This window comes from Semicossyphus pulcher, unplaced genomic scaffold (genome assembly GCF_022749685.1).
Source record: "Semicossyphus pulcher isolate SPU_LCO1_2020_fin unplaced genomic scaffold, fSemPul1.0.p SCAF_1, whole genome shotgun sequence".
NCBI lineage: Eukaryota > Metazoa > Chordata > Actinopteri > Labriformes > Labridae > Semicossyphus > Semicossyphus pulcher.
Window position 1 is genome coordinate 25560992 of NW_027211603.1, and position 117434 is coordinate 25678425.

General features: G+C 41.9%; 1 protein-coding gene across 1 annotated transcript; it reads left to right on the forward strand.

The window, feature by feature from the left end:
• Positions 1 to 5813: 5813 nt before the first annotated feature.
• spon1a (spondin 1a) lies at positions 5814 to 97782 on the forward strand. The gene is made up of 16 exons (XM_069657984.1): positions 5814 to 6045; positions 7043 to 7149; positions 12834 to 12967; positions 24446 to 24519; positions 24993 to 25115; positions 31464 to 31612; positions 69298 to 69362; positions 83225 to 83426; positions 86780 to 86920; positions 88006 to 88081; positions 88199 to 88381; positions 94329 to 94499; positions 94618 to 94785; positions 95110 to 95274; positions 97203 to 97469; positions 97555 to 97782. The coding sequence occupies exons 1-16, from the start codon at positions 5814 to 5816 to the stop codon at positions 97716 to 97718; spliced, it is 2421 nt and encodes an 806-aa protein (XP_069514085.1). The 3' UTR covers positions 97719 to 97782.
• The last annotated feature ends 19652 nt before the right edge of the window (positions 97783 to 117434 follow it).

Below are 117434 nucleotides of genomic sequence, written 5' to 3' on the forward strand. Positions count from 1 at the left end.
GCCACATAATAAATCTCCAAAGGGGCTGCACGGTGGTTAGCCTCGCAGCTAGAAGGTTCCTGGTTCGAGTTTGCATGTTCTCCTTGTGCATCTGTGGGTACTCTGGCTTCCTCCCACAGTCCAAAGACATGCTTGTTAGGTTCATTGGTAAAATTGCCCGTAGGTGTGAAAATAAGGGTGGAAGGTTGTCTGTATCCCCCTGCAACCCTGAACAGGAAAAGCAGTATAGATAATGGATGGGTCTCCAAATGGACTTGTTGTTCTATGTCTTGAGCCTCTTTTACACTGCCACTTAAAGGCGGGATTATTACGCCTCTGTAGAACGCACCGAGGCGTAATGGTGGGACTAAGTCGTTCCACCTCTGAGCCAGCATCGGCGGTAGTAACAGAGGTGAAAAGGCGCGTTTTACTCCCGCAACGCCGCAACACAATATAAAAACACACTGGGACGGCTTTAAACAGGCATTGCTTGGTCCAATGTAAAATGGCAATGGCTGCATGACGGTGGAGCTTCATTACAGCTTTGGATTCAAATTTAACTTGGATGATTTCTGTCTGTCTGTTGTGAAAATGACAATTTGGAGCTTGAAACATGCTTATTTGCTTTAACAGTGAACTAGGTCAGAAGATTGACACCACCATGATTGTTGTGTAAAAGCATATAATTTAGAATGAAGTCAGTGACTTCCTGAACTTTCTGCTAGTTGCTTTCATCCACCTGGAGCCAAGGAATAGTCCAGAACTTAACTCTTACAAAGTGGAGTGTTAAACTGTAATTTACAGGGATTAAACAGATAACATATAATAGGCTACTAGTAGGCTGATTTCACTGTCTCTGACGCCGTTGTTTGCATTTGCTTCCGTTTTTTGTGCTAAGTTAACCGCCTGTTAGCTGTAGTCTTATATTTAATGGACAGACATCAGAGTGGTTAGCAAGAAAACTCTGAGCAAGAAAGCTTCCCAAAAAGTTCAACTTTAGCTTGAAGCACAGCATGTGTTTCATATTGTGTCCTGTCATAAAAAGCAGAAAAGATAAGTCAAAAAGTATGTAAACTGACAACCAGAAGAAAGCACAGCATTTCTTTAAGGTAGCTGTGGGTGCGGGTTAAAATCTGTCTCTGTGTCTGATTTTGCAGGAACTCCTGTTTGGAACTGCTCCTGTGATTTGATCCGTTAGATGTGGCAGTAGACGAGACCACTTCAGAGGCAGCAAGCAGACGGTGGCACCGCTACAGAGGAAAACGCACAGTGGGTGTCTGGACCAACAGTAACAACCTCATGTGCTGATACCAGCGCAATCAGGGACCACATGTGTTCGGTCAAAATGATGTTAGCTGCGAAAAAGACACAAGACACTTTTTCTCTTATGAGGAAGGAAATGGAATGCTTCGTGCGTAAAGTCTAGTAAGTGAGGTCACAGCTAGTGCCATTTTTATTAATTTGTGTCAACCAGCCTCGAGCTTTTCACGCTCTGTAGTTACCTTTGTGTCACCCCGTGGAATTAAATCAGTTTTAATATAACCATTTTTATGTAACTCTTGTTTGTCGTGAAAAGGTCACCTAAAAGTGAAGGCTATTTTAAGCATGTCTGCTTTTCACATCCCTGGTTCCTCTCACACGTACCTGTTAGTGACGCAGAGCATTCACAGTCTCCTACTGCTGCCTCGCTGTAGCTCCCCTGGAGCTGCTGAGGGGGGTGGGGGCTAAGTGCCCCGCTCAAGGGCAACTCTGAATAGTTGTTGAGGGAATGACAGCTCATAACTCATTCAACTTCACCATCACTTGGGTTTTATTGACTGGTTTGGGCATTCAAAGCAGTTTCCCTTTGTCACGAGCCATTTCTCTTACATTATGGAGCAATAAAACATGGAGACATCATCTTCTCTGCAAGAGGTAGGGACAAAGCTGGGCTGTTAAACAAAAAGAAGAGTGTAGACATCCATATTCAGCAGCTTAAACTTCCGTTTGTCGACTCATAATGCGTCTATTTTCATTCAGAATTTGTCAGCATGACACCCCAAAGGTACAGTAGTTCCTGAATGTATGTTTATTGTGCCTATTGTAGAGATTTCATGCTGCACATTTGAGTACTTATCATTTTAAGCTGTGCTTTGGTGAAAGCAATGCAGAGCTTTAAATCTTGAGCCTTTAATGTTTTATAGAAAGTGTAGATTGGCCAGTCCTCTTATCACACTTAAGGAGCTATTTTTTTCTTCCATTTGTAACAGCGAGTCTAAGAAGCTTGCAGGGATTGGTCTGATGCACAGTATATTTTGTAAAAAGGCAGGTAGCAACCTGAGGACTGACAGCGGCGAAGAGCTTCAGCTCAGCAGGACTGTGAGACAAAATGCTTTCATGACACCTGCTGGTGTAGCGTTCTGCTTTCCAGACTCCGTTCCTTTCCTCCCCCATCATCCATCCATCAACTCAGCGGTGGATGCACAGAGCATAGCCACTCTCCATTTGTCAGCGCCCATCAGAAGTTGTTACATTCTCATTACATGCCTGCTGACCCTTTTTGAAGACTGAAATAAACTCTGAGGGTGTCGCAAGAAAATGTCACAAAGGATAAAACGCGGCCCACCTGAGCAAGATCAGAAGCCAGAAAAACCCCAGACAGCTACATCAACACTTTTAGTTAAACGCTTCACACCCAGTGTTGTGTTGTTGTCCTACATGTCATGTTTGTATTCCAGTGACTGGAGAACTCGGGGTGAACCGACAGCTGTCACAACCAATAAGCTTTAGAAAAAAGAGAGCGAGTGGGAACAAAATGGGGAGGTAAGCGACCGGGAGAGTGTTTTTAATTCCTTATCCTGTTAATGAGACACTGAGGGTCAAAACAAAGCAAACCACAGGATAGATTAAAAAGTGATTAGTCTCCTGTAAGGTTGTTTTCCTACCACAGTTTGGTCCAAACAGCCATTATATAGCCCTAACTCTAATCATTAAATGTTCAGAAAGAAGTAGAGGTTAGGTAAAGTTCACATTTTTAACCACCATTAAAAACATGCTTCTGTTACTGTGATAGAAACAATCAATAGATCAATACTCAATACACAAAGTGTGCATGAATGTCACTCCAAACACTCAAGTGTCCTTCATTTATAATTCATCATACTTAGACACAAAGGACACTTCCCCTCATGGAGAGCACTTACTCATGATAATAAGTAGTAGCCATGCTCTGTTGACATTCTGATTAGTGATTCTGCTTTTTAGAAAGTCCAAAGGTGAGTGGGCAAGCATGTGCGTACATACTGTAGGGTAATAAAGAGACGAAGCCGGTTGGGAGGAACAGGAAAGCAGAGAATAACGACAAATGAGGACTAATGCTTACATTTTATCCATAAAGAGTGAAGCCTAAAAGCTTTGCTGACTCCCTGAAGTCGTTTGATGCATCTGAAAAGAGGGGTTTGGTTAAAGGCTGATGGATTCATAATGTTCCTCCATCGTAAAAGTAAGGTATATTAGTAAGACATCGTTCAGCTGATGATTTGAAATCTGTATGATTCACATAGAGTTTTTCATACGGTGGTTTTTGTTTTTACTTGCATCTCAAGGCTGCAACAATAAAGCAAATTAAAACACTTCCTACTATCTAACGTTGATTCTCAGCCTCAAGTGCCATTAGCTTCTGCTCCTTAGTAGCCTTACTCTATTTAATTTATCACAAGTGACAGAGAGCGAAGAGTTTGTGGAATGTTGAGAAGCAGAGTTAATGGAGTAATATAAGGTCACAAATAGACCTTAGAATATATAGCTATATGTAATCACTAAGTGCGTTATCTGATTGGTTTAAAAATAAAAAACGGCCACTAAGTTTCTATAATGTGTCTATTAAAAGACAGTTGATGCTGAGTTCTATACATATGGTGTTGTTCTGCCTTTCTAATATGACTGAAAATTTTGAGTTAATATTAAGATGCATTTTTCTGTGGTTCTGTGTAATAGTGTTGGGAATTACGGCTCTTTGCAGGGAGCCAGATCTTATGGCTCTGTTCCTTTCCACTCCTCATCTTTCTTTTTTTTTTCAGGAGGAGGAGGTTACTAGGTCTATCTGCGAAATAATCACTTGGATAATTATAGGGTAAGATTTGGCAGAGGGTTTTAATGCTGCTCACCATCGGCACTATGTTGTGGTGACATTATTCCGCTGCACGTGACCTCGTATAGCAAAGTTGCAGTTGAAAAAAGCTGCCTGTGGTAATTTGGTATAAAGGGGAGAGGACCTAGGGCGGGCAGTGAAATTTGGGAACAACTATAAAAAGAACGGCTCTCACCTACACCTTGGTTCCCGTCGTTCACACCAAAGAGCCGTTCAAAAGAATCGTTTGCGAACGTCACAGCACTACAAGACTAAAAGTCGGTGACAGTGGCGCTTTGCTAATAACAAGCAGGCTAGCAGGCTGATACTTAGCAGGTATAATGTTTACCATGTTCACCATTAAGTTTGGCATGTTAGCATGCTAACATTTTCAATCAGCAAAAAAACAACAACACTCAAATCAGTGCTGCCGAAACTGTGCGAAAAAGTGTTAAAGGTTAACCAGGTATTTGATCACAAAACACAATACTGCACAACATTTTGACCTGATGTTGCCATACGAGAAAGGAGGAGTCCATCTATCCAGCCATGATCTATGCCGCTTATCCTGTTGAGGGTCACTGGGGGCTGGAGCCCATTCTAGCTGTCGAAATGAGGGAGTCACCAAAGTGATCATCCGGAAGGGGAACATGAACACATTTCATAACCATCCATCCAATAGTTATTGGAACATTTCACCAGACGAACACAGATGTGGACATCATGGCGTGGAAATATCACAATACTCATATTAGAATACATTGTTTGGACACCATGGATATCTGTACCAATACATCCTTTTATCACATCCGATAGTTAGTCGATCGATAGTCGAGATTTTTCACTTTACTTTCAGACTGTAGAGACTGTTTTCTGATGTGACTTGACGCCTTTCCTTTTAAAGGTCCTTAATTTTTTTGGGAAGAATACATGAAATCTCATCCATTGTGCTGATAATGACACCACAGCGATTCCTTTAAGTCCCAGACATTTGAAGTACCACACTGCTTGTAAATTGATGATAATTCTGATGTGTTAAATTAGGTGGAAACTCACAAACTGATGATGTCATTCCTTGAGTTAACTTTTGTGCACCAACAGAATAGAGTGCAGAGCAGTAACCAGCCAGACAATGAATTTAACACTTATTGTTTAATTAGTCGCCTAGACAACCGTTTAGCATGCTTATTAATTCCTTTGTGTCTGTGTGTGTTCCTGTCTTCCTTCGGCTCGTGAGTGATCACACACACACGCACACCGCACACACAGAGTTCAGTCCAAGTATGTCAAACGCTGCCTCCTCGCAGCTCTCATTGGTTGGACTGCGTGTCTTTGTTCTCAGTCTGTTGGTTCAGAGTTTTCTCCACCTCGTCTGTTTGTAAATAGCTGCGCTCCTGCTGCCCTGGAGACAGACACACAACGCTCCCTCCTCGCTTGGACATTTCCTCGCTCGGACCCCTGCTCCCCTGCTCAGTGTAAGCAGCTGCGCGCGGGGTGCAGATCTCACAGAGCGAGTGAGCACAGCAGATCCCCGTCAGTCCTCCTCCTCTCTCTCTGTCAGTCACACCAGGATGGATCTAACCCCCTAGCAGAACACAAGTCTACTTCAGCAGTTTATAAGTTGGGCTCTCATTTAGGAGCGAAAGAGGAGCTGGACGTTTCTTCTCCTGCCTGACAAGACTCCCTTTATCTCCGCGCATCAACTTGGCTGTCGGAAACCTACACGATGACAGCAGCCGGGCTACATGCACGCGTTCTGCTCCTGCTCGGCTTCGTCTCCTCCGCAGCGTGCAATACGTTTGCATTCACCGAGGAGCCCTCCGAGAGAGCCGGGAAGGCAGACGGGTATTGTAGTCGGATATTACGGGCTCAGAGCAATCGGAGGGAGGTCAACAACGAGTTTCGCCTCCGCGTAGAGGGAGACCCGGAGAGCTATCAGCCTGGGAGCACATACAGAGGTTTGTGTTTATGCGCGAGATTTACGCACACTGCGTTTGTTGGCACTGTGAGCGCATTGTCACCTAAACACTAATCAGTAGGCTAAGTGAAGTTAAAACAAGTTTATGCAGAGTCGACAATGGATGCACCGTTAGTGTATATACCCTTTAAGTGGTTTGTAGAAGGATAATCCATCATTCCAATGGGGGAATACGCATTTGAAATATTAAAAGCCAAAGTTTGGAACAGTCCCCCGTCAACCTAATGTGGAATAAATAAGTAAAAAGTAAATGCCATAGGTTTATGCTATATAAATATAAGTCCCACTTCAAACTCATTTGTTCCGTTATTATCTTTCAATGGTTAAACTGATTTTTAAAGAGGCATCAGTCACTGACTTCATCCCTGTCGTCTGAAATGAAAGTTAATGGATGCTGTTAATGGACATGTGTGCCATCTGTTCTGTGAATCTCAAAGGTTCATGCTGTTCTTGTCTCGACAATATGTTCCGCCGCGGTTTGTTCCAATAACTGCATTATCTAAACAGGGAGTTGGATATAACATTTTTTTTTTGCAATTAAAAACTTATCACCAATTCTAGAAGTGAGTCATTTTGAGGTCTGGACGTCGTTTTCCAAACAAGCTGATAAAGTTGTCAATTAAAGGCGAAATTTAATTTTAAAAATAATTGAATGTCTTTGTATTCTGCTGGAGGCAAAAGCACTATCTGAAACATCTCATGGAAATACTGCCAGGCTGAGACGGAGTATTTTAATTACTGTTATCTGAGCTCAAGAACGAGTGAAAAGTTTGATGTGTGCATAAAAAATAATCACACTTATGTCACAATATTTTGCCCTTCATCCACTCCCACATTTTTCTATTATTTCTAGATGTGCCACCACACAGACAGGTTATTAATCAATCCCACGTCTGTCTGTGTGTAAGAGTGAGGATTGTAGTTCTATTTTCTCTGTCAGTTGATGCTTGTCCTCACTCTTGTTTGCTTCCATCCAGTGACTCTGTTTGCATCCAGCCCCTCCTACTTCAGGGGGTTCACCCTTATTGCCATGAAGGAGGGTGCAGAGGGAGACAAGGACGAGGACTACACTGGAAATTTCCAGGTGAGGTAGCAGCCAAAATATAAAACCTTGTACAATCAGAAAAGATCAGTTCTTAGGTTTCTTTTAAACTCATCTTAGTCTGCCCATACCTGAAGTTAAACCTTGGTTTATTGCCTATCCTTTATATCAGTGATACATTTTTAATTAAGGACTTAGCCAGCATACAAGACCAGCTACCCACACCTGGCTTAACTGTAATATCCCCACATCTCTCCTCTGGACTCCAGCTCTGGCTCTGTGCGCGACGTGTGTGAAGAGTGAAAAAATAATCAGATCTTACAGTAGATAGGGGGGAAGGGGGTCTTCACACATTTTCTTATGCACAGCCTTCCTGTCTTCACATGTCAAAGTGTGATTATTCTCACCTCACCTCCTCTAATAGGCTCGATATATAGCATACCAAAAGAGAATACTCTCGACACAGCTCCGTGTAGCTGTGCTTTGCAAGGCGTGTGAAAGAATGCAAGTTGTGTGTGTGTGAGAGCTCATGTATGTAGGGTTTAGTTGTGATGCAACTGAGCATTTTGTACAGGCAGGTCCAGCTGGTGTGCTGTAGAAAGCAGGCAGAGAACAGAGTGGGGCCAAGAGTGCAAAAGAGAGCGAGAGAGAAGACAAGGAAACTGGTAGTGTACGTGATAATGGGCAAATATGTGAGGCCTTTGTCATTGTGATGCAGTGTGAGGAGTCAAGTGTTAGAGAGTGGAAGGATCGTTGACAGGGTTTGAATATGTGCAAGAGTTCAAATAGAGAGAAGACTCATCTGATGCAATGAGATTCTTTCTATTTCTAGAATGTTCCAAAGTATTTTGCATATGCTGCTTTACATATTGCGTAATATAATGTTTGTAGATGCTGTTTATTACATTCACACTGCGGCCATTTTCCTGTGACATCACGGTCAGACTGGGAAGTCCATATGCTGTTATTATGTTGCACTGTTGTCTTCCAACTTTGCAAGTCATTTCAAAGTTGTGAATGTGACAAATCATTATCACTGCTTCACAATTAATCAATTACTAAAAAGACATTGGGTAGGAAAAATCTGGAGGGACATAGGGCCTTATGTAGGTTAAAGGGACATTTTCATTTACATCAGCTACATAGACTGTGTAAAAAGATGGACGACATGACAGCTCCCTTAAAGTGAAGCCAAATCATCTCTATCGCCCCCTGCTGGCTGGCTGCAGTGTAGGTCATAAAGCCCGCCTCCTCCATGTTAACAGATGGGACATGAGTCAAACTATAAAATCAAAATACATGCCAAATAAATGTTTCTCAAACATGGTTTCTGTCATTGTAGTTAGTTCTTATCATGCTGATTTACGACCAAGTGTTCATTTTTCTGACAAGTTTATTTTCAATTAGTTATTTGATGCTGTAAAATGGATGATTGACAGCTCTGTTGACAAATTCGGCTCCTGCAGCCGATCTGTTCCTGATTAGCAGAGTAGAGGAGGAACGACGACAGGAGACGTAACTAAAACAATCACTACAGTCATTGAAGTTTCCATATCTGTGACATCTGCTTCAGACCAACACAAGAAGCTGTTTTGCTGTTAAACACACCGACCTGCGGGAACTTTGCTGTTTTTTTCTGTAATTTATAAAGTGTGTGTTTTGGTTAGCATAAGTGGCTATCACCCGCTGATCTCTACTGCACAGCTCTGGCTCCAAATGACATCCCCATCGCAAGATGGCAGCGCCCTTCACAGGGGCTATTTTGGCAATGAGAGCAGATGGAGATGCGTCATCCATCTTTACATACAGTCATTGGTTAGCTACTGTAAGACCATAGCAAATGTTAGCAAACAGCCACTTCCTAGCTTGCCTTACTTTTGACAGTGTTACTTGATACAATAGGAAAGACGTTAATTCCTAGCCAATGGTAGCCTACTGTTAGCTAGCTAATTGTAATTTTAGTATTTAGCATTTTTTTGTATGCTAACGTTAGCTTTTGCAGCTTAGCTGAAATATGGCCTTCTGTTTTCACAAACCATTTTCTTTTCTGTTACTATAGCTATTCAATTACAAAGCAGTGAAATGCTATCTATTTAACAGAAGTATTTGTAAACCTGTAACACAGGGACATGAAATTAACAGCAGTTGATCCTCCTGCCCTGAGCACGATGTCAGAGGTAAATGGCAGCCTGGGGAGTATTTACATTGCAGAACTACATTGTAAGCTGAAAATACTATGAAACCTGAAAGTAATATTACATTCATAACCTTTAAATTCATTCCTCTTCACTGCTTCCTGCTCTGCTCTCATGCCTTTTAGCTCACTGTGTCCTGCTAATGTTTTTTTCATCCAAGTCAAGGCTGCAGTTTCAAGAAATTCATAGAGCTTACAGCGCACAAGATGACATCGTATTTTCAGAGGATTTTGAAAAGGACTGAGCAACTGAAGGTCTTAGCTACTGTATAACAAGAACCCATATGTAAGAAAAGTACTGGAGTGTGTCGCATGGACAGTAAAGGCAGCATACCATGATGCAATGTATTCCTATTAAGAGAATACAAGGCATACATATAGACACCCAACTTTAAAACCAAAGCCTTATTCCTTCTCCTTCTCAGCACTTGAAATTGTAGGTTTTCTTAGAGCAGATCTTGTAAAGAAGCAGTTGTTAAATGGTTTTAACAGCATGTGTGGAGTTCTCTCTTTCGGACGTTTGTGAACCTGTCAGTTTCAGTCGCTTCCTTTAAAAAACCCTATTATTTTATTGAACCTGAAGTACAATACATGCTGAGGTTTGCACACCGGCCCTCAGGCGCTTCTTATCACAGTTGTTCGCCATGCTGTGGCACTCTCAGTGAACCTGAGCCTTGAATATTGGCCGACATAAAAAACAGGGACATTTTTTTTGTCCTGCGTGCACCTCACATCTCATTGCCCAGCGTAAACACAGAGAAGGTTTTTCTTAGTTTGTCCTTGCAATTGATTTCACGCCTTTGTTATGTAGTGCCAGCCTTGAGCGTGCTCCCTCGCTATGTGGCGATGTTTGGCGTGGTGTGACAGGGCGCTAAACATCAGGAGCAAAGAACACTACATCATTTAGTCGTGTTCAGTCACTTTTCTCCTCGCGTGGATAAGACCAGAGTGTGGAGCGCACAGAGAATTAAACATGTGATTGATCGATGTGTGACCGCAGCCCTTAGATGTCGGCATCAAAAGTAAAAAAGAATGAGTGTGTCATTACTGAGACCTGCCTTTGATTTGACTACAGCCATCTGAAAGTCTCTTCCACAGCTGCCGATGATCACCTGTCTTGTTGAAAGCACCATGTGACGGTGCAGTAAAAATAAACCGCTGTCCAAAGAGATATCCCTCCACCATCACCTGCGCAGTTAGTCTTTCATGTTTTATATCTTTTATGTGAAAAAAGCACGCCAACACATACACACACACACACACACAGACACACACAAACACACCATTCCTCCGTTTCTGAAAGAGCTCTGGGTGGGCCGGCCTCCAGGCATTGAGAGGGAAGAAAGAGAAAATAAGCTGCAACAGAAGACGTCAGGCTTTATTTAACATACAGCTCATTTGAAATCTGCTGGCGTGCCCCATCCCAGCCGTCTCAGGACAGCTCCGCTCTTGATGAAAAGCACTTTTATTGAGCTTTCTTGGGAGGTCAGCTGCCACTGTGTGCATATATATATGTGTGTGTATGTGTGTGTTTGTTGGCAAGAGCGTAAAAACCAGCGGGCAGCGCTGGCGATGTCTGATGAGACATTGCTTCTCAGCAGGGAGAGGTGATAGAACAAGAAAGGGAAATTGTGTCGTGGCTGTGTGAGGGGTGAAATCGGTGTCACTCAGAGTGCAACATATGACATAACAGGCAGGTGTACTGTCTTCATATCACAAATTCACAAGGAAGATCAGATATTAGGGCAACAAAGGTGTTCGACAAGTAACCTGTGTGCAGATTCAGCTCCCTGTGTTCCTTTAGACTGATGTCAAAGTATCTCACTCACAGCTACTTTCTCTGATGCTCAAGTTCTTGCAACTCAGTGTCTCCAATTAAGTGTCACACTTTTCTCCTTCCTTCACACTCTCTGTCTGCTTTTGCAAAATGAATTGAAAACTTAAAATTAGACGCGCACAAGAAGAACAGTCTGAGGTCACTTTGCAGCAAATCGGTTGCTTCTCTTTGCAGATGGCGTTTAACGCATTCCCACGAGACTTCCCTTCCCTGGTTTTTAACATGTGTTGCAGTCCAGTCAGGCCGGCCCAGGATGCCTGTTAGAAACCATGGGAACATGAGGGGAGGGGGGGGTTGTAATCCGTCCGTCCAAGATCTGCTGCACACACAACACACACACAGCTCCCAGGCTCCCCTTCTCACTCCATCTCTCCTTCTCTCACTGACTCCTAACACACACACACACACACATAGCCATGCGCATGCACACACAATCCACTTTGAGAGGGAGCTCATTCATAACATGGCATGACAAAGGAAATTCTCTGCTGACAGCTTTATGGAGTGAGAAAGTTCCCCGACTTTACTGCCCTGATGTCACTTCCTATCAAACAGATCCTTGGTCTCTGGGCAGTGAATATTAGCTTGCCGGCTGCGCTCCCTCATGCATTGCGCTCCACTCATTTCCTGCCCAGCTGAAATCAATGAGATGCTTAGTGTCTCAGGTGTGCACCTGAGTGTAAAGGCCAGCGTGCATTTGACTCGTCAGTTTGACCTAAAGAATCTGGGGACTTACTTTCTATGAATGCTGCATACAGAGTAGCTTCATGATCGTACATCTGCATATTAAGTTTGTGATTGGCCTGATTATTCAATTCATTTGACTTTATTTCACTGCAATAATCCGCTAAGCGTCGATACTGTCGAGCTGTCTCACCTTTTTTGATGCCAACTTGAGACCATCAGACTGACATGTAATATAGAGAGTGGAGGAACGGTGCGATGTGTCACCCATTCACTAGTCTGGATCTATTGCTTTGCTGTTTGGTGTCAAATACCTCAACCAGCTTCTTTTGTACTGCAACACACGGACAATATTAACAGTTTTCTCACCAAGACTGGACTGATGGAAAACTCAATATCTAAAAACATCCATCAGTCATCAGCTGTCCTACCTCTCTCACTCTGATTCGGTAGTGCCAAACCTTTTCAGCTCGGCGTTATGACAGTGCTGTGAAACAAGTGTTTGGAAGGCATATTCGGTGCACTTGGGAGTGGGGGGAAAGGGGCAACAGCCCTTTGAAAAGTAGCACTTTGTATTCCCTCCTTAAAGGTTACATAAAGTAAATCTATAAGTCGTGAGCAGTCGCACCAAAGAGGGATTATCTGTCTGAACTTTTTAGACAGTTTCATTTGAAGTAGATGAGAAAAGTGCCAGAAAAACACTTTTTTGAAGCAGTTCGTGTGAGTGAATTCTGTCCAGTTCAACATAATAGCTGCTAAAGTCAGATGTGGCCAGGTGGTCGAAGGCTAACTCTAACATGGTAATTAGTTATAATGTCCCAAGTCTCAGGTTGTGTGTTTTCTTCTTTATTTTGTGTTAAATCCCTTGATGTGTCCCGAAAATATGCAATTAATGTCAGTTTTAGCTGCTAATTATGTTTACAGGTGCTTGTGCTCACTGTGGGAGAGGAGAGTCTTCCCGTCTGAGGACATTTCATCTTTAATCTGCGTGTGTTTGTGTTTGCTTTCCAGATAATTGACGAGGAGGAAACACAGTATATGACCAACTGCCCCCCTGCAGTAACAGAGAGCACTCCTCGCAGACGCACCAGCATCCAGGTGTTTTGGACTGCGCCCCCTAGTGGCTCCGGCTGTGTCCTCCTGAAGTAAGTAACGGCAACTGATGCGCACATCACATGACATAGTATGCTTTACTGGTGGATGAATAATTCATAAAATATATATATTATTTTTGAAAAACGGGTCCTTGAACCTGGTGAACTGTAATTTATTATTATTAGAGGCCTGGCAGTGTGGATAGATGAGCTTTTACAAAGACTGAACATTATAGCCTGCAGCCTACCGTGAAGACAGAATACATTGCAGGGCCGTTTTATTAGCCTGTGCTAGTATCAACAGCCTAATGAACTGAGGGGGGATTCACAAAGAATGGATTGAAGCTGCTGGCCTCTGCGCCGTCTCAAGGTCTGATCCACACTGCGTTGACGATATTCCAGCACAAACACGTCCATAAAGTTTTGCGGCTCAGTGCAATTTGCTCTTGTCATGCATGTCATGCTGTTTGCGAATAAGAGCTTTCAGCACCTCCACTCTGTCTCATGCTGACTGATTTCAATTCTGTCCACATATAGACGATGAGCTGAGAGGTTGTGAAGCCCAGACTTGACAGATGTGATACCTGTTTCACCGTCTATAAGGTGGCTTCCAGCTCGTTGGGAGAAAATAATCTCTTCCCTGTCCTTCGTAAAGAGTTTAAACCTTCTCAACACAGCTGTAAAAAGTGTTCCAGGTTTTAGCCTCAGACTGATTTAACCCTTAAATATAAATATAATAGTAGGCCGAATGAATGCTGAATTCTAAGTTTGACACCCCTTGTAAATACTGCACTTGAGTTACCGTCAACTCTGTGAAGACCCTGATAACGTCTCTCTAACGGCATGTGTCTGTTACAGCTTGTGTGTGTGTGAATTGAAATTTCCTTGCAATGAAGCTCATTTGCAAAGAAGGGGATCAATTTTCACAAGAATGTATGCATAATGGCTGATTCAAATATGTGAAAACAGCACAGGAGAGCTGCTGTGCAGCTTAGTAAGGGGTGAAACTCACCCTTTGCATGTGCTTTGAGTATTAGACGGCTTCTTTCTGTCTCATTTATGCAGGGTGCAGAGAACGTGCAATCCTTTTGTGAATCTGCCCCTCAGTGTGTGTCGATAGCAGACACAGTTTGAAGAGAGATGTTGAGGAAATGGCTAGCTTGGTTTGAGTTATCTGTGTTCTATTTAATTACCATAAAATCCAAAATATAAGTTGCACCGGAATATAAGTCGTAGTCTGATTTGGGGGTATCCCAGAGGCAAAAAGGTTTTCTATAGCTGTTTATTAATAAAAACATGTATACATTTTAACACTGTTTCAATTTATTTTAATTTAAAACACATTCAAAACACACAAATTACAGCCTACTATCGGTTTTCACCATGTCATGTTTGCAATCCTGCTAGCTAGCGGTGTTAGCTAGCGGTAACTGGCAGCCTACGTCAACGTTGATTGTTGTGAGGGTGGCAGCTGCAATGGCGATCATGACGGTGCATGTCCGTGACGAAGCGTTAGCAACAATCAAGTTAGTTTTCCTCGTTTAAAACTTGGAGGAAAACAGCACTGCAGCATATTGGAAATAGGAGATGTTGTAGCGGCTTGGACCCAGAAACAGTTGTGACGTCACCACTTAACAACCGGATAGTGCCATCGTCTGGGTAAAATAACCGTAACACAATAACATACCTCTCTCTGCATTTTATACTGGTATATTGGTTGCACCAGTATATAGGACGCAGCCCACTTTTTAGATGAAAAAAAAATCTATTAAAAGTGTGTCTTAGACACAGAATTTTACGGTACATACAGAGCTAAATGAAAGTTTTAGTGTACAATACTGAAGCTCTCTTGGATTATGAGTTGTGCTTGCACAATATGTCAAAATCATATACAGTTGCTGTTTCAAATCATCCCTCCCCCCGAGATAAGCAGCGTTCAATGCAGGATGTCAAATTTTGATGCTAATGAACTATTTATGTACCTTTGTTAGTTATGCAGGTGATTGACACCAATCAATTCTGCCGCTTTGTTTCCTCTGGGCTTGTTGCATTCAGATAGTCGTGTTCAGCTGACAGATCATGGCAGGAATCCGTTTATTAATCCAGTACTGTGGGGAAATAAGGCAGAAAGATACAGATGGACTGTGACTAACAAGGCCTTCTGATAAATGCATTATTTAACTGTTTTTGTGCCCTTTCGGTTTCTCTGCTGCCCTGTCTACATCTCTGTTCTTCCTGTGCACAAAGGGACGGTACAAAAGGTCACGTTTTTTTAGTACAGTAATGCTTGTTATTATGTGGCTGCCGCCCTGCCAGTGTGACAAGTTCCCCTTTTCTCCGTCTCAGAGCTTTCCAATTCCCCTGTGTTTATCCTCCTGGAGTATCTTCACGACCCGCCTGAGCTCTCCTTTGCTCTCTCGCACTGACGTGACATCCTGCTCCCTCGCTCTCTCTCTCCTCTTCTCGTTTTTATCCATCTCCTCTTTGTTTTCATCCTCAGTGTGGTGTTTTCACAGCGTTCTCACATCAGGTCATGTTGTACGGCATTTCTGCTCTCCTCATTGAGACCAGGGGGATGAAGGCAGGATTGTCAGTGAAGCACATGGGTAGGAGAAAAAGTTTGACAGAGCGTACAGAAAGTGATGCTTGAAAGTGCGGAGATGTGGATGTAATGCCAGGGCGCTCATAACGGGGGAGGGAGAGAAGCAGACAGTTGTAAAGAGAGGCCTCTGAAAATCCTGATTACAGGCTGGGAGTGGGTACTTGTCAATGTTTTTCCTTCCTATCTGGCATTCACAAAAATCTTGACAAGCTTTCACAAGGACGACAGTCTTAATGAAGTTATTGAAAAGGTACACTGGCAGTTTTAGGGCTTTTAATTTGAAAGCTGTTCGAACAGGTAGACCTACTCCTTGTACACTTCGCCTGGTACAGCCCTTACCAATCGGAGAAACATGGCTACACAAACACACAGACACTGCCCAGTCGACAAATATACCCAGAAACAACCAACACAATAATGTGAAATAATATTATAGATGATCTTAGCTTAGAGGGGGGGATTTCATTACCACCACAGGCAGGGTTAATGTTTGCTTTTAATTTAATTTCAAATCCCAAAAGAGCTGCCCGCTGGTCTGCCTGCCTGTAAAAAAATGATGGTTATTTAAAAAACGACATCTGGCCATGAAATTAGAAGTGTGTGTGTGGCATATACGTGTGTGTTTCTGTCCCAGGGTTCTTGCTCCTCCCGAGTGGTTTGCTGCAGTGTAATTGACAGGCAGTCTCTGTCTTTAGGATGGAAAGACTGAGCTCGGTGGTTTGGTGCATGATGATAGGGTCAGGCAGGGATGCTCATTCTAACTCCTGAACTCTGAGCACCCACTTTGAAAGTTTTACCATCCGATCCAGTTATTTTCAGCTTCTTACATTATCTGCCAGAATCAAATCATGCCAAGGTTTCCTTCACTGTGACTCTTTAGCTGCTATCTCACTCTTGTTCTGTGGAAATGATTCCTGCACAATGAGGCAATCACAGAGGTAGCTCCTCTAGAGAGGAGGCACTCCTTTTAGGATCCTGTTTAACTACAAAACCTACAGCTGACTGGTGGATGTACTGGGGTGTTTACAGAATGATGTGTCTTTTTCCCTTACAAAGGATCTTTGGCCCTTTCAGGCACTGGCTTGCAGGGTACATTTACATTTCTGCAAGTGACGTAAACAGCAACCAGCAGACAGCAAAAGGGACATCAGCACCGACAAAACCCCCTCCAGTGAAAATCAAGTGTTTAACCTTGTAAACATCTCCATGTGGTGTTTTTTTTTTTTTTGTGCTACAAGACATATCAGGGACAACATCAGCAGTCATCTCCATGGCTGGGCCTGTCTGCTTTTAAACCGCAGTGTACCAAGGACAGGCTGAACAACATGTTTTCAGATTGGCAGGTTTGAGACGTCACAAACCTAAGGAGCCAATCCCGTTAATGGACGGGGTGACGGTATGTATATCATTATGTGTAACCTATGGCAACCACTTCCGCGATGCGCGAGCCAGCTGTAACTGTCATCGCAAACTCACTACTGACAACTAATGTAAACGTTACAACTACTGATTACTACATTTCAAGCTAGCTAATTTTCAACAAGTTGCCACTAAATGGCAGAGACGTGTTTTGTTTTCACGATGGAGGGGGTAGTTGGAAATATAGTGGGCGGGGCCCAATGCAGATTTTTAGGAATTTTTAATGAGGGAGAAGGAGGAGATGCCTTGGGAGGATTTTTACAAGGTACTTAAATACAACAATACAACGTAATTTGCAGAAAAAGTGGAAAAGGAACTAGCTATAAGAACCCAATCTCCTTTAGAGGCACAACAGAGGGACTACTTTTTGTTGTCCTGTGTGTGTTCCTGATTATTGATGTTTGTAAAACAGCTTTTTCTACTACCTTTTGATTTAAAAAGGTTGACTGACGCTACATGCTTTTAAAACATAAAACCATCCTTTGTACATTTCCTCTTCTGGTTAATTCAATTGATCTTCAAAGAATGTAAGATCTAACGTAATCATCACACTTCACTCACAGCAAGTTACAGAAGTGGAAGGGGGAGGGAGGGAGGGGTGTGATTATGTCCGTCTATTCATCCACCTTTGTTCGAAATCAGATGTTAAGCTTTCTGTCTAATTGGATAGAAAATAATTGGCCTCCACTCTGCTCATTAGGGGGGGAACCTAATGATAAAATCAAACATGACCTGCTATGTCTGATGACAAAAAGTCACCCTCTTGTCAGGAGGAGCTCTTGTCGCAGCTGAACCTCTGCGGTGGGCGACATGCTGCCTGTTCCGCAGACCAGAGTAACTCTTATCAAAATACAATCCATAAATTGCAGTCGCCATTGAAGTTTATCTTTTATCTTTCCATTTGTAGGTAGGAAGCAATTTATTTGTCATCTCCCTCTGGCGCGCGATACGGAGGATAGTGTGATGTGTTCTGATGGGCTGTCTGTGAGAGCCAGTGTGTGTGTGATGAGATGAATGTCAGAACCACGTGCAGCTGTCAGAGAGTGTTTATCTCCGTCCGCACAATGACGGGACAGATCAAGGAAGACTTTGACAGGACCCAGAAGAGCCATAGAAATTAAATGTAAATCCAGCTGCCTCTGTGCGGTAGTTTTGTTTCCTTTTATAAGTAGCAGCCGCCGATAGGACAAAATGAAGTTGTTTAATCTCTGTGCTGTTCATAGCGGCAGCAGATAGGACAAAATGAAGTAATCTGTGGTTGTAGCAGGAGCAGATGTAAGAAAATGAGAATTTACGTTCAGATTGTACTCGCACACATAATGGAAACGCAGCTATAGAAAGAAAAAAATCTATCGTCCTCCTTTTCCCCTGCTTTTCTTTAGCTCACTCTCCTTTCTTCCTGTCTTTTTGTTAACCTGTCACTCATGCATACATACTCTCCTCACGCACACGCCCACACACGCTCTAATGAGTGCACTTTTGGGGTGATTGGGATCGGCTGTGGTGTCGATCCGGCAAAGTGAGATAGAATTTCAATTGGGTGTTAAATAAGCATTACTCTGCTCGATTGTCTGGCCAGCCCAGGAAAGCGGGCAAGCAGTGAAGCAGAGTGTGCTCCTCTCTCTCAGGGCGATATGTGAAATTGGGGTGAGATTGAATTAAAGCGTGAACAATTAGAAATATGCTGGTGGTGTCACTTTCTTTGAATTATTTTATTTACGTTATGAGAGGCCGTTTTGGCCTTACATCCTACTTGCCCTCTCACACACCTTCATAATCTAACATTCAAACCAATATACCTTCTTTATTGTGCATGTGAGACACCGTAGTTTTGTGTATGACAAGAATTATGTTTTATGAGCAGGATTTTTCATATTCACACAGCAGCCATTTTTCTGTGATGTCACGCTCAAGCCGGAAAGCTCAAATGTTAAAGTTCTGTACTGCTGTGTTACAGGTTTGCAAATCATGTACATTTAGGGAATCTGAAGAATCATAATACTTTAAACAGCTTCTTCTTTGACCAACTGACAAAACAATAAATAGTAAAAATAAGGAGGTGCATATCAGTCCTTTGTCAAGGTAAAACTATATATTTCATAACACATTTGGGATACGACAGCTAAGTCACAACAGCTTATGATAGCAATTACCAAAATCCTAGCTTACATTACTATTAGCTAGCTAACATTATAATTTGCTTGCTAACAGTAGCATCAGTTTGGAATCATGGTCTTTTTTTATTCTGAAACACCATCAAATGATATTGCTAGCTAAGAAGTTGTCAAATGCTAACGTTAGCGGCTGTAAAACGGTAGCTAACGGTCGGGCTGTGATGGTAACCGCATGACCGCAATGCGACGCCAACTGCAGGGTGGACTCAGTGACTTTCATCAGCGCTTTTTAAAAATAAATATCATAAACCCAGTGTTGTTGCTAGTTACGCGTCCTGCATCTCTGTCGCAAACTTCCTATCCATGCATCCCAGGGAAGCATCTCATCTGTCCTATACGGAACGATACATTGTGAACAACAACATTTAAAAAAATCACAGTAATCAGTAAAAGAAACCTTGCTGTCAGAGCACCGCTGTTTCAACCCTCTGTGCATATAATCGGCACAGGCTTCGCGACATGCCAGTTTAGCTGCTACAACAACGACTAGCCGTCACCACAGATTTCATCTCAACAAAGAAGGATACGAACTTAGTAGTGGTTAATAAACACGCATTTCCACCGCTCATGCTGTGTTCACTCATGATCATGATGTTTTACCGTCTAGGGCAGTGGTTCTCAACCTTGCGGGGGGGTCCCGAGATAATTTCGGGTGGTCGCCAGATGGTTGTGGAGAAAAAATAAAATTACATATTTTATATAATATAAAAACAATTACAAAGGCGGCCGCCATGCATTTTCTTCCCAGCGTGCCGAGACGGCAGTTAATTGCTGAACCGCCAGGGGGCGTTAGTATTTCACCGCGGTTAGAAAAATTCTGTACCCTCACAGCCTTAGCTAATAGGTTATCAACTCTGTTGCTTCAACTTACAGTATGACAGATAAGAGGGGGCGCAACATTATATTAGCATTTCAGCTTAACCCTGAACTGGAAGGAGGAAAATGGCCGCCGTGTGGATGTGATGAATTAAGGTGTGTTTGAGTGAGACTGAAAATGCAGTGTAGCCTATCAGAGAGAAATGACAGTGTGCTTAATAGTAGCTGTGTGTGAATTAGTGTGTAAGACAGAATGAGTGTACCGACATTGTTCTGTAGACTATGTAAGAGTGTAATTATGTGTGTGTAAGAGTGTGATAAGCTGAAAGAAAGGGTGATTTTCTGAGAATGAATGATACTGAATGTGTTTGAGAAGAGAGCGTTTAACCAAAAAGGTATTTGACTGAAAACGAAGGCTGTTGTGGCTTGCAGCCTCTTGAAATCAAAGGCTTTTTATTTTTACCATCAAACTCTCTCCCACAAACTATTCTGCACACGCTCACACACGCCTTTCTCTCATATGTATACTACTGTTCTGTTTCATAAACACTACTATTTTCGTGGGGAGTATAATGTGTGGCAAATAAGTATAGCTGCAAGTAACAGTGTATATGGTAATGAGTATAAAAGAGTGTTATCAGAATGAGAACTTGATACTGTGATTGATTTGTGGCTTAAACAGCCTCTCATACACCCAGGCAGACCGGCCTTTTACAGTCCATCATGTTCCCCCACACAGTAGGCAGGAAAGGACCTGCTTTGACCACCTCTGTTTGAAATAGACTTTCGGTAATGATCCTTCTTCTATTTTGTAGAAGACTGATCTTTTGCTCTCTGATCTATTGTCCTTTTTTCAGTCCATTTCTCTCTTCCACACAGCTTAAATGAAAGTGGTAAATGAAGCTTAGAACCAATAAGAGAACAGACAATCTTATGTTAGAAGGTGTATGTCGCTGTCATCCATTGTTACTGTGGAGATGCTGACGGTACAAGTTGCTATCCTCAAGCCAATCGATCAACATTCATAATGGGCCTCATGCAAGAACCCCTTGAACGAGCACATTTGTTGTTAAGTGGCGTACTAGAGTGATTTAAGAGGATTTATGGCAGGCACCACTTTACTCTTTGTTGGCATTTTTCACAGGTACCAAATAATTTATGAGTGGTTCAGATCTGCTGTGTACATGAACAGATAGTTTGTGATTTCTTCACAAGGGGGAAAATAACTTGTAACACAAATAAATGGGATTCTTTATTATGAACGGATCTGGTATTTGTGGTTTAAATACACGGAGTTTAACTAAAGTCATTATCAAAAAGTTATTTAGCCCACCCCTTACTCTGACAGCAGCCTCAGGGTTATTATGCTGTCCAGGATCAGCGGCTGCTTACATAACTGCAACATGTGGGTGCATCATGTACAGTCTGGTCTAATAGACTGACCATCCTGTCCCCTTACTGGGTTCCTTTCTCGGTCAAGGACTGCTTTGATTTAGGAAGATGTTTTTTGTTTAGCTTCCAACTTTCAAATCACTCTCCCTTTCTACATGTCACAGTAACACTAATAAACTGCTAAAGATGTTTTCTTTGGCTGATGTTGGACAACAGGACTTTGTCCAAGTTTTTGGTTATTTTTTCCTTTTTGCTGTTTGGTCACTTTTTTGTGAATAAAACTTCCCTTTTTTTTTAGGGCCTGGGTTATGTTGACATTTAAATCTGAAAATGCACACCACATTTAAAGTTATAATCTGGAAGATTTTCATTTAAATAAATGTCTGTTAAGTCACTCTCTATCGCCGAATGAGGTAACACAATGGTGATTGAGCCTATGGCCCACTGATGAAAGCCTTTGCATTTACAGTATATAGTATTATTACAGACTGGGGGTCTGTGGCGACATTTGTGGAAAAAAATCTCAAGCGCACCCAGTTAGTGACGCACCGTTTTCCATCACCCAGCAGTGGTTGGTCTGCCAGAGAGGGTAGGCGGAGCTAAGTGGCTGTTTTTCTGGTCTCTGCAAGCGTTGTGAGTAAACAGTAATCTACTATGGCTGAACAAACAAAGAAAAGATCGATGACTACAGATACAACTTCAAAAATAAGTGAAAATCCAAAGAACAAAAACAAAAACAAATTCGACCCTCAGATGAGGGCAAACAGTCTAAATAGGAAAGCGATCATCAGCCAGGAAAATCAAGAGTTACAACCGGAGCCAACCGTGGACATCGCACATGCTACACTGTCTGGATATCTGGGAAGTGTGCTCCCGCAATTACCGTTAATCGCCATAGCTGCCGCCAAAGAGAACAAAACTGAACTCTTTGAAATTACAACTTTAAACAGGTGGCCTCCATCAGGCAGAGACAAGTGATGCATAAAACGTTCTTGCTGAATTTGGTGAACCTCACTTTTAACTAAAAAGTCCAAAATCTAGAAGCCCATACGACAATGTGCAACCTTTGAAGCAGAATGAAACATGTTAACAGTCTGAATCAAAAAAAGGGTCTTTCTCAACATGACAACTGTTGGGGGGTGGGGGTTTATATAACTCACCCTTTTAAATATAGCAAGGCCTAAAGTTATGCATAATTAGGGTGTGGTCAGTTTGAGTGACAGGTAGGAGCTGCTAGCTGTCCTGCTAGACATCACATCAGCTAGTTCCAGTAAGTGAACTTGACTTCTTGCCTGTGTTCTATGTTGTCTTTGCCTTCTGGTACATTTTCATGCTAATTCTATTTGATACATGGCTTCCTGTGTGGTTAATTATCCGAACAGACTGTTCAAGAAATCTGTGTTACAACTTTTATGCTGAGTAACTTCTAGCATTAATATGTTAGCACTATTAAACAACTAGCCGTGTCCGTGCTCATCATACCTTCCCTGCTAGCTTTTTGCTGCGGTGTATTAGAATCGGGGTTGTTGTTGGCTTTACCCCATTTTGAAGATGGTGAGAAAAACTGTTGTTTTAAGTAACTAAGGTCTGTTTGTTACACAGAAGATGTGCATGAAGAAGCGGCAAGCTTGCTACATTCCACAAGCTTTCCTTACTTTTTTCTTTAGTCTAATGAAAAAGCAACTCCTGTCAGCTTACCATAAATAGAATCTCTGTCTGTAGAAAGCACAGTACCTAACTAGCTTAATAGCCAGCTAATGAATTAGCCTTTAGCATAGAGTGAATAAATGCTTCCTGCGTGAGGCTTGTTACTTCAAAAATTTTTATATTACTCTCATTCTTTCTTACTGTAAAGATGTGGTCGTTCCAAATGCCCATTACTTAACTAATGATACAAAATATACAGTGTCTTTTAAAAGCAAGCATCAAACGATGCATGGGAACACTTAACAAAGCTGCATCTGAGGAATAATATTTCATCTATAAAATTTGGAATTAAGCGAGTGGCATGTATCAGTTTAAAACAACCATCATTATCTTATTTCTTCCATTTTCTCCCTTCATGCACGTTTCCTGTCCCCATGTCGCTGTTTGTGTTTCCTTGCTGTGAGAGCCCGGGTCTGGGATCAGCTCAGCCTAACAGAGCAGAACACTGCTCAGCTTAGTTTGATACTCCAGAATGAATGGCATCCAGGCGGTCCAGCTGGACATGGCCCACCTGGATCAGATCTTACCCCAGCACGTCCATCCAGCAACTCATTGTTAGGATTTATCCCCATGGAAACCTTCCCGCTGCCGTGGCTGGTGTAAAAGCCTGGTGTTTGTGAGGAAGTTAGGTGCCTGGAGGCTTGTTTTCTGTTGTTGTTTTCTCAAGTCTGCTGGCCTCTGAAAAGGTTCGTCTCTGGCTGATTTACATGTCAAGGCCCCTCTCAGACCTATGTTCCCTACCACCCAGTGGAACAAGCCTCTTAGACAGCTCAATCTAGCAAAACTCCCCTCAGCCAGGACCCCATTTTGGGGAGCATTGCTGCTGGCCTGTCAATCACGTCTTATCGACACAGTGCTTAGTCTGCTATGTAGTGTGTCTGTGCATTTCTGCACATTTTCCTTACAGAGATGAGACTTCTTCAGTGCAAAAAATATTTTTTTGGTTGCTGTCTTTCTCTCTTCCAGCTTTTCTAAAGATTTTCAACTTCTCATTTCTAGGTACGGGTATATCTTAATGCTGATGCATGCTTTTTGGGCTCTTTGTAAGAGACATTCAATGCCTCCATCTGAGACACAGCAATTTCCCTGTGGGCTCTGATACCTGCTTTTAGGAGTATTCAGAAAAACAGGGTGATGATCATGAATACCTGCACCTGTTCCATTTGCCACAATCCACTGTTCAGACTCCATCAGATCTTAAAAGGCCAGGCTTTTCCACATTTCCTGCTGTCTCCTGTCTGCTCTTTCTATTTAAAACTTCACAGCTTCTCCGAATGTTTCTCATCTTCTCCAGCCTTTTCCTGTTGTGACATCAACGCTTAGTTTTGCCCCCTACGCATATACATTTGCACTTGGTGCTGCCCCCCACAAACTTTGCCCCTCACTGCCCCCATCTCTTCCTCTCTTCTCTCTGTGTAGGGCAAGCATTGTGCAGAAGAGGATAATCTATTTCCAGGATGAAGGCTCACTCACGAAGCGGCTGTGTGAGAAAGGTAGGCTTCTTTTATTGACATGGAATAAATAATATACAATGAATTTCTTGTTCCTTCAGTCTCCCTGCTGCTACTCCATTTCGCTCCCTACTGTCTCTTCTTTGTCCGTCTTTCTTTTCCTCTGTTTCCTTTCATTTCTGGATTTTGATGCAGGGACATTCCTCTCTGCTCTCATACTTTGGCATGTGAGTGATTGTAAATGAGCGTGACCCCTGGCTGTGCATGACATTGGAGCCCTGCTGAGCAACAGATCAAAAGAAGCGTGCTGCACATCCTTCCAGTTGCTCATGCACCCCCTCCTGTTCCTCCATTGGGCTCCCCACTTTCTTAAACCACCCATCTCCTGTATGATGGGCACCTCTCTCATCTGAGTCTGATATATTAATGAGAATGATCTTTATGCTATCTCATGCTTTTTTTTATCTCTGTATTTTTCTTTTCCTCTCCTCTCCCCTCTCCTCATTTCTGTGCAGAATCGCTGTATGGGGACACAACGGATAAACCTCCGCTGGACTGCTGTGCCTGTGGAACAGCCAAGTACAGAGTCACCTTCTTTGGGAACTGGTCAGAGAAGATTCATCCCAAAGACTATCCACGTAAGCACAAACTCTCTGCTCGCTGACACCTCAGATCCATATCACATTTAAAGAACGAACACGATGATATTCTGTTGTTTTACAGTCAGAAGAGCCAACACACCAAAAACTGTGTTCACCATTCCCCAGATGTTCGTTCATTCAGTGTTTCTGATACAATGATCAAAGTTTGTTGGCTGTTAGGGAATCAGGCTTTTTGTCGCCTTGTCCCCGCAGAGGATATGTCAGGTTGTAGTGACGAGAAGACCATTTTGGCTATATAAGTTAACCTTTTCGTGACCTTCACCCTCGGCTTGCTGTCCCTGAGGCAGGGGTCTACTACCCTGTTCTGGAGAGCTATACCTTCCTGCCTGTTTTAGGTTTCTCCGTAACACACCTGATTTGAATGATCTGCTCATTGTCAACCAACTGAAGCGTCTCAGGGGATTGATAACGAGCGAAACATTTGCCCTAACTAGATGTGGGCAATGAGTGGCTAGTTCACTTTGTTCCAATAGCTCTGTTAGCTTTAGTCCAATAAATGAACAACTATCAAACTAGCAAATTATTCAGCTAATTAATTAGTCCTGGGCATAGCTATGATGACCAGCATTTGCCAACACTTCGCTAATCTCCAGCTCCATCCTGTCTGAATCACTTCTAAATTTCAAAAACCAAAATGGTGACGGCAGGATGCCAAACTGTAGGCTGCAGGAAGGACGTTCACAAACCAGTGGATGGCGTCACATTGGCTATGTCCATTTTGCAATGGAAAAGACTGCAGGGAATTGATCCTGTTATAGTGCCTTACATATAGACTACCGTGCCTTGGGCCTATATTGATTGACATGTTCCTTCAGTACACCTCGCAAATGCCACCTAGCTTTATTTTTTTCTGGCCTTTTATGTGTTTATTGAGTGAGAGGGGACAGTGGATAGTCGGAAACAGGGTAAGCGGGAGTGGGGATAGCACGCGGCAGGGGCCGAGGATGCGAGTCGAACCTGGGGTTGCCGCATCGTGGACTGTAGCCTCTGTATCCCCTACCTGCTGTAGGTAATAGTCAGTAGCTCTCCACATAGTATATGGCCAAAACTAGTCCCCAACAAATGCATAATCCACTCCTATTTGAGTTTCCAATTAAACCTACAGTGCCCAGCTGTTTTAGGATATGATTGAGCCTAAAGTGTACACTCATGTCTTGAATATAAACGATTGGGTTAGAGGGCCGAGAGCAGCAGACAGGGTTGTGAAGTTGGAACATAGTGAGAAATGGTCTAAGACAATCTTGATTTTGATCTTTTAATAGGATTTGTTGCCAATAGCAAAAATATATATCATCAGCAGCCTCATCCTTTAATCTTGATTGCAGCACTGTAACCCCAAAAATGTATATGTTCCCAACGTGTGGGTGTTTTAGCCCCGGAACGAGGCTCTAAATAGTGATGTGGGTGTTGAGCTACACCATGGTGCTATTGTCGGGCGTGATGTGTGTATAACCTTGAGCCACACTATCAGGATGCGAATGGACTTAAGGATTACACTGGGCTGTCTTGTCTAAATCAGGCTCTCACTGGTCAGATCAATACACTGATTGGAGTGGAATAAGATAAACCCTGAAATCGAAAGGAACCCTAATTTACTGTCTTATGGAGGGAGTAGGTTGGTTTGTGACTCACTCTTACACACAGATACACAAACACACACCTCGCAGATAGATCAACTGAAAAGAGGAGAGGGCAAGCTGTGTGGTTTCTCTTTCAATCTGCCTCTCGGGAAGCTACATTTGGATGTGTCCTTGCACAAAGTCATATCCTAGGTAACCAGTTATGAGAAAACCCCACATATTCCACTTAACAATATTATTCACTGACCACAATACAATAAGCACACAATGATCTGGCCTTATTTAAGTTTTACAAGGTTACAATTTCATTTAGCAGATGCTTTTGTCCAAAATGACGTACATCTGAGAGTTGGTATAATGCAAGCAAGGATCAAGTCAAGGTTCGATGAACATTTCTGATTAAAGTCTCCACCTGTCATCTGACTTCTCCCTTGTGCAAACAGATCCCATGTTTTGCTCTCTGAGGTGTACCTATATGTAACATGTCATGCAAATCGCTATAAAAGGAGGCTACAGGATTCTTTTCATTCATGGACGAAATGACATCCTCTGTTTTCTTTCTATCTTTTGCCCCTTTCTTAAGTTTTGCAGCATGCCTGGCTATTTAACCCATGTGACTGCAGCTTCTTCTGCTGTAGAGTAAATCGAGACAGAGGATGACCTCTGTCAACTAAGATTATTTATGGCCATAGCTGAAGAGAGAAAAGAGAAAGCGGGAAAAGAGTTATTTACCTTTATGGACTAAATGAAGAATAACCACGTCGTTGCCTCTTATACAAGGAAAGCAATAGAGTGATACACAAGTACACAGAAAAAACAACATCCAACATACTTAACCTAGCTAACGTCCATTCCCCTTCTAAATGATTACATATGTGGCACATGATTCCTTCACAGACACAGAGAGTTGTAATTGTTTTCCAGCAGACGAAATATCACCGTTTGCAAAGCCACATTCTCTCCTTTGAGCATCCGCGTCGTTGTTTAACTGTCAAATTAAATCTACTTTGTGTGCACTGTCGCCTATAAATAACAACAAAATAATACATAAAACAGTTACATGTCCAGCACTACCACATTACACCTCGGCATCATTGTGTCATCACCGTATATTTACAGACTTCGGGCAACACAGCAACAAAGTTAGTTTGTTTGGTGTGAGAGTCCTACAATCTCCCAGAGCGGGCGAAAGGGGCGTCCTCGTGAGGATTTATATTTTTGTCTTGTGGCAGGTCATTAAAAGACACTTAACAGATACCAACACTGCGGCATACCATGTCACTGCTGTATTCCCTCCTTTAAAAAAGCTTTCTACAAGTCATGGAAACCAGCCCTAACACCAACCACAAAACAATAACCTATGCCAAAACTGCATTAGTAAGGAGCAGACAGACTCCAGGTTATACCCAGCTTGGAAGTAAATCCAATACTGCCTCAACCTTAGGCCCAAGAAGCCGATGATGGATATAAATCAGCTTACAGGAGCCATAATGCTTAAGTTATTTAGCGCTTGGCAATGACTCCTGCCTGCAAAGGGTGAGGCATTTATGAACGCTTGGGGGAACGAATGACTTTGTAATTTCATGAAGGGCCTATACAAAAATATTAAACCATATGTTTGAAATAAGGTTGACAGTCAAGACAAAGACTGATTGATGGGCAGGGTAATTGGGGAAAAGGAATCATCTGCTTTGGTAATCTTTACTTTTCCCTACAGATGCTATCAAACTTTCTCATACACAAAGATTGGATTGCATTTTAAGATCAAACAAAGGATTAAAAGATTTATTTTTTTAATTCTGGTTTTTCGCTAGATTAAAGGCACCAACCATACCCTCTTTTCTAGACTACAAACATCCAAAACTCCCAAACATTTCAAACACAATTAAACTTGTGAGGCCCTGTCTCCTTTAGACAGTCAAATACATAAATCCATCCTGGATTTGTAGACTTTCCCCCAAATTGATTTACTAGACCAGAGGTTTTGGTTGGATGGTTGGGTGCATGGTTGGATGGAAACATGGAAGCATGGGTGGCTGGATAAGTGGTTGGTCATAGCTTATAGTTTGCTGTTACTATAATCAAGGCCAAAAAAACAGAGCAGACACCTTCTATCAATCGCTCAGCTCATGTTCTGATACTAATTAAGTACCAAACGATCATTTAAACCACATAATGTGATACTGTGATATTCTCTGGTAGCCCGAGTAGACAAAAACACCTCTAAACAACCTTTACTCCACTTTATTGTCAAACTACTTCCCCATAAACTGCAAGGCAGATAAATGTGATGCACCTGGAGCACAAAAAGCATTTAACAAACCCATTGCCAGCCAAAGGAGAAGGGCACCTTTTACTGCTAAAAACACATCCAGATCAGGCCCTAAGAGATGATATCGACTTTGCTAGTCCACTTTCCTCGGGGAGGTCGTTCCAAATCCTGGTCATCGTTAGTCTTTAACCGGGACTCCGGGAGAGTTAGGAGGCTGTGTGCAGAGTAAAAAGTGTCTAGAAAGATTATTGGAGGCCAGGTCGTAAATGGGCAACCAGTGAAATGAAGCTATAAAAAGAAAATATCTCCCCATTTCCATTTTCCTGAAAGTTAAACCTTGCAGCAGCATATAACAGGAAACCAGACATTAAAGACGACATATTGTCGTGTCAAGTTGCAACCAAAGCATTTGTAACTTTCTCTGTGCCATGGAAGTACAGTGTTAATCTAAGTGATGTTGCATTAAACGTTGTGTATTAAGGCTCCTAAATGATGCTGAATAAGCCAGACATGGACAGTTTAAATATAACTTAAAGCATGCTGAAACATCAAACTTCGCTCCCCTTCCCTTTCCCCATTCTTTCAGAATATGACAATTTCTACACATTTTATACTCATTGTAATTAATATAGGTGACAGCTGTCTATATTGCAGCTTAATGTGTCAACTTTGCTGAGTGGAAGTATTAATAATTTAAAAAAAGATGATGTAGTTTGTTATGGCATCAAAGCAGTATCTACAATGGAATAGGGCTAAGCATTGAACCTTGAGGTACTCCATTCGAACATGGGCTGTGAGAAGTCAGACTGTAGAAATCACAGCCTAAATGTTTTATCAAAATTGGAATTGAAGAAATGTAGTGTTGCTTTTTGAGACGTCAAAAACTCTAACAAAGCTAGAACCATCCTCATGATTTACATTTAGTGGTTGAGAAAAGAGACAGTTTACTGAAATAAAGAGATGTTTTGGTTTCATTTTCTTGCTGTTGTCAGCAAATGTTCATTTGGGCGTTTTGGCCATTTAAGATGCCAAACTAAAGAGTGCATTAAAATGTTTGAGAATGTAGGTTGAAATAATATATTCAAATGTATATATATATAAATATATATATATATATATAAGAGTCTGTACAACAAGCCTGCACAGCCTATAGTACCTGAAATCTACAAAATGTGTTCTCTGACCTACTTAACAGCAGCCAGTGCACCAGCATGGTCACCAGTCCTTTGATGGCTGATACCGTCATCATTCTGGGGATACAATCATCCTTCTAGCCATGCTTCAAAGCATTTGTCCAGAACTCAATAATGTATTTTGGAAGTATAAAAGGTCCTACATTAACCAGTGCTGCAATGCCCCTTTGAGAACATGTTGAAGTTTCCACAATATACGACAACAGGAATACTGCAAACAAGGAGATGGGTACCATAGTAATTAATCAGTAGTCAGACTCACACTAGGAAACCAGCAAAAGGCAGAAAGGGTGACTTACAGAACTGCAGAATCAGGGCTCTATTTTGGGCATCAAGATATGAAGAACACCTATAACCCATTTGGGTGAACCTCACCTTGATTAAATAGGTGGTATAAAATTGTTCCGACACAGTGAAGCTGTTCATGTAAAGGATTCTCTTAGGCGGCACAACAATAATCATCCAGCTTCATAAGAAGGCTTCCAAAGCAGCTGAATTTTATGTCTTGAAATGGCTCTACGGACTCGGTTGGGGCTGTGAAATCATCATTGTGCACTCAGGGTGATGTAGCTGGATGTCATTCCAGTCAGGGTGCATAATGACATGCCATGCAGGGGAATAATATGACAGTAGGGGGGATAATGAAGGAATATGAGACAACGTGTTTCTGTGCTGGTGATTTAGATATGTCAGACCCAAAGTGAGATAGTTAGGATAGCCCGGAATGGCTTGTAAACATCAACAGTGAGCCCATCAGTACAAGATGAACAGCTGTACTCAGTGCCTTATTATGCCTTACACAACGCCGGGGGATACAGCTGAGCTTCGATTGTCTCTGAGTTGATTGTGTTAGGCTCAAGTGTGCTTTAGCTTGTGCTATCACCTCTGACGGATCGCCAGGTAATAATATTGCTGCATTATTATGCTTACAGGTATAGACAGGTTTTCCATATGACAGCTGGACATACAAACCTTTGTCCCAAGTGGGGGAGGTAGAAAGAAAGAGGGAGAAAATATGGGGCTTATAAGGAAGCATTCAAATTAAGGCTACACACATGAGGTGGTTTGCATCAATAAAGAATAGAATGAACAAGTCAGTGTTTGTCGTTGCACCAGAAGAGGTGTTTGGTCTGTCAACCAACACACTGATGAACCAATCAACTGATCATTATTGGCATGTCCACAGCTGTGCCTCCCTGCTAAATGAATGATGCAAAGAAAATTAGAAAGAGGTTTGGACGTCTAACCAATGAGGTGTTTTATTGTCTTTCTTCACCAGGTCGTGCCAATCACTGGTCAGCAATCATTGGTTCCTCCCATTCTAAGAACTATGTGCTGTGGGAGTATGGTGGCCTTTCCAGCGAAGGAGTTAAACAGGTTGCTGAGCTGGGCTCCCCGGTCAAAATGGAGGAGGAGATAAGGCAGAAGGTAAGATTCTTCACCACAAGGAGAAGACTGACAGGTTGTATGTGTTGTACCTAAAGTAAAATAGAAAAGGATCAAAAGGTCCCCAAACTGATAGGAGAGGAGTTGCATAACACAGCTGGGCCCTCAGAGGAGGTTTCTGGGTACAGGCACTCTTGAGTTCAGTGATGTTTTGACATTGTTGTCAGGATTGATTAGTGCTTTGAAGCAGCTACGCTATTCTTAGCCTGTCTCTACATCTTCTGTGTAGACTTTACCAATACACAGGAGCTCAGTGTACCTCTGTGGGAGCTGGTTTGGGTGTGAAAAGAAAGGCATATAAGGAAATTTCACTTTCTGATGTGTCATGAAATTAGGGCAATTATATCGCAGGAACTGTACGTCCAAAATGCTCAGCATTAAATTCATGCAAATCAGTTAATCATTGATCAGGCTTTGAAACTACCTTCCCTACCCTAATGCTCTGGAGCTGCTTTGGAGGCAGCATCAACACCAGGTCCCCCCACCCCACTCCCCTCCAACATACTGTTCCTTAGCCAGACAAAGTTGACCTAAAGTTACATGTCGATACTTCCGTATGCCTAGTTGAATAAAGCTTAAATAAGCTGACAGCAAGTTCTACAGAGCAGGGGGGGGGGGATATGAGAGTATCCTTTCATTCCAGCTAAGTTTAGTAAAGCTTCCTCCACTGACTAAATAAAAAGTGGACATAGACTCTTGGTTTTAAAAGTAAAGCCAATGCAGCCGTCCCTTTAATCTGCATTCTTTCTAAAGGCCAGCAGGGGGCAAGTCCACTGATTGCAAAAAGACATGCGATTGTATGAAACCAGATGACAACTATGACTCACAATTTCCCTAAAGAGTTTATGTTGTCAATCACTGTCAACCAGGATGGAGACGTAATCATGCAGATCCACCATGTCATCCATATATGGTCACTTCTGGTTCCAAAAATCAAAAATGTGGACGTCAAAAAAGCAATTTGGAGGCTTTACAACGAGAGTTTACAAAATCAGCGTATGACGTCACTGTGCCTACATCCACTTCTTTACACTGTGTATGATCTCCCCTTCTGTGCCTTAGGAAAATGTTTCACTTAAAACTCTGTTTATCATCCTCACCTCACTTTGACATTTACTTGTAAGTTACATATATTTCCTGTGGTCGACTTCTTTCTCCCTCCTTGGCCTATCTTCTCTCTATTATTTCCACAAATAGCATGGTACATCTTCCCTTTTTCCTTCCTCTCCATAGCTCTCTCTCTCACCCGTGCTGGCAGAGCAGATGGTCCTGCCGAGTGCTTATTGTTGGCTAATATTGAAGACCTGGAGTCACAGCAGATAATGAGAGCATAGTGTGAGCAATGGGGTCTCTGTGTCATTGCCGCCTTCCCACTGCTATTAGAGCTCACGTCTTTTTGTGTATTATTCTCATGTCTCTGCCTGGATCATTAGAGGAGTTTTTTATCTTAGACGTGAGAGGGAAACAACAGTATATTTAACTGACCAGTGAAAAACATCCATTTTATAAGTTGTTTCTAATTAAATGTTGTGTTTGCATTTCACTTTAGATTACTTCTGGAGCACACGATATGATGATTCATTTCCTCACATAATCGATCACGTCTGTCCTCCTAGAGCTCATTTCCTCAATTACTAACAGATTTTTAAAGGTGGTGAAGAATTACCGTAAAACCCAGAATATAAATCACACCGGAATATAAGACGCAGTCTGTCTTTGGGGCTATCTCAGAGGGAAAAGGTTTTCTATAGCTATTTGATAATAAAAACATGTATACAAGTTATTTCTACACTATTACAATTTATTTTAATTTAAAACGCACACAAATTACAGCCTACCTTCTTTTTTCACCATGTTGAGTTTGCAATCCTGCTAACTAGCGGTGCGGTAGTTGAACTCAGCCTACGCTGATGTTCATTGGCTGAATCCCAATCTCGACACTTATAGACTCACGGACTCCGAGGCGTGTTCACAACAGTGCAGACACACTGAACACGAACTCTTCCAGCCAAAAATTTGCCCCCATCCATTGTGTATCAAAAGCGTCCGATTCGGCAAACGGCACCACATTTTAACAGCTTTTTTCCCTTATTATGTCATAATCATGCATTTAAAGAAAACCTTACCGTTGGTTTGACTGAAAAGACCCAGAGTTCATAGAGAACTTGGCAACGTATACAAAGCGATTGTCCAGCCCCACACTAAATGAAAACAAATGTTCGTACATGAAGTAGAATTCAATAAAGTTTCTACAAAAAATAGATAAATGTGAACAAAGCGAGCATGGACGGTGACGGGAACCACAAATACGTTTATCTGTAAATGACAGCATGTAGTTCATCACTTCTGTGGTTATTTACTAACGTTTTAAAGGATTAACATTATGGCTTTCTGACTTTTGATAGTTTGATATTGTTGTGAGGGTGGCGGCTGCACTGGCGATCGTGATGGCGCATGACGAAGCTTTAGCTAGAATATAGCTACATCGTAACACAATAAAATACCTCCCTCTGCATTTCATAAAGGTATATTGGTCGCACCGGTATATAAGACACAGAACTTTTTAGATGAAATGAGTATCAAAAGTGTGTCTTGTATACTGAATTTTACGCCACGTACAAGGGAAGTATATTTCTCTTTTCTTATCAGCAGATACAATGAAATGAATGAACACCAAGAAACGAGGCATATTCCTTGACAACAGAGATCATGTTATGACCAGGTGTGGCATTGCTCCAGCTGCGGTTGTCGAGAATAATTGCTCAATGGTGAATCGGGATTGGCTGACATGAATACAGGGCGATGATTACACAGGCGATCAATATAAGCCCTGATTTGTCTGATACTAGAAAGCTGCATGCGATCATTCACTGCCTGAAAAACGCCACTGGATAATCAGCGTATGTCAATACTGCACAAGGCTTAAGTAGCGCCGTTTGTGTAGCATCACATAAGAGTGTGATTGCGCTGAGCCTCATATGGCATGTGGTTTCATTGTGGTTTACTCTCACAGCCGATGTAATACCTAGAACAGATCTGTTGTTGCCTCAGACAGCTACCACACACATTATTGTATCCACTTTCATACATCTCAGACAACTCATAGAGCCTGTCGATGCCCTTGAGGTAAGGAGGGCTGGGTGAAGGAGGCTCCCTCTTTCGAGCCGTGCAGCGCTTCTCTGGTAAACGCTGACACAAACAGAAAGCTGATTCTCTTTTGTGTCAGGTGGGCCGTCAGGGGGAGCAACCAGCGATAAATGCTAAATTGATATTCATAGCCAGGCTCCACTCCAGCCGAGGGGTGCACTGATCAGAGTGTTCATACAAAGTTTCATTTGCAGAGCCAAGCAGCCATGCGGACCGTGCAAACATCTGCATACACACACACACACACACCACACATGCACACACAGCCCTTCATTCTGCTCATGTCAACTCAGAGTGTGATGGCTTTATTTCATTTCTAGTTCGTCACTCTGCAGAGCTCGGACAACAGTTTGCTTCACCATCTGTCTTGCTGTTACTGCTCATCAGGTTGAGATTCCATATATGCATGTCCACAGGGAACAAACGCATTGAATCAGATCTTTATTAAACTGCAAACGTAGAGACGACAGTGGTACTATTTTGTATCTTCTTTCCCTCTTAATGTAATTCCTCTTTTAAAAGACATTTGTCATAGAAGGAGTGAAAACGCGACATGCATAATTTGCTCAATTTAATTTGTCCATTCGATACAAGCCGGCTGCCCAGCCCACTATTTTTAGTATTTACCATGTGACCAGCTAGTAATAAAAATATGATTGCATGTCAGAGCCTCTTCAAATACAGCCTTCTCCCACACAGTCTCAGCACCTCTGCACCGCGCAGAAGTAATCACGACACAATGCCACTCATCATATCGGTACAGTGCGAGCATCATTGTCCTTTTTTAAGAACTCGTGTAACGAAATGAAAGACATACATTGCAGGAGAAGGTGGACGAGAAGACGTTTGATTTGATTTTGACGCCAAAGATGCAGATCAAATGTTTACTCGACCGGTGTAATCTCCTGTTAGCGAGTCTGTTATGTAAAATAGGAGCTATGTCTTGAGGTTTAGTGTGTACAATAGTTTGAATAGGTGAGTTAAAGAATGTAATCAGGGACCCATTTTTTGTTGTTTTCCCAGACTGTCAGCAGATGTGCATTACTGTTTCATTTGCCAAGTACAAACGCTCTTATCAGAGGGCTTGGCAGCCTCGGGATGCAGCCTGGGCCCGTTGTTGTTGTCCCTCCTCTCATGTCGGAGGTGATTTGTATATGCATTCAGTCATTACAGAAGCTCAGTGTGTCACTAATGAGAAGTTTAATGAGACTCTCTCCATGGACCAGCGACCAGGGCCAAGGCCTCAGACGGATTATGAAATCTCCCATTTCCTCCCGCAGCATGGGGTGTTTTTCATTATTGCACAGTACGGATACTTACGAAATCCTCTATTATCCCGAGCTCCACGGCCGGGCGACGGAGCCGAGAAAACACAGCTCCGGATGAAGGTGAAAAGAGACAGGTAAATGACAGGGAATACAGATCAATTATACAGAATCAAGCTGTGGTTGTTATTATGTTGTGCGGAATCTATTCATTGTAAGAAGGAAACGTGTGCAGATCATTCTTTCATGGGTCGTCTAAAGGACTCCTGGAGTACCTCTAGATAATTTGTACGACATCAATGCAGGATATTTCTCTGCAGGTTTCACATATTTCTGCAGCTGTTATTACAATTACGTCGCTTTGCTTGTATTTAATCACAGTCACACTGCCAGGTTCATTAAAGTTCTTTCATACTCTGCAAAGAGCATTAAAGCGTATTCACACGTTTATTCTGCTCGATGAGCATCAGAACAACAGGTATTATGGAATCAAAAAGCGTATTGTTAATCCGTCTCCCTCTGCTCCTCTTTCTGTGCACCTTGCAAGGATTCATATGATAATTTTGCAGTTCAGTTGTCGTGAGAACAGTGAGGTCTGCCATCTGTAAGTGGGAGGTCTGCAGTCAGAAGCGTGGGTAGAGAATAATAGATATGCAGCTTCCTCTGGGTCTTTGAATCTCACTGAATGAGCAGGTGTGTGCGTGTGTGTGTTTTTCTCTTTGTGTACAGAAAATTACTTCTCAGCCACTTTTCACTGCACTGAAATCTTTGTCCCAATTGTGTCTTATGGTACTTTTGAAATACCTGTTGTGGTAGCGTTGTCAAAGCATCAGTGTTATTAGTTTGTTATGTCTGGGGAAAATTGTGTTGATTATTCAGTAGATGCACAAGGAGAAGGGCTACAGTCTATCGTATTGATTTGTGTTCTTCTGACATTGACTGAGTTTGAAGAAAGGACCGAGTGAAGTTATTTTATTTTAACTGTCAAACTGTTTGCTGATTCATTTCTCAGTCTGAATTCATGCTTACAGAGCAAATACCTTATCAGAAGTGGATGTAGCCTCTGGTCTCAAGAGGGATGCTAATGCAGTAGTGCCTTGAACCTGAATTATTTCTAATGGCCAGCAGGGGGCGACTCCGCTGGCTGCGAAAAGAAGTCTGATTAATGAAACCAGATCATGTGACCCTATCTCTCAGTTGATTTATTACCTCAGTAAAATATTTCCGGCTTCTCTTCTCTACATTTTCGGCATGAAAGTCAGGCGAGATATGTGCGTGTCACGCCAGCATTGTGAAGACTCTCATCTGTTTTTATGCATTTCAACTGAAAATGAACACGTCCCGCAGAAGTCACACACACGCCACGCTTCCAGTGTTGCCCACAAAAGCGCACATTGACCTGATGCGGTCAGCCACATATTAGGTTTTGACGTAGTCTTGTTCTAATGAGTTTATGACCTCAATACGTTTCAAGTATTCTTGCATGCAGCAGGATATTGCTTTTTTTAATTATGGCCCCATTTAGAGTAAAATTGAAGATAAGCACGGTATGCTTTAGGGCGTGGCTTCAATATGATTCAACAAATATGTTTGTATCTGCTGCCAAAAAATGATGGCGACTGCCGAAGTACCAAACTCTAATCTTTAAAGCAGTTTATCATGAAAACAGTGGATGACGCCACGTTGTCTTTTAAACATTGGTGTTTTAAACGTTGGCTATAGCCCCTCCCACACATGCACATCTGACATTTTCCCCAAAAAATTTCAGGACAGTCTGCCCCTGAAATTTTCTAGCATTGCCCTTTCACACATGTCCCTCACAGCAGGAGATTTTCCCTCTTGCGAGTTGTGTTTTTGGCCGACTTTGTCACACAGCTCACGATGAATGTCATCAGATCAGACACATGTAGGGCGAGACAAACAGAAAGAGCCGCTGTGTGCAGTTACAGAAGACAGATGTAGGTGTGTGGGGGAGAAATAACTCAAGAGAAGCAGGAAGTAGATCTGTGAACAAACAGTAACATATGGGCGGAAATGAATGAAGCAGAGTTGTAATGGTATTACAACATACAGTAACTTTCTTTAAATAGGATGCTGTATTGTTTGCTTTAATACCGCCCCCTCTCTACCCCCGTCACTCACTGGCTGTAAGTGTTCCTGAGTATTTCCTGCTGTGTTCACACATCAGCTGCCCCCGACTTGTTGCTGACATTTTTCTAGGAGGCTGGCAGGAAAAGGTCACACATACATGCAGCCCACCAGTGCATCTTTAGCGCAGCGCATGTGTGAAAGGTGCTTAACCAACACTTAAACGGTAAATGGACTGCAATCATGTAGCGCATTTGTAGATGTCAGACCACTCAAGATGTTTTGCCGTACATGTCAGCTTTCACGCACACATTTATACACTAATTTGGTGCCATACAAGGCAACCAATCATTTACACACTGAGCAACTTGGGGTTCAGTATCTTGCCCAAGGTTGCTAAAGCATGTAGACTGGAGGAGCTGGGGATCTGACCGCCGACCTTCCGATTGGAGGGAGACCCACTCTACCTCTGAGCCACAGCCGCACTGAACAAAATGTCTTGAAAATTGGGAGCACGTTCCAATGTGTACACAATTCAAACACACTACACCACTCCCCCCGCTTAACGCCTAGCTGTTGACATTTTGATAATGAGTGATTGTGAGTTTTCTTTCTCCCTGGAAAAGAGATTAGACTGGATGACTTGTGCCCGGTTATTTTCTTGCATCATTAAGTTTGGTAATGTCTTCTCGAGATCCAGTCTCATCAAACAAAGAGAGATGAAACCCGTCTTTCATCCCGCACATTTGATTAAAACCATGGCCAGCTAATTACCTCGTGCATGGGCCAAGAATCGAGTACCTTGTGGTCCGCGCAGCATGCAAACATGTATGATACATCAATGAACTCCGCTCCCTTTTATCCTCCATGAAAGGATGTGCGTCCTGACTCTGAAAATATCCCTATAATAACTCCATGTTCTAATGACGCTGTGATTATAAGGATCTGTTTATGAGACAATATCCTCATACTGTAGTCATTGTATTCTCTATGGCATGAAGTCATTGACTCAGAGAGACAAGTGGCTTGCTGAGAGGGGTCAAGCTGTGAAGGGGCTGTGAGTTTAACTGCTGTTCAGATTCACAGTGGTTCCGATTTTTTCCTCTCCAGTGCCTCTGAGCTAAATCTCTCCTCCGCCATGTTACTGTATAATGAAGTTCAGGGAGGGGAAAGCAACCCATTAGACCCTTTTAAAGGAGGCCATGCACTGAATCTTTGCCAGAGGAGTAATGATCTTTTAATTAAATGTGGATTAAGTGGGTTAAGACACAACAAAGTAGTGAAATGTATGATCTTTAGGATTTTCACTAACAGAAAACACAAAAGACTGCATGTATATTTTTGAAGGGAAATCATTTTGATAAGCTTATTGTACCAAAATTTAACATTCATGCTCATGTATGTCTATAAAAAATAGCATTCACTGTGTAAAACAGATGAAAGAATACACACATGCATGCACAGTATCTTATAAAGCAGTGTCAGTCAGTGAATCTCTTTAGGTGTAAAGAGTACTGAAATATTATACTCGAGTAGAAGTAAAAGTACTTGTGTAAAAATGACTCAAGCAGAAGTAAAAAGTAGCTCACTTAAAAAGTACTTGGAGTAAAAGTTTTAAGTAAAGTGCCCAACTGTCAATCAGTTATCACATTCATACCCGTTAGCTATGCCACCGGGAGCAATTTGGGGTTCAGTGTCTTGCCCAAGGACACTTTGACATGTAGCCTGAGGGAGCTGAAGATCGAACCTCAGACCTTCCGATTGAAAGACGACCACTGAGCCACAGCCGCCCATGAACTGAAAAGGAAGAGAGTGTAAAGGTTTATGTAGTTAAAGTTATAGGTGTTCCAACTAATAACCAACTAATTCATAAAGCAGGTTATGAAAGCTTATTGTGTAATCTGTAGCCCTCAGCTCCCAGATATTATTTATATGAAACTTTATTTTCAAACCTGGGCCCTATGTTTACATGTTTTGGTGTCAAAATGAAAACAGATGGACCTTTTGTTAAAGAGTAAGATCCTTTGTTTAACCAGAAACAGCAGTTATATACCTCTCTTCATAGCCACCAGACTCCACTAACAAAAACAGTATTTTTACCTCACAGAACACGGGAGTTGCTGACGTTCTCCCGCTGCCTCCATCGGTTAGTTTGTTTGTGTTGTTGTGCGGTGTTTTAAAGTTAGTTTGGTTCCAAACTAACGTGTGTTACGTCGTGTAACAAGGCAGCGGTAGACCATCAGCAAGTCCCGTGTTCTGACAGATACAATTATTGTTTTTGTTTATGGAGTCTGGTGGCTTTGAAGAGAGCGGTCTAGCGCCTTTATGTCTGAAAGATGTGGCCAGGGAGGATCTCCATCCTCAGTGTCAGTCTGTATCAAAGGTGGTGTTTCCTCCAAAGTCCTGCAATGTCGCAATGCATGACACATCTGATTGGCCTGTTTTTGATGCAATGCATTTGATTGATGTCTGGTCCAAGTCAGTTTTTCTTTCTAGCTCCCAATATCCGCAGATAAATATTTGACTCAGTAACAGATGGATGTACAAATGTAGCAAATTACTTTGTTTGTTTAGATTAAGTTTAACTGAACTTAAAGTGGCATGTATACTATATCTCTTCTCGCTCTCTACAGCGGTGACAATTCCACAAGGTAGCTCCCATAAAAATGCAGCTTCAGGCCACTGGAAACAAAAGAGTTGGATTCAGAAGCCTTGATTCACTCATAAGCAACAGGATCTTTTTCTGTCTTTCTCTGTTTCTGTTACTGTCTCTACTCTTCTCTCTTAGTCACCATTTGTCATGTCCTTGTGTTCTTCATGTATCTTTCTGTGCGAGTGCTCCTGCATGAGGTCAGGTTTGCCACAGTGGGATAGCAATTAGCTATAAAGGGGCCTCCCAGAGGGTGAAGTCTTGACCCCACCTTTGTATCTGGCCTTGCCAAGCCACAGTGCACCATGCCAAACCCCGGTGGCTGTAAGAGCGTGCAGAAATTCCCTACTCCTCACCGCCAACCCCCCATGGCCACTTCTTCTGTTTTGTTTTCTGGATATCGTCTTGGCTCGGTCTGTTTTTCCCAAAAAACACAGAAGTTAAGAAGGGAATAATTTTTTAATTTGGTTAATTTCACAGGCCTTGTCAAGTGAGCTTTATGAGCCCTGCAGAGATATTCATGTTTGGAAAAACAAAGCTCTCAGAAAGCCTTAATGCCTGCCTTGGTTCCCAGGACTGTTATTATGATTGCCCAAATCAAGAAATACAGCCAGAGGCGGGCACATTTTGAAATGCACTGTGGTCGAGTTAGCCAATATGACTTTTGTTTATGTGCATGTGTGTGTGAGTGTGCACATGCACAAAGTTTGGGCATATGAGTGGGTTGTTTATTCTCCTCCTAATGGAAAAGCCACAGAAATGGGTTATTTTATCATTAAGAGGAACAAAGGTCATAATAGCCTCCCAAGCAGGTTTCAAAATTGCAAATGGATAATGTTTGTGGTTAATACATATGATTTGTTGGTGCATTCATGCAGGTCTGATTGCAAACTCCATCGCTGTGTGTGTGTTGAGTTCGTGTGTGTGCGGCCCTTATTGTTGACTTAACCGCTCCTTATTGCAGCTAGCTCAGGGCTCAGGGTTACATACACAGTCATAGGGATACAAACCGGATTATTCTGGAATCTCAGATATCTCGGCTGGAGGCAGCTTTATTACAGCCGTCTCAGTGTCCGGAGAAATGGACAGAAAATGAGAGCAGTAGCAAAGCTAAGGAGAGAAGACTGGACTCTGCTCCTGGCCTTCCTGTGTGCGTCATAGCATTTAATAATTGGCCGTGTGCCTTGTTTGTCTTATTGTGCAGAACTTTTCTCTGAATATTTGTCAGTAAGTTCCTGCGAGTGTGAGATGACACGGTTTATGTAAATAAAATTATAATTTATGCTAAACAGTGGAATGTTTTGAGTTAGTGTTGCATCTGTAATCTCCCAGGGAAATCTTTCCCCCTCTTATCTGTGATTAATCAAGGCTATTTATACATCTCTTGTGGATTGTTTACTAAGAGTGAATGTTTTTGAGGTTTGAGAATGTATCTGGAGATGACATACTTAATGTGGGACTATTTGTTTGTGTGTATGTGTTGGGCCAAAAGGGCTGTGGACGAGGAACGGAAAAACATAGAAAGCATTGTAGTTGATGGATGCAATAATGAATGCTGCAAGGCACAGTGGGTAGCGATGTTGCCTCACAGCTAGAAGGTTCCTGGTTCGAATCCCAGAAGTGGGTTTCTGTGTGGAGTTTGCATGTTCTCCCCGTGCATGCGTGGGTTCCCCCCGGGTACTCCGGCTTCCTCCCACAGTCCAAAGACATGCTCGTTAGGGTCAGTGGTGACTATAAATTCTCCATAGACGTGAATGTGAGTGTGAAAGGTTGTCTGTCTCTGTGTGAGCCCTGTGATTGACTGGTGACCAGTCCAGGGTGTACCCCGTCTCTCACCCAATGACAGCTGGGATAGGCTCCTATGGAGTCAAATAATGGTCAAAAAGATTTTGAGCTTGTAAAATAATGAAAAATTCAGGTTTGCGACTGTGTAAATGCGTAAGTTTTGCAGGAGTAGAAATATTTTGTGCTCACAGATAAGATTTGGAAATGTGTAAAACTTTTTTGTAGCTGTACAAACTATTTGTGTTTGTGTACTTAGAATTTGTGCCACAAGATTTTACAAAGTCACAGTAACGGACACACAAATTTCCTATCTGCATGTGTGAACCTGAAGCTACGAGTTGTGAGTTACAAGAATGAATTTTGACTGTTTCTTGACACCTCGGCTAACCAGTCAATCAGCCCGCCTCCACGTTGTCCACTGACAATCCAATCAGAGGATGCTAAACTCAGTGTAACAGCTAAGAGCAAGAGCTAAGTTAGCCTTGCAGCTAGCAGTGTTACTTGCAGACTCTGCCCAGTGTCGAGGCTCTGAGCACAGGGTCTATTAATGGTCACTTTTCAGACTAGCACAGGAGCTAAGACCACCGGGAATTCAGAGCTGTCAGGCCCGGGGCGGGGGGGACTCAATGGGGAATGATGGTGGAGTGGCGCAACTGATTCTAGTGTCCGCGTTCATTGTGGCTGACAGCAGGTTTATTATGAACGGAAGAAAGTGTAGGGAGATGAGACAGTGAAATTATTAATTATCAGGCTTTGAAACAACACTTTTTTTTTTACATGCACACAAAACATGAAATACAACTGCGGAGTGTGAACATTATTTTACATGCTCTTTTTGACCGTTATTTGACTCCATAGGCTCCAGCCTCCCTGCAACCCTGAACAGGATAAGCACTATAGATAATAGATGGATGGATGGATATAAAAATGCAAGGTGTACACATGTACACATGAGACTGTATGCCTCTAATATGCTTACTCAACTCTAAATAGACTTGTGAGATGAAAGTGAATTTCATTTCCCATCTGGAACTACAGCCACTGTGATTTACTCTGCATTAGCTTTGGTTGACATTTGTCCATTGCACATCGCAGCACAAATACTCTCCTTAAAACTTTCTGCAGGGGCGAAACAAGGTGACATATTCAGAGGTCACAGCAGAACCTCTAAAGAGCTAAAGAGCTGATTCTCCTGAATGAGATTTCAGGATTTGGATTAGAGACTCATTTAAAAAAAAATATCTTCATAAGATCAAGGCCACGATAAACCTCATTATAAATCTGTGTGATCTTTTATTCATGAGGTGGCCTCGACAAATTCTGTTTTCAGCAGTGGCTCCCTACCTGTTCTGTTGTCCCTATGTAAATGAGACCATGCCTCTGAAGCCCCCTCATTCAATGCAATCTCCATATCATTTGGTAGGTTGGGGACCTGCAGTCTGTCTTCGCAGGCATGGGTCAAACAGATAAAGGAGGCCGATGTGATTGACAGCTAAGGACAGGGTAGAACGTTCAATCACGACCACACGCATATCAAACACAAGAGTAGTACTCATCTGTCACAAGTCGCCCCATTATCTTGATATTGTGGTGTGATATATGGTGGAGTATGTAATCAACAAACATTCTGACTGTCTTATGTAAACACTATTATTATTATCCGTCAGCACCTTTATTATTAGTCTACAATAGCTTTCCATAAGCATCAGGAAGACAGCAGAGATTCATTATCAGGAAACTCATTTTCTCCTGCGACAGCTCTTGCTAATTCCAGGTTATGGTTTATTCCATTACTTTAAGTGCAGCATCTTTCATTTTCACTGTTGCATTATTTTGCCTCAAATGCATTAAAAAGCTCATTACTCCGTTTGTGTTCGTGCGTGTGTGTGCGTGCATGTGTGTGTGTGAGCACCCTGCAAACAAACATCAATAATAGTAACTCTGTTTGTATGAATTTGCTGTGCTTGTAGAGAGAACTAACAAAACAAGAACTTTATGTTCTCATCTTTGGCTGGACTCCTATCAGATGATGGGTTTTGAGAGTGGTGAAACGTCCCTGTTCTTCTAACAAAATGTTCTTAAGCTGACTTGTCAGTTGAAAATACCGTGTTGTGTTTGACAACAGCTTCCAAACCTCTATGGACCCCCAAACATTCAATCCCAAAATCTACCTGGGAGCTGCACCTGTCTGCTGTTTGTGTGTCTGTTAGGCCGGAGATATACTTGCTTCTAACTACATTTTCACATGCGCATGATGGCACAGAAGTATCAAGAATTACCGTGATCTCAGAACGAACATAATAGTAACCTCCTCGAGCGTCACCATGCCTGTTTACATCCCGCATATACGGTAGTTGCATACGGCCAGAGCTCTCTGGTGCGCCCTCTAGAGGTATCTTTCAGTAACACACGTAGTGCATAGACAAGTATGTGAACAGTTACGTTCATGACGCAGCCGGTTGTGTATGCGAACACAAGGTCAAAAAGCAAATACATCTCCGGTCTTAGACCTATCGGTAGTGATGACGGCGAAGCCTTTCCCATTAAGAAAGGTGGCCTTGTGGGTAATGTATGCATGTGAGGTAGTCTGGCAGGTTTATTATGGAAAGTTAATCTCAAAATTTGTCTGAAGAGTGGGAGGATTTACCGCAGACATAGTGAAGCACATGCTTTCCATGAGTTGGTAAGTTATAGTAGTCAGCAGAAAATGTCCACATAAGCTCAGGTTTAAGTTTAGTGGTTGTCAAAGGACCCATGTGTCAGAGATGTGGACTTGAGACTTGGTGACTTGGACTCGAGTCGACTCGAGGCACTGTTGTGATGACTTGCGACTTGACAAAAAATAAATGACTTGAAACTTGAGGCACGATGACTCGGATGACTTGCTTGTGTTCATTGGTTTGAATGTTAGCTGTTAAATATAAAATGATAAAATTCAATGTTGTCAAGTTTCTGTCTAACTATCAAGTATGTATGCAGCGCAAACTGGGAATCATGATTGGACGACTCAAAAAGCTCCCCGGACTGTAATTGCCATCTTTGGATGACCAGCTGTCAGTCAAACTCCTCGCTATGGCAACACGCAACATCAAAGCCCCCGGGTACCTGATGTTTTTCCCCAAAGAGAAGCCTCATCAGTCGTTCTCGTTACTACTCATTACGGTCTCAGACCAGGCCATCATCATGGCTGCGTCTGTGCCAGGATCATACAGATACAATTCACTGTCATACTTTTTGAACAGGTTATATAAATTGGCCAATAATATCATTATTAGACGGGCTACTAACACCTTGTCTTTTCTCTTTATAAAGACCAGATACTACAGGTAAGAGTGCTGTATGTTGGGTGGAAAAAAGTGACTTGACTTGGGACTTGACTTGCCTTAACTAAGGACTCGACTTGACTTGACTGGACATAACCTGTGACGTGACTTGACTTGACTTGCCCAAGAAAAAATGACTCGAGACTTGCTTGAGACTTGGACCAAATGACTTGAGACTTACTTTGGACTTGAGCAAAGATGACTTGGTCTCAACACTGCCATGTGCTCACTGCACTGATTACACATTTTGTTACCTCAGGCTAATATCACAAACATGCAACTACTAATCACCTATTGGCTGAAATGATGGGCGGGCAGCCCAAGTTTTAAGTGTGCTTACCACTTTATGCATTACCTTTCCTGTATGTTAAGGTTAATGGGAACAATGCTGTGCACACTATCCACTATATTTATTTTAGTATATTCTTGATGATGTTCTTGATGTAAATTTGCTTCAAACATCCAAACACTGCAGTATGTAAGTGGCTGTTGTCCGTAAATTGATAGACACATTATATATTCTGAAAGGAGATGTAGCTCTGACAGTCTCTTGCCTACTATGCAAAGTATCTATGCAAAGTAATGTTTTGCCTTTAGCATGTTTTTGTTTTTTGTTTTCCTTCTCCCCCCGGAGGTAATGCAGAGTTAATGTCTCTGGTGAGTTTTGGACTGAATTAATGCGTTCTGGTGCAAAGCTGTGTGTGTGATAAACTGCTTTAATATAGTTGATAAAAACGTCTCTGATGCAGGGTGTATGTATGATAAACATGGAGGGGTTATATATGGCTTTAATTTGAAAGTTTAGGGCTCAGTTGGCAGGTTTTCCTAGCAGTGGGCAGTTTACAGATGCTCACACACTCTGCAGTGCAGTACATCTAACCTTAATGGCCACTGACCTCCTTACAGAGAAAGGATCCTGGAAGCAAGAATGAAAGTTAGTAAAAAGGAAGAAAAGCTTAGAGAGCGACGGACAGCCTGAACTGGGTCATCAAAGGCAGTTACCTCAATTCATCTCTAATAATATCCCCTCGCCCTGGGCCCAGGTCTGCTGCAGTTGCCTGTATGATGGCTCGGGCTGCTTGATGAATGAATGTGCCAGGCAGCACTATAGGCTTCCAGACTGCGCTGTGAGGCTCACAGATTGCCACCGAGGACAACCACAGTCAGCAAATCAATTCACAGCTCTCCAGAGGAGCAGTCAGCGCTCACAAACTCATCCGCCTTAAGCGTGGACGACTCTCCTGTCACCGCGTTCCCTCCCTCGCCTGCAGGATGTCCCCCCCCGTCCTGTTCTGAGCATGATTGGTGTGACTGAAGCGGCTTCACCTATACAGTATCTGAGCTGCCGCTGATTCTGCAGGGCAGGATATGGGAATGTCAGTGGAGATTTAATTAACACCTGAAGGCTGTGTAAGCCTTAACGCCGTGCGCCGATAACAGCCAGCTTGCATCCCATTGGAATTTCGAAGCACTTTTTTTTTAATGTCTATTAATAGTTTGGAGTACGTGCTGGGAGAGACAGATCAGAGATTCCTGAGCAGAACTTTGATTACAACATCAGAGGAGCTGCTATCTCACCCGGGGAAAAGGCTCCTTTAGACCGAGTGGAGCTTTGGCTCACAGCTCGTAATTTCACATAATTGTGGCGTCCTAGGGAATGGTTTGACCAGTTTAAATACAGCATGGAGAATTCGTCCGTCTTCAGGCTAAACAGAATTCTTACAAAATCTAGAAAGTTGTGCAAAAATATATGAGAAACACACAAGTATTCTGTATTTTTGTGAACAAAAACACGCCTTACGTTGCACTTTCACATTAAATAGCCAAGACATAAAGCAGTTGTCATTTCCATGCAACAATCTCATATAAATTAAACTGATCTCAAAGCATACAAATGACTGATCAGCATAGGTGTTAGCTCAGAGGGAGTAAGCGTTCCCTGATAATATTAATGAGATGAAAAAATAACAGAGGTATTTGCATGGTGATTAGCACTAATGATCTTTTTAGCATGATGATTATACAGCTGATATTCCAAAGGGGTCCGCACAGGCAGAAGCTCCAGCTGTTAGAGCTTCGCGTGGATCTTTTCCTTCTATTGCATGGAGTGAAGCGATGTTACCCCCCGCACGGCGTTAGCATAGCCACCTGGAGCTAAGAATAGCCATTAGTACCATATTCCTCCTGCAACTGTGCGAGTGATTTCTACAGCAGTCTCCTCTCTGCTTCTGCTTCTGCATCATTAACGGACTTTGTTGGCATAAAGGATGCTAATGTGGTTTAATTTGCATAGGAAACCTGGTCATGTGCGCTAGCTCATCTGTTTTGCAGAGCGAGACTCGAGGAAACATGATCATCATCATCACTGTTTAATGAAAACTAGTCCCGAAACTGTCTCTGTTATTTCATAGATAGCAGATGCCTTCCAGTGTACGTGTTAATGTGGATTTATTCAAAATTGTAATGCTCAATTTTGAGCATGTAACACCCAGTTATGCAAACACACACACACCCGCAGAGTCCCTGAAAGTATCCAAAATTAATGAAGATTGAGCTCTGCACAGCCAGGGGAAAACGAACAACATGCACTGTGTGTTCATTTGTGTATGATATTACACAATTATTAAAAAATTAGAATTAGTCTGTCTCTGGTTGAGAAAGTGAACATGAATAAACAGTGTAAGGCAATCAAACAATGAAAATATGATCACACAAAACACAGAAGTCAGAACAATCCCTCTCATTTGTTCTGCAGCCCGTTGATTATTCACTGTGTAGCAGGTGGATACTGGTAGGAATAAATGATTTGACAGCTCTTATTGTCTTCAGCAGTGGAAGCTGGTAGTGGCAGCCTGAGGGCAGGATGGTGTATTCACTGTGGAGGGGTTGAGATGGATCAGCAATCATTTGTTTCACCAGAGATGCGATGCAGCGTTGTGTTCTGAAAGCTGTGTGATATTGGGAACAAATGTTTGAGCTTTCGCCGGCGATAGCTGCTGCTTTGCTTGATGGTGTTTCTGGCCGCACCAGCTTGGTGTGTTGTTTGTTTGAAAGTCTCATGAGCTTTGTTGTGGTTTTGTATCTGCATCAAAGTTTGCAAGAATCCTCATGAAAAAGTTGGTTTTTAGTTGGCTTTATTGTTTAAAAGCAGGGAATGACTCTTTCACCCGAGGAGGAGGAAGTGGATTGCAGATCTGCAACTGTTTTATATAGTAACATCCGGTGAAGTGTCATCTGCATACCTGATAATGGGTTATCATCGGGAATTATATTTCCATACACTGCTATTATGTTAACATAGGGAGTTGGTCCATCAAGATACACTTATTATCGCAATATTATTTGTAATCCATCCATCCATCCATTTTCTTCTGCCAATCTTGGGTCGGTCGCGTTGGCATCAGCCTAAGCAAGTTAGCCCGGACATTCCCTCTCCCTAGCAACATTTTCCAGCTCCTCCTGGGGGATCCCGAGGCGTTCCCAGGCCAGGTGGGATATATAATCCCTCTAGCGAGCTCAGGGTCTACCCAAGGGTCTCCTCCCAATTGGGCGTGCCCGGAAAATCTCTAAAGAGAGGCGCCCAGGAGGCATCCTAATCAGCCGCCCAAACTATCTCAACTGGCTCCTTCTGATGTGAAGGAATAGCGGCTCTACTCCGAGCTCCCTCCTTATGTCCGAGTTCCTTACCCTATCTCTAAGGCTAAGCCCAGACACCCTTAGGAGGAAACTCATTTTGGGTGCTTGTATCCGAGATCTCAATCTTGCGGTCACTAGCCAAAGCTCATGACCATGTTGAGGGTTGGAACGTAGATCGACTGGTAAATTGAGCTGTCCTTCTTCACCAAGACGGCCCTGTACAATGCCTGCAATACTGCTGACGCTGCACCAACCCTTCTGTCAGTCTCACGATCCATTTTACCCTCACTCGTGAACAAGACCCCGAGATATTTGAACTCCTCATGAGTTAGCTGGTATAAATTGACTACATAATAGAGCGTTCTTTATTGGTCTGCTATTATCTTTAGTGTTTTGAAGAGAGAGCCATGCTTGGAGGCGTCGACAGCTTTAGGACAACATTTCTTCATCTCCACCCTGAACAAACAACTAGATAAAGTACCCTTATTGTGTTGAAACTATACAGATTGGGGTTTGGTGAATTGATGATGCCAATCGTTCTTCGTCGACAGCTGATAGTATTCGACCATGGGGCCTTCTGCCATCGCAACATTGTGATTTAAAAGCCCCGTGTGTCCAACCTTATTGTTCTGATGTAGTTCAGTGACATACTAAACTCCTGCATCAGCCTGAGTTTTATGTTTGACTTGTGGCTTCTTCGTCTTTGCTGTGAATACGACAGATTTCCACACTCAGAGAAAGTGAAAGTGTGCATCCTGCTTTTTCTAAACCCAATTTTACAATTGGGTTTAAAAGTGGTTTGGCCAACTCCACCGTGAATCATCAACAGAGCAGAGAGCGTCACAGCAGCCGACAAGATGGAGTCAAGCTGCCCTGGCTTATTGTGGTTAATTTTAGACTCGGTTTATGACGTCTGCTGCATTTCTCTGTGAACAATGACCAAGCTTGAATAAGCAAAGTGAAATCAGAAAATGGCAATTTGATGGACATCACCCAACCCTTATATAAGCTCATATAGGGGATATATAGATGGGTATAGACTGGTTTGGCCAGACTCAGTTGTTTCTGATAAACTTTGGGCAATCTCCAAAGTTTGTTCTGCTGAACTCTTTCAATGTCACCCCCCTTCATCCAAATCTGCCCTCATGACTTCAGTCCCAGTCTTAATCCTTGAGATATTCCTCAGCACCATGTGCACAGTGTTTATGGAAACAAACGATTATCAGTATCAGAGCAGAAAGGCTTTATTTAACTCTGGCAGGAGTCTGATTTGTTCCTTCTGCAGGGCGAAAGCACAGAGTCTACTGTGTGGCTGCCTCCCCACCCATATTCATATTAAACCATTAGAAATGTCAGTGGAGCAAGCAGGCGATATTACACCGTATTAACACTGCGACTCTGTTCCTAAGCAGTTCTTATTTGCAATGATGCCAGTTTAAATGCCGTTTCTTGCCTAACAGCGAATTACAAATGCTAAATCAAGCATCGCAAATGAAGGTTCACTGCGCTTGTCAGGTTTAGATGGAATTTATTCACGCAATATGAATCTTTTCCCTTGAAGATGAGAGAGTATGTCATCTGCACTGCATGATGTGTCTTCTCTAATGGTTACAAGCAGCTCTCTGTTCTGGAAATGACTCCGCTGAGCTTTTTACAATATCTTTCGTTTCACAACGTAAGCCGGTCTGTTTGAATGAGCAGGCATAAAAAATAGAAACATGTTAGACTACACGGGAGCTACTGACAAATGAAGTCTTTACATTTACAGTACACTGAACTCACTGGCTTCATGACTCACAAAGACCTTGTCCATTCTCTGTATCCACCCTATGGGGAGGTTTGCACTCCCTTATTTTGACCCTCAAGGTCCAGCATATTCTTCTTCTTCTTTTTATATGCATATTTACACTATGTATTGATGGGTTGCCATGGTGGTGTGTTGTGGCCTCACAGCAACAAGGTTCCTGGTTTGAACCTGGGTGTTGCTTGCAGGGGCCTTGCTGTGTGGAGTTTGCATGCTCTCCTCGTGCATGAGTACGTACTGTCGGGTACTCCAGCTTCCTCCCAGTCTGACATGCTCGTCTGGTGACTTAAAAAATTGGCCATAGGTGTGGATGAGGTGTGAGTGAAATGTTGTCTGTCTCTATGTGTCAGCCCTTTGGTAGACTGGCGATCAGTCCAGGGTGTACCCCGCCTCTCGCCCAATGACAACTGGGATAGGCTACCCCCAACAGGATAAGCGTCACTAGTCATAACGTTATGGCTGATGGGTGTATATTTATGCTGTTTGTGGAATAAAAGTAAGAGGTGAACTGCTTTTGTAACCTTTATTTTTGCTTTTTTTTAATTTACATATAATCTAATCTAACACTGAAAGCACAAAAGCACTACACAACATAGCAGAGCAATAAATCATAGCGCTCCTCAAGCGGACACCATCTATGTGCTGTCACAGCTTGACCTCCCTCCTTCATTTGATTGATTTGACAGCTCACATCACTTGTTGAACGTCAACACATAATATCCGGTTCTCCTTCATGGCAGAAACTCGTCTCTACTGAAGACAATGTGTTTTCATTTTTCCACGATGTACCGTGTTTAGTGATTGTGTTAAGAGCTTACTGTAGATCATAACTAATGCGCAGCAGTGCAGGCACCATCTGTGTAAACATCTAGAAGGCTTCAGATATCCTCAATGAAGAAAATGGGCCATAAAGAAAAACTGCACTTTAAACTATAAGACATTATATGTATATTTAGCAGGCAATCTAGATTGAAGAGTAGTACATAACAATAATATTTGACTTGGCCTTGAAAACATTTGCATTATACAGATGGCAGCTGTAATGTGTAGTTGCAGACAGGAGTGACACAAGCATCAATTACTCACTCCATGAGGGTTAATGAAGTGCTTTATAAGGAGACATTTATTCAGTCCATAGAGTCATTCGCACTCTCACTTCACGCTGATGTTAGTCAGGCATGATATTTCTCTTTTCAAGCTAATCATCATTGTTGCAGTCAGACTTGTGCTTTGTGAAGTCTTTAACTTTGACTGATGATGTTACCAAGTTCATTTTTCAACGCTCGGTACTCGACTCTACTTTTTTCACATTTTAAAAAAATATGTTAATTATTGTAAAATGGGAAATGTTTTACGAGCTCGTTCTCCTCATGGGGACCTAATTTTAGCATTTTTTTCATATTTAACTGCCAACATGTAAAGTCACATAAAAGGCTGTTAAGTGACCAGTGTCTGATGACTGCTGGAGAGGAGTCTGTCCAATGAGCTTTTAAAGACAGTGTCATGAGCTGCTCCTGACAGTTTAAGCAGCATATATATCTAAGTATACACAGCAAGACTGTTGTGAAACACTGGTTGGATTTTTCCTTGTTGGATTGATTACCAACTGATAAGACAAGAGGTTACAGTGAATGTGAGGGCATCATCTTCCAAACTCTCTGCTGGAGTATCTTCAATATGTATGTAGGTGATTGTGTTATTGAATCATTACTCAATATGTAATCTTTATGCCCGCCTTATTCTTCTCCTGTCTGATTACTGCCGGCAGGTTTTAAGCCGGTCTTTCTGCAGGCACATAAAAAAAACAAAACTTAAATTTTACCTCAGTAAATTTTTGCACTGACTGAATTACAGTAGAAAGAGAAAAATGTAATTCCGAAGGATTCCCCAGCTGTTTTCTTTCCAAAAGGGGAAAATTGTTTTCAGTAATGAAGGCGGCTGTGGCTCAGTTGTAGAGTCAGTCGCCTCTCAATAAGACGGTCGGCGGTTTGATCCCTGACGGCTACAATCCACATTGCGAAGCATCCTTGGGCAAGTTGCTCCCGAAGGCACAGCCAACCAGACCTCTGAAGGTGTGCTGAGGTATCAGGATGTTAGGCGGGGCCTCCAAGGATCAGACTTGTTTGTCTAGCACATCTCACAGATGCTTGATTGGACTGAGATCTGGGGAATTTGGAGGCCTTGGCCTTGGCGTCCCATGGCTATGTCTGCAGGTTCACTGGTTTTCCTTCCTTGGACCACCTTTGGAAGGCAGTGATCACTGCAGATCGGGAACGCCCCACAACAGCTGCAGTTTTGGAGATGCTCTGACCCCCAATTGTCCAGCCATCACAAGTCGCTCCCATCCTCACGCTTGCCTATTTTTCCTGCTTCCAACACTCAAGTTTGAGGACAAAATGTTCACTTGCTGCCTAGCATATCCCACCCACTGACAGGGGTCATTATTATGAGATAATTAATGTTAAGCACTTCACCTGTCAGTGGTCATAACCTTATGGTTGATTGGTGCAAGTACAGTCCATTTAATTCCAATAAGCATGATAGACTTTTATACTAATGCCTCTCTGAGAAGACAAACACATGACAGAAAACTGTCTTATTTTGATATCAGAGGCAGTCATCTGTTTAATAGTCCAATCTTGTCCTGTCTCTGTCTACACCGCCGATGTCACTAATTTGTGTGGCAGTCTTCACATTGAGAAACACTGGAAGAATACATCTCCAATGAATATGACAGACTGTCTCTACAATTGTTGATTGTAGGATGAGAGGTTTGAAGAGAGGGTGTGAGAGTTAGAAACAACCCTTTTACATTAATGAGATCCATCTTCTGTACTCTCTCTATGGAGACGTGCTGTCCACAAGTGTCTGTAGTTGCCTATTGTGCCAGTGTTGAATTTGAATAAGGTTGAGATGGTTTGTATCGTGGTAGCATCTGTAAACTTATTCTGATGGAAGTTTGTGTTTTTTGTCAACAATTGAGACAACCCAGTTAATTACATTAGTTTAAGTATTTGTGTTGAACCTCAAACCCCTCTTCTTTTGGCCTTTTTGGATGCTGTCACCACCAGAGAGAGAACAAATCAGATTCTTCCGAGTTGGCTGAGAGTAATAAGTTATTTCCTATCTGTCTGTCTGCCACTCAATCAAACATTGTTTATTTTTCACTCTTGTATTTTGAAGCAGTGGATGAAGGCAAAAACTAAGTTTTAAGATGTGCAGTCATCCTTTAAATTCAGGCAAAATACATTTTTAAGCCTGCCTCCAAACTTTGGATGAATATCAAACTGGAGACACATCAGAATATGCAAGTATATTGGAAAAGACCCTGTGTATTCCTGAATTCATAGCAAGCACGCCAAAATGTAACGAAAGACAACACTGCGACATGCATCACCCCACAGAGAGGCATCTCCACAGAGAGAAAATGATGCTTCTTAAACACTAGCTGTGGTAAGAGGCCAGCGTGTACTCCTTTTTAAGCATCCTTTCGTCCCAGTACATTAAAGCCCATTTCTGCTACAGTCGGTACAAATTTCCACTCATAGATCTGCTCAAGCAAAATCTGTAAAAGAGATTTCTTGGAAAGAAGAAAAACATAAAGGTTATAATTATGGTTTTAATAGTGGATACTGAGAAATGGAACCATATTATCCTTTTTATTTTTAAATTCAGCCTTTCACTGTAAACACTGCTTCAATAATGTGACTTGTTGTAGTCGTCAGGCCTTAAATATGTAGAGATGATCAAACATTTCTTCTGTCTGGTGTGTAAATGGGATGAACAAGTTCAGTTCAATCAACACCTTGATCCATCCATCCATCCATCCATCCATCCATTAATCATCTATATCGCTTATCCTGTTCAGGGGGAGCTGGAGCCTATCCCAGCTGTCGTTGGGCGAGAGGCGGGGTACACTCTGGACTGGTCACCTGTCAATCACAGGGCTGACACATACAGACAGACGACCTTTCATGCGACTTTGGACTGTGGAAGGAATGCACGCATGCATGGGGAGAACATGCAAAGTCCACCTGGAAAGGCCCCCTTTGTCCGAATCAGGGCTCAAACTAGGAACCTCCTTGCTATGAAGTAACAGCGCTAACTACTGCACCACTCTTCAGCCCACCGTGCTACAGTGTCAACCAAACCTGACCATAATGAACTTCCAAATATAAGATCTATTGCAGGTTGTCTTGTATCACATTAGATAATGTTAAATGGATTCAGCAGATAAACTACTTCACATAACATTAATAAACATAAAGACGCTGGTTTGGTGTTGGATCATCCAGGGACTGCTGCAAGTATCCTTACTTAACGTGATGCTGTGCTTACATTTACGGGAAATAAAAATAGAAGCCTGTACTTTAAGCGCTAAAATAATTATAAACCGATACAGAATGAAAAGGTCCCACAGAGCGGATTAGTAAGGTAGATACTGCAGAGGTTAATGTAAACTGTGCTCATTGCCTCACCATGAAAACATGGTTGAGATGAGCCTGTTTGTCTGACAGCCGCCATCAGCCTCCTGTGATCCATTGGAATAATTGATGCTTCACACAGAGTGCTTTGTGCGAGTGTCAGTACCGGTCAAACACACACACGCACATGTTCAAACACTGACGTGCACAGATGTTTAGATTCACTTACAGTGTATGACCAGGTTGGCATTTGAAAGGTAATTAATGCATGAGCAGGCTTGTAATCACGCAGCCTGTCAATAAAAGGCTCAGGTGCAGCACAGATCACACACCAATCACACATATGGAGATACACACACACACACACCCACACCAACAAGAATTTATCCCCCAGCTACACAGCCTTTTCTTTTTTTTTCAGACTGCACCTGCGCCACAGACAACACAACACGTGTGTCAGTGTTTTCTAACAAGTTCAGTTTATTTTTGGTGGTCTTGGCTCTGAAATGTGCCACCTGAGGGGAAAGTGCCAAACAGCATCACATTCACAAGCAATCACAGCCGTGTGTGCTATTTTATGGTACCATCTGGGAAGATATTTCAAGCAACGCTACTTTGAACTTAAATTTCATGCAGAATTTTTTCTAAATGACATCAAAGTACAAATGTTTTTGGCTTGGACACCTACGTAGATTTCACATACGGGAAAACGGCTAATAAAGATTTGGCAAGCTCTCTGTCATGTAGAAACTCCTTTTCCTTTTTCAAACCAACCGGTTCGAAAGTAAATTAAGAAGCAGAACATTTTGCCACAGCTAGACTTGAGCTTCATAGATAAAACATGCACAAAAAGTAAAAGTTATTGCGCTGAAAACCTGTCCTGTAACAAATCCCACATCCGTCTTATCTCATGAATGTGAAGCAACGTGTGGCCTTGGAAGCAGAAGCTTCCTGTGGGCATGAAGAACAGGCCCTCTGCACATTTGTTCTGCTAATGGAAGAAAAGGGAAAGACGTGACAGTTGCAAAGGTTTTCGGTACCAATGGGAGAACCACGTACAACTTGGGTATTACCTCGCTGTGGCAGTTTTTAAAGACTACGCCCTCGGCCCGCCTTCAACCAATTTCATGGCTGATATCCTCAGTGTGAGGGGCTGCGACAGGGCAATTCCCCCCAGCAGGAGGGAGTTGGCCTCTGGGGTTCAGAGGCAGCGGACAGTGGGCTCCATTCATGCACACACTTTTGCTAGCTTGCAGGTCAAGTACAAAATTAAGTTTATATTATCATAATCACACATTAAAAATGATAGGTATGTAGGTAGAGTATAGCTTATGTTATGAGTATAACTTCTGTTCCCTGAAGGAGAGGAATGAGGTCCAACACATATCTTGTGCCGTAGTCAGATTATCTGTGGTGAGAATTATATCATCATAACGACACATTATAAAATTACAGTAGTCATAGGTAGATTATAACTTAGAAACCTAACCTACCTTTATTATTGTAACTACATTTTTACAGATTTAAGGGGCATAGAGCGTTTGAAGACACTGGAAGAATCACATCACATTAAGTAAAAATACCAATGACCAGACTACATTCCCACATATAAATCCAGTAAGATTAAGTTGATTGTTCACAGTAGATTTTAGTTTTATTGCATAATAAATAAATAAAAACTATGTGCATTAGCTGTTATGTTGCAGATGGCAATCATCCACATTCATCCTCTAAGCCTGTGGTCAATGATGGCATCTGCTGTGACACGTCTTTGCTCATTATGCACCATGCCATGGTTTATAGATTAGCGCCTGTGGAGGGCGTATATAGATTTGCAGACACACAAAATGCAGAAATATCAACAAACTATGTAAATTAAAATAAACACAGCTTACGGGTTGCACGGTTGCACGGTGGTGCAGTGGTTAGCGCTGTTGCCTCACAGCTAGAAGCTTCCTGGTTCGAGTCCCGGTTTTAATTGAATAGGGGGTCTGTGTGGACTTTGCGTGTTCTCCCTGTGCATGTTCGCTCTGGGTTCTCCGGCTTCCGTCTGTCTCTATACATTACACATTTGGAGATACTCAAAGAAATGACCTCACAACAAGCAAAATACCGACGTAGGCACTGGTGGACTCATTATTGCAGATTTAAAGAATTAAAAAGCTCATACTCTTAATATTTTATAAACATCTCATCTCAAATGAGCATTTCTACTCCACACAGGTTTTGAGCTTCTCATCTGACTGAATAGAGATGAGCATAGCAATTAAAATGTGTTTACTGCTGAAAGACAGCAGACTCACAGCCTCTCCCAGCTCTTATATTACCCATGATACGATTAAAGGAAGACACGATAGATCATAAACAGGATTATCTTCCTAATGAATGAAGAACATTGTTTACTGAAGTGTTCTTTTGTTAATCAGATCAACAGTTAACAGATTCATTTTTTCAGATAATTTGTCAAAGTGTGAGTCTGCAGAACTTTCACCACTTTTATGAAACACTGTTGTATCATAAATGTGTGCTCAAACTGTATTTACAGCACCACTAAACAGCACGTTGCAACATTTAGGAAGTAAAATTAATGTTTTTTAGCACTTGTATAATAACATAAACCTCAATTATTAAATTAAATGGTGGCCACACAGCACGCAGGACACGAGAGGGCCTCTTCTGAGTAAGAAAAAGTAATGAAATAAGTTGATCACCAGCCTGACGTTGATAAATGTGTCTATCGTTCACTTGACTATTGAAAGATAATTGACTTGGAGCAGATGTTGTGTTATTGTTCAGAATATTTTAATATGTCATACTTTGTGCTGGGATTGTAGCCACAGTTCGTCCAGTGGGGCAGATGTGTCTGGCTGCTGTGCTCCGACAGTGATTAATGACACAGGGACTGGGATGCACAAAATGATGCGTACATACAAAATGATTGATTACCAAACAGATTAGCTTTTGAATATTTTCAGCGAATAAAAAAATGCTGATTGTAGACACCAACTCAAAATATAAATGTGGAATTGTGTTGATCTTTTGTTTGGAAGAACCATGCATCTCTTCGTGACTCAGTGTTTTTATATACAATTCTTGAGCCCAAGTAGTTCCTGAAAGGTTGTCCTGTAGCTGCCGTCCTACAGGATATAAGTGAATTATAGATTTGCTTTTGCTCAGTATTAAATTAGAAGAATTTAATGACAGGCTCTCTTAAAATGTAACTACCGTCATGGGCCGGAGAAGCAAGGGACGAGTTACATCGCTAATAGGATTCAGCTTTAGACATCCCTGTCATTAGTGGAAAAGCACTCAATTTAACAAGCAGATGGTCAACTTGGACGTAATCTTTGAAATTCTATCTCTCTCTCTGCCTGCCTTCTGGTTCTGCAAATAATTCTGTCAGTGAGAAGACTTTAATTAGTGGTGTAAGTTGTCCAGTTTGCAGCTAACCAGAAGATTTTTCAGTTACTGGCAAGTATAGAGAGGGACAAGATATAGTTTTAGATAATTGTTTTAGAAGATTAGAAGAAAAAAACACAATTCAATGTTCCCAAATAAATTACAGGCAGCAATGTCCCATGTGTAGGCAGAAACATTGTTATAGGAATGCTGATTTAACTTAGCCAACTACAAGCATAGGGCTGCACGGCGGTGCTGTTGCCTCACAGCTGGAAGCTTCCTGATGAACCCCGGTTCTGACGACTGGGGTCTTGGAGTTTGCATGTTTTCCCATGCGTTGGTTCCCTCCGCGTACTTTGACTTCTTCCTTCAGTCCAAAGACATGATCGTCAGGAAATTTGGTGACTCTAAATTGCCACCAGGTGTGAATGTGAGCGTGAAAGGTTGTCTGTGTCTGTGCGTCAGCCTCGTGATTGACTGGCCAGTGTGTAGCTTGCCTCTCGCCCAATGAGACCCAACGGGATAGGCTCCAGCTCCCCCCCGCCACCCTGAACAGGATAAGCAGTATAGATAATGGATTGATGGAAGTACCAGCATAACACTGACACAGGGTCAATCAAACTTTATCCAGCATTGAGTTTTATATTGATATTATATATTATATTGACCCACATTATTGTAATCTGTAACCCAGTGACATTTAAGGAATAATCTACCACACATCAAATTTGTGGTTGTGAAATCAAGAGAAAATAAAACACATTGAATTTTGCAAACCCGACAATTTTCTCTAACGTGTCTGTTGTGCATGTAAGGGCTAATACCAGACGATGTGTCCAGTAACAGGTTCTTAGGGTCTCTGATATGATCCCGCTTATACCATCGTCACCTGCCAAAGAAAAAAACATAAAACCATTAAGTTTTTTATGCATTTCACAATCAGAATGTAAAGTTCTTAACAAGCTTGAGGATCTGACTAATACCTAAAAAAATGATGCCCATCGCATAAAGTTCTAATGTAATGGAACCAATGTTTGCTACCCCAGTTAACAGATCAGATCTTAGCTACGACTTAGCAACAGGAGGTATTTCTAGTCCACAGTGCAGCTCAAGTGCTTCGGCTTAGCTATTAGCCAAATTAGCCAATCAGAATTGAGAATTCACCCAGACCATAGCATAAGTAAATCTAAAAGTCATTTTTTGTCACTTGCAGACCTGAAGTTTCTTCTCCTTTTGCTTCTGCTGTTGGTGAAGTGAGTCGACCTAAGCTGACATGTCAGTCTGGCATACTGATGATTGAACTGAATGAACCGGTGCAGACGTAGTTCTACTTGTTAATTGAGAAATACATTCAGAGTCTTGGGATTCTGAGCTAAGGTAATGATCTGTAGCATGTTTTGTCATTAAGCCAATAAATCTCTGAGCTACCAGTCATTAAACCTCACAGCAACGTTGTATGAAGTGGGAAAAGTGAGTTAATGGCAGCAATCTTTAATATTTATCTCTAATGTGGACACGGCAAAGTTTGCTGCTGTCACTCTCAAAAGACAAAACCTTTGCAAATGCATACATTGGAGATACACATTAAATATCTCAAACAGATACAAACATAGGCAAAAGTTTGTGCAGAAATGACGGTACAGGACAAGTGCTTCATCCCAGCTCTCTCCAGCCGCCCTGCCCTGCCTGGCTAATGTTAGCTAATGCTTGTAGTGATTCGCTGGTTTGCCGGCGTAATTTGCCGTTTGGTTACGAGGCACAACGCTCGAGTCATGCAGTGTATTTTATTAGAGCTAGTTGGCTAACCTTAGCATGCTCGCTAACGTTATGACAACCAAAATACTGTCTGAGAGTGTATTTCTGGCTTGACAAATAACTACGCCAGCTAACATGACAAACGGTGTTGATTTTGGCCAACAGTTAATTATGTAGCAGAACAAAGCAAATGTGTACCAATTGTTTTCTATTAGCCAATTATCGCTGCCTAGGCTAAGGTTAGCCAGCTAGCTGTAGGCTGGCAACAAGCTACAGTTAGCAAATAAGGAAACACTTGTCTGCTATCACGGACGATTTGCCAGTTAGGCAGCATAGCAAAACACCATCGAGTAGATAACATCAGCCAACTCACGCAGACGCCTGGGGCTGATCTGGCTGGTAATTGAGTCATTTGCCGTTTGGTTATGAAGCACAATGCCAGATCCATGCAGTGTAGTTATGTTATGACTACCAAAATACTATCCGAGTGTGTCAGTTGTCTAGCTTGACAAATAACTTTGCCAGCTAACATGATATTAACTGAGGTATTATGACAAACAGTGTTGATTTTGGACAACATGATGCCGGTTAACATGATACCGGTCAATGAACACGACTCGTCAGTGAAAAGTAAACAGAGTCGGTGAGTTCCGAGACTGAGCGTGCTCAGTTTTGTGTCTTTGGCATAAACCCTGGACGCTCGTTCATGCGTGTAAGTGTCTGCGCAAGTGTGTACAAGCAGGTTGACTGCAGTTCCCTCAACAGCCGACCGTGTCGCTAGGAAGAGGATTTTTTGAAAGTTACATATAGCACCTTTAATGAGTGGAAATCAGTTCTTGGACAAAAGAGGATCACGTGTTGGATCATGTGCGTGAGTGTGTGAATGTGTGCATGTTTGTGTGTTTGTATCTGTTTACTGGGCTGTTTGTGCACATCATGGTTGCTGTGATTCACACATCAGATACCTGTTTTATTGACTTCTCTGCTTTATGCTGTCATTGACAGCTAATCAACACAGCCAGATACATCCTATCCAATCTGTACCGGGCATGTCTAACTCGCGACAGAGATGGGGAGGAAGCCAGATGGCTCACTTGTTCGCTTCTTCAATCATCAGCTCTGGAACAAAACTGTGTTTAATTATTACCCCTCCAAGTCTTGTACTGGCATACAGGCATGCATATGTATGTCCACTGCAAATCTCCTGTAATTACTAGACCCTATAGCGTAATGTTTTTTACACATTTTACACATTTAGTGAAGTGTGATCAAAGACTTCTCACGGTGGTGGTGATTCACAATAGCAGAGATTTTCTATATACAGTCTATGCTTACATTCCATTAAAGCCAGGCACGATACATGATGAATAAATTCTTCTTTTTGTTGTCTTCACTGTCATCCTGAAAGGATCTGTGAAAATCAGCTCCCTTTATTACAGAGAGAAGAGAGAGGCAGGGAGGGTGCTGCTTCACACCCACTTGGCCCAAGACACGCCTGAGTGCTATTACTTAATGCTCTTTTGTAGTTGTGCCTGTGTACAACAACCTGTGACCTTGCATGTGTTTACTCTTGTGTTCACATTATTATTATTGTACACACAAAATGTACTGTTGTGGGTAATTTGTAAACCTTTTATTTGAGGATTTTTATGGTTCCTGCAGATGTTTATAGCGTCAGTAAGATTTAATAGCATAGTTGGCAGCTTAATCAAGGCTGTTCCTTTATTCTGAAAATATGACATTTAAAATAAATACTTTACAAGCTATTGAAGTCTACATAACCACTCATAGAACCGACCTCATCCTAACTCTAAGCTGTACAAAGAGGTCTGGGGGCAGCAGAGTCATGTGTAAATGATCGACTGCGGACCATGAGTGTCCTCACCAATGTCATGGCAATCTGGTGAATTGTCAACAGAGGCCTAATCTCCACCCTAAAGCCGAAGCACTGAACCCACATGGACTTTAATGATGTCAGGCATTGTGTAATTGTGTGAGGGTTTGAGAATTGCATTAAAATCAGGAAAGGGTCAAACTAGCATGACATCACACGTTGCCTGGAAACAAGATGCGCCATTAAATAATTAGAAAAAAAGCCTCCAGCATGTAATTGTGTGTCTTATATTACAGCGTTTTAAATTTAATTAATTTTAACAAACTATCAATTATTGTTAATAGCCTTGAACATTTGTTTACACTAAGTGGGGGTGGGACAATTAAGGGGTTCAGTGTCTTACCCAAGGACAAGTCAACATGTAGACTGAGGGAGCTGGGGGATCAAACCACCAACCTTCCGATTGAAAGACGACCGACTCTCCCACTGAGCCACAGCCGCCCCAAGTTGGCTATGAACTCTGGGTAACCACCAAAGGAAAGTCTGCAGATATGCGAACTGGTGAGTCCGCATATCTGCAGACGCAATTTGGCGTTGAAAATCCTGCATCAGAGCCCTCACGCACTCGGTGATCTGACAGTGGGGCAGCACTAAGCACGCACACACTTACCATGAACAAGCAGAGTCTGTGAGTGTGCAGATTGGGATTGGGCCATACTTTAATGCGAGGCTTCAAGACAGGTCGCAGGATTGAACCTTTACAGGAATTATGTAAGTAAGAGTAAATAAATGAGTGAGAATACATATAGTTCATGCTGTTTATGTTAAACAGGAATGCTAAATTAATCTCAGAAAGCTGTTTCAATTTATTTGTTGTTGTAAATGTGGAAGCTGTAAGAAATGGAGGAAATCACAGTAAACATCAGATGTTTTCTGCTGGGAAAAAGAAAGATGGAGGACCTGTGCAGCTTGGAGAGTAATTCATATCAGTGTCAAAAACAGTCCATTAGGGTGAGAGGGTCCTGGTAGATTAATATTACAGCTGAAGCTTGCAACCTGTGCTCCGAGTGATGAAGGAGGTTATTAGCTTGTGTAATGCTCTTGATTTGCATGATTTGTCCAGTGACTGAGATGGAAACTTGGAGCGCCCGGCTACAGAAACACAGATACAAATACGAGCTCTACATTCCAAACTCGTACAATCTAGTATGTAATTAAAATGGCATTTCTGATGACGCACGTTCATTATCACCCAAAAGTGTCCATCACCAGGAAGTAAAACATTCATGGTTCTGCACCGAGGGGCAGATGGGCCTCTGGCTACAGAGTAGCTCGTGGACACCTCACTGACAAGCCAGCAATTAATTAGAAAACTGATCCATTCCATCAAAATGTCCAGGGAGGTACTAAGTGATGGGTTTCTGGTAATTAGTAAGTAATGATGAAAAATATTGGATCACATTCTCTATATTGATCCTTCAGAGACTTTCAGCGTTAGACTGAGGACTCAATTAATGCTGAGGGAGCGAGAGACAACTGAGACTCTCTGTACGCTGTTTTCTACATGTGTTGGGGAAATGAAGCTCAGTGATTCATCTGTTTATGACTCACACAGAAACAAAGAATTATATTAATATTAGTTTAAATGAAGAGCAGGGAGAGAAATTTAAAGTTTAATGACTATCATGTAATTGGAAATGTTGAACTTGGTGGCGTGTCCACTATCCTGGCCTCAAAAGCTGCTCACTTTGCCTGCTTACAGGGCTGATAATCAGCTGGTTTTCTTCATCCATGGTGGCCGTCTTAAACCTTTTGCTGCTTAACTGTTTACTCGTGGAGACGCCCGGGCTGAGAATCTGAACTAAACCTCGAGTCCTGGTAAAAAGAGCTCAGATGCTGGAAAAAGATGACCGGTCCGTTGGTGATTTCATTTAGTGAGCAAAGGGTGCAGCAGCATCCTTGTGTGGGTGAAGTTTTCATTTGTAGTTCACTTGTAGTCCATGTAGTCTTGACCAATCACGTATCAGCAGGCTGCGGCGTATGCAAGAAAAACAGTCCGTGTGGAGAGCAGAAGCAGGCAGAATGTAATGCGCCGTAATGACATCCCAGTTCACATCAGTGGTCATCTGATGATGATTTAGCTTCTTATTAATCTCTATAAACATTCTGTTGCAAGTTCAGCTAACGATCCAATCAAAAATTACATCTTGAGACAAATTCGCTTGATGCTGTGTCACAAAAGCTGTTCAGCGTTTAGATTTCCCGACTTCCTCGAATGCTCCAGATTTCGGTAAATTTCAGGTTTATACCGCAGGGGTTAGCCAGAGTGCAGCCTCTGTGTAATTTACTATTTACAGTGACACTGAAACTCACCAGAAACAGATGAACAGGCGCTCCACGAGGGGATTTAATGAACCAAGAAATGATGCCGTTCATTTTGCTGACATATCTAGAGAGGCGAAATTCGCTTCACTCTTGATCTGAACACAATGTAACATGGGGAAAAGTAACTCTTGACTGAAAGTCGCTAATCGCTGGCTAAACCAGACATGTTCACCGTTGTCCCCAGAGGCTGTGTCTCTCAGATGATAGCTAATGTGTTTCTAGATTGGGAAGGTCTTAATGTGTGTTTGAGAGCTCATTTGAGACAGTGATTTAGCTAATGACCATAATAGCCTCAAACATGACGCTTTAATAGAAATTACATATCCAACATTGGCAATTAATTTTCATATTTGAATATGTACTACTGGCTAGGTTTTGGGCAACATTTTGCAGGGTTCTTGTGGTATTTCCATGACCGGAGGAACACAGTGTGCCTGCTGATAACTGTCATCAGTAACTTCCAATCATATCCGCTCCTCTCATCCGTTTTACAAGTGACGCCCTCACATGGGAAGCAGAAGAGTCCAGGCTGTTCTCTCGGAAGAACAAACAAATAATCTTATCAGAGGGTTACAGAGCTGGTTGCTGCTTTAATATCTTGTAATAACTTCATGGGGGAGGAGACAGATCACCTTCAAAGCAGAAACTGCTAGAAGGCTATTGAAGCCGGTTGTATATGTGCATAAAACTACAGTTATTTTGGGATGTAGTGACACAAAGGAGAGAGAGATAGTTGAAAGAGAGGGAGGCTGACAAACCTAGTTATGTTGTCTCTGGGGTTGCAGGTGCAGAACATGAAATGTGTCCTTTTCAGCAGTTATGAGTCGCGTCTTGACAGTTCAATTTGTTCTGCAAATGGCTGCCAAAAGACTGAATTGTGGGCGAAGGTCTTTTTTGGCTCTCTCGCCAGTGATCCTTGTCACCGTCTTGGATGCTGCTGGATGTGAAATATCTGTTTCTCTAAAGGTCTCACAGCAATATTTGCCAACTCTACTCCTCATCACGCACGTGTTTCCACGCTCCTTTCTCTCCACCTCCAGCCTGGGATATTGGACGGTGAAAACCTCTGTCCAATCACACTTAAAATAAAATAAGCAGGCTTTTACTTTGCATATTACGCCACAGTAACTCTACAACTGCAGCTCTTATAATCCAAACTAAAATCAACTTGTGTATCTTCACCTGAAAAACTAAACCAAAAGTCTCACCATGCCTTTTTTTCATTTTCACACTTGTCAACTGCTCTTCATGTGAAGTTTGCGGGCTCCTAACTTAATCTGATGTAATACTGAGTGAAATGTTTACTCAAAAGCACTAAGCTTTCCGAAGAATGCAAAAGCGAGTCAGTTGAGGAGACATGCAGAAAAGTCGGAGTATATAATATCTGTATCCTTAGCACAGGCACGGCCCATCAGCTCCATCCTTGAATGTAAAACAGGATTAGTCTGCTGTGCTTATTATCAGCCTGTCAGATTTGCTGCAATGAAATTCAATAACACAGAGAGAGAAGAGATTGGGCTGCTGCCAGTTTGGGGACTGTAACACAAATTATTTTCAGACCACCCAAGAACTTTATACTCAGCCAATTAAAAGGCATTATCCATATTTAATTGTTTGTTGTCAGGTTGAAACATAATGGGAGAGGACCCAGTTGCAGACTCGAATGAATGAATTTTATAAACAAAAACAGTATGTCTAATGACCAACATGTAATTGGAAAGGTTCAGCTTGATTGGAGAGGCCAGTTTCCTGGGGTCACATGCTGTTCAGTTTGCTTCTTTCTCTTCCGATAATTAGTTGGTATTCCTCATCCATTAAGGCGGGGTACACACTGCAACATGATTAAGCCGATTTTGGGCCTTATTCCTCCCTTCCGACAAAAGTAAGCAAAAAAGATTATCTCTCCAGGCGTTCCTGTGGTGTGAGGGATTTTAAGATTTTACTTCCCCCGATCAGCTCGGAAGAATCGTGGCCACTCCGATATCAAAGCGATCCGATATCCTGTTGTGTGGGGGGAACCCTGACGGCGGCCGATCACGCGCTCTGTGGCTTGTCAAACGATAGCCATTTGGGAAGCAAGCTGACTGAAGAAGGAAGCACAACAACCGTAGCCATGGTGACAAAAGCACAAGGGGAGCATAGAGTAACATGTACAGCCCATGTTCACGCCGTCTCCACCCTTCATCCATAGTTTGTTCTTTTTTTCTTGCTGAATTTTCAGTAAAAAGTCCAAAATCTATCATCAACAATTCTTCCTGCCCGTCGTTCACCATGTTGGTTTACTCTAAAGTGTCGTTTGACTGCAAGAAATTGATGAGATTTCCAGTTGTGAGAGTTGGACTCTGGTTGTCAGTGAATGAATCTGTTGGTGTGTGTAGTGCTTTTCTGGCATAATCATTGCTCTCCAAACACTACAGGAACTAAACTGTTCAATCCATCATTATTTGTCGTCATGTGTGGGGTCTCTCACATTTTCAACATCTGTCAAGATTTGAAAAATCTTTCAGTGTGAGCCAGCCTTAACTGTGTCACCAAATTACAAATTCAACTTTGACAACAAAGATTTTGAGAGTCAAAGGATAGAAAAAGAAAAGGGTGAGAAATAAATATCCAAAAGAAAACGTACAAGGTGCAGAAAATGCAGTTAAACACTGGCACAGCCACAGGAAACATCCACACAAAGAGCAATGGTAAACTGACAAAAGCGAACAGGGGAGGACTCATGCTGTGTTCCAGACAACTCGGAAGTCTAGTTTTTCCGACCTCCGACTAGAAAAAATTCTTTTTTTTGTCGGAGTTCCTACTTGTGAACGCGGAGCAGATTCATCTACCCCAACTTCACGAGAATCAGATTTCTGACGCCACGCAACAATGGCCGCACCCGTGGAGAGAAACATCATAAATGGTGGTAAACTATCAACTGAAAAGCAACGTACATATTTGTCTATTAACTACTTTTATCATATAGTTACACATGTGCTGCACGTAAATCTTAATGTGATAAGGTAGCTGATTACTATAAATAATCTTTGTCACAATCGGCCATGTTTTATTTCTGTTCGGCGTTGTGAACGCTCTGAAGTCTAAGTCTCTTCCCAGCTGTCTGGAAGGCAGCCTCAATACACTGAGGAGGGTAATCAGGCACAGGTGAGACCAATTAAAGCACAGGTGAAAACAATCAGTGCAGGAAAACATCAAATAAGCAAGAAAACAAACAAAGGCAGGAAGTAAAGCAAAAAGGAAGGCTGAGTGGCAAAATAAAACAGGAAATGAAAACTTTAAACTGATATAAATGACAAAATAAAGGTAATACATGACAGTTTGTAGCTGCCAGGAAGGGTCATAACATGTATTTTTACATTTTACATTTGGTTCAGGTTTGGATATTGGGAGTTTTTTTTTTTTTTTAACCATTTTTACATTGTGGATTAAAAAGGAAAGAAAGCTAATCAATATTTAATAATTATACTATTTTGCAGTTGTCTCACCACCTGAGAAACCCCAGAAGAACTGTTTTGGGTTGTACCGCAAGGTGTTTTAAATCCATCAAATTCTGCAATGACGACAGGTGACCTTTTGTATGAAGGCTGTGACAACCACCACCAATTGCTTTTAAGACATCATCAGTTGTATTTTAATATTTACCTTTAAAAAAGTGGCGCTTATTGGCAGTGATTCTTTCTGCATCAATCTGATTCACTTTGAAGTTTTTCAGTGTCTCTCGTGTCTGGGGTAAAACATTAATCTTGCTCTGAATATTTTATTCCAAACTGGTCTCAGTTTTCCTCTGCATGAGTGACACCATTCAGACACTGTTTTTGTTGCAGGCTCTCATCTTCAGTTGAGAACATTTAGTTTCAGGTTCTCTGTAACCTTCTGTTTCCATGTAACCTTCATTTTTATCCCCTCAGATTTGAATTGATCTTTGTTCTGTAGCTGTATTTGTCGGGGCTTTTGTCATCTATCTGAAGGTTTTGTCTCTTTTGACTACACATGCTGCCTTTATCCGATGACCATAATGGTCGTGCAGATTAAAGTGTGAAATCAGATGGAAATTCTTCCACTGATTCTTTTTAATTATCTGCTCTTGACCCGTGTGGTTCCAGACCGTTGGTTATTACAGGAACTGAGATTGACTTTTTTGTGTCTTTGTGTCTCTCTCTCTTCTGCAGGGCGATGACGTCCTGACGGTCATCAAAATGAAAGCACAGTGGCCAGCCTGGCAACCTCTCAATATGTAAGTGCTACATCCTGATTCTAATAACGCTCACCACTCATCTGCTGCTGACTGTGCTCACTTTTCAAAATGATGCAAAGAAGAGTTTCCATAAGTTAAATATTATACCTTGAATGCTGGAATGAGACGACAAGGAACTTTCTCAAACCACTCCCTACACACTTCCACTCCCTTTGCGCACTCGTGTGGAGGGTCAGCTGTCCAACACCTCTGAGTGTGGAGTGGGAGTGAGTTGTTAAAATCATCCACCAGCGAGTCTGCACCGATGCTGACTTGCTGACCAGGTGCATGTTCGTCATGAGATGAGAGACGTAAAGTAAAGTTCCGTGTTATTACCCGTACAAACGAGAACTGCTTATAATGTATAGTAAATATAAAATATATTAATTAATAAATATATAATACACAAATGTTAACGTCTTAAAGTTAACATTTTATTCAAGATTGAATACATGTTTTCTTGTTTAGAAATGATACAAGTAAAATGTTTGAAGTGTTTATATTTACAGAGATGGTTGTAAAAAGCATTTCAGTAACAGGTATTTACGTAGCTTTTGTTATTTGTGTGACGTGAAACCATGGTTACACACATTTCCTGTCTCTGCCGGAGTGAGGGGAGTTCCTCTCAAAGCTCAGCGCTGTATTTAATCCCTTCACCTAAACAAAGGGTGCTCCATTCAGCTGTGAGTGTGACGTCAAACAGAGTCCACTCAGTGACGGCGTGTGCGTGGGGAGGGTCTGGTTTGAGAAAGGCCCACAGGGAGCAGGGATCTGAAAGACAGAGGCTGTGTTCGAAATGTCATACTATATACTACATACTATACACTACATGCCATATACTGCATACTGTGTTCGGCGGTAGTATGTAGTATGGAGGAGCTTTTCAAATTTATTTTGCAGTATGCTACGCCAGGCGGAAGTAAACAATAACCTCCGCTTCTTTAGCTATAGCGCCCCCTTCTGCCGGAATGCTGCTGCTGTTCGTCATTTCAACTGCCGCTGTGACCTTCCAGTGCTTTGCATTGTGGGATACAGTAGAAGAGGTAGACTGGTCCGATGCATACGGGAGATTTTTTCCGAATCAGTAAGACATCCGGGCATTTTTGCATTTTGCTTTTGTTTGCATACCGCATACTACATTTTGGCCAAATCAGTACGTACTGCTAGTATAGCATGGCATTTCGAACACAGCAAGAGACAAGGGTGAGTTTCAAAATAAAACAGGAAATGAAATGCGGCATACAACTATTCCACACTCATATGACCTCACAAGACAAGACACCATAAATTCACATGAGCCAAATTCACAATAGTATAATAACATAACATAATACACATTTTCCAAACAATAATCCGTATGAATACTAAATAAATAGTTGTCTTTGAGTCCTTTTCCAGGCGTTAGAGACAAAGCCTGTTAACGGAAAACCATAAAAATTAGCCAAACTCTTGACCATCTGTACACAAAAAATATGTAATTGAATAGACTTTTATAGTTCATACGTCATGTTATTCTCTGGTCTGTAGGTTTTTTATTAGAGGGTGTTACGCTAATGAAACTTGAGGCAAATGTAAGAGTAGTGTAGTATACTCTACAGCAGGAGTGAAAGAGTATGTAACCTAACGTTTGGTCTTTAACGTCAGAAACATTATGAATAGAGTTCATAGAAGATTTACAATAGCTGTAGTCTGAAGTTACAATGTCCTGTCCTTGCTTTTACCACCTGTGTAGAAGGTCATTTAGTACTTGTCCCTGGCATGAATAGACAGTCGCCTTGGCTCTAATTATTGTTGATCATCTTTGTATAGTCTGTAAGGGATCCCTGGTGTGTTAGCACCTTTACTATTTTAATGTGACAGTTGTTAATGACTGACACACTGGGGTCAGATGCACTCTTTAAAACCTACATGGAAATGATTCAGCATGCTCCATAGGTGTCAACATGTATACAAAGCCTCCATAGCTTAATAATACCAACCAATGAATAGGAGTGCATTCATATACCTGATACATGATGTCCCAAGGTCTCAAGTCTTTAGGTATCAGAACGTGCATTAAGAAGTTTGTATCCAAAGTTTGGCCCTCAGCTTGCTGATCGGTGAAAAAGCAGCTCAAAGGTGCCCTGAAACTGCCAGCTACACCATGCTCACTGTGTGCGCGCTCATTTACCCCTGAATTCATAAAAGCCATTTAATCTCTTATTCATGAGAAAAACAAGAAGCTTGTTGGCTCAGCGAACTCCGAAGAACTTTAGTGGTAGAGGCCTGTGTAGTGTTGTTTTCTCAACCACAGGCCTCAGCGAGAGCCTCGCGTTTAGTCTTCTAGGGCTAATTAGCTAACTCTGCGCTGTAGAGGCAGCCCATTAATTGTTTTTGCATGGAGGTTGTGTGGAGAACATTCAGGAGGGTGTCATATCAATTACATTAGTTTGGAGCAAGAACAGTGAAGGACGTTTGTATTGATAACTACACGGACGTGTCCTCTCCATGGAAGTTTACCAAGCTGGAAGAGTGTTTTGGGCTTCATTAGTTTTACATATAAACCACATAAAAATGCATAAATGCAAGTTTGTGTCAGCATGTTTCAAAATTGGATGTGTTTGTTTATAGTATAAATATGCATGCTTGTGAGTGTCTCCGTGTTTTTTTGCGTTTGCGAGGTGAAATTGAGTGCATCACTGAGTGTGTTTACTTGTGCACTAGTATCCTGGTTATTATCAGGTTTTTAAAGTGTCACAGTTATGTGATGTACATGTAAACAATCTGTCACTAGCTCAGAAAGAGACCAGAGTACTGTGGCATGTAAACACCTCATCCAGGTGTCATATTTGCTACAGAGTGTAGTAGCTGACACAAAATCAGGAGACAGCTGCAGTGAGATGATCAGAGGTCTGGATAACGTCATAAGTATTAGGACTGCAGCGGATCTCAAAACTCACGGTGCGGATCGTTTCACTAATTTGAGTCACAGATCATTTTGGATCGGAAAAATATGTATATGTATATATATATATTTATTAGAACTTCTCCACACCTCAGCTAGTCATGACTTTCACTGTGCATTTTACTGCACAGTCATTCTTGATTTATCTCAACGTATCACATCGTTAATTTACTTTAATATATCACATTGCTAGCTTTGCACTTACAAGCAGTCAGATCACTGCTGCAGAGATCCACACCACTTACACACTGCTCTCAAGCTGTGTTTAGCATCTCAGCGAAGCCAGTTTTAGGTTGGATATTTGACAGACAGGCGTGAGTGGCTGTAGAATATCCAACCTAAAACTAACTCCACAAAAGTGTTGTAGCAGCTGCTATTCCAATGTTTTCTGGTTGTTGCAGCAGCCACATAGAGAAATGTCCACACCTTTCATCATTGCACTTTAGGTTAAAACACAGCAATCTCCTGTCTCTGTCTCACTGCAGCTCTGCAAAGGGACTTAATGGCATTGTATTAAAGCCAGACCATGGCTTTAAATGTTGCATCAATTGTGGATCGCATGGCGAGTAACCCTGAGGGTTGATAAGAACGGATCACGGAGCGACTATGATACGTTGCACCACTAATAATTATGTTGGATATAAATAACCATTTTTCTCATGTTCATTATAATCATGCTTTCCTAAATAGGATTGAAGCAGGAATAGTAATTAGCATGTAAATCCACTAATTTAGGGGGAAACTTCACTGGTTACTCTGGCTATCCAATTGAGGTTCAGTCATGTAAAAAAAGCCTGTAGCTGTGGTTGGCACAGCTGCAAAACTGTTGTTCTACTCACCACGAGTGCTGTCATTTGACGTGTTTGTGGCCTGGAAGAACCACAGACTATTTAAGATTAGATTTCTAACCTCCGCTTCAGCTCATGTTGCAAACTGATCAGCTATATTTACCGGAGCAAGAGTATCGGGCCAACGGACTGCAGCTGTGCGCGGCTGCATCTCATCGTGGGCAATGCATGCTTGTACTTGTATGCACTGCAGGAACGGCTCTGCCAGCAGGAGAATGCATCTTTCCCGGTCGGTTTAGCACACAGCTAGGAACTCACTGCATGCGTTGACTACATTTACAATCTACACTGATTGGGTTGCCAAAAGATTTTCTCAAATGGAGGCAATGATCTCAATCTGGTACCCAGTTTTCAAGTTGCTATTTTTTTTTTTTTCAAACATGGTTCTTCTGCTGCACATCTTTTCCTTTATGTGAGGATGAGAGACAGGAAGAGAAAGAAACAGAAAGAGAGAGAGAGAGAGGAAAACAGCAGCCATAAAGAATAATGAAGTGATTAAATAAAGCCTCTGAGATGACTGGGGTTTAATTACATAAGTAGAGCTGTTTTTGGTTGACAGTGTGTTTAAGAACCGCCATGTGTACTGCAGCTGCATTCTGTAAAACTGAGAGCCTCCTCTAAAACCATGCTTGCATTTGACTATAAAGAGCCAAATGATTGCTGGAACAAAGGGCAAAGCAGCAGAGACGTGTGAGAGAGAGAAGAGGTGGGAGAAGAGAATAAGGCTGAAGAAGTGACAGCCATTATCACACATATTACAGCAGTATTTCTACAGCAACGGCTCCCCTGAGATCCAGCACATAATAGGCAAAAAGACATCAACTCGAGAACTGTAAGAATTTCTTTGCACGAAAATAAGAGAAACTGACAGATCCTTGAGAGATGACTTCACCACCTGCCCGTCTCATGGTCACTCAGCTTTTGGTAGATAAAACAGTATACAAGCTCATCAGTGAAATGGAAGGACAAACAATGGAAGGGAAACAGGTGAGATTTCAAACATAGTGCACTTTGAATTATAGGAAACATCTAACCATCTATTATGCGGCTGCACAAACTCTGGTGATCTTTGTAGAAGTTTTGTTGCTAAGTGCTCCTGCCCAACAAAGCCTGCATGAGTCAGCAAGCGCAGCTGACAAATGTTCTGAAGTTCAGTTCAATTTTAGCGAGTGTATTGTCCTTAAAATATCTTTTAGCAGCCAAAGTATACAGCAATGACGTCTAGCAGTGATACGCTTATTACAGTCTTTCAATATTTAAGAGTTCATGATGATCTGGTCTTAGTCAGCTGATGCAAATAAAGCTGTGGTGAAAGCCTTTGCATTTGCAGTATATAGTATTTTTATGGACTGGGTGTCTGTGGCGACATTTGCAGAAAAAATCACAAGCAGCGCCCAGTTAGTGACGCGTTTTTTCATCTCTCAGCAGTGGTTGGTCTGCCAGAGAGGGTAGGCGGAGCTAAGCATTGCGAGGAAACAGTAATCTACTATGGCTGAACAAATAAAGAAAAGATCGATGACTACAGATACAACTTCAAAAATAAGTGAAAATCCAAAGAACAAGAAACAAGTTCGACGCTCAGATGAAGGCAAACAGTCTGAAAAGGAAAGTGAGGAAAATCAAGCGTCAGAACCATGACAAAGGGATCCAGCTGTGGACGTCTGCTTAAATTGGCTAAGAACCATCAATTATTTAAGCAGAATGCTCTCATAATTACTGATTATTGCCAGTGGGAGGCACTCAAGAGCATCAACTGAAATTTTGGTGATTGCACACACTGCACATTCCTCTCTTGCCTTATTTGCAGCAGCGGTGTTGGTTTTTACCGTCAAAACATTTTATATATTCATCGTCGCTTCTCATTTAAGCAATCTGACTGAAGCAGACAAGCCGGGGATCGCTCCCTTTGTGCGGAAGAAGCGTCATATGACGTGTAAAACGCTGTGAGCACATTTTAGTCCCGTCTCGTCTTGTTAACGAAAACAAAACACACGTTTCGTCAGACTTTTTATCATCAACGATGGAAAAAAAGGTTGTTAAAAAAGTGCATTTTCGTTAACCAAATTAACACTGCATTCCAGTCACACATCAACTCAGTCATAACAGCCACATTCTACCACCTCAGAAACATTTCCAGACTCCGATCATCACTCCCTGACTGCGTGGATGAGCCTCATACATGCCTTCATAACCTCCCGTCTGCAATGGAGTCCTGTCCGGGATGCCCAGCAAAACCCTGGACAGGCTCCAGTATGTGCAGAACTGTGCAGCCAGGTTTCTGACCCGCACCAAGCCCTGGTAACACCCTCATCTACCTTCACTGGCTGCCAGTCAGGTCCCACATCTCCTATAAAATCCTCCTCCTCACCTACAAATCCCTCCATGCCCGGGCCCCGCCGTACCTTTGTGACCTCCTCCACCCCTCAGAATCTGCAGTCCTCAGACACGGGCCTGCTGACCGTTCCCCACTCCCGCCTGCAGACTTTTGGGGGGAGAGCCTTCAGTGTGGCCGCCCCCACCCTCTGGAACTCTCTCCCTACTGACATCTGCAACGCAACAATCATTCACTCATTTAAAAAAACTGCTCCAAACCCTTTACAACAAAATCTACAATCAATAACATCTGCTTTCTTTCTTTGTACTTGTGTTTATTTGTTTTTTCTTGTACTCCCATTTAAAGCTACCTTGGGTTTCTTTAAAGGTGCAGTATAAACCTAAGTTAATCTTATAATTATTACAGAGAGTTCTCACTGCCGCAGCCCCCAGTTTGACACCAGCCCTTGGCCCTGTATCCATGCTTTCTGCTCCCTGTAAATGAACCCAAATGCCACAAATATATTTTAAAAAGGCAGCATTAATAACTACTTTAGTATTAGTATACCATCTTTTATATGAAGGAAATTAAACAATAACTTTGAGAATAATCAATCTTATATCTGGGATGTAAGTTCTGAATACATTGATCACTAGTACTACATCAAAATTGCTTTGGTTATAGTGATGAAGGATATGAAGAGGCTAACAAAAGGATGGTTATTTAAACCCTATAAATTTCAGGTTGTACACATTTTTATTGTTATCTTACATCAACTTTGGACCACAGCAGCATCACATATTTTATGCCTACTTGTTGCATCGTCGTCTCACACAGGAAAATGGTCCAGCCATCCGCTTGGCTCCAATCTACGGCGACAGTGGCTCTGTAGCGAGGTAGCACCCGGTGAAAGGCTGTTTGCTGGGGATGGAGATGAGTAGCGGTGATTCTAAGCAGGCATTAAGACATCCACGGCAGTGGATCAGGAGGAAGTCTCTGAAGTTTAACTGCCTGTTAGTTGTTTAAAGACAGGAGTGCTGCTCACGTTCTTCACTTAACTCGTCTGAATAACTCAAGATAATCATGTTTGGTCCAATTACACTCTTTATGTATCGAAGCAAGATTTCTTCAGGTGCAAAAGACGGAGAAAAAAACAGGCTTGCTTTGCTAAAACTGGTTCCACTGTTGGTGACTTTCGGAAAAGTTCAAAAATAATAAAAGGGAATGGAAAATGGAAAATGATAAAAAAATAAAAATAAATACGGCTAATAAAAATAAGAAAAACAAAGAAGCAAGAGCAAAAACAAAGAAGAGTTACAAAAAGAAGATAAGAGCGGACAAAGGGAAGATGGTGTTTTTTATCAGCAAACAGGGCAATGATTAAATCATTCATTTATTTCACATACAGTGTAATTTAATTGCGTTGTTTGTCACGCTAAAGTCCCATTTTTCTTCAGCACTATAAACAGTTGCTTTTAAGAGGAGCACTTGTGGTGATACCAGGTCCATCCAGTGAGAATGGATGTCGTGTGACCTCCACTGACCCTGATGCAGCAGCAGACAGCAGAGACCTCCTGTCCTCATCAAAGCAGTCTAAAATAAGTGAGGCAACCAGTACATGACACAGGGTGCCTGCACCACAAAGGTGTCTGCCTGTTACCTTTCATTTCTAGCCTATCCTCAACTATACAGGAACATAACATTGTTGATGTGAAGAAATATGTTTCTCAAAAATGCACATAATTGCCCCATAGAGCTTCAGAGCTTCAGAGTGTGACAGGTTAGATGGTAGAGACTCACAGAGGAGCATACGTGTACTAAAATGCCGTGCAGATACGCACGTCAAACAAAGTAATTGGTTGAGTCAACTCCTGACAGAAGGTGGGTTTGAGAAGGAGACAAACACAAAATCAAAGCGAAAGCACACAAATGTATCTTCTTTTGCATGTATCTTGCCCACAATATATTCGAAACTGTAAGAAATACTCACACCAATGTGTCAGACCATTTACAGTAGATGTGTCAGTCGATGTGAGTCATTGATTTAAAAGATCTTCTTTTTCAGAAATAAGAAATGGCCTTCTACCTAAGAAGTGAGTGTCCCAGTGTGCAAAGTAATATGTTCTTGAATACCACAAATAACTTTTGGAAATCATTTCCATTATGATTTTGGCAATTTGGTGCTTTCTTCACAGCCAGGGTGCAGCAGACATCCTGCCTCAGCTCTGCTCAATCTGCAGTCATTTGGACAAAAAGCTCTGTGTGATCCGGGGGCTAAAGTGCTTCAGTTCTCCCTCAGCTAAACTCAGAAGAAGTCGAGGCACAGTTTAAGTTCTAACAGTGCTGAATTCGCTGAAAGTAGAGTTGGAAATGTTATTCAGAACTTGACATTTAACTTTTTCCTTCAGTGACAGCTGCTGGATGTCTGCTAGGTGTCACCTTAGCTCATCAGTCACTTAACTTTGCCTTCTTCGCCGTGTTTGAGTCCTTGATGCCTTTTGGAGGAATTTTTCATGCAACTTGCTTACTAATAACAAGGCTTACTGCGAGTGCAAGAGCCAAATTAGGGGTTTCTATGTAACCAGTTGAGTTTAATCTCTTGTGCTATCTTCTGTGTGTATCGCTGTGCCACTGCACCATAGGTGTAAAGGGTAAGAAGTTCACTGTGTAAGTCAGGTGTGTGATCCTGGAAAGGCAAATGGACCGCTAAAGCGCGAGGTTTGTTGACATCACAAGTTGGAAGTTTCTGTTTGTTTTCTCACGTTAATGGACTTTATTGTTGCTCTGATGGAATTAATGAATACACTGTTTTAACTGCAATCCGACCTGGCTGCCAGTCATCTTTTAGGGCCCTATTTAGGTCACTTACCTCACAAAACCTTAATAAACATAAGATCCTGTCCGTCTTGACATTTAAATAATTAATGCTGTGCCTTGTGCGTAACACAGCATGTGTAAGTGTACGTCTCTTTTCATGTTCCTTTCTGCTGGACAGTGGGATTGCTTCAGTGGCTTTAACATCAATCCGTGCTTCGACATGTTTGAATAATCCAAAGTGGGTCGGACACCACTTAGCACCATGCCCTTTAGACTGTGCGCCTTCTGCCGTGTAAATAGGGCCCTAGACCAGGTTGTTGTTGGTCTCAGGCGCAGTCACTTTCTGCGTCCTCAAGATAGCAACGCGCCACCTATTTGCCTGCCCACTTAATTTCAAAACCAACACGCCCATGGGTGCTAACGGTGGCGCAAGATCACTTGCTATTTACACAATGCTGGGTGCGAAAATGACGACTGTGCTGGGTGGAAAATAGCACTGACACTTGCACTGCGCACTTCGTGCTGGGTGTACGATAGAGCCCTGAATGTTGATTGCAAACAACGGTGAAGTTCGTCAGCCAGGCCACTCCTGGGTTAGACACCTTAGTGCAATATTAGACTGTTCTCCTTTAACAGCGAGGGTTTATGCACTAACAGACCATCCAAGAAGTCTGTGCCCCAGTTTTTTTGGGGAGTGAAATTCAAGCATTATTTTAGCACTAAGAAGGTATCTAAGCAGGTACCTGGCTGTATAGCTTCTTTAGTGTTTCTAATGTATTCATTTATTTGTGGCGGCCAGTGCATGAGAGTCAGGATTCTTGTTGGCTTTTTCCTGCCGATGGGAAAACCGGTTGTTATAAGTTACCCGTTACGGGACGCTCCCCTCTCTCACAAGGGATTTGGGATTTGGGAGAGCAAGTAGCAAGTCTGCTACTACTCTCTCTTAGCTTCTTTAGTCTAATAAATGAATAACTCCGGTCAGATATCACTACATATACAATCTCATTCTGTGTTTAATACAAGAGTATTGTTTAATACAAGAGCATCAAGTCTCCAGCATCCCCCTCTCATCCAAATAAGGTCACTTCTGGCTCCAGTAAAACAACATGTTAGCGGCCAGAATGCAGAACTGGAGGCTTTGATATAGCCTGCTGAGAAACCAATGGTTGACGTCATGGCAGCTGCATCCATTATTTATACAGTCATTTCTACAATAAGAATCCACAATTCAAATGAACTTTTTAGCATGAAAGAAAATTGCCATCTTTAATTAAGTGATTTCAATAACATTCACGCTCCACATTCTGTTGCAATAACACCAATCAGACAGTGTAGTTTGTCACACACAGTGGAATAATAGTTCTCAAGTCTTATAAAAATCTGATGAAAATCTACCTCTGACTCTCTCTGTGTCGCACTGTATCCTCCCACTCACTTCCAAACCACACTTCACACTACAGCTTCTTCCTCCTTTAGTTCCCCCACTGAGTTTCCCATCACTCCCACCTCTCTTTGCCACTTTCCCCACTTTCTACCAGATTAAAATGGGAGCGTCAGTGACAGCTACGGTTCCTCCATGACAGCAGACTGACTCATTGTTGTCTCTCCACTCTCTCTTGTCAGGACTCTTCCTAATAACCAGAGGACTACTTTGGTGTTCTGTGGGCTTCATTTGAGGAGCAGCTAAAAGAAATAAGCTGGTTGTCAATGCAGTGAAATGAGGAGCTTTTGAAAACAGGAATACAGCTGTTAATGAGCTGCCTTCCTTATTCCTGTCACACTCAGAACTACCTTTAAGAGTTGATAGCAATAGTTTATGTGTGTATATAGTGTGTGTAAAGTGTGATATACATGCATAAACTTATGGGCTTACTTCAAGGCTTGCCTCTCTTTCAGTTTCTATTATACAACCAAATACTTTTGTGTACTAGAAACATATGTAACGTAATTTTTTGAGCAACCCTAAACAGCTCCCTGAAGCCGTTTTCCCACTGGATCAAAAAACCCACTAGCACCCGCTAACACCCTGCTTTTTTGCTTAGTGGGAAAGGCTATAATCGGCATTCAGACCCGGGTAATTATCGACTCGGCTCCGATCGGCATTGATGGGAACACAAAACCTGTGTCGACACGCTAATCTCCGCCCCCTTTCCAGCGCGATGCTGTGCTCCATCGGTAACTTCTGCGACTCCTCCTCATCTCAGCTACAAATTCAACCCGTCTCTGTCCGAGCAGCGATCAAACATCATTCCAAATTTGTCAGCGCCGACTTTGATAAATAGACGCAATAGATACAATATAAACCTTACCACTGTAACATCTTCACTGTTTACTAACCCTGTCTCCAGCTATTTGTGACGTCAGATGGTGACGCAGCAGAAAAGAGACTGACAGAAGTATACTCCATTGGCAATGGGAACAGAGACAATCGGCATCTATAAGCGGGTCTTCCCAGGTCTGAAAATCCTGCGTCAGCATGCTAATTTCGGAGGGAAAGGGGTCCTTACCCCAGACATTTAGGTTCAATTCCAGTCTGGGCCCTTCCGTCTTTAGCTGTAACTATGTAATAAAGAAAAAATGACCCAAAACATATTTTTTACAAAAGAGATCAAAGATCTACCTAAATAAGGCACTGTTCTCGCTTTAGATCTCTTGTGCAATATTGTTTATTATTTATGATAAAAAAACTAATTAGGCTTTTATTTACATTTTTAAACAGTTTATAAACTGTTAACTTGTTTCATACAAGTGCTAAAATGATTTATAATCTAACAAGCTTTATATTAATGATACTATTATTCACACTTACAGTTTTATCAACACTTTTCTAATTAACCACTTTGTCTGAAGCATGAAGGTAATGTTACGTTAACCAACTAGTGCTGCCTAATCTTTATTTACAGATTCTACATAAAAATGTAGAGTCTGTAGTCGTGCCAGTCGGATTTTAAGACGGGAAGTGTTCTGGTTTCTGTTTGTAGTACGTTTGTAGTCCAAGTAGTATTGACCAATCACGTATCAGCAGGCTGCAGCATATGCCGAAAAATCAGTCCGTGTGGAGAGCAGGCAGAACGTCATCTGCTGTTATTCGCTCAACTTTTGCTTTTCACTTCTGAAAAGGGAGTCTGGAAATCTTGGAAGTCTTGGCTGGAAATCCTTATCACTAAACGCTAAACCACACATGACCGAAATGTGCGCCGTTGCTCCCAGAGGCTATATCATCGTTAGAGTATAGCCAGTGGTTTTCTGAGATTGAGTGTTGCTTAAACTGAACCAGAAACACAGATTTGCCAGCTGAACAAGTAATTTTTGTGACATTCAAATTTTGAAATGAGTGAGTTTGGAAATTAATTGTGCCAAATGTTCATGTTGCAACACTATGACATACAGTATACTACCATATAAACAGATGTCTCAGTGAATATATGAGCTCTTTTACAACACAGAAACAGGTTAGAATAACTAAAGCGTTACACTGGGGCTACTTTAGGTGATAATCCCATTCTTCCTGTTCTGTCTCCTCCACTTCTGTCAATTACCTTTTCATGAGCCTAGGTAGCTGTCTGAGATAAACCTCAGCCTCCCAGGCTTCACTGAGCAGAGACCCAAGAGACTCAAGTCAAGTTGTGTCTTTCCTTGGAGTAAGGGTTATTTCACACCCTCACTGGTAATCATTAGGAGAGAGCGGGAGGGCAGGACTGAGTTAGCTGAAGTTTAATGGATTTATTTGGGCATCATGATGGATAAAAAGGAATCACTGGCTAATTGTCTATGTTACTACAAGAATCTCCTCACTCCTAATTAATCTGGTATTGGCTGAGAAACTTCTTCTAATTAGTTTAGCTGTCAGTCATCTGTCAGACAGATGGCCAGAGGTGTGTGTGTCTCTGCTTGAACAGAGCAGATGCAGTATGGAGAGAGACATGGTTTGGAGAATATGAGTCTGGAATATGTCAAATTAATACTTGCCAGTCACTTTGATTTGTAGGCACTGAGTGTACCTTTCCTTTCTCTTTCTCTAAAGCTGAGTCATATTTCCCACTTCTTCATGAGCTTTTCCTTAACTTTAGTGTCTGTTTCACAATGTAACTCATTTCTGTTGATCTTCCTAAAGATCTGAGACGCGCTTTAACGACTGCAGCTCCCTTGAGGCCTTTTGTTAAAACGATAAGCTGTGTAGGTGTGTGGAGATGTCCCAATGGGGAATATATTGTCCAAACTAAACCTTATCAAATGCAACGTACCGTCAGCCTTCTAGTGTTGCAGCTCTGCTCTCCTGATACAAACCAGGCTCCATTGTGAGAGCACAAGGTTTGCTATATGCGAGTGACAATTAGAGTGTGTAAAGTTTAGAAATAAAAAGTGACCCTGAGTTCTGACACACAAATACATGGATTCTTTTATCTGATACTAGTAAATGTATTTAAGTAATAATCTCTAAGATTTTCATTTAAATAAAAGTCTGTTAAGTCACTGTCTGTCGCCGAATGAGGTAACACAATGGTGACTGAGCCTATGGCCCACTGATGAAAGCCCTTGTATTTGCAGAATTATGGACTGGGTGCGACGTTTGGGGAAAAAATCACAAGTGGCGGCCAGTTACTGACGCGTTTTCCATCACCCAGCGGTGGTTGGTCTGCCAGAGAGGGTAGGCGGAGCTAAGCTAAGCTAAATGTACTTTATCACTGGGCACTTTAGATCAAGTCTTACATTACAGGAGCAACCAAATGCATCAGTGGGTTTGTTTTGGTGCAAGCAAGACAAGTCATCTAAGGTGGAACAGGTGCAGCCAAGCCTCAGCTCTTTGGAAGGACACACCTTCACACACAACATCCATCTGGTCTTTGGGGATGTATTTAACATCTCACTCTTTCCCTCCTGCTCCTCTGCTTTGATCCACTCTGACTTCACTCTCTCTCTCTCGCACTTTCTTCCTCAGACGAGCCGCCCCCTCAGCTGAGTTCTCAGTGGACCGGACCCGTCACCTCATGTCCTTCCTGACCATGTTGGGACCCAGTCCAGACTGGAACGTGGGCCTGTCTGCAGAGGACTTGTGCACCAAGGAGTGTGGTTGGGTCCAGAGGGTGGTCCAGGACCTGATCCCCTGGGATGCTGGCACTGACAGTGGGGTGACATACGAGGTCAGTGATAACACCTAAACACTGAGATATTCAAGAGGGGGTATTATGCTGTTTCACTTTTTAAGACATTATGTTACAATGTTGGATGTCCAGACTAAATGTGGGTGAAGTTTCAAGTCTGTAGGTAAAAGTATGTTGGAGTAATCCCCAGGCGACTCAGCTCAGTCTGCAGGCTGCTGTGAACGCCAGGTTTCACACAGTTTTTTCTACACTCTGCACTTTGTGATGTCAAAAAGTGCAGCCTCAGCAGGCTTCAGCGAGCTGGACAATCAGAAGAAAGTGTGGTTGGAAGGGGCGGGGTTTCTTAAAGGGACAGAGCTGACTGAGTCATTTCTGGCAGAGGCTGTATGAGGGCCTGCACAGAGCACCAGTGTGAGTTTTTTTTAACTGTAAATGATGCTAAGCTACTCCACAGGTATCACAGAGGGAAATATGAAGCTTGAAATTAGCATAATACCCCCCTTTTTTTAAATACTAAAAAATATATTTGCTCCTGCTTCTGTTTCATATCACGTGTGAGAATGACACTGACTGATCCATCTTGAAAGTTATTGTTTTGCCATTGATCATTATTCACTTGAAACATGCAGCGAAAAGAATCCTGTCATCATTTTGCTAGGAGACCTGCAGAGTCCGTCTGAACGTGTGACTCAACTCAGGTTATAACCCCACAGTCCAGCACCAATTACAGACTTACTCCAAACTGTTACTTTCCCTTCCTTCTACCCCCTGGATAACCTCCATCCTCACTCTCATCACCAGCTGAGTCTTCCCTTCGCACTCTCACTTTGACCTTGTCATTACACCAACCTCTTCCTCTTCATCTGCCTGTCTGCTCACATTCCCAATCACTCTCTCTCACCTCCTCACATTCTGCCAGTCTGCAACAATTCAGTGTCATCACTCATCCAATTCCCCTCTAACAGCCTTTAATGTCTTCCCCTCCCGCCCAGCACCCTGAGGTGCTGTCTGCTGCGTGCTCAGTGTCTCCACTCAGCACGCACAGATTAGTGTGTGTGCATATTTGACCAACGTCTGTGATGAGAAACCCTTGGCTGATCACTCATAGCCTACCTCACATCAACCCAATGAACGGTGATTTGTTGCTTTTTTTGGCTCGCCTAAAGAGTAATTTCACTCTTTATCCTTCTCTCTTTATGTCTTACACACACACACACATACACACACACACACTCCTTTGTCCACCACGCCTGTCTTTGTTTCCCGGCACTTTGTGACTCACACAGACTAAACAGGGGCAACCAGGGGACATCCAGGAACCTTCAGTTAACGTTCTGTTTAACTCTGACTACTTTAAACACATCGCCCAGACTGAAGTCTTCTCACGCTGCTATTATGTTTTTTCTTTCATAGCAAACAGCTTCAGCTTGCCTTCTACTATAAAGTCTAAAACAATCATTTTTGGACTACTCAGACAGCAAAGGAAAACATCTTTCAAAGTGACACCTGAATCGTACACAGCGTGTGTTTTCAAACTGCCTCTTCAAGTAGGAAGGGACACAGTGCACAGCTGCTGCATGAGGTCAAAGGGACAGGAAACCAACAGGAAGTGAGTGACTGTTTGATTTAGCCAGCTTGTGAACATAGACAGCAGTTGGAGCTGCAGCAGTGCCCACGACAGACAGCTCATAACACTTAATGGCCAAATCTCAATCTCCACAGTCACAGACTTTGAGGCATGTTCCCGATAAGTGTGTGAGTGCTAAGTGCTGTCCCACTGTCACATCACAGAGGGCTCTGATGCGGACCTTTCAACACCAAATTGCAGACTTTCCATGAGGCTACATGTCTGCAGACTTTCCTTTGGTTCTTACCCAGAGTTCATAGCCAACTTGGTGACGTATACAAATGCGATTGCCCAGCTCCCCACTTAATGTAAACAAATGATCATGTATTGAAGTAGTATTCAATACAGTTTGAACAAAAAAAACTACATGTAAACAAAGCGAGCGTGGTGATGACAGGACGGTGACAGGAATCACAAATACGTTTATTGGTGGTATATGTGGTTATTTATAGCAGGTTTGTAGAGATGGTTGTGTTTTGTGCAAGACACACAAATACATACTGGAGGTCGGCTTTTTTCTAATTATTTAATGGCGCTTCTTGTTTCCAGGCACCATGTGATGTCATGTTCGTGTGTCCCCTTCCTAATTTTTATGCAGTTCTCAAACCCTCACGCACTGCACGCCTGACGTCATTAAAGTCCGCGAGGGTTCAGGGCTGAGGCTTTAGGGTGGAGATTCGGATTGGGCAACTGAAGTGCTTTTAACCCCTTAGCACCAGACTGCCACAAGAAGCCTTAAAAAATCTTACCTCTCTGATATCTTACTGTCAAATCTGAAAATACAATTTGTTAGCTTCAGCGTGACCTATTCTTCAATCTTGTTATAATTATCGCTGATATTTGTTGAATATAAATATCCATTAATCCTCGTAGATATCAAACAAAAAGATGCTCCTTGTAAGTTCAGAGCCTTTCTGAGAATGTTTAAAGTTTCCTTCAGGATCATGTTATCCAGTTATATTTGTCTGTAACATCCAGTCATCTGGATCCCAGGAATCCACTTTAATGCTCAGTTTGAATGAATGAATACACTCCCACAGCTTACTAGAATCACATGTCAACAAACTCAAACTGCACTGAGCTCCGAGTCCGAACAGAACCCACCAGTTTCATGTTTAAGCTTTTCAGAAAAACAGATTAAAGGAACCCTCGGTCCAAAAATACATCGGTCAGCTGAGGATAGTGGAACAGAGGCTATTCTGGTAGTGCCGCGGGACTTTGGCGCTCTGTTACAAATCGTTAATGACACAGGCCTGTAACAAAGCAATGACTTCCATCCTCAGTGCCATTACTTTTACTTTATCTTTTAATTAGTGGCCACTTATTATCCTTCTCTCTTTGCCCCCCCCCTCCCTCTCTCTCTCTCTCTCTCTCTCACACACACACACACAAACACAAAAACAAAAACAGTGCTACTCTTTCCAGTTGGTTTGTTTTTTGTTGGGGTGGCCTCAGTGGGGGGTGAAGGATGAGCCGGTCGCCTGCCTCCAGACAGCCTCTGGCGGTGATGCTTCTATCAACCCCATGCTGGCAGACCTCTGCTGTTGACTAATAAGAGCATCCTCAATATAAACTACTGCACTCCTCCACAGCTGCTCTCTGACTTTGTGACTTGTCCTTTGTGTGACTTTTGGTGACTTTGTGCTCATTGTACTTACACAGATGTGGTTCTAATCTTAAGTGTCGTTATTTTTAAAATCCCGAAGAGTTAAAGCTGTTTTTTTCCTCCCGTCTCTTCTTTTTATCTTCTGTGTGCTTCTTTTAGTCTCCCAACAAGCCCAGTTCGCCCCCGGACAAGATCCGTCCCCTGACCAGTCTGGATCATCCACAGAGTCCTTTCTATGACCCTGAAGGGGGCGCCATCACTCCTGTGGCGAGAGTAATGGTGGAACGTATTGCCAGAAAGGTCTGTCTGTTTTCATGCCATGCAGCTCTTGTTGCAAATGTAGATACTCTGCAGCTTTTGTTCCATAATATTCATAATGCAGGCAATTGCATGAAGGTAGCATATTGTCAGGGATAAAGGTAAACATCCAGACAGTCACACAGTGTTTGCATTCCATAACAGTAATAATACACCACATAGAACTCCCAGCACTTTTGATTTTATGCTACAAGAATAAATCAGCAATGTTTGACAAGCTTTAACAGAACTGACATCCTTAAATATCTTCCAGCATTGAGAAGTTACGATACCTTTAAAAGTTACAAAAGCAATGACAGAGAGGGCGGAGAGCCCTGTCCTTCTTCTTTATCACTGCTCAGCAGGTACGATGCGGAGTTTAATCCTGTCCATCAATACAGCAATTGATCAGTGTTGGATGCATTTTTCAGTATTTGCTGTGCGTGAGAGGCTGTGCGGTTATTCACAAGGTGAAAAAAATCAATAGGGTGTCTTTCTGCTGCTTTCCAAAATGAAATATAAGCTTACTAAAAAATATATGTTATCAAATATCAGTTTAAATATAAGTGAGTAATGTGCAACCAAAAAGAATATCAAGATAATAAATGACAGAATAACTCAAATGTTCTGTGATGCAACTCCTAAAAGAGCGTCGGTCAATAAAATGACACAAAGCATAAAAAAGTCAATTAAAACATTTATGGCGAGTGATAAAATTCACTCTCTATGAAATATAAACTTCTCCTTAATATAATTTGATGGGTGGTGAAAGACATTGCCTGGAAACTCTGGCTGCAAACCAGAAAGCCATAAAAAAGGTTAGCAGTGTTTCAGTGGCATCTAGAGGCAGCTACGGGGATTTCTCATCTTTTACTTACACGTACTACACACACACACACACACACACACACACACACACACTCACACACATACACAAACTGCATACATGGACTTTCATTTCTATATAGTTTGAATCCACTCTGTATATTTTGAGAGCAAACAGGATTTAGAGAGAGCAAACAGAAACCAAAGCACCTACTGAGTGCTGGTGTGTGTCACAACATTACCGTGCATGTGTGTGTCCACAGGGCGAACAGTGCAACATTGTGCCAGACAACGTGGATGACATTGTAGCAGATATTGCCCAGGAGGAGAAAGAGGAAGGTCTGGACCCTGCTCCCATTTCTCCCCCACTCTCTCTCTCTCTCTTACAAAAGATTGAAAGCGTACTTTACAGTGGTGAGCTTTTAAAGTATCTGTACGCCCTTTTCCATCCTGCAGATGATACTCCTGAGACATGTATCTACTCCAACTGGTCTCCATGGTCCGCCTGCAGCTCGGCCACTTGTGAAAAGGGCAAACGGATGAGGCAGAGGATGCTGAAGGCCCAGTTGGACCTCAGCGTGCCCTGCCCACACACACAGGATTTTGAGCCCTGCATGGGGCCTGGATGCAGCGATGAGGGTGAGTATCTACATGGGGACTGAAGGTTAATGTGTTTACGAGGAAATGGAAATGTCCCTGTGGATGATGACGTGAAATACCCAAATTTTCTTGGAGTATACAGTAGGTTCAGCTTCCATTAAGCATCTTTATGGATATTTTTGTTGACATTTCAGGATAATTGCTTCATTTAATCTTCTGACACTCTCTAAAAAGTGAGGGCATGTTTAAAAAGCAGAGTTTTTTGTTGAAGGCCATTGATAATACCCAAGGGAACATTCTGCAGCAGCAATTAAGTGAGTGCAGAAGAAGAGGCAAAAAGAGCACTTTGTTCATACAGCAGCCTTTTAAATTTCATAGCAATTCAAGTGAAATGCCATGAGGCCATTAAAAATATATTTTGTAAGACAATAAAGAGCAATTCACTCAAGTTATGTGTCCTACTTGTTCAAGGTTTATTTTTATTAATTTCCTCTTTAAGTTTTATGTCTCTTTATCTCGTTTCCACCATGTTTGCCCAAGAGGCAACAGGTTGGGCGTCTTTGTAGATTAGTCTGTCACTCTGTGTTCAACATTTCTATTATTCTAAACATAAAGACATTGATGACCACATAATCTTTGCCAAGCACCACCATCAAAGTCAAAAGAAATCATCAAATGGAATTTTTCTTTGACCAACATGTCCATGATAAGTACAGAATGGATGATGTGTGATGCAATGAGGAAACTAATGTTTGTTGCCCATTAAGGTTAATCCCTTTATTGTCAGTTTAATGGGGGGCATAATTTTCCTTTTTAAGGTAAATTATTTGTGCCTTGTTTCACTATTTGAATTAAATATACAGAGTTATGAAGACAATATGGGATACATTACATACAAGCGGGCTCACCAAACACAGACAGGCTTGGGGGTAGGGTGCAATGCAAGACAGGTGGAAGGTGAGGCAGGGTTATTGGCATACTGATCCCATGCATCGCAGACTGGCTCTCTGAATGTTAAACGTCAGCTCTCTGGCAGGAAAAGAACCAGAGTTGGCGCAGGAGGTGGAAGTTGCCCAGGGTGAGAGGCGCAAGGCAGGTGTGTAGATACGTACAAGCCCCCTGGCTAAGCACCACTGTATTGGAGTTCTCTCTGGGGAACAAGAGGGTCGACTCCATGCAACTGCAAGTTGCGGAGAGGATGGCTCTGACTGTGGTTTGTGCTTATGCACGAAATACCAGCTCAGAATACACGTCCTTTGTTCCTGGTCATAGTCCTGGAAAGGGTCCACCTGGGAACTCTATAGTTCTGCTGGGGGACTTTAAAGCCCATGTGGACAATGATGGAGAAATCTTGAGGAAGCCCTAGCTCTCTTTTGTTGTTGAACTGTTATTGGACCCTAACAAACACCACGTCCAGAGCATAGGGTGATTCACAAGTGTACTTGGTACCAGAACACCTTAGGCCAGAGATTGATGATCAACTTTGTTGTTGTATCTCTTGGACACTTGGGTAATGAGAGGAGAGGAGCTGTCTACTAAACACCACCTGGTGTTGAGTTGGAACAGATGGTAGAGAAAGCTGCTGGACAGACCTGGAAAACCTAAACATATGAACTGGGAAATGTATGGAGGAAGCCCTTGTTTGTGAAGTTTTCAACTCCCAGCCCCGGAAGAATTTCATTTGCATCCCTGCAAGGGAGGTTGGGGACATGGAATTGTGGAAGCAGCTACTCTGAGTTGTGGCCAGAATGCCGTATGTTCCCCGTTGGTGGACACTGGTTTTAGGCTGAAGAAGGAGGTCCTTCAGGATTTGTTAGCCCACGGGTCTCCAAAAACAGCAGACAGTTACCAGGTGGCTAAGAAGGTTGTGGCTTCTGTGGTTGCTTAGGCAAAACTTGGGTGTGGTAGACGTTTGGAGAGGCTATGGAGAAGGACTTTTGATAAGCCTCAAGGAAATTCTTACTTTAGCAAAATGTACTCTGATGAGGATCCAGATTTCCAACATCGAGGGGAAGCCTTATCCATATCCTTGGCAGGGGTCACTGAGGTAATCCTCAGTGGCAGGGCGCCGGGTATAGATAAGATTCACCCAAGATGCTAAATGCTTTGGACATTGTTGTGTGTCTTGACTGACACTCCTCTTTAATGTTACATGGGGACTGGAACAGTGCCTCTGCAATGGCAGTGTGGTGGTTCCCATTTTAAATAAGGGGGATTGGAGGGTGGGCTCCAATTATCAGGGTATCACACTACTTAATTCCAGGGTGCTGGAAATGAGGCTCTGGCCAATCATCAAACCTCTGATACAGGAGGAACAACGCAGATTCCGCCATGGCAATGGAAGAGTTGAACTCTCTACACTTGCATGGTTGTTGTATGGGTCATGGGAGTTTGCTCATCCATTCTACATGTTTTTTGTGGACTTAGAGAAGGCCTACGATCCTGTCCCGGGGGGACCTGTGGGGGGTACTGCAGGAATTTGGGGTGCCGAGGCCATTGCTATGAGCCATTGCTATGCTATGACTTTGGTACAAAGTCAAACACATTTCCAGTGGGTGTTTGCCTCCGCCAAGGTTGTCACTTTTCAGTGATTTTGTTTGCAAGTTTCCAGTTTGGGGACCTTAGAATTTCAGCCTCAGAGATAGGGCATGGAGCTAACACTTCTGGAGGAAACTCGAAGTAGAGCCAATTGAAGTTGCTTAGTGCGTAAGCTCTATCAGCCAAAAATAGTATATTGTCGAATAGTATTGTGTGATCTACATTTCATTTATTCTTATAACAAGCATCCTCCTACTTCTTCCTGTGGGCGCCTGTAACACATTCACGCTGATGTCCTTCTTAAATGTAGCCTGGCTGCCTGCCTTCACTTCTCAATGGCACAAAAATAGCATCTTGAAGTGATTATGTTTAAAGAAGACTATGATTCATACATGCTTATTCTGATGGGGATGTAAACATCCTGATATTAAAGCTGAAAGTTGGCATTACACCCTCACAATCACGGTTTCATTATGAAAGCAGTGAGCTGAAGTACAGAACTAGTAACAACAAAATCACTGTCCTAATAATCAGTTGCTTTGGGACAACATGTCCCATTGACAGATATTATGAAAATCAAACTAGTCATTTCTTGTTCCAGCACTCTTACATGTCCTCTACATTTACTTTTGTCACATTACATTTAAATTTGGTTTGGAACCATATTTGGCTTTTGTGTGACAGAGAGGTAGAGGGTAGAGACAGATAGGAGACAACATGACTATTGTTTCATGCCCATCACAATCTGTCCTAACAGCAGTGGTAGTCTGAGGATTATTGTAAAGTCAATGCCAGCTGAATAGATGTATGATGTTTGCTTTCTGCTTAGAGCTATCTAACTTCAACTAATGTTCATTTAACTGATTTTTAATGATACCATGTGTGCTTTATAACAGCATATCTGTCAAACAACAGTGGCCTAGTCATATTTTACAGTTCTTATCCCTAAAATATCTCATTTTGACACTTGTATATTAGAGTATTAATCCAGAACAGTGACAAACTGCTATTTATTACATTACTCTGCAAGAACTCTTGCATAATTTCTGCATATGTTGACTCTGATGTCAGCCTTAGCGAGAAACAGCATTCCTGCTAATGGAGCCTCTGACGAACACACTTCTTACCAACACGCGAGTGGAGCAGAGCTGTCAGAGACATCCATTAGAGTTACATGCGTTCACTAATCTAAGATGACAGACACACATGAGAGAAGATGATCCTCTACATCGAAGACTTTTTCTTTTTTTTGTTCTCTGTCTGTCTCCTTCCTTTGACGACAAATAACTTCAAATCCATGTTTGCAAGAAAGACAAATCTGGACTTTTTTGATGCGCATATATCTGTGTTCTTTCATTAGTGTTGTGATGATGAATCCAAGAGAGTACAAAGATTTAGAGCAAAAGACACTGATGAGCTGCATAGACGAACTTAACTGTATGTTATGATCTAGAGTTTAATATTATTGTCATAAGTTATATGGAACTTTTCATACAAGAAAAGCATTCACAGTAATTTACTTTAAAAGAAAATAACACTTAGAGATAACATACAGTACACCTATATGTTGAATGGGGGGTGTTAGTTTAGTTTTTAACTAGTAGAAGTGATTCATAATAAAGGCAGAAGACTAGTCTTGTTGTTGCAGGTTGAGTTTTCTAGTGGTTTTCCAGAAAGCCTTATTTTCTGACCTTGGATGTAGATGGGTTCCCAAAGGCCGTGTCACTCTAGATCTCCGATTTGTCGAAAAGATTCGACCTATCATGAACTTATTTTGAAGCATGGAAGAATTGTACTCAGGGGGGCAAGGCCGTGAATTGATGTACTGACAAGTATTATGATCCATCTTTAAACTGGAAGACAGCACCAGGACTTGTGCTATTTTTTCTTTAGTGCAGGCAGCATTTTGTAAAAACTGTGATGGAATAAAAGACATTTTGCAGAGACTTTGTAATAATACACTGCAGTGAAGAAGTTTTACTGTAAAATAATGGACAAGTTTTAGACTTTTTTCGCTAATGTTTAGAAATGACACTATGCTGCTTCAGATATATTCCTGATGTTCAAATAACAGTAAAATCAGACTCAACAGCACACACAGTTGTATCTTCATTTCTTTCCTACTTTAATACCCTTTTAAAAATTCAGTAATCACTGCTTTATTGAGCAGAACTTTCTTTAATGGCCTTTTTCATTGCAGGTATCAGCTTATAAAAATGAACCATCTTAAAGAGTATGCCAAACCTTTAGTTGATTAGAAATTATACATTCACTTAAATAACTAACCTCTTATTTACCTGCTGAAATTTCGAGGTATGTGTAGGTAAAATACAACTCGTCCACATTGATATATGAGAAACCAGGAGCAAAGAAAAGCAAGCTGCAATTATCATTCATATCATTGTGTGCTTGAAGGGCGTAAACATTTATTTTTTGCTTTAGTGTATCGTGGTTAAACAGCTCAAAATAAACTTTCAAGAAACTTTATTCTTCATATCTTTATGTAGGAATACTTGTGACATACTTTACAAAGCATTTAAAGACCAGCTCCAGTCATGTTTTAAGACACATAAAATGCTCTGCATGAAATAATAAATTGTGTCTGATGTGTTTTTTCTGCAAAATATGTTTAATTACCTTGTAAAAATCCTCCCGAGGCATCTCCTCCTTCTCCCTCATTCGAAATTCCTGAATCTGCATAGGCCCCGCCCACTATGTGCTACATTTCTCCTTTTGTAAAATTACAGCCGAAAACAAAACACGCCTCTGCCATCATTTAGTGGCAGCTTGTTGAAACTTAGCTAGCTTGAAATGTAGTAATTAGCAGCAGTAACGTTAACATTAGTAGTCAGTAGTGAGTTTGCAAAAATGATGATGACAATTACAGCTGGCTCACGCATCGCCGAAGTGGTTGCCATAGGTTACACATAATGATATGCATAGCGTCACCCCGTCCATTAACGGGATTGGCTCCTTAGGTTTGTGACGTCTCAAACCTGCCAATCTGAAAACGTGTTGTTCAGCCTGTCCTTGGTACACTGCAGTTTAAAAGCAGACAGGCCCAGCCATGGAGGTGACTGCTGATGTTGTCCCTGATATGTCTTGTAGCACATGAAGAACACCACATGGAGATGTTTACAAGATTAAGCACTTGATTTTCACTGGAGGGGGGCTTAAAACAATCTGGAGCGCCAATACACCACTATATTCCTTTGCTCTGCCACTTTGAATAAGCTCAGACTCATTGATGAACAGCTGTCTGCCACAGCCGGCTGGACCAAGAAAGTGTGATAGAAGGAGATTTTTGTTCATGGTAAAATTTCCTCCATGCAAGAGACCCCACTACCAACACTATACAGAGGTCACCCTCTGTCGAGAGTCCTTTACCAAAATCCCTAACCGCTCTTGAAGGCCGTTGACATTTTCCTCTTCCTCTTTGACTCTCTAGATGCTTCCACCTGCATGATGTCAGAGTGGATCACCTGGTCTCCGTGTAGTTTGTCCTGCGGGATGGGCACGCGTTCCCGGGAGCGTTATGTGAAGCAGTTCCCGGACGATGGCTCAGTCTGCACCCTGAACACAGAGGAGACAGAAAACTGTGTGGTCAATGAGGAGTGCTGTGAGTTTTTCCCCTTATGACAAACTTCTCTGCTGAGACATGACCTAAGTGTTTCATTTCATTCTATGGATCCAGCACAGTAGGTTAACTGCACATTGTCTCTCTTTTTTGGCCTTAGCTCCCAGCAGTTGCCTGGTTACAGAGTGGGGCGAATGGGATGTGTGCAGTGCAACTTGTGGGCTTGGCATGAAGAGGAGGGAGCGCATGGTGAAGATGCCTCCTGCAGATGGCTCCATTTGTGGGGCAGAGGTGCTAGAAGTGGAGAAGTGCATGATGCCAGAATGTCGTGAGTCGCTTTCAGGAACACAGCTATGCTGACACTTCCTACACTTCAAATCTGGTGAAAATGGTCTCATTAAGAATCAGAACACAACGCACCAGTAGCCAAACTGATACATGGAAGTAGCATTTATGAGACAATCTTACATTATCTTTTCCTGCAGCAACTCTCTAAACATTTCCTTTTCAGTTTTAAACATGAAAAAAGTCATTCTAAACAACTAACACTTTTGAATTACCTTAACACCATTCAACCCTTTTATTTTAATAACTGTATCCTGCTAATACTCCAAATGTTGTCTTTTTAAAAAAAAAACCCTGTTGTGTTCAGACACAATCCCCTGCATGCTGACTCCGTGGTCGGACTGGAGCGACTGCAGTGTGACTTGCGGGAAGGGTCTGAGGACACGACAGCGCACCCTCAAGTCCCCCGTGGAGCTGGGGGAGTGTACAGAAGAGTTAGAGCAGGTGGAGAAGTGCATGCTGCCAGAGTGCCGTAAGTAATACACATCTCTAACTACACCCCTACATACTGCACATGTGCACATTTGTGATTTATAGAAGTGAATAATAAAGTCATCTTGATATAAATACATGCAGTAGTGATGGTAGATACTTTACAGCTTTACACTGGGGAGAAACAGGAAATGAACTATCTCTGCTGTGTAGCCCTCCAGAGTAATGTGCTGTTTTGCTTATGGATATAAAACATGAAAGAATTATAAGTTCACTTGCTGTCTACACTACTGTCAGAGGCATTAAAGACTCGACAGACATGAAAAGTTTCAGAAAAGGATCGTAAAAAACATTAAAACAAGCAAAACTGTTTAATGTTATTTCAAGCTATTGGACATCTCAGTGAGTTGAATACAAATGCTTTTAAGGTCATTTAAAACAGTGGTTCACAACTGGTGGATCGGGAAAGTTGTGGCAAAAGGTCTGTGCTGCGCTTTTATTTTGAAGGACACAGGTTTCCTATAATCTGTTTGCAGTATGAGTGAAGTTTATTCGCACTATATGTATTCACTGATTGGGTAATCCTAAATTGTGAACAAATTGAAGAGGGGATATTTTCCTTTTAAGCACTGCCTCCTCCTGGTCATCTCGGTTGACTATTATACTGTTGTGCTTTGTGATGTTGACATACTGTGATGTTTTGTTCTGTCTCAGGTCTAAACTGCATCATTTTTCATTAAATACATTTGAGTGGTTGAAAAATTTGGGTCGCGATTTGACCTTAAGGAGGTGGTGGTGGGTGCTGAGGCTAGAGCAGTTGAGAACCACTGATTTACAACAAATTCTGTCTCTGTGTACTTTATTTATTTTTATTAATCCCCGAGGACAAATTCAGTTTCACTCTGTTAGAAACATGTTGCACACACATAGGCCTGAAAAACACACAGGCACAAACAGGACCCTATAGACATGAATTAATGTCTGAGTGAGGGGGCTGCACATGGACGAGTGCCCCAAGCAGTGGAGGATTTGGTACCTTGCTCAAGAGCACTTCAGCAGTGCCCAGGAAATGAACCTCTGGCACCTCTCCAGCTACCAGTTCCAATTTCCATGTTTGGGTCATACCCAGCCTTGAATTGGCAATCTCTTACAGCCAAGACCCTACAGACTGAGCTGCTCTCGTCCCTACTGTCTCTATAACAAAGTTTTTCCTGATACTGTAAAGTCAAATCTGATGACACTTCCTTAAAATCAATTTCAAGGCATCTTATGTTCTATGTTTCAAATTCATATCTAACTATTGTCTTTTTCACATTTTTATGAAATCATCTATAGGGTTATGTTATACATAATTCTTCACAAGTTATGTGGTTATCCAAAAATATTAATGAGCCAGGGGTATAATAAAAGCAATACACTCATTAAACAGAAATGAGATGTCATCGTTATCTCGGTATCATGAGTTAAAGGATATTTGCCGTCTCCAAGAAGCCTCCAAACTGTTTCAAACCAGCCAAAACCAAAGACCTGCCAGGAGAAATGGAGGAGAAAATTGTAATTTATGTGTCAGCCCATATTTTTAGGACATTAAGTTTTTAATACACAGCACACTGAATCTATTTTATTCTCATCAGAGCTGGTGGTGATGTAGATGCCTCATGTGGTTATGTGAAAACAAATCACACACGCTCGCAAACCAGAAAAACATTCCCCATGGTGCCACTGTATAATTTAAAATACAACGCAATATATCCCCGAGACATTGGTTCATATATAATTCATGACTCACAATAGACAGATCATTGAATCAAAATGTAGCATGTCGTGCTTCATCAAAGCTGAGTCATCTGTATCATTTGTTTAACCTCACTTTATCTTCAGTGTCTGTCATCCTTTTAATCAGATTTCACTCTCACATCAGTTTAATTCCTCTTCGCCTTCTTCTTTTCATCGATTCTTTCTCCTCAGCCATAATCTGTGTCATGTCTGAGTGGACCGAGTGGTCAGAGTGCAACAAGTCCTGTGGGAAGGGTCATACGATCCGGACGCGCATGGTGAAGCTGGAGCCTCAGTTTGGAGGAGACCCCTGTCCTGAAACCATCCAGAGGAAGAAGTGCAAGATCAGGAAGTGCAACCGAGGACAGGCCAACAGCGACGAGAAGAAACGACGCAAGGAGCAGCGCGACAAGAGGAGGAGCAAACAGAGCAGAACTGAGGCCACATCCGAGCATCCAGGTCGGTATCCACCCTCGACATCATCTAAAATTATTCTAAGAGTCCATCATTAATCTGATAGTTCCTTTCTTTACTCTATCTTCAGGGTGTAAAATGAGGCCGTGGTCGAGTTGGACAGAGTGCACCAAGCTGTGCGGTGGAGGCATTCAGGAACGGCTCATGACAGTGAAGCAGAAGTTTAAGACTGCGCAGCTGTCCAGCTGCAAGGACAGGAAGGAGATCAGGGCTTGTAATGTGCACCCCTGCTAGGAAGGAGGTGGAGTACTGGGGGTGGCGTGTGGAAGGGTGGGAGGGGTGACAGCGGGGCTGGGAACAGGACAGGGCATGGCACACTGTCGCACAATGATCCAATGCACTCTGTTTAGGGCTGAAATGGCACAAACTTGAATCTGTGTTGGTTAAATCCAGAGCTCAGGTCAGTTTTCATCACACGGAGATGAACTTAAAGATCTCACTGGAAAACTCTGGATTTAAACTCGGCCGATTCTTCTGTGCTTTCAAACTAGCTCTGATACACATACAACTCTTTTGCAAAGTTACTGTCAACTTGTCGTGGTATAATATATCTTAAAAAATATGATTATGACATATAAATTGATTTAATTATAAGATAAAGATCTGTTATATCTTGTGGTATCCTTCAGTAGTACAGTATACTCCAGACTTTAAAGCACAGGTGCCCAGCCATTCCAGTGTTTTATATGCCTTCAATGGTTCAGTTGTTTCTAGGACACGAGATGCCCAGTTGACTTTTTACCCAGCTATATTGTTGTACATGTAGATGCACCACGATTGAGATCTGTATGATTTTGAGCATTATTAGAAGATTTTGTTATTTTTTTGCCGTGGAATTTTTTGATAAGAATGTGTCCCAAGATTCTTACCAAAGTCTTGTGTAGATGTTTTCTAGATCTCTCTCCTCTCCTTTTCTTTATCTCTGTTCCTCTAACATATTAATATTTTGGAATAATATCACCTTTACAATAAAAGTGAACGTGACAACTTGTCATCTGGGTCTGTCTTTTTATTGGAGGTGTGGGGTGAAAACTTCTGCTGCCACTAACAGATTTACTCATCGTTCCCAGAACCAGAACCAAGCAGGGTGAGGCAGCCTGTAGTTTCTCCGCTCTTCAGAGTACCTGAGGCTTTCTCCATCAGTTAGCTCTTTTAAAACGGGTCTTAAAACGCTTTTATTTAGTGCTGCATTCCCATAACTTTTTGTTTTTTTTTACTCGATCCCTATTCAATTCAGACCTGCGTTCAGTATTACTGATCATATCTGCTATACAGTACGTTCCATACCCAGAAGATTGAACAATTCGAGTAACCATGTTTCAGTTAAGAAACATTTAGGCTTATGAATTTTCCAGTTTAACAAAATCATTCTTTTAGCAGCCAAAAAGGCTAGGCCTACTATTAGCCCTATGTCCAAACAAGCCAAAAGCAGGACAAGAAGATGCATTTATATTCATTATTGCTGAAATAGAATGAAAGACTTCTGTCCAAAAGGACTGCAGGACAGTGCCACAGCATATGAATTAATGTTCCTACTTGTCCACAACCATGCCATATTTAGTGCTGCATTCCCATAACTTCTTATCTAATCTTACTTCATTCTTTTAAGTAATTCTAACTTTCAATTTAATTATTTATTTACTCTTAATTGATTTTATATTTTAATCTAGTACTTGATTATTTTAGCTTAATCAATACTTAATTATGACTTTAGTGCACACCTTGCGGCTGATATTTTGAAATCATGATGTACATTTTTTGAACCAATAACGTGACGTAAGGAAGACGTTCTGGGCTGGATTAGTGTTTAGAATCCATTTCCTTTATGGCAAGACCAGTCTGTGAATCTGTGTCCAGTGGGAAAATAAGACTCTCTAGTCTGCAGCTGTGTAATTTTGGTATGCGCTCTGAGCAGATTACCCGTCAGTAATCGCTCATACCCTTGATAATGCCCCGACACCTAAAAAGAGACAGTTGAACAAGATAAACAAAAATGAGACAATTGTCTGTAAATCAATTACACCTTCAAAGACTCTCGTTGCTGCTGAAGTGATTATAATGTGAATATATTTTGTTTTGTGTACTGCTGCACTCCAGGACTTCTTATCTAAATATTTACTTCATTCTTTTAATCTTACTGATTTTTAAGTGTCTTTTAATGTTCTTAATGCTCTGTTTTTAATTGTGTAAAGCACTTTGATTTGCTTTATGTATGAATGGTGCTCTAGAAATAAATTTGCCTTACCCTGCCTTGCCACTAGATGGCGATAACGAGCTATAGACGTCTGCCTTTGATGGGGAAACTGGTGCTTCCTCAGGCTGCTTGTTTGAACGCTGTACCAGCTGACTTATCCCGTACCCCCCTCCCATACCACAAGGGGGGCAGTGTTATGGATTCAAAAATTAAAGAGGAATATTTTATTCATTTTTACATCATATATGGTTTACAATTAATACTTAAAAACTGCCTGAAACTGTTAAGGATAAAATGCAGCACAATATAATTCATAGCGGCCAACTGTAGTCAAATATTAAGGATCCACACTCAGAGGAAATCCCTTATACACTGAAACTGAAGACTGTTTGAGGGTGCACTCTCACATTTAAGAAACACAGAGGCTGGAGTGCAAGGAGTTTTTATGAACATGTGCTGGCTGAAATATTGAAAGATCTGCCCCCCAGCTCTCCGGCGGGGGGAGGGGAAGGCGTCAGGCTCCTCTGTTTCTGGAACCCTGGGAACAGGGGTGAAAAATCCAATATACACGCAGCACAACGCCATTCCTGTTTCCATGCCAACACTGCCACACATGGGGGAAGCCTACACACTTCACAGGCGATGGAAACATGGAAGAGGAATTATTACGGCCATGATTGAGCTGTTAAAACAGAAATCGCTGTGGAGACGCTGACTCGAGGTGGATTGGTTAAAAAAAGAGAGAATGGATTTGTGTTGGTTTTTTATCTCTGCATGAGGTTGGAAACCCCTCCAGACCTCATCCTGTTCAGAGCTGGCTGCTGGTTATGAAGCCTGGCTGCAGATCAGAGATCAGACTGGAAATCAACCCACTGATGCAGTTATATCAGTCGACCTTACACGTCTCTGCGGTATCATAATGAGTTTCTCTGTCTGTGGACACATGGATGAATATTTACTCTATGGGGGGAGGCCTCACAGCTGACATAAAAACTGAAACCTCTTCCTTGTTTAGTCAGATTCTCACTGAGCTTCAATGATTCAGAACATGTGTCAGAAGCATTCAGGTTCTTGATGAGGGGATGGATGTGCTCAAGTGTCTCAACATCATTTGGGTAGCATCTGTTAGCGTAACGCGGCTGTTTTGTGCTTCAAAATGTTGTATGTCTAGATTCCTACGGTAGGTTATTGCAGCTGCCTATCCTTAATTTAAAACAGCCTGAGGCACAGCTCTGTGTGGTGAAAGCATTGTGCAGTGGGTTTATCTATTACAAGATTTACAGTATCTCATTGAGCATGGATCATAATGTCAGACTTTGCATCTTTATCAAACCCTTGCTTTTGGTTATTCAAACAGAACATCTGTTCGCACATCTAATCATGAACCAGAGTTATAAATAGACACACCTGCAAGAGTTACAGGGAACCAGGCTTTGACTGTTAAACAAGACTCTCCCCACACCAGACAGTGCTTTATCAATGGAGGTTGGTACAAACACTACACATTGTTTTGTTTTGTTTTTTACATTGTGATGCCTCCAGTTCAGCATTTATTCTCTCACCAAGTCAGAAGTGATCATATTTCAATGAAAGGATGGTGCTGGATTGTAGCAAAGGCTCAGCTAAAGGCAGGGTATCAATTTTAAGCAGTCTATGCCCATGGCTAATTGTTGGCTAGCAAGTCAGCTGGTCCACCATTGTATTTCCCACTGAATGATCTTCTATTAAGGTGGTAGCTTGATGGAATCGCTCATGCTAAAGAAGCTAAGAGAGCTTTTTGAGTATTGCTCACTTCCCGCTCCCGTGCCAGCATCTTCTGTGTGAGAGCTAGCGGCTAGTCAACAGCACAAATGTCTCCTCATCAGTATGGCCCACCATATTCTCTGTGGGGTAAATCCAAAAACAAGCCTGACTACCTCACATGGGCTGCCCCCAAAAAATCATTGTATGACATAAGCTAAACAAGCTAACAAGCTAGGTATGGTGAGCGCAAATATCAATAGCCTATATTTCAGGAGATATGAATAAAATAAATAATAATAACTTGATCACAAACTTCTTGAAAGGCCATAAATCTGATATCTGCAGGAATATTCTCAAACCAACACCAGAAACATGGAAGGAAGTTTAAGTTCAGTGATTGAATTAGCTGAGAGCTAGCAGCACCTACCTGTCACTTCAACCCTAATCATGCCGAACTTTAAGCCTTTAGCTCCTGTGAGGAGTTTTTCACTGGTTATGGTTATTTTTTGAAGAGAAATATAAGAGGTGTTTCTAATGTTTTGTCCAGCCCCTTTTATATTATCAATGAGATTAATAGTTGAGCCTTCTCCACTTTAAGTTTTAATACCCTCAGTCAAGCTGATATCATAAGACACTTAACCTTATAACGCAAACAGAGCTGTCCCAGGTGGAGGGACCTGTCTCTACATCGTCTCCCATTGCTTCTTCAAAAGGTCTTCCAAAGTCTGTTGGGAGTATTTCCTGGTTTTCCCAGAGGGCCATCGCTGTTTTGGGCTGGTGCAACCCATTAAGACAGTCTGTTTTTAACTTTTGGACAAATCGACCCAACGTGACTCGACTAGAAGGCATTGACGACACATTTTGTGACGGGATTATTAGCCACTCCACAGCTGTCACTGCTCACCACTGAAAATAAAGAACACAATGTAGGTTTTGCAGGTTTTAAGTCCAAATGTGCAAACATAACAAACCTTAAAAAAACCTTTGTAGAGATCAGAAGTTGAAGTTTTTTTTAACAATAATGACTTAGATACTTTTTATCATGCTGGGTGCATGTCTGGTGGGATTTACTGACAGATTTGTGGAGCAATATGAGGAGCTTAGAGGATATATTCATCCAAAAACGATCATGGTATACAGGAAGTGATAAAGAGAGTAGATTCACCTTGACCTTATGTTAGTGTTGCCTCTAAATTGAAGTAAAACATGTTTAAACAGTAAGATTTGCTCCAATATTCATATGATATTTGCTTAAGCTAATTAAGTACTTCACTGTCAGCTGTCGCTAACTCTGTTGAAACCAAATCTATGTGGTTTATAGCGCTGGCAGTGGGTGTGACTGTTAGCTCATATCATCATCAAGCAAGTAAGAAGTTAAGCTCTTAATAATGACACAAGTGCACCCTCCCCTTCTGGAAATCTCCATGATAATAAACATGTAAATGAAGCTGAATATATCAGAGATATTTTCCTGTTTAATTATATTCTTTATGAATTATTTTACATATAAACAAAGCCTGCTCTTCATATTGATGCATGACAGATAATGCAGGCATGCGTCACTGCTTTGACATCCTTCTTGTGATGTGACAGGCTGTAATTTCCGCTGAGCACTTTAAATGACTTCCCTTCACATTCTATGGACTGACAGGGAAAACATGGACTGAATGGGGTTCGGTTATGTAAAGAGGATTATTATTGTTTTCCTTCCTTCTGACAGCAGACATTTTGTTCTGCTTTGTAAAGGCAGTGAGGCATGCGAGGGAAAAAGCTCCATGGAAGTAGGACAGAGGGCGATTGAGTTGGCAAATTCTGCTCGCTTTGGTTTGATTTGCCTTTTAGACTCTTTAAATGTGACAGGGTCGATCTATGCATCGACAAAACATAAAAACATGAGGGAGAAATAAATACAGCAGCACTTCACTTTTATAACCGAAGAAGGAAATACAGGTACAGTCGAGCTTTTTATTGGCCTCGCAGGCAGTTCCTCAGAGAGAGAGAGACAGAGGAAATATAGGATTTCATAAACTAATAAACCTCGGAGGGAAAATCAATATGGTGGCTCGGTCTGCAAAGGCTCTTTCTACAAATTTATAGACCACAACGACAATCACTGACCTGAGTTTATAACCTAAGACTTTGAACAGGAGGACTCTGATATGTCAGTTAGCATCACAGCACATTCAGAATATTTATTTAAATAAACAATTAGCATCTGTACGGCAGAGCCGGGGTGTGTCTGTGTGAAGTTTGCAGCCGCGGGCTGCAGATAGCCTCCCTGGGGGCACGGCTCATTATCTGGCTCCGGTGTTATGCATGTTTAATTTCAAAACTGAAAAGGCTATTCTGTTTATTGTCCTGCTCGGTTCCCCTGCTCTTTTATTCTCTGTCACCCCTCTCGAAAGCTGGCAAAGAGCAGAGAAAAATCTTCCACAGTAATAACACAAGATGGTTTTCCTGTCATGTTATCTTCTTGTTGCTGGGGAGACACATTTTGCAGGGACTCACAGAGCACTAATCTCAAATTGTCTGGCGTTCCACAGCAAGGCTGTACAGACGCACGATGAGGCCTCTGTGGAGCCTGATTGTTATTGTAAATTAAAGCTTGAGAGAGAGACACTGATGAAAAACAGAACACTGGATGAAATGAGATTATTGTCAAACATGTGAAATAGTTTTGGTATTATAATCCCAGATTACAGCAGAAATTATATCTCTACTGCTTGTTGTCTGAATGTACTCCGATACGTGTCTAACTTTATCTTTGTGAGCCATAATCTCCACAAGGCAAAGGTCTGAGATCAACTCTATTTTAAAAGAGACGAACGTCTCATGGGACATGTTGGAGACTCAGGTAGGTGGATGATTTTTCACCCTCTGCGTGCCAGAATCTATATCAGCTTGAGGGGGTGGTATGGTGGATTGTCAGACTCCCTCTGCACTGATGGGAATCAAGTAATAGTTGTGTTCAAAATACAGCCCCTTATACTTCACCAGGCATGTGCACGCACACGTTTGACCTTTGAGTAACAGGATTTTGCTGCAAAGTGGTGAAAGAAATCCCAAAAAAATCAATAATACATTTGAACATGTGAGGCATAAAGATGTGGAACATTTCACATATTTCAGTCAGACAACTCACATTTGAAATGTTTGTTGCAAACATTTAAGGAGTGATGAGATAATATCTTAAACCCCCCTAGCCGGAGCCTGCAGGTGCATGCTGGTGGTTGAATGAACAAGCACAGTACTGGTGCAGGGCAGCGGTGGCAATGACAGAGTACAGGGAGAGATGGAAAATTTTGCATCTTAAATAGTCTGCCCAATTTGGAGGTTGCGTTGTCATAGGAAGTATGAGACATGTCAATTTTGTAACAGTGCTGCTCAAGTTGACTGCCTGAACCATAGACTGTATAAAAAGATGGACGACGTGACAGCTCCCTAAAAGTGAAGCCAAACCCTCTCTATCGCCCCCTGCTGACTGGCTGCAGTATAGGGCATAAAGCCCGCCTCCTCCATGTTAACAGATGGGACATGAGTCAAACTATAAAATCAAAATACATGCCAAATAAATGTTTCTCAAACATGGTTTCTGTCAAATATAGTTAGTTCTTATCATGCTGATTTACATCCAAGTGTTAATTTTTCTGATAAGTTTATTTTTAATTAGTTATTTGATGCTGTAAAAAGGATGATTGACAGCTCTGTTGCAGCCGATCAGTTCCTGATTAGCAGAGTAGAGTGAGAGAAAACGTAACATAGTTTCCATATCTGTAAACGTCTGCTTCAGACCAGCACAAGAAGCTGTTCTGCTGTTAAATACGACGACATGCGGGATCTTTGCTGTTTTTTTCAGTGATTTAAATGTGTGTTTTGATTAGCGGAAGTGGCTACGGTGGCTCCATCCGCCGATCTCTACTGAGCAACTCTGGCTCGACCCCGTCACAGGGGCTATTTTGGCATCAATTTTGTACAATGAGAGCAGATGGAGCCGCGTCATCTTTCTTTGAATACAGTGATTGGCCTGAACTAGCTCGCAAGGCGACGCTGCATTTGTTCTAATTTAAAGAACATTTTATTATTTGACTAAAAGGTCCGTCTGTAATGGCCTTCATGTATGGGCCAATGAAATGTTTTCATTTCTAACATATAACACATAAATCAAATGTGTCAGTGGACTGATTCAAGTGTCTAAACTGCTCTGTTTACTCCCCCACCAAATTCCAAATATGAATGGTTAAATTGATTAAATTGAAGAGTAAAAATGTGGGTGTCATTGTTACCATAAAAACACAGTCATCCTTTTCCTTTTAACTTTTAATTATACTGTGAACTCTAAAGCGATAGCTTACCAATAAATCAATGATCCTCCTGCCTTTAAAATAACATTCCAGTGTCATGGACAATCTCAAGTCAACAGCAATGGCAACAGGTAAAGTAAAGTAAAGTAAAGTAAGGTTCAGTGTTGCTGCCAGTGTTGCTTTATTGAACTGTTAAAAACACAGAACAATAAAACTCCACAGTTTAAACCTAATATTCAAACATTAACTTTCAAGCGTTTGGACCTTGCCTAGAACCACATTAAAGATGTATCTTGACTCTAACACATATCACAAGGTGTATTATTGTGATGATAATACTAATTATGATAATTAAAATTGGCAATTCTAATGAGCCCCAGATCACGGTGTAATGTTTATTGAAATATAAAGCCAGTATGTGCTACATCAGTAATTAAGTATCTGCTGTTTTCTGTAGAGCTGATTCTATAATCCTCTCTAATGTCTAATTAAATCAAGCTCATTTGTTTTTTCAGAGTACAGATTAGGCTGTTGTTTGTTGCCGTGTCCATATGTGGGTGTGTACGCATGCAGTATGCTTCTGTGGGTACATCCAGACAGAACTTGAACCCATCTCTCGCAGTCGATCTGCTTCTCCCTTCCATGCGTCCAGATTGGTGTTGGTCACAATGAATCAGTAGGAGTCGCAGAATAAAAACAGCATCACACATCCATCTGTTCTCACGTCGTTTCTTATTGTTGTCAGCCAAGAAGTCCGATTTTAGAAATATAGGGTTTGGGTGTTTTCTCACTCTGGAAACACACCCTTAGGATTTAGATGAATGTCTTTATCTCTGTTAGTTTGATAGGTGTAACAAAAGAATTGATAGTCATAGGTAAATCAGCTAACTGCTACCGGATAGAAATCCCAGATGCAGATCGCCACCAAAACAGAATTAATTATTCCACAGCCAGAGGACTATCCATCCTCTGAATATAATAGCAAACTTGACCTCCTCGCAGAGTTAATTATTGTTGTGGGTGATATTAAATGATTTTGAGAAGTTACAAGGTTCACTATAGTCTAATTTACTCCACTGAAAATCCATTCAGTGCTGCCAAAACTCAACAAAAGCTCTGAGACCTCAAGGTTACACAAAACTCTGTTCCCTCACTGTTTCAGATGTTGGCACATGGCTGCATCACCTCCAAGTGAACCACTCTGATATGTCTCTTTCAGTCTTCTTTACTACATTCAAACAGGAAGTGTGTCCATAGAGAGTACAGTCTGAAGTTTCATAGTGCTATAAAATTGAATTACACTTTTATATGCATTAGATTTCAGTTTAAATCTTTGAATGTCAGAATTGCCTTTAAAGACGCCTTCATCCTAAAGTCACAGCAGCTGGAGACCAGCGTAGTTGGTGGAGCCAGGCTGGATGCATTTAAGCCTTTAGCTTTTTAAATGATTAGTTTAACGACCATCTGATTGAACAGATGTGATTTCATTCAACAAACGCATCTGTTTGGACCAGTTGGTCTTTTTCACAGTATGCTGCGATGTGAAGCATAATTACTTAACTAAAGTCTGTATTTTTCCTTTTTGTTATTACTCCATTTGTTCTACATTGACTGAACAAAAAGAACAGACATTCACAGACAGAGAGGACAGCCTGTTTCATAAGTGGAAGTGTTTATTTTTGTAGTGCCCTCTAGAATTGTCTCTCATTCAAACCACCTCTCAACCCCTGACAACTCTGTCTGGTTGGCTCGGGCACACAGCTACATGAGGTTGTCATAAATCTATCCCATCCTAACTATTTTTTAATGTATGCTTTTATTCTTTTTTTTCTGCAATTTTTGGACAATTGATCGTTGGCTGACCGCCGGGGTCAGCCCTATTCATGGGACTGTATGTGACTGACTGAGTGAGTGACTTTCACAGCCGTAGCGAGAGAGAGTTGCCTATCTTGTTTTCCCAAGCCAACACACCCAAATGGGGTCTCGCCAATTTTGTCCTCAGTTGTCATGAAGGCGCTGCACCTGTTAGCCCAGATGGGGCTGACTCAAAATGCCCTTGATGGGCTCCATATACAGGGCCCATTTGGGTAGAATGTTGCCCACTTGGGACCGATCCAATAACTATGTCCAAAGTCTGTATTGTATGCCCATCCTTTTGGTTGCCCTATACATGGCTAGAAATGGGCATACATCCCAACATCCACCCACATAAAAAAACACTTTGAGCCCATGCCCAGTATTGGCCCATTTAACCCAAGTAAACCAACACGGGCCCCTGATGGACGTGTTGGCAGGGTTGGTTTTCTTGGAGGGTTTGTTTGTAAGTCTAAAAATATTGTCCTACAAAAGCCAGCTGTTTACAAGATGCATTCTTTCTGTTTGTGTGCGGCTGTTTGTGATCTAGATTTCCATTTACAAATGGAACTGGTTAAAGTCATGCTCGAGTCAAACGCAGGCCTTCATCACCATCCAGGGTACAAATAGTTGGCCCGTGCTTGTTGAGAACAGAAACTGAGTCTTGAGATGCCTTGCCAACAGCCGTGTTTCAAAATCAGAGGCAGGACTCCACATGAGTATCACTGACAGTCTTCTGCTGCGACTTTACATTTTGTAAACCACCACACAACAAAATAAGGGACTCATCAACTTTGTTCCCTCCTGAGTGATATCTTTCCTTTACACTTTTTAAAAACACAACTCCAGCCGAGTAGCAAATGAGAAAAAGCTTATTTGCGTTTAGGGAGGGAAATCATGCAAACCCAGAGCATAGATGGTTTTTGAATGAGCTGGTGAAACGCCGACACACTTTTTGTTTGTCTCACAACATCAAGTCAACCTCGAGCTTAATCACCCTCCCTGATGTTTTACAGTACATTCATACATGAACATGAAGCCTCTAACAAGCCTGTATTAACTGCTGTTGCTGTCTTTTGGCTTCTGCTCATTAGTGTGAGATAGATGTATAAAAGTAAAGCCTCGGACAGATTACATCACTGTTAATGGGGATGGCGCCACACAATCTTCACCCTCCAGAGTCGTGATGGCCTTATGTTGGCAGCAGCACGGGAGACTTTTCCTTAAATTGGCGTCAACAAGGGATGCTCATTGTCCAAATTGATTCTCTGCAGCAAGACGGAGCTTACAGATCTGCCACAATGTTTTTGGCAGGACTGTGGTGCACTGTGGTGCCGACCAGACTGTGCTCAGCGAGTGTGAGCAGGAGGGGCGAAGACAGATTATCTGCGAATCAATGAGTTGGGCTCAGTGGAGGAATGACCTGTTTATACAAGCTAATGGCTCCCAGAGCAGCGCCAGAGCATGTAATGGTTCCTTCTAATGTTTTCTCACATCGTTTAAATCCTCTTTTTCCCTCTTTGTGACAGTGTCTCACACACACTCTGGCCCAAAGGAATGCTTTATCTCAGGCAATATAACCGTCGCTTCTTTAAATCCTGTTTATTACCCCGAAGTGTTATTACCTTAAATGTGCAGTGTGTAAGATCAGGGGATCAATGGTCAGAGTTGCTGGCAGAATAGTAATACAATATTAATAAGTACATTTTCATTTGTGTATAATCACCTGAAAATAAGAATCATTGCGTTTTGGTTATCTTACAGTAAGGGATGGGCATTTCCAGTAATCAATAATTGGTAAGTCAATATTGGAGTAATCTAATTACCTTATGAATGAGTAATCGAGTACTCACAAGTTATATATTTTTTTACCGTTAGAAAAACATACGTCAGACACGGACCTCCCAGTCTGGAGATATAGGCTATATGCCCGTAAGAGAACATTACTATCTAACACTTTTACATTAGCGTAAATAAATAGCCAACAATGGAAAGCAAGTGCAATTTCAAATGCACTGAAGAACCTTTACAGGCCCTTCAATTAAAGTTGTTCCTTTGTCAAACGTCGCAGAGGCAGTGGGCTGTATGGACTAATGTTCTGTTCTTGCACGTCACTCTAAATCAACAGCCTCGTCATACATGCCAAGTTAAAATAAATAATTAAATTAACTTAATGTACAGCAGTTTTATCCTGCAGGTTCCCTTGAAAAATAACATAAATAACATTACGCAAAGACGAGCCGTGGATAATACGTTCGACTAATGATGATGATAATAATAAAAACAGGCTTGCTGATGCTTTTCTCATTTTCCACTCTCGTAGCTGTAGCTGTTGCCGGCTCAACAAACGCCATCAGCTCACAGAAGCCTTCTCCTTCCACAACACTTACTGGGAGCATATCTCCAGTCACCATGTTCGTTATTAGCAGGCTAATCTTCTCCGCTCTGGTATCATCACAACGACGTGAGCTAACAGGACTAGCAAATGATGTGATGCGAGACTGCCTTTTGTCCGTCTCTCCGCTGGCTTCTCTAAAGCAGGCTGTTTGCAGTTTTTTGTGAGTATCCTGGCCACCATAGGTTGTCCTACAAGTTCCTGGGGCAGGCTGCAACCTCACTGCTAGATGCCACTAATTTGTACACATTGGTTCCTTTAACTAAATCTCTAAAGCTATTTTAAATTAACGGCTTGGTTTACTCGACATTGTAGCCTCGCATACAAATTAGGAAGTGTGTTTAAGCCACAAAGACAAATAACTGGTTGATGAAGAGTCATGAGCAAAAAAGTTTCTGTAAATCTGGCTCTTATACACATCAATTTTGCTCTGAGTCAATAAAGCGACAGTATTGGCATTTTCCTGATGATACAGTAATCCATACATGACTGTTTGGATGACGCTGCTGAAGCGTAAACGGCATGCATCTATCCCTATGAATATGTGGTCGCCTATATTCTTTTCTCTTTGATTGTTTCCGTGTCATGGAAGTATTTCATGATGCTAATGAGAGTGTGCAGATGTAAATGAAGCATGAGGAGAACTTAATGGAATCGCAGACCATGGTGTCAGATCCAGAAGGTTTCAATAGAGTTGGTGGAATGAATTATTCAGACACTGAGCATCTTCTGAGCACACTGGAAGCATGCGCCTCAACTGAGACAGCAGATTGTTCTATCTGATGAGAAATCTTTTGTTGCTGTTGAAAAGATGTCTTTTCAAGTGTGAACAGCGCAAGCAGCAAGCGGTCTTTGTATATCATCACCCAAATAGAAATGTGCCCATATAATGCATGTAGAATCCTTCTTTCTGGTTTGAACTCACTGAACTTGGAGGAATGAATGAAATACTTATTAAATGATATACAAAAATACATAATATTATTAGGGGTTATAATATGGCTCAATAATGTTGGTATGATGCTAGATGTCAAAGTGATGAATCGTTGCAGCTTCTTCTTTTCCCGAGGAGAGACACAGTTGCACCGTTTGTCATGGTTATTTGCATCTTAACAGGTTCTACCGCCCTTATGACTAACACTGTTATCATAAGATAACATTGTGCTTCACAGGCATACTCCAAACATGTTATTTCCTAATTAGCTTACCTCTGTGTTGCTAAGCAATCTCAACTGCACCAGCAGATACAGGCCAGAAAATAATCATTTCTAATTGATAAATCCGCCTCAGTCATAGACAGTTTCTACAGAAGATGTCAGCTTTTCCTCCAAGATCGACTATCTGACGCATGCAGGGCGAAAAAGCACATTTTCTCTGAATGTACTGAAACATTCAGACTATAAATGGAACACCATTTGTACGCTTGTGGTGATAACAGTCCACAAGAGACTGGTTCACTGCTTCCATATGGACCATTTGTGTGTTGAGGGAGCAGATTTGCAGACTGAAGGAATCAGTGGTTCCCTCAGGTTTGCACCTTCTCATGTGGTTTGTTCCAGTTTGAAACAGGTTTGTCCGTCCCCGCTCAGGCCATTCCTTAGCTGCTCTGCACCAGTGGCACCAAGATTCGACACTTGGTGAGCAGAATAGTGATCAATCCCTCCACCTCAGAATGGAAACAGACAGCCATAACCAGACATAAGAGCTATGGAGGTACTTGCCGCACTGTTACCACGGCAACAGGCCGTGCACGGGGGGGCATCATCATCAGCTCTCTGAGATTGGCTGGTGGTGGTTTGGTGCAATGGTTTAGCTTAGTTGGTTGCTCTGCCCTTAGAGAGACACGGAGAGCGGTTCTCTGGTTTTCCAATCTACCTTGATCTGGCGGAGGCCGAGCAGAGTTATGGGTATGTAGATCTGAGAGATAATCACATGGAGCCTGGAAACAAACATGTGTGATTCAATTACATAACAGCCACATCAGAATTCAACACTAAAAAAGCATCTTATTAATTTTTGTTTCACAAATCTCCTGAGCCTGCGGTCCATTTTTCCCACATTTGGTGGAAAGTAGGCGTCAAACACTGATTTTGCTTTACATTTATTTATCCATTCAAATTATTAGTATGAAGACACACCAAGCAAAATATCATGTTTGTACTGCATGCACCACATGGTGATGAGCAAATGAAATATTCATAACTCCATCATATCTTGCATGCATGTTTTCTAATTGCACCTCTGTCATGTCTGGAGCATTCAGCCAGTAAAGCTTGTTTTGCAGCCCTCACCATGCTGAGCCCAGGGGACGCATGAGCAATACACACATCAAGCCTCACAGATTGCATCCGATAAAGCATAACTGATACGGTAGCTGACTGTCCAAAGGTACGTACTGTATGTTCAATATAACATGAGTCCAGAAAACATACATAATGCAGTATATGTAAGTACACACATTAACACAAACAGATGAATGGCGGCGCGCTCACACAAACACACGAATGTGAACCTTCGCCCTGCTCTGCTCCCCCGAGCCTCCTTACTGAGCCCATCACCGAGATGCAGACTTACATTGAGGATGGTTACTGCATCGCTCCAACCGGTTACCGCCCTGAGGAGTAGGATATCACTCACGGATAATCAATCGCAGGCTGCTTCATGCAAAACATGCCAATGTTATAATGTGTGGTTCACGAGGGTGCACGCTCTCTAAGAAGAAGATCTTTTACTTACAGCATTTTCTACTCTCGCATTTTCTATTGGACAAATGTGGTTTATAATTTTATTAGATATTAACAAGATGTGTTTTTTCCAGGACTGAAATGTTGTTAAGGAGGCTCTGAATCTCTCCCTGATTGTTTCATCAAATAGATTCAGCTAATGTCAGCTTCCTTCTCATTTCTATAATGCGCGATCACCAAATATGGCACACCTGGGAGTCTGCAACAGATTATGTTTCAACTCATTTTGTTTTTTTTCCAATTGCAATAAAGCAACAACATTCCCCAGTGCCTCCAGCTGAAAGAAACAGAGAGCAGCTAAGTGTTGGAGAAGGGTCCCATCCTCTCAAACGTAAATGTAATTTATTGTCTATACGTAAAGGGATGCTATTTCTCTGGGGCAGTGCAGACGCATCAACAATGTAAGTAATTTGTTGATCTGTATTACAAACAGTGCTTGTATGAGAATAAAGTTGTATTATTTATATAAAGTGTTTAATCTACAGTCAGCAGGTGTTATATAATATCCGAGGTACAGGTTTTACACTGTGTTGGTATACAAAGTTTATAGTGCAGGTGATTACAGAGCTATATTGTAGACTTGGACCAGGAGATCTATTAAAAGAGCGAGTTGCCTGGCATCAATCCCAGGCCTATTTCAGTATTCTGAGGCTTACAGCACGGGCTGCGCTTAAGATCGTAAATCAAACCCGCTGAACTACTCTGACTTCTGAAGGTAAAGAACTCATACGCACAGAGGTCAACAACTGTTTTAAGACTACATACATATGCCAATTTAATTTACCACTTCATTCACTATATGAACCTGCACAGGAAGCTGTGTGTGTCTCACAACTCAATCCTTTTATAGGAGCGGCCTCCCTCGAGCGTCAGCAGGTTTAGCAGGTGTTAACCTCTCTCTGGGAGGCTCTCTCCCGAGGCAACACACAGTCTAGCAGAGCAACACTTTTCATTCCCTGAGCAGCTTGCGGTCTGCCAATCACGCACAGGTGGAGATGATGGACAGGCAGATGAGTCTCCCTCAGTCCCAAAGTAATATTACTTTCTGCTCCTGTTCAAGAAACACACACACACACACACAAACACACACACACACACACACACACACACACACACACACACGCACTGTCTGTCCAATAAGTTCTTAAGGCGGCTTCATAACAACTTTTTTATATGACTTTTTATATGTTTAACTTTTGATTTTGTTTGTCTTTCTCGTATAATCTATCTGTATCTTTGCATGTCCTATGATGGAGGTAGAGTGGGTCGCCCGCTCGTTTTGGGTCAGTGTACTTTTTGGTCAGTGAATTTCCCAATGGTTGTTTGACTTTCATTTCAAATGTAAAACAAGTCATTTTTAGTTTTTACTGAAATACCACTTAATTTTCTTTCTTCTTTAAAAAGCATAAAATAAAATTGCAAGAAAACGATGAGGAAGCAGACAGTTGCAGTGAAGTAAGAACGTTGCGTGGGTGCATGCTTGGTGCCGCAAACCATAAAACTAACAAAGATAAAGAACTTGTTTGTTTTCAGAAAAGAAAAAAAAAAGATGTTTTTCATCTTAGTTTTCTTGCAATTTATTTCTATTGTATTTCAATTTTGTATCTGCCATTTCTGACCAGAAAAACTAAAAACGACCAAAGAAAACGAAACAAAATGGACGCTCAGATGAAGGCAAACAGTCTAAAAAGGAAAGCGACCTTCAGCGAGGAAGATCAAGAGTTACAACTGTTACAAAGGGAGCCAGCTGTAGACATCTGGGTAAATTGGGAAGTTTACTCCTGCAATGACTGTATATTGCCATTAGGGGGCGCCCAAGAGAAATGAAACTGAAATTTTTCGAGATTGTCAGTTTAAAATCAAATAATAATTTGTTTTTGTTTTTTGATTTCTGTTCTTAAAAGGAAAATTCAATGACCAAACAGCACACTGCCTGTTTTGTCTACATGTCAGAGTGTCCTTGGGCAAGATACTGAACCCCAAATTGGTGTGTGAATATGTGTGAATGATGAGCTAATTAGTGACCTTGCATGGCACTTAATTTGTGTGTGTGTGTGTGTTTGTGTGTGATGAGCTGATTAGTGGCCTTGCATGAACTGTGAATGTGTGTGTGTGATAGGGTGTACGCAGACACAAAGTGTGAAAGCGCCTTGGTCAGAAGACTAGAAAGGCGCTGTAGAAGTACAGTCCATTCCTCCATTAAAACTTCTGCTATTTTTAGCCACTGCTTCATGGACAAAGCTAAGATGTACATGCGTTATATTTTCAGACTGTGTGTGTCAATCATGCCTCAAGGTTTTGCTCCATTCACATGTTTTGCACTTCCACAGTAATTGCTTTTCCACAAAAGGTAGACCTCCATGTGACTCTTGGGGGGGAACACTTCACTGGGGGGCCTCTTGTTACACAGCTGTAGCTGCTGATGGTATTGATCTTGTTAGCTAAATATAGGGCTTGATTTACCTGCATGGTCATGGTTTGTGGTGCTGTTGTTATTTTGTACGCCTCGTGGGATGTAGTTATTTCACGCCATGCCTGTTGTGTGTTGTGCATTACATTGTAAAGGACTCGTCTTCCCTTTGAACACTTATTGTATACATGTGTTACATTAGATTAGTCTGTGTTCATGTGTATTCCACAAAAGTGTCTTGTTCCTGTCTGATGAGGGCAGTGATGGTGGTTACCGAACGTGAGAGGAGAATCTCACCTCGCACCACAGGAAAACATTGTCTGATATGTTCAGGAAACACACTGACAATAAAAAGTGGCAGGATATTTGCTTTGGGAGCTGGAGAGCGTGAGATGCAGCCCGAAAGCATGTCTCATTCCAAATATATGTATCGTGTCACAGCTGTGTTACCTGCTGCAAATGAATAAAGGCAGTGCCACTGTAGAGATTTGGAAAAGTCTCTATTCGCAGCTTTATTAGATGTGAAAGATGTCAGAAAAAAAATGTTTAGACTACAGCCGGCGGTAGTCACACTGCCATGGGATGAGGTTTTTCATTTTCTTGCCTTTTTCTGTCTTCTCTCTTGATACAGTCAAATATTTATGGTTCCTTTGGGCTCCGTGTCAGTGCAGAAGAAAGACCCACACAGCCGACCTGACGCTCCACAATAAATATCGAGGAGTACATGGATTACGTCGTTGCTGGCAGCTAATGGAATTCATAAAGCAAAATGGAGAGAGAGAGAGAGAGAGAGTAATATCTAATATCTAATTCTATCTAATCTAATTCTCTGTGGTTAGAACATAGCACGTGCCTCTGTGGTTATTTTTAGCATCTTTCACACTTTATTTTGCACTCAGGCACGCAGAGACGTGTGTGACCATGCTTCTATTCAGTTAACACCGAACCTTTCAAAGTAAAAGCGTTCATTGCTAAAATTAATTACCTATTTTTTAATTAGCAGATGTTTGGTGGTGCAACAATACCTTCAGATCAAATGATTGGATTTTCTCCTTTTAATGAGTAATTTGTTGCACACTTGGGAATAACGGCCGAGAGCTGTGGAAGTTGTGTGTAATGGTTCGGTGGAGTTGTAGGCCCTGCTTTGACAATTATTGGCCTGTTTGACAACTCTGCATTTTCCATGTACCATTAGTGCACTGAGAGCTGTACTGCTTATAGCTGCGGCTGTCATGGTGCCGTGGCTGCATCATTACTCTACATGCATGGGTCTTATGTGGTAAAACCTGCAGAGAGACCATAAAGTATCCGCTATGAAAATCAGTCTCCTTGAACAAAGTTTGATTGGATGTCAAATTAGTGTTTAAATTGTGATAAAAACTAACATGGCATGGTGCAAACTCCTTTAATCAATGCAGCCTGTTTTAGGAATGCACGATATTATCGGCACATTATCGGTATCTGCAGATTATGGGCTTTTTTCTGCTGATATTTTCAGCTGATAAAACAGTACATAAAGTTAAAGTACGCTTTAATTCGCCTAAATGCTCGATGATTACCTTAAAAAGCTTGACATAATGCTACAACATTAACTCGGCGAGTGTACGCGCGCACTGCCTGCACCACGCCTCTTCCGTCAAGCATGAAGGAGGGTGCAAGATGTCTGCAGTATGGCAGTTTTTACTGCCTATTAGTCTTATTTATTCAACACTACGAAAGAGTACACTATTTCTCTGTTATTTCAGTCGGCTTTAATCGCTGTACAGTTGTACAATGCATTTAGTTTCACATGATCCTTTTGGACATATTTCATTTTATGTATTTGTCCTGTGCAGTAGGTGAAATTTGCGAATTTGGGAGAGCATCACCCAAGGCTGTCTAAGTTGTATGAATATTAAAGCGTTATTTGAAAGAAAATGTTGCATACAAATAAATATGGCACTTTGTACAACCCTAACCTAAGTTAAGTAGTTTTCTTATATTACCCAGTGAAAAGCACTGTTTTATGTTATAACTGCATCTGCCAGTTGGCCACTACAATAAGAGGAGGCATGATATCAATTCCACTACATGGGAGACTTGATGTTCTCTGCAGTTAGGAGGAAAAAAACATGTGCCTAATATATCGGTATTGAAATCTGCAATCGGCCAATATCAGGCATCCCTAGCCTGTTTGTTACTTTGCATGGCATCAGTCCACTTAAACTTCAGTGCAGTGACTCAAGACTGATTCAGAGGCAATCTTTTAAAACTAAAAGATCAGTCTGACAGCCAATGGAAAGTGACAAAAGTCTAATGGCTTGATAAAT

Bases quoted from the DNA above. Each gene is read 5' to 3' on its own strand.
- spon1a (XM_069657984.1), top strand. From the start codon at position 5,814: ATGACAGCAGCCGGGCTACATGCACGCGTTCTGCTCCTGCTCGGCTTC. The intron at 94,500-94,617 runs GTGAGTTTTTCC...TTTTGGCCTTAG, and splicing joins TGTGGTCAATGAGGAGTGCT to CTCCCAGCAGTTGCCTGGTT. The intron at 94,786-95,109 runs GTGAGTCGCTTT...TGTTGTGTTCAG, and splicing joins GTGCATGATGCCAGAATGTC to ACACAATCCCCTGCATGCTG.